General features: G+C 39.3%; 1 protein-coding gene across 4 annotated transcripts; it reads right to left on the reverse strand.

Moving 5' to 3' along the window:
- Positions 1-35982: 35982 nt before the first annotated feature.
- On the reverse strand, positions 35983-101276 carry tnrc6c2 (trinucleotide repeat containing adaptor 6C2). Of its 4 annotated transcripts, none has more exons than XM_036570578.1 (22): positions 100536-101276; positions 87131-87230; positions 83291-83312; positions 72632-72922; positions 56686-58887; positions 53878-54084; positions 53330-53493; positions 52290-52367; positions 52047-52104; positions 51827-51972; positions 51211-51357; positions 49683-49826; positions 48519-48638; positions 48034-48117; positions 47220-47469; positions 46418-46585; positions 45155-45337; positions 42622-42771; positions 39642-39857; positions 38153-38226; positions 37895-38034; positions 35983-36957 (listed from the first exon to the last, which is right to left on the reverse strand). In XM_036570578.1, the coding sequence occupies exons 2-22, from the start codon at positions 87191-87193 to the stop codon at positions 36597-36599; spliced, it is 5268 nt and encodes a 1755-aa protein (XP_036426471.1). In that variant the 5' UTR covers positions 87194-87230; positions 100536-101276; the 3' UTR covers positions 35983-36596. The 4 variants fall into 4 exon arrangements, with proteins under 4 accessions (XP_036426471.1, XP_036426473.1, XP_036426474.1 ...); XM_036570579.1 differs by having other exon boundaries at positions 36597-36957; positions 56695-58887; XM_036570580.1 differs by lacking the exons at positions 72632-72922; positions 83291-83312; positions 87131-87230; positions 100536-101276 and adding an exon at positions 64169-65700.
- Positions 101277-144179: the final 42903 nt, after the last annotated feature.

Raw genomic sequence — 144179 nt, forward strand, 5'->3', positions numbered from 1 at the left:
GTGGGGGTGGTTCATGAGGATGAGGAGTGAAGGACGTGTATTTATAGAAGCAGGAAGTGAGAAAGAGGAGTTTCAGGTGTGGTCTTTCCTCAAACTTCAGTTATTGCCTAACTCCATTTTGTGAATGCAGACCATGCCTAGAGATGAGGGAAATAATGAGAGTAGGAGAACTCTGAGGAACTTTGGGGTGGAATTCTGCACAGCTTCTGCCCCAAAAACTCTAGATTAGACGGAGGCCAATAATTTGTGAGCTTCATCTCAGCGGGTGGACAGTGTGGTCAAAGAGTCCTTAGCGAGTAGCTGAAGATGCTGCACAGAGTCTAAAGGAATGAGCAGAAAATAGTTCTGGAGGGTAACCGGACAGTAGGAGAAATAGGCACAAGCGATTGTGGAACTGGAGACGGGAGACAACAAAGGCAGTCTCTGTGATGAAGAGTGGTTGTTGTTGGGCATTTTGAGAGAGACTGAGTTGGAGTAGCTGCGCCAGAGATTCGTATAGACTGAGAAAATAGTTAGTTTGAATAAGTAGAGAGCAGTGGTGTCTCTACATTAGGGGCCTCTGGGGCCTGGCTCCACCAGATGTCGCTGTGGAGCACTGCACGACATGATTAATAATTCAGTATAACAAATAATATATCTTTTCTTCATAACTAAACATTGTTGCAGGTTTATTACATATGACAATGGTAGAATGTCGGATACATTCCAAATGTCTTCATTTACCTGTTTTGTAAATGCCAGTAGGCTACCTGCTTCTTCTAGCAGTCCTTGTTTGGTGAGCATAGGGCCGGCCCATCAGCGTTTGTCTAACCAAGTGAGCAGGTAAAAATAGTCTGCTCATGTTCAATACGCTTTTAATAACCAGCTGTGGGGCCCGAACCTGTTGGCCCCATGCTGAAAGCAGCCACACACACACACACACACATTTTCTAATCCACTTATCCTACTGGGTCGCGGGGGGAGCTGGAGCCTATCCCAGCTGTCATTGGGCAGAAGGCAGGAAACACCCTGGACAGGTCGCCAGTCCATCGCAGGGCTGACAGCAGCCAATAAAACATGTATTTAACTTAACATGTATTAAAACATTTAGTAAATGTCGTTTACGGTATGGCCGTTGCTACGCAGCTAGCCATTGTTCCTCATCAGTTGTGGTAGCCACTCATAATAGCAAGGCAACATGATCAGTCAGTTCAATAATAGTAATAAAAGTTAAATTTGGTACCCTGCCATTAGAGCAGAAATTAGAGATTAAACATTTGGGACCACCCCAGCCAGAGGATTTCAACATCATTAGTCTGGAAAGGAGAAAAACTGCTCTTTCAATCCAGAGAGGTTCAGGAGAAAAACATGGCTAACTGCGAGAGTAACTAAACATACTCTTCTGCTTTCCTTGCCTGATCTTGCTATGCTGTCACTTGAATTCATTCATGGATTGGTGGACTTTGAGAGAAACGTTTTTGACAAGTTTGCCAAGATGAAAGATCATCATGTATTTTTTCTTTTCGAGCAGTGACCTATTCTCAAACAGGACAAAGACACGTTTGTGCTTTTGCAAAGACCTGAACTTTCTTCATTGGCAGTTATATTCATTCACAGATTTCTGGTTTATTAGCAGTACTTTAACAGAACTCTGCAGTACATCATTTAGGAACGAATGAAAGCACTCCGTACAGGACTCCATTGGTTGTGATCAGGCTGCCACCGGAGTCGCCCTGTAGGTGTGTGTGTGTGTGTGTGTGTGTGAGTGAGAGAGAGAGAGAGAGAGAGAGAGAGATTAAATTAATAATAACATAAATAAAAGAATGTCTCAGTTGCAGTACTGAGACATTTTCAGACTCTAAGCCCTGGAAATGGAAACTGGTTACTTATATTTCATCCAATAACATGTAAATTATGATAGATTTATATCAAGTTCATATTATTATAATAATTTACTATTATTGCAAATACAGTACAGTCATGATACTGCTCTTACTAATAATAATAATAACAATTTGTCCTTTTTAAGAGCAGATATGTTAATAATTTTCACACATGCTGAGCACAGACAATGAAAGGTCTACTTTTTAACATATTCTACAAGATCACTCTGCACATCTGTGAGTCTTTAAGGAAATATTTCTGTCTGTAAAGCTCAAAACATAAGATTGTTGGTTGACTCTTAGTGGTGTTTGGTAGAAAGTTATATTGTTTGATGGGTTATGATCATGTTTGATAAAAAAAAATTAGCGTCTTTGTTGGAGAGTGATGGATTTTGATGTAGTATGATGGTGTTTGATGGTAAATGAGAGTGTTTGTTGGAGAGTGATGTGTTTTTGATGTACTCTAGTATGATGGTGTTCATTCGTAAATGAGGGTGTTGGAGAGTGATGGTTTTTGATGTACTGTAGTATGATGGTGTTTGTTCGTGAATGAGGGTGTTCGTGGGAGAGTGATGGTTTTTGATGTAGTTTGATGGTGTTTGATGGTAGATTAGCGTTTTTGTTGGAGAGTGACAGTTTTTGATGTAGAATGATAGTGTTTGTTGGTAAATGCGTGTTTGTTGGAGAGTGATGGATTTTGATGTAGTTTGATGGTGTTTGATGGTAAATGAGGGTGCTTGTTGAAGAGTGATGGTTTTTGATGTACTGTAGTATGATGGTGTTCATTTGGAAATGAGGGTGTTTGTTGGAGAGATGGTTTTTGATGTACTGTAGTATGATGGTGTTCATTCATAAATGAGGGTGTTTGTTGAAGAGTGATGGTTTTTGATGTAGTTTGATGGTGTTCGTTTGTAAATGAGGGTGTTCGTTGGAGAGTGACGGTTTTTGATGTAGAATGATGGTGTTTGTTGGTAAATGAAGGTGTTTGATGGAGAGTGATGGTTTTTGAAGTAATATGATGGTATTTGATGGTAAATGAGCGTGTTTGTTGGAGAGTGAAGGATTTTGATGTAGTATGATGGTGTTTGATGGTAAATGAGAGTGTTTGTTGGAGAGTGATGGTTTTTGATATACGGTAGTATGATGGTTTTCATTCGTAAATGAGGCTGTTTGTTGGAGAGTGATGGTTTTTGATGTAGTTTCATGGTGTTTGATGGTAAATGAGGGTGTTTGTTGGAGAGTGATGGTTTTTGATGTACTGTAGTATGATGGTGTTCATTCGTAAATGAGGGTGTTTGTTGGAGAGTGATGGTTTTTGATGTAGTTTGATGGTGTTTGATGGTAAATGAGGGTGTTTGTTGGAGAGTGATGGCTTTTGATGTACTGTAGTATGATGGTGTTTGATGGTAAATGAGGGTGTTTATTGGAGAGTGATGGTTTTTGATGTACTGTAGTATGATAATGTTCGTTCGTAAATGAGGGTGTTTCGTTGGAGAGCTATGGTTTTTGACGTAGTTTGATGTGTTTGATGGTAGATTAGCGTCTTTGTTGGAGAGTGATGGATTTTGATGTAGAATTATGGTGTTTGTTGGTAAATGAAGGTGTTTGATGGAGAGTGATGGTTTTTGAAGTAATATGATGGTATTTGATGGTAAATGAGCGTGTTTGTTGGAGAGTGATGGATTTTGATGTAGTATGATGGTGTTTGATGGTAAATGAGAGCGTTTGTTGGAGAGTGATGGTTTTTGATGTGGTATGATGGTGTTTGTTGGTAAATTAGCCTGCTTGTTGGAGAGTGATAGTTTTTGATGGTGTTTGATGGTGTTTGATGGTAGATTAGCCTTTTTGTTGGAGAGTAATGGTTTTTGATGTACTGTAGTATGATGGTGTTCATTCGTAAATGAGGGTGTTTGTTGGAGAGTAATGGCTTTTGATATACTGTAGCATGATGGTGTTCGTTCATAAATGAGAGTGTTCGTTGGAGAGTGATAGTTTTTAATGTAGTTTGATGGTGTTTGATGGTAAATGAGGGTGTTTGTTGGAGAGTGATGGTTTTTGATGTACTGTAGTATGATGGTGTTCGTTCATAAATGAGGGTGTTCGTTGGAGAATGATGGTTTTTGATGTAGTTTGATGGTGTTTGATGGTAAATGAGGGTGTTTGTTGGAGAGTGATGGTTTTTGATGTACTGTAGTATGATGGTGTTTGTTCGTAAATGAGGGTGTTCATTGGAGAGTGATGGTTTTTGATGTAGTTTGATGGTAAATGAGCGTGTTTGTTGGAGAGTGATGGATTTTGATGTACTGTAGTATTATGGTGTTCATTCGGAAATGAGGGTGTTTGTTGGAGAGTGATGGTTTTTGATGTATTGTAGTATGATGGTGTTCGTTCGTAAATGAGGGTGTTCGTTGGAGAGTGATGGTTTTTGATGTAGTTTGATGGTGTTTGATGGTAGATTAGCCTTTTTGTTGGAGAGTGACAGTTTTTGATGTAGAATTATGGTGTTTGTTGGTAAATGAAGGTGTTTGATGGAGAGTGATGGTTTTTTGAAGTAATATGATGGTATTTGATGGTAAATGAGCGTGTTTGTTGGAGAGTGATGGTTCTTGATGTGGTATGATGGTGTTTGTTGGTAAATTAGCCTGCTTGTTGGAGAGTGATAGTTTTTGATGGTGTTTGATGGTGTTTGATGGTAAATGAGCGTGTTTGTTGGAGAGTAATGGTTTTTGATGTACTGTAGTATGATGGTGTTCATTCGTAAATGAGGGTGTTTGTTGGAGAGTGATGGCTTTTGATATACTGTAGCATGATGATGTTCGTTCATAAATGAGAGTGTTCGTTGGAGAGTGATGGTTTTTGATGTAGTTTGATGGTGTTTGATGGTAAATGAGGGTGTTTGTTGGAGAGTGATGGTTTTTGATATACGGTAGTATGATGGTGTTCGTTCATAAATGAGGGTGTTCGTTGGAGAATGATGGTTTTTGATGTAGTTTGATGGTGTTTGATGGTAAATGAGGGTGTTTTTTGGAGAGTGATGGTTTTTGATGTACTGTAGCATGATGGTGTTCGTTCGTAAATGAGGGTGTTCATTGGAGAATGATGGTTTTTGATGTAGTTTGATGGTAAATGAGCGTGTTTGTTGGAGAGTGATGGATTTTGATGTACTGTAGTATGATGGTGTTCATTCGGAAATGAGGGTGTTTGTTGGAGAGTGATGGTTTTTGATGTACTGTAGTATGATGGTGTTCGTTCGTAAATGAGGGTGTTCGTTGGAGAGTGATGGTTTTTGATGTAGTTTGATGTGTTTGATGGTAGATTAGCCTTTTTGTTGGAGAGTGACAGTTTTTGATGTAGAATTATGGTGTTTGTTGGTAAATGAAGGTGTTTGATGGAGAGTGATGGTTTTTGAAGTAATATGATGGTATTTGATGGTAAATGAGCGTGTTTGTTGGAGAGTGATGGATTTTGATGTGGTATGATGGTGTTTGTTGGTAAATTAGCGTGCTTGTTGGAGAGTGATGGATTTTGATGTAGTTTGATGTAGTTTGATGGTAAATGAGCGTGTTTGTTGGAGAGTGATGGATTTTGATGTACTGTAGTATGATGGTGTTCATTCGGAAATGAGGGTGTTTGTTGGAGAGTGATGGTTTTTGATGTACTGTAGTATGATGGTGTTCGTTCGTAAATGAGGGTGTTCGTTGGAGAGTGATGGTTTTTGATGTAGTTTGATGTGTTTGATGGTAGATTAGCGTCTTTCTTGGAGAGTGACGGTATTTGATGTAGAATTATGGTGTTTGTTGGTAAATGAAGGTGTTTGATGGAGAGTGATGGTTTTTGAAGTAATATGATGGTATTTGATGGTAAATGAGCGTGTTTGTTGGAGAGTGATGGATTTTGATGTACTGTAGTATGATGCTGTTCGTTCGTAAATAAGGGGGGGTTCGTTGGAGAGTGATGGTTTTTGATGTAGAATGATGGTGTTTGTTGGAGATTGATGGTTTTTGAAGTAATATGATGGTATTTGATGGTAAATGAGCGTGTTTGTTGGAGAGTGATGGATTTTGATGTAGTATGATGGTGTTTGATAGTAAATGAGAGTGTTTGTTGGAGAGTGATGGTTTTTGATGTGGTATGATGGTGTTTGTTGGTAAATTAGCGTGCTTGTTGGAGAGTGATGGATTTTGACGTAGAATGATGGTGTTTGTTGGTAAATGAAGGTGTTTGATGGAGAGTGATGGTTTTTGAAGTAATATGATGGTGTTTGATGGTAAATGAGCATGTTTGTTGGAGAGTGATGGATTTTGATGTACTGTAGTATGATGGTGTTTGATGGTAAATGAGCGTGTTTGTTGGAGAGTGATGGTTTTTGATGTACTGTAGTATGATGATGTTCGTTCGTAAATGAGGGTGTTCGTTGGAGAGCGATGGTTTTTGATGTACTTTGATTTGTTTGATGGTAGATTAGCCTTTTTGTTGGAGAGTGATGGATTTTGATGTAGAATTATGGTGTTTGTTGGGAAATGAAGGTGTTTGATGGAGAGTGATGGCTTTTGAAGTAATATGATGGTATTTGATGGTAAATGAGCGTGTTTGTTGGAGAGTGATGGATTTTGATGTAGTATGATGGTGTTTGATGGTAAATGAGAGCATTTGTTGGAGAGTGATGGTTTTTGATGTAGTATGATGGTGTTTGATGGTAAATTAGCGTGCTTGTTGGAGAGTGATGGTTTTTGATGGTGTTTGATGGTAAATGAAGATGTTTGTTGGAGAGTAATGGTTTTTGAGGTACTGTAGTATGATGGTGTTCATTCAGAAATGAGGGTGTTTGTTGGAGAGTGATGGCTTTTGATATACTGTAGCAAGATGGTGTTCGTTCATAAATGAGGGTGTTTATTGGAGAGTGATGGTTTTTGATGTAGTTTGATGGTGTTTGATGGTAAATGAGGGTGTTTGTTGGAGAGTGATTGTTTTTGATGTACTGTAGTATGATGATGTTCGTTCGTAAATGAGCGTGTTCATTGGAGAATGATGGTTTTTGATGTAGTTTGATGGTAAATGAGCGTGTTTGTTGGAGAGTGACGGTTTTTGAGGTACTGTAGTATGATGGTGTTCATTCGGAAATGAGGGTGTTTGTTGGAGAATGATGGTTTTTGATGTACTGTAGTATGATGGTGTTCATTCGTAAATGAGGGTGTTCGTTGGAGAGTGATGGTTTTTGATGTAGTTTGATGTGTTTGATGGTAGATTAGCCTTTTTGTTGGAGAGTGATGGTTTTTGATGTAGAATTATGGTGTTTGTTGGTAAATGAAGGTGTTTGATGGAGAGTGATGGTTTTTGAAGTAATATGATGGTATTTGATGGTAAATGAGCGTGTTTGTTGGAGAGTGATGGATTTTGATGTAGTATGATGGTGTTTGATGGTAAATGAGAGTGTTTGTTGTAGAGTGATGGTTTTTGATGTGGTATAATGGTGTTTGTTGGTAAATTAGCGTGCTTGTTGGAGAATGATGGTTTTTGATGGTGTTTGATGGTAAATGAGGATGTTTGTTGAAGAGTGATGGTTTTTGATGTACTGTTAGTATGATGGTGTTCGTTCATAAATGAGGGTGTTCGTTGGAGAGTGATGGTTTTTAATGTAGTTTGATGGTGTTTCATGGTAAATGAGGGTTTTTCTTGGAGAGTGATGGTTTTTGATGTACTGTAGTATGATGGTGTTCATTCGTAAATGAGGGTGTTTGTTGGAGAGTGATGGTTTTTGATATACTGTAGCATGATGGTGTTCGTTTGTAAATGAGGGTGTTCCTTGGAGAGTGATGGTTTTTAATGTTCTTTGATGGAAAATGAGGGTGTTTGTTGGAGAGTGACGGTTTTTGATGTACTGTAGTATGACGGTGTTCATTCGTAAATGAGGGTGTTTGTTGGAGAGTGATGGTTTTTCATGTAGTTTGATGGTAAATGAGGGTGTTTATTGGAGAGTGATGGTTTTTGATGTACTGTAGTATGATAGTGTTTGATGGTAAATGAGGGTGTTTATTGGAGAGTAATGGTTTTTGATGTACTGTAGTATGATGGTGTTTGATGGTAAATGAGGGTGTTCGTTGGAGAGTGATGGTTTTTGAAGTAATATGATGGTATTTGATGGTAAATGAGCGTGTTTGTTGGAGAGTGATGGTTTTTGATGTAGTATGATGGTGTTTGATGGTAAATGAGAGCGTTTGTTGGAGAGTGATGGTTTTTGATGTGGTATGATGGTGTTTGTTGGTAAATTAGCGTGCTTGTTGGAGAGTGATGGATTTTGATGTAGTTTGATGGTGTTTGATGGTAAATGAGGGTGTTTCTTGGAGAGTGATGGATTTTGATGTACTGTAGTATGATGGTGTTCATTCATAAATGAGGGTGTTGGAGAGTGATGGTTTTTAATGTAGTTTGATGGTGTTTGATGGTAAATGAGGGTGTTTGTTGGAGAGTGATGGTTTTTGATGTACTGTAGTATGATGGTGTTCATTCGTAAATGAGAGTGTTTGTTGGAGAGTGATGGTTTTTGATGTAGTTTGATGGTGTTTGATGGTAGATTAGTATCTTTGTTGGAGAGTGACGGTTTTTGATGTAGAATAATGGTGTTTGTTGGTAAATGAAGGTGTTTGATGGAGAGTGATGGTTTTTTAAGTAATATGATGGTATTTGATGGTAAATGAGCGTGTTTGTTGGAGAGTGATGGATTTTGATGTAGTATGATGGTGTTTGATGGTAAATGAGAGCGTTTGTTGGAGAGTGATGGTTTTTGATGTGGTATGATGGTGTTTGTTGGTAAATTAGCGTGCTTGTTGGAGTGATGGTTTTTGATGTACTGTAATATGATGGTGTTCATTCGTAAATGAGGGTGTTTGTTGGAGAGTGATAGTTTTTGATGTACTGTAGCATGATGGTGTTTGTTCGTAAATGAGGGTGTTTGTTGGAGAGTGATGGTTTTTGATGTAGTATGATGGTGTTTGATGTAAATGAGAGTGTTTGTTGGAGAGTGATGGTTTTTTGATGTACTGTGGTATGGTGGTGTTCATTCGGAAATGAGGGTGTTGGAGAGTGATGGTTTTTGATGTACTGTAGTATGATGGTGTTTGTTCGTGAATGAGGGTGTTCGTTGGAGAGTGATGGTTTTTGATGTAGTTTGATGGTGTTTGATGGTAGATTAGCGTTTTTGTTGGAGAGTGACAGTTTTTGATGTAGAATGATGGTGTTTGATGGTAAATGAAGGTGTTTGATGGAGAGTGATGGTTTTTGAAGTAATATGATGGTATTTGATGGTAAATGAGGGTGTTTGTTGGAGAGTGATGGTTTTTGATGTACTGTAGCATGATGGTGTTCGTTCGTAAATGAGAGTGTTTGTTGGAGAGTGATGGTTTTTGATGTAGTTTGATGGTGTTTGATGGTAGATTAGTATCTTTGTTGGAGAGTGACGGTTTTTGATGTAGAATGATGGTGTTTGTTGGTAAATGAAGGTGTTTGATGGAGAGTGATGGTTTTTGAAGTAATATGATGGTATTTGATGGTAAATGAGGGTGTTTGTTGGAGAGTGATTAATTTTGATGTAGTATGATGGTGTTTGATGGTAAATGAGAGTGTTTGTTGGAGAGTGATGGTTTTTGATATACTGTAGTATGAACGTGTTCATTCAGAAATGAGGGTGTTTGTTGGAGAGTGATGGTTTTTGATGTACTGTAGTATGATGGTGTTCGTTCATAAATGAGAGTGTTCGTTGGAGAGTGATGGTTTTTGATGTAGTTTGATGGTGTCTGATGGTAGATTAGCGTCTTTGTTGGAGAGTGACGTTTTTAATGTAGAATGATGGTGTTTGTTGGTAAATGAAGGTGTTTGATGGTTTTTGATGTTTTTTGAAGTAATATGATGGTATTTGATGGTAAATGAGCGTCTTTGTTGGAGAGTGATGGTTTTTGATGTAGTATGATGGTGTTTGTTCATAAATGAGGGTGTTTGTTGGACAGTGATGGTTTTTGATGTAGTTTGATGTGTTTGATGGTAAATGATGGTCTTGGAGAGTGATGGTTTTTGATGTACTGTAGTATGACGGTGTTCATTCGTAAATGAGGGTGTTCGTTGGAGAATGATGGTTTTTGATGTAGTTTGATGGTGTTTGATGGTAAATGAGGGTGCTTGTTGGAGAGTGATGGTTTTTGATGTAGTATGATGGTGTTTGTTGGTAAATTAGTGTGCTTGTTGGAGAGTGATGGTTTTTGATGTAGTATGATGGTGTTTGTTGGTAAATGAGGGTGTTTGTTGGAGAATGTCCTACAGATGAAGAAACCTTTTCTTTCTTTCAGCATCACATCCTCTTTTCTTTCTCTGTGCCTCCAGTTCTGCTCTCTCTCACCTCCTGCTTGTTTCTCTTCTTGCTCCCATCTTCCCCTTTCACTCTTCAGCCTCTCTGTATTGTCTCCCCCCCCCCTTTCTGCTTCCTTTCACCATCCCTCTCTGTCAGTTCTCTCTCCTTCCTTTCTTTTTCCTTTCATTGTCCCTCTTTGTCGGTTCTCTCTCTCCTCCATATCTCTCACCTGCTGCCAAAAGTCCACCTCTGTTCTGCAGTTCCTTGCTGGTACATCCTCACTCTCTGTCCTCACAGAGGCTGGTGAAGGGTCAGCCCCACCATTCAGGGTACCATTTCCAGCACACTCAAAGCAGATACAAACACTCCTACTATATTTACAAACACAACACAAGGAAAAACATGAAGCGAATAACATTAACATTTCACATTTAGCTTGTAATCTTAACAAAAGCATCCTACATTGTATTTCACTCTGATGTTGTCCCACTTCACATGACTGGGAAAAACCTTCCCCTCCAACTTCTGCGCCACCACAAAGGCTCTACAACACAATAAACATTTACAATACAACACTGAATCAATCCCAGAGTTCAGAAAGTAGCTTAAGTCTTCATTTGAAAAGTTAGTTTTCTCGCTCTCTTCTGATGGAAGATGAGATTGTGTATAGTTTGTATTTTTCTCTGCTAAATTTTGTGTTTCATTTTGCAAATTGATCGTTTGAAAACGGCAGGCGGATCGGAAGGAAACGGAAACCTGTACAGACAGTGAAACGGTAGGCACCTCTGAAATGAGTCGCACCGCCACCAACTCATCTCACACTCAGCTGTCTGTGTTTATGCATGAATATCATATCACATATGGAGCTCTATACCCTTTTTCTAACTATGGCCACAGTTTATCACTTGGTGCTAGGAGTTGATTTTTGATTCAGAGACAGTTATATTTCTGTTATGTTGCAGTTGAGTCTGAGACATTTTAGCCTATGTCAATGTTTAATCTGCTCTAAACGATCACGTTTGATATGATCCTATGTATCTTATTTTTTTATCTCGGGGAACAGAATGATTTTTTTTTGTTGTTGTTGTTGCTTTAATTGCACCATGTTGTGATGCTGTTCATATATACAGTTTTCTAAAAAAAAAATATTGCATCGTGTTTTATGTCATGGATATCGGCACCTATTTGGTATTCATTTATTTAGAAACAATAAACCAACATGGTGGCAACACTGTTTTAAAAGAACACATTGAGGGTGTAATAAAGGAATAGTAATAACTTGATTTACCTTCTAGCCCAGATGCAGTTGATCAGCCATGACATGTTTGGTATCTAAAGTTTGTTGCTTTAGTTTACAGCAGGAGATGTTAGGCTAACATTGCTAGCAAACAGTGGACGTAGGTGAACAATTGCTCTGTAATTGCTTAGCAGCAGTTTAGTCTCTGGTTCGGGTTTGATTAAACTGGTAACTTCAGGAGTTTAACATAAAGTTGCATGTTAAACTAAACCTGATTGCTCTGACAAAACCGTGTACCTGATCCAGAGCTAAACCTCCAGTAAACAAGATGTACTGTCAATTACGTCATAATCAGCCCGACTAAACAAAACACTCCATAATAAGGACATATTTTGCTATATACAAGCTTTCCAAATTTTTTATATATATTATTTATGAAATATTTTAAAAGATATTGTTTAAAACAATGATCAAAACATTAAAACTGTCTTCCTTTAGTTCATGCACATGGTGCAGCACACAATTACAGCCTAATTTATTTCAGGTCTAACCTAACAGCAATGTAAACGATACAAAGTACACAAAGTCTGTGCATATCACTTAGACTCACTGTGTTTAATGTGCCTTTTATTCATATTATGCAACTTGTAATTCAAAATGCATGAACTAAAACCGCGTAGCCACTCAAAGAAGGTGAGGGAATTTTTAAATGATTAGCTAATATTTCCCATCAGAGTGAGTTACAGTGATAACCTAAACACAAGTCATCTTTAGCTTCTCTAAAAAAAAGTCTAATCAATACTGCAGGATTCACACTTCCTCTGGCTGAGGATGATAAGTCAGTGAGTGTTTAATTAAGCATTATAGCATTAAATTAAAATTTACCAGGAAATCCACAAAACATTTTGACAGAAGGTACAGTATATGGACCTCGATTTGAAATATTAAAATATCTAAGCAGAAAATGTGCTCCACGTACAAAAATCTTGCATTAAATTTCAGTAAAACCATGTGTTAGCCTAACATCTCCTGCTGTAAACTAAAGCAACAAACTTTAGATACCAAACATGTCATGGCTGATCAACTGCATTTGGCTAGATGCTAAATCATGTTATCACTATTCCTTTATTACACCCTCAATGTGTTCTTTTAAAACAGGGTTGCCACCATGTTGGTTTATTGCAGGTTTAAGATAACCTGATAAACTGATAAACAGCACCATCTAGTGGCGGATGTATCATTTTTCAATGACACGGCAAATGGGTTTAGTTGAATCTGGCAGTGCGCTTTAAACTGCAGCTTCTGAGGATACAGCAATGGAGTTTAAGAACCCATGTAACTCATTCAGGTTTAAACTCGGGTTAAACTCTAAACCTCAGCTAAGCTAATGATACTTTTTTTGGTCCCAGGACTGCTTACAGTGCATCTGGTCAAGTGTGAAAGTTGTTTTCGAGCCCAGGAGAGGAACAGAGAACCGATCTCTTGTCCTCCTGAAATCAGCGGTCTGGGGTTTGTCTTCCGGCCAACTCTGGTGCAGTCCGCTGCGGGTGTGGAAGCTATCTGCTCCCGGTGCTGCGTGTGGGGCTGTGTGATTGGTTCATTCACTAAAGCCTTGGGTTCACTACACGACTTTAAAATTCTTAACAGATTATAAAAAGACTGGACTTGTCACACTCTCACACTGGCTTTAGCAGAGGCGAAATATTTGGAATCCCACGCTGCTGCTGAACCGAACGGAACTTACTGATCTCGCGTGAACTCTTGTGAACTCACGTGTTCTCCCGTTATTAGGAGACTCGAAAAACAAACATGGAGCTGCTACTGTTGTTTTCTCTGCCATTTGCACTGACACAGTAAAGAAGCAGCAGGTAAACATGTTTAGCGAAACTCGTGGATTTAAAAATGTGACCAGTGTGGTAGTTTTTAGAGTGTTACATAAACTGGACTGTGCCTTAAACTCAGCTCATTAAATAGCTTTGCTCCACACATGAGTGACTTTTCGCCATTTGTCTTTGTTTACTTGCTGTGTTTTCTTCTTTTGCGCTCTCTGTTTTCATTGGCTGTTGCAGGAATCCGTTCAGATTGAGTCGTTGACCAGTTTACACTAGATTACACTCAGAGTCCAGTCGAAACATCTTTGATAAACTCCGACTGGTCTGAGATGAGATCGGGAGGCCAAAAATCTGAGTCTGCGCCCCTCACACATGGCTCCATTCTCTCTCCAACTGTCGACTCCGACTGACGCAAAATTAGCACAGACTCAGCCAGATTGAGAATCGGGGATAAAACTGGGGTAACAGTCGTGTATACGCTTGATCAAACCAGCATTAAATATGGTAAGACCTGCTCATTTATTTCTAGGGTCATACTATGTAAAGCAACGTTTCTCGAGGTTAGCTGCATAACATGACCGTAGCTAGAGGAGCCCAAAGCAGAGAGCAGAGACAGAGAAAAGTAAACAAAGCTCACCTCAAATTCACTTGTCTGTAGAAACTGACTTGGAACAGCACCAGATTTTAGAGCAAACTTACTTGTAATTGTTGAAATCAAAAATTATTACTGTGTACACTAATATACACAGATTTTGCATGAGATTTTTGCAAGATTTTATGGCTAACTGCCAAAGCCACAGTTTGCATGTGTCTGTGTCATTAGGGAATCAGTGGGAATATACCAGACTACACCAGGATTTCTTTGTTTAGTTTACTGTTTATACAAATAGAACATAACACCTCATTTTCATAGTGTTATTGTTATTCAAGATGTAACTTCTAGCTATCTATCTTATGTTCTGATGCTTTAGCTGTGCTAACAAACACAACAGGATATCTGCGTTTTGATGTTTTGAATACAACACCTCCTTGGGCTCCAGTTTGAAAGTGGAGTACTACTACAAAGCAGATAATAATGAAAACCCACCCACTAAATTAAAAAATATATTTACCGCTTTTAAAAGAAATACCTTGAATGTTTATTTACCATTTTAAAATTAGTGCATGGAACATAAAGACATGCTCTAAAGTAGAATTACTTGTTTCTGCTAAAGCCTGAGTAGACTGATAAATCAATGTGCTGATCACTTATTAATCTGTGTTACTGAGCTCTGCTAAAGCCTGAGTAGAGTGATAAATCAATGTGATCACTTATTAATCTCAGTGTTACCGAGCTCTGCTAAAGCCTGAGTAGACTGTTAAATCAATGTGCTGATCAGTTATTAATCTCAGTGTTACTGAGCTCTTTTGAGGCATGATAGAATTGAAGAGTCTACAGACTACAGACTGTAGTCCACCTGTTTCTCTGCATACTTTGTTAGCCCCTCACAGAGCAGGTATTATTTGGGTGGTGGATCATTCTCAGCGCTGCAGTAACACTGATGTGGTGGTGGACATTCCTTTGTATTGGCTGTACTTTATAGATGCGCTGTATGTTTTGGGAAGATCAGTCAACAAAAGCATTTCCTAATTCTCTCCTGAATGTGTGATTCTTTTGGGGGAAAAACCAGTGAAGACCACCTACATCTACCTTTGATTTCTCACCTGTTTCTCTGCTTAGATGTTGTCCTGCTACAGGGATAAATGGAAAGAAAAAAAAAACAGTATTTTATGTTTTGAGAACGGCTTTTAGTTTTATGAGACATTACGTTTCATGAATCTATTAATCATATAACGTTACGTGCATAATGATGACATACAACTGCACGAGTCACATTTAGTAGCCACAAGTGGAGTAAACCATTATAAACCATTAGTAAAACACTTGTATTTAGTTAGTAATTGGAAGAAGTTACATGTCTGTATTTTAGTGGTGTGATTAAAATAGTATTCATCCAAAGAATCAAGCTGTGATTAATTGTACACACATTTATTGCAATATTCCAAAATACCAATGTCAAGTTTGTGCAGTTGGAAAGGTCTGGAATCTCTTTATTAGCAGTTGTATTGTTTATTCTGTAAAACATCTCGTGTCACGTTCTTTTACAAAGAAGTTTTATCATGGATCCACGATCTGTATTGGCAGACATCCATGAATCTTACTGGATTCCAGCAATATAAATGAGAGCTACCTGAGAGCACTCCATGTAGACGTCCATCCTTTGTAATCAGACTACCACCAGAATCTCCCTGTTGAGAGAGAGAGAGAGAGACTGCTTAGACAACACTGCTTATACAGCAATCATTGCTATACTGCAAGACTACAGTAATTACAGTAACACAACCCATCTTATTAAATAAAATATAAAGAACTAGTCAGTCATAGGAATGAAAGGAGTGTTCTAAGTAGAGCATAGACTAATATGCTAAACTAAGCAGTTCTCTCAGATCATGGCCAAAACAAACAACTATGAGGTGTAGACAGTGTAAACTTAAAAGCTGAAACTTACAGAAAGCATATTTGTTCTGTAATCATAAGACACAAAGCAGTAGGGGCTAAGCCCTCCCTCTCTTTCAAACAAAGAAGGCATCAAAATGAGGTTTCATTCTAGGCTTCCACATTAACTATTAATCTAGTTAAAAAAGACTAGAAGCTAATTATATTGGACTTCTTTAGACCCTTCTTTGGAAAAACAATAGCACCACCAAATGCTCATAAGAACTGATGAAGGTCAACACACTTTTCCCTTATATGAATTGTGTATTCTCTTGTCTTTCCCATATTGAAGAATGACTAAGGGAATTTGACCACTGAGTTACCTCATATATACCCCAGTGAAACACTCTGATCAAATATAAATGGAAAAATACTTCAGTTACATTTTGATTCTAAGAATTTCTAGTGCTGCCAATAATTGTGGCACGTATGGTTGATGTGGCAGATCTTCAGGCACTGGACTTCTTGCAGTCCTGCACACAATACATGCATCAGTGGGTGGCAGGTCTTTCAGTACTGCTACTCCTAAACTTTAGAACTCTCTCCCACAGTCTCGTCTTGACTGCTCTATCCTCTCTTCTTTTAATGCACAACTTAAAACTTTTCTCTTTTCTGCATCTTATTTCCTCTTTCTCTTTGTTTTTTAGTGATACTTTATTTTGAGTGGTCCTTTTTAGATGAAAAAACTCAACACTCAACAAGACTCTGAAACCAATCAACAACAAATCATTGATGTAGTGGCAGTGAATACATTCAGCAGATTATCAAAAGACTTAACTACTTGTGTAAATAAAATTTGTTTATAATCTGCTGAATTCAGTTGATTTTCACTTTATTTGGAGTTTATAGCAATAAATGTTAACCACAGCATCCTCAACAAGCTGTTATGGACATACTGCTGACACCATTCTGTACCTGGAGCTTTACTGGATTAGGTTAGGTTTAGGATAGACACCATTCTGTACCTGGAGCTTCACTGGATTAGGTTAGGTTTAGGTTAGGATTAGGGCCAGGTGAGGGTTAGGATTAGGTTTTGGGTAGATTTAAGGTTAGGGTTAGGACTAGGTTCAGGGTGAGGGTTTTGGGTTGATTTAAGGTTAATGCTAGGATTAGGGCCAGGTTTTGTGTAATGGAAGTAACATATTAACAATACATCTACTTAATGTAAGTAACGAATCAAAAGTAAACTAAGATATTTATTTCAGTGTATTCAGATACTTCACTACTGCTATTTCACTGATATGTTGTTGATGTGTTTCTAAAAATCTGTTAAGGGTTTAATAATCTACAGAGGACCACTCAAAGTAGTGTTACCTTTTTTTGATGTTGTGTTATTGTTTTGCTTCTCAGTGTAAAGTGTTTCTGAAAGGCACTACACAAAGTGAACCTATTATTATTTTATTATAATATTATATTATTATTGTTGTTGTTGCTTCTCTTTCAGCTCTCTGTCTCACTGCTACAATGATCTGTGTTAGAGAATCAGAGATCTGCATGGGCAGACACTAATAAAGAAAAGGAAGCTGATGTTAAAGTTGTTTTGAACGTCAAAGATGAAGTATAAGTGTAAGTATGACGTGTCAGGTGATATGAGCAGTGCGTCCCCCAAAGTTTAATTCACTGTTTAAATGCGTCGTGTGTAATTTCGTTTTGTCCACCTAAAGAGGTGCACATAACAAAAGTAACTAAATTCTTAAAAAATCAGCAACTAATGTGATTACAAGAAGTTAAACTGTGCAGCATTACGCTACTTCATTACATTACTGTAATTACATTATTGTAACTTTGTAGCATGTTATCCCCACAACAGTGATGATTAATATCTGAAATTACAATATTGAACACATTGTTACAGAAAGTAGCCATTTTATTAACCCTTACCTACTTCTACAGAATTAAATGCAAGCCTGTAAGCATGTAAGAGAATATTTGGGTGTATAAAACCCATAGCATGAGAATGTGGGTGTTTGCTGGAGAATGATGGTATTTGGTGAAGAATGCTAGGTTAGCATGCTCTGGGCCTAAGAATGTGGCCAGACTCACTTGATAGCTACAACACTAGAAGTAGACTCACCTTACAGCTATCAACCTTCTTAGAAGGATCATGAGCACACAGAAGCCTGCTGTAACTGTACGATTGTAAACGTAAGTCTTTGCTTTCCTTATAAATTGACAAATCTCCGCAGTCAGCTACCTCCAGATCTCCACACTGTAGCTTTTCAGTTCTTCGAGACTTCTCTGTGTGACAGTAGAGAGCAGATTAGAAATGAGCTCCTGCTATCCTGATCAGATCACTGATGTACTGTAACAGAGGGCATCTCTATTTAAATAGCTTTCAAAAAAATGAACTGTACTCAAGTCGTTCTGTGTCTGTTTTCTAATTTCCAGGAGAAAGTAAAAATCAGCTACTGGTAATGCAGAAAAAAACAACAGAAAACAAAAAGCTGTCCCTTTAGCATGAAAAAACAAGTTATACAAACATAATACAAAGTAAATAAATAAATAAAAACTGTTACATGAGTTTTTAAAAATGCAAAATATAGTTAAAAATATTTTTTGTTTTTGCTAAACCCATCATCATTTGTGAACTGCTGCTTGTAACAATGATAATTGAAGCACAAAAAAGCTTTAAGGCCATTTACTCAGCAAATTAGAATAAAATATACCTTTTTTATTTCCATATGAGGTGGTGTCTGCAGTAAACCAGCCATAAAACCGAACTGGAGTTTTGGGAGCTGGAGTTTGACAAGTAGATTTGATTGGTAATGGAACTCTTGGCAGTTCAGGAAAACTCTTGTTCAGTTTAAGCAGCATGATGTCGTGTAGTCCATGGTCGTCCCTGTACTGGATTGTGTCAGTAATCTCGCCAATCTGTTCGTTTCTCGTGTCCGGATGGCGATTCAAAAGGGCCACCAGATTCCTAACAAAAAGAAACAGGTTTTAGTATGTAAATGAAATAAAGCTTCATTTATAAATAAATAAATAAAGCTTCCTTAATAAAGCTTTTCCAAAGACACTGAATTACACATTATAGATAAATTCACAATTCAGGTTTATTTCTGTTGTGTTTAATGAGCCATTATCCTTCATATATTCTTGAATTTATTTTTTCTTTCGATCTACATATGATGTTTGTGTGGTTTATGTACCAAAAACAGTCATAATTCATTTATACGTGACCATTTTCTAACCTCTCTTTATCCTTTAGAATTAAATAGGCTGTCCTGTATTGTGCATCATTCAGCAGTAAAGCAGTCCAGACTGAATGAGACGAGGCTGCTTTTACACTTACGTTTTGTTACAGTGGGCGGCAGTCAGAACCCACTCGTTACCAATAAGAGACCCTCCACAGTGATAGTGAGTACGATTTGGTTCATTATTATTTATAACAGTCAGGACCACATGGTGGAAACCTTCATCATGTCCGCAGTCCTTTCCCTCAATAACTCTCTTCTGAACTTCACCTAGTGTGGCACCTAACAGTGAAGAAAACCAAAAGCTACTAAATCAAGACTGAATTTAAATTCAAGTTCAAATTTAACAATAGTAACACAAGGAGTAATAAATGAATAAGCAAAGAAATAAATACATACATACATACACAAATAGCAAACTTTACACAGCTTAGATCTTTAATATGTCCATAACAGATCAGTTATTGGACCATGTCCTCAATTTATTGATTCACATACATAATGGGGTTGTATTATAAATGCCTGACTTGTAGTTTATTAAGATATTTCTTTTAGTTTCAAATGTGGAGAAAAAATAAGAATATTACTTTAAAAAAAAGTCAATTTGCATTGGAGCTTCATGGTGGAAAGGTTTTTGTACTCTTGGAAAATAGTGCAGTCTTAAGTGTTTTGAAGTATCTTCAAAATGAAAGACAAGACGATTTATTGTAATTACCAAATGTAACTCACCTGCCAGTGTCAGGAGAAAGAAGAGAGCTGAATAATTCATCATGGTCTTCCTTCACAGCCAGCCAGCCTGAAACTGAGGCACTACAGTAACACCAAGTGTTTTCTGCCTTTTAGAACTGAATTTATCTTTTAGTCTCCAACACTCATGCAAAACACCACGTGGGCTGTCGCTAATAACCGGTGTCTTAACTGATACAGTACAATAGTAATACTGTAAAACTAAGTAAAGTAGTTCCTGCTTATCAATCAAACGCATCATTTAAACGTCACTAACATCATCTATAGGCAGTCAGCACATGCAAAATAGGGTATCGTTCAGCTGCATTTCACTCATGGACTCATGGAACAAGGGCACTCTAACCAAGCTCTAATTTACTCTAATCTCATTCACCCTGTAAAAATACCAGACAACAAAAGATAAATTAAGCAGTGTAATTGTAAGCAGTGAAAAATGTACTGAAATAATGATGAAGTTTGTAGTAATGTACCATAATTTAACACATAAAATTAGCAAATTAGTCCTAAAATAAAATGTAGGAGTAGATTAATTTTAATACATTTTAGTGTTTTTCATTCTGTCTCATAAATAAAAAGAAAACTAAAAAATATTTACTCCAACAAATTCATGATTTCATTGATGTAAACAAGGCTGGATTTTGTTGGTAAACACATGTGTTCCAGAAGTAAATTAGGTTTTAGGATTATATTACACCAAGATTTACATGCTTATAACAACAGTGAATGCAGATCTCTGTTTATGTGTGTGTGTTAGTATGTTTGTGTTTGTATATGTGTGTGTGTGTGTGTGTGTGTGTGTGTGTGTGTGTGTGTGTGTTTTGTGTGTGTTTGTCTGTGGCTGTGTTCATGTGTTTGTGAGTTTATGTGTGTGAGGGTGTGTTTTGTGTGCATTTGTGTGTTTGTGGACATGTTTGTATGTGCATTTGTGTTTGTAGGTGTTTGTGTGTGTGTGTGTGTGTGTGTGTGTGTGTTTGTGTGTACTTATGCGTGAAACGTATTGTCACCTGCCCCCAAAGTTAAAAAAAAACAAAAAACTGACCATTCATAATATTAAACTGCTTTGTTTGTTTTTCACTTTTCTCTTGAATTTTTGTACTAACATATTAATAATTCTGAAAAGTGACAAATGTCAGCTGCAACACGGGATGTGGGGGTGCTGAGGGTGCTGCACAGATTTCAGGACTGTTTAACTTCAACTGCTAAAAATAAAAACTTTAAAATCATTCGAGTGTAGTAAAGACCTAGTTGTGCTTTATGTAGGGTGGAGTTTGTATTTTCATGTATTATTTACATATTTTCTAAAGCTACAGTAGCCGTGCACTTGTAAAGTTAAAATATGCTTAATGTCAAAATTTCTCAACTGAAAACACCCGTCCTGCATCCTCGAATGTCAGATATAAATATAATATAAATATGATAATATATAAATACACAGAATACATGCACACAATGCATATAAACATTTCTATGGCTCCTAAATAAATTTCTGTTCATACAGTGTTTAACGAAGCACCTGTAATGTTCATGACTGAACAACAGAAACTGAGGGATTGACTCTAGCTAGCAACACTAACTCTGCACAAATTACACTAAAATTTTTATATGAATTCTTATCCAGCTATGTACAAAATTCTATCTTTTCACGGCAATTGTTTGTATTCATTACATGTCCCTAACAACTGTATAACGGTCTCTTAACGAAAGTCATAAAAGATGAGTCCAGTTTAGCTTCACAAAAGCAGAGAAGAACAAGCTGTCCCTTTAGCACGAGCTGTCTTTAAAAGCTGATGTAGCCGACTGGTATAGCTCCATTCCTTCACTTCCATGTTTGGATTTCGTTTAAATGGGTCTGTTGAGTTTAAGCTGTCAGACGGAGACTCCCCACTCAGTTCATCTATATGAAGAAGAGGATCATTTTAAAAGAAAAAACAATTATAGAAGTCCTTATTAAGCATCGAAAACCGGTGTTTTCTCAGTATAAGGGCTTCAGCCACAACACTCTAACTTGCCACCAAAGTCCTAATAGAAAAGCCTGTTTACTTGGCAGCCTACTTTGCAAGGCCGCAGGGCAGAGATAAGACCAGACTCTGCTCTGTTTGAACGAGGAGAGACCAAAATACAAAAAAACTGAAGGTCAAATTACCATTTAAGAAAAACATATTTGAAATCACTGATAGAATCTGATGAAAACCTCATAAATAGTCACTCAGCAGTAATGCCAACCAATCAGCACTCAGTAGCAGTAATGCCAACCAATCAGCGCTCAGTAGCAGTAATGCCAACCAATCAGCGCATGACCAGCATGTTGGTGTTCTACTGCCTAAAAAAAACAATTTGCTATGGAAAAAAAGGAAACATAAAGGTGACTCTAATACTGGACAGTAATTCTATGTCCAGTTGTGCTCAGATTTGTTTTTCATGTTGTGTTTTTTAAGACTTACTGGCCTAAACAGGAATCTGATCATATGAACAAAACAGAGATCACCTCAAGAGAAACCAGCCAAAACATCAGATAGTCACACGCCAGAGTTTAAAGTGTTGTGCTTTAATAATCAGATCACATAGTGCACACAGTGTCTCTCATTTAAAGGACCTTTGCAAGGTAGAGCGTGTCCTTAGCAGCAGCATTCTGCGGAGGAGCCTCCTCTGCTGTCATAGTGCCAAATGATTCAGCCTATCAAGGATTCATAAGTGGAGCAGCGTCATAACTCCTGACCCCCTCCTGAGTTTGAGGTGAACAGTGAGTGGGAGGTGAGGAAGGCAGCTATTGAGATAAATAAAAAGAGAGATTTTTAAAAAAACAAGCTGAAATTAAACAAATGAAGCGAGTCTGATCCAGTGGAGAGATTAGTTAACAATAGAGACTTTCCCATCGGCTTTGCTAAAATATTAACCCTTTACTTTATGTACTTAATGCGAGTGAAATTGATATACTTACAACGTTACACATCAATGCTAGAAATATAGTTGGTCATCTGTATAACGACAGAATGCTCGTTCATAACATCCTTTACAGCTAAATATGGTATGGTAAACTGGTACTAATTTTCATGAACAAATGGGGGCAACATTCATTTAAAAAGGATTTTTTTTTTCCAAAACTGGCTCTGCTCCTTTATCATGGTAGCTTGTGACACAGAGGGTCATGGAACGGAGAAGGATACACCAGTGAATCCTCAGAATTCAACTGGAAGAAGGCTGCATATTTCAGTTAGATTTTAAGGATCGTCTCAGCTTGTGCGATTCAGTAAAAATATGTCATTAGAGGAGTGATTTTTGAGCATAAATTGGTTTTACACCATATGTGCTTTGTGTTTGAAAACCTAGTTACCTACGGTTAGTCAGCCGAGTCATTTTTACTTTTGTGTAACTATAATGTTTGTCACTGCCAATATGCCAGCATGAAACAATGTTGGCTGTAGAGCCAACAGCAAACAACACCAAACAAGGTCAACTATGTATACAGCCCACTGAATGAAGAATTACACTTGAATGTAGGACATAACTTTGGCCCCTTTGTGTTGAGCATGGCCCCTGTGTGGCTCTCGATTTTGAAAAATCCTGGATGTGACCCTGAAGCCGTGTGCTCCGGACCAAGGACGAAAAGGACCATCCCAGGCTGTTACCAGTAATAAGTCCAAATGCCAGGCTCTGTCATGGTGTGGGGTTGTCTCAGTGCCCTTACAGTAACTTACACCTTTGTGATGGCATCATTAATGCTAAAAGGGACATAGAGATTTTGGACATATGCTGCTTACAAGTCAACATCTTTTCCAGGATTCTTTCCATATTTTAACAAAACAATGCAAAAACACATTCTGCACACATTACAGTGGCATAGCTGCGGAAGAAGAGGGTGCGGTTGCTAGACTGGCCTGCCTGCAGTTCTGACCCTGACCTCAATTGAGAATGTGTGGCACATCTTAAAACCTGAATGTGACAGCAAAGACCCCCATACTGTTGCACACTTTAAACTTGTTTGCAGAAATAAAATTTAGGTTCTTTCTTTCAATCAATTAACTTCAAATAAAGGTTACAGTTTTGTTAATATTTTGAACAAAAGATCAAAAGGAGCAGCAATAAAGAAAGATTTTTACAGCCTGTTTTGCTCATGTTTACCAGTGGAGTTGGTGATTATATTATTTCCATTGAATGTTAACATTTTGAAATTATATTGTGATTTATAGTGTTTTCTGTTGATTGCCATAGTGTTTAGTTGATAATCAGTAGTGTTTATTGATTGGATGGGTTTTTGTGTGTTTTAAAGGCAGTGTTTCATTGTGAGCTGTGTTAACACGCTTTTGACTTAGTTATTTACTTTTTCCAGAGAGAGATGCATTTGGTATATTTATAAGATTTTTGCAGTTCGTGTTTAAGGTTTTGAAAGAATTAAAGAATTTCAGGAAATGTGTTTTAGTAGTTGTAAAATAACTGAAAAAGGCAGAAACAATGCATAGGTGTGAACACTCACCCAGCCTTTTCAACGAGTCTCCAACGTACATGCAAAGCTCTATTCAGCTGTGGTTAATAATGAGAATGTCTTAACTGATGCACTCGTTCAAGTACATTGTTAATACAATAAGAGTCATTTTCCTGGCTTATCAACCAACCACTTATTTTAAATGTCACTAAATGTGGATGCAGTTTTGGCAGAGAGGAGATACAATACACATTATACATATTTTACAAATTATAAATGTGTATATATGTGGTAGGAGCGCTGGTATGTATTGAATGAATATATGTATACATATATGAATATATGTATAAGTGTATTAATATAAAATGAACACTTATATGTTACTGAGGTTTTCATGTCATTGTCAGTGCAAGGTTCAGAGTGGTGCGTCCCCACAAATATTCAGCCAAGAGCAGCTCTGGGGTCAGAAACTGTTGAGGGCCTCAAGATGGCTAACAGAAACTGTGTATCAATAAATGGACATCAACAAACACCAGGCAGAGCTTAAAGGAAGGGGTTTCTGATAAAGTGGCCAGTTGGTATACACAGTGATCCCTTGGACAGAAGGGCTTGAGTGGCTAATAAATTATGTGTAGCTAAAGACAGATGGATCTTTAATATGTACATGTATAAACATTGAATTAACGTCAAAGATCATTTTATAAACAGCAGTGTGTGTGTGTATAAATATATATATATATATATATATATATATATATATATATATATATATCGATCAGGCATAACATTATGACCACCTCCTTGTTTCTACGCTCATTGTCCACTTTATCAGCTCCACTTACTATATAGGAGCACTTTGTAGTTCTACAATTACAGACTGTAGTCCATCTGTTTCTCTGCATACTTTCTTAGCCCCCTTTTACCCCTTTCTTCAGTGGTCAAGTGACGAGCTATCTTCTGTCACAGCAGCACTGCTGTGTCTGATCCACGCAGACCAGCGCAACACACGCTAACACACCACCACCATGTCAGTGTTACTGCAGTGCTGAGAATGATCCACCACCCAAATAGTACCTGCTCTGTGAGGGTCCATGGGGGTCCTGACCCCTGAAGAACATAGAACATTTTCTTACTTATATATATATATATATATGTATATATATATATATATATATATATATATATATATATAAAGTAAGAAAATGACAGATGCTAAAGATACAAGTATACACTGTAAAATGTAAAAGTGAAAATGAAAAATAAGTCTGAACTATCATTATGTCGGCAGTAATAAAACACAAATTAACACAAATTAAGATAAAATAAATAGATTAAAGCTATATTAAAATGGCCCTCATTTAATACACAGCACTAAATGAGTTGGCCTTTTAAGAGTAGTTGAAATAAAAGGCACATGATGTATTTTTGCACCCTTCTGAACGAGCTGAACATCAGGTCACAGACAGTGTGCCAGGTGACATGCAGCGATATAAATCAGTGCAAAGTGATGTACCTGAAATAAAATGAGAAAAACAGAAACCACAGAAAATGCAGGTGCGTGTGTGTTCTGCCCACCGGGTAGCAGTGGTTGAGTTTAAAGGCATGGCTATGCTGTGTGTGTGTGTGTGTATGTGTGTTTGCTTGAGTAACTAAAGTACTATTGGGATAGGATTAGTTTTTCATTAAGAGGTGAGGTAGTGTACAAACCCAATATCAAAAAAGTTGGGGCTGTAGATAAATGTAAAAAAAACACAAAGCAGTGATTTGTAAATCCACTTTGAACTGTATTTAAACCAAATATTTTAACTTATCATTTTCATTGTTGTTTTTAAATATACGTGTAGTCTAAAACTGATGCCAGCAACATGTTCCAAAAAAGTTGGGACAGGAGCAGTTTAAGACTAGGAACACTGTTAAATGTTCAGAAAACATTTTAAAAGAGGTGAGGTAATCATTCTTGTGGATAAAAGGAGCATCCAGGAAAGGCTGAGTCCTTTGTGAGAGAGGATGGGTCGAGGCCAACCACTTTGCCAGAAAATGCATCAGCAAATAGTTTAATCGTTTAGGAATAGTGTTCTTCAACAAGCGGTTTTAGGTATTTCACCCTCTATAGAGCATAATATTATTAAAAGACTCACGGAATCTGGAGAAACATCTGTGTGTGAAGGTCAAGGCCGAAAACCACAGCTGAATGCCTGTGACCTTCGACCCCTTCAGACAACACTGCATTAAAAACTGGCCTGCTTCTGTGAAGGAGATCACCACATGGTCTTGGGAATACTTTGACATATTGTTGTAATAAACACCATCTGTCGCTGCATTCACAAATGCAGGTTAAGACTGTACTGTGCACAGTGGAAGTCATATATCAACAACTTCCAGAAACCCCTGCCGACTTCTCCGGACTTGAGCTCTTCTGAAATGGACTGACATGACATGGAAACATGTATTGTTGTCTGATGAGTCAACCGTTCACATTGTTTATGGAAATAATGTACATTGTGTTCTCCAGGCCGAAGTAGAAAAGGACCAACCAGATTGTTACCAGCATAAAGTTCAAAATCCAGTATCTGTCATGGTGGCAGGTCTATTGGTGGGTAACCTGCAAATCCGTGAAAGCACCATTACTGCTGAAAGATATATAAACATTTTAGAGCAACATATGCCACATATGCAACATCTGCTTATTTTAGCATGACAGCATGTGATACAACAACATGGCTGCATGATCCAAGAGTGTGAGTGATAGACCAGCCTGCCTGTTTCCTTTTGGAAACGTGGTGCATTTTGAAGTGCTTGAAGTGAAGTGCAGTACAAAGGCCTGTATAACTGAAGAATGGTAAAAAAAAAAAAATCCACTTTCAAAATTGGTGTCATAAGTCCTCAAATATTTTTAAGTGGTGTTAAAAGGAAAGGTGATGCAACACTGTGGTAATCATGCTCCAGTCTCAACTTTTTGGAATGTGTTGCAGGCATCATATTTGGCATAAGCATATATTTACAAAAAACAATAAAGATTATAAGGTAAAACATAAAATGTGTTTTTGTACCACTTTTGATCTAATACAGGTCAAACAGAAGTTACTATTCACTGCTTTCTGTTTTTTATTGTAATTTGACATGCTGTCAAAGTGTTTCTCACTGATTTTAGTCAAAGGTTTGATTTTCTCATTGTAAATCAGTGAAAACTAGCACTACAGAGAACACAGTTCCACACATTTAAATGCACAATTACTGTGTTTGTACTGAATTTAACACACTGGACAAAAAATAAAACAAAATGTGGCCTGTGTAAAAGTCAAGAGCATAAAGTTCATTTATTCATATTTCATATGTAATGTGTTTTGTATCCAGTATGTTAAACTCAGCAAATAAACATAAATAGTACAATAATATTTGAGTGTGTTCTCTGTGAAGGATGTGCTAATGACTGGCGGGGTGGGGTGGGGGGGGGTTAACACACCACATATTTCAGCTAATGTTATTAACAAGCCTCTAACGCTCACGCAAAGCTCTGCTTGGCTGTTGCTTATAATGAGAGCTTCTTAACTGATCCACATGGTAAAATGTACTGTCTATACAAGAGGAGTCTTTTCTCTGCTTATCATTCAACCACATTATTTAAAAAATGTAACCAAGACACTAAATGTAAACGTAGAAGTTTATGTGCAGCTCTCACGTGTTATTAAGAAAGTTGATGAGGTTCAGGTGTTTGTATTTTGAATTAATGAGTGTAATAAACTGAAAATTATGTATAATCTCAGCGTCATGTAGATTCATATTTTTGTAGCATGGGTGACTTCCATGTCTGTGAAGGCAACATTAATGCTGAATGATTTTTGGCAACATATGCTGCCATCCAGACAACGTCTTTTTCAGGGAAGGCCTTGATTATTTCAGCAAGACAATGACAAACCACATTCTGCACATATTACAGCAGCATTGCTCTGGAAAGTCTGCCAGTACAAACTTCTTGAAATATAAATATGTGAAAGGACAGGCTGTGATGATGTGAGACAAATAATGCACAACTCTACAGCTTGAGACAAAAAAATGACTTTATTAATATAGGCAGAAAGAGTTTTCACAGCCCATGGAAAGGTTGTATCTTCGGTGCAAGTTATTAACAATCACATCCTACATGGAGGGTGGAGGAACGGGGCTTTTACAATGCCAGTACAGTCATGTTGTTAATGTTAAACGAAAGACAGCAAAGGAAACCTAATCTCAGATTTCTAAGTGTTCAGGCTCCCCTTCAGAACGTCCCCTAAAGGTCTCGGACTCTTCCAGGAAAGCCCACAGTGCTTAGTTTGTCAGTGGGGAAAATCCCAGTATGACGAAATTCTACATCTAAGCCTTGGTCAGACGTCTTACAGAGGACCACCTTTCCCTCCCTCTGATCCTTCTTCTCCAGTCACTTCTGGACTTCCCCCTCCAGTTTGTGCATAGATTCACACTCCTTTCACACTGACTCCTGTACGTCTCTGCCTGCTGTCCAGTCCTGCTTTCCCTGCCGCGCTGAACAAACCTGGACTCAAAGAAAAGTTCAGTTCTACACTCGAAAAATAAAGGTTTCAAAAACTAAAAGGTTCTTCGCCACAGACTCTTAAAGAAGCTGATTCTTCAAAGGTTCTTCAGTAAAGACAGTGGTTCTCAGAACCATTTGCATGCTTGAATGGTTCTCTGCACAGTGAGATTGTTCTTTAGATTGACAGAGAATGTGCTGCATATGGTTCTATAAAGCACCAAAAAGGGCTCTTTCATTGTACTCATTCTTTAAAAAGAAGGTTATTCAAGGATTCTTCAGTAATGAAAATGGTTCTACGTGGAACCATGAACACTCAAAGAACCCTGTGCATAATTAATTCTTTAATTGAAAGCGTTCTTCAAATTGATTACAATGTGCTGTAGGTGTTTCTATACAGAACCGTTTTGAGTTCTCTATAGCACCAAAAAGGGTTCTTCTAGTGAATACAAGATATCATAACAATAGCAGAACGCTTTTTGGTGCTATGTAGAACCATTGTCAAAAACAACACATTCTTCTTTGGTATGTAGAATACGTATATGTATAATTTCACTATACAGAAAACCATTTAAGCATGCAAATGGTTCTTTTGAGTGTTCATGGCTCTACATAGAACCACAGTCTTTACTAAACAACTTTTGAAGAACCACCTTTTTTAAGAGTGTTCGTAAAGAAAATGGTTCTTTGCATCACAAAAGATTGATGGAGGTTCTATATAGCACCAAAAAAGGTTCTTCTACTGTAACAAGCTTGACATCATAACAACAGAAGAACCCTTTTGGTGCTATATAGAACCCTTTTCAAAAAGCATATTCTCTGTCAACCTGGAGAACCCTTTCATGATGCAAAGAACCCTTTAATCATGTAAAAGGTTCTTTCAGCGTTCATTGTTCTATATAGAACTACTGTCTTTACTCTTCGAAGAACCTTACTTTTAAGAGTCCAGCCAAACCATCTATTTTGTAGATGAAAAGACTCGAGAAGGAGCTCCTCATAGTGTACAGGTTCTAAACCAAATAAAGGATTTTCCTGAAACTAAGTCCAAGCCAAGAACCATTTAAGAACTTTTATTTTCCAGAGTGTGTGAAATGTGCGCTCAGGCAGAGGTTCTATCAGGAGGAGACAGGAGAAGAAGGAGGAGAACAGAGGCGTCTCCTCAATTCCAGGACGACTCAGAAAAACGCCAGGCAGATTGGTTTTGTGTAATTTCAGGTCCTTTTACTACCTTCACACAGAACACAAACTATGTTTGAACATAAAGCGATGCATATGTATAGATACTCAAATGTAAAGCACTCCACCTCAAGAAATAAAAAAGCGCCAGTTCAATACATGCCTAATATTTGGTAAATGTTTTTTTTCTGCTACGGATTAAAACAAGATATTCTGAAATCCACATCCTTCAGTGCTTAGAGTCGGATTTCTGTTCATATCTTTTTTTTAACACCCATTAACTTGTTATATGCTCATGATAAACATTAGAAAACAGTAGAATCGGAACTGCGGACCTCTCGTCTTCCTGAGAAAATAGCCAAGTCCATTTGTGAGTGTGCAGGACAGCAAGCAAACCATGTTTTTTTTTTCACAGAACAGAAACTCAAAATTGATACATACAGGCATAGATAGTCCGTCAACAACAAAAGAGATTAATTCAAAAGCAATTACAATACAACACTGAATCAATCCCAGAGTTCAGAAAGTAGCTTAAGTCTTCATTTGAAAAGTTAGTTTTTCTCTTCTGATGGAAGATGAGATTGTGTATAGTTTGTATTTTTCTCGGCTAAATTTTGTGTTTCATTTTGCAAATTGGTCGTTTGTAAACTGCAGGCGGATCGGAAGGAAACGGAAACCTGTACAGACAATAAAACGGTAGGCACCTCTGAAATGAGTCGCACCGTCACCAACTCATCTCACACTCAGCTGTCTGTGTTTATGCATGAATATCATATCACATATGGAGCTCTATACCCTTTTTCTAACTATGGCCACAGTTTATCACATTTTTCCCCCCACGATTTATTCTTTGTTCTTTTATACTTAATATTTAAAACAAAATGGTGCAAAACTCTCGCTAGTTATTCAACAATGAAAGCCACTATAAAGGTAGATAAACATTTTACAGGTTTTTAAACATTTTACAGATAAAACGAACAAACAATAGTTGATCAAGTCCTTGAGTAAACTTTAACACATGAATTGTCTTCCCTCGTCACCTTTTTGTACGTGTTTTTTTCTTTTGATTTGCTGAGTGAGGGAAGAGAAGACACTCAGTGCAACATTGGATTACAATAATCATCAGAACATTGTTTTTGAACAAGCTTTAAAACAAAAAAACAGTACAACATACTGAATGGAACACAAGTGCAGGTGCAAAACCAGGAACGCAGTCTGTACACCTAAATAAAATAAAAAGTCATGACATCATCTTTGTGATTAATGCTAAGTTTCAGAACACCTTGAAAAGTGTACGAGCTACACCAAAACAAAAAAACAAGTTCACATTACGTTATTGGCGATCTTTGATTCAAGTATTGGTGTAGTAACTTGTTTTGTTTTGATATGTTTATGGTTTTATTTGTCTGGAGATGGAAAAAAAACTGATGAGCTTTTACAATTTAAAAAAAAAAAAAGAAAGGAATTACGTAAAAATACTTTACGCGTGCAAATCCCAGACATTTTTTTCTGTGAATTATCAAGTATCAGTACTTTTCCTGTTTTATTTTGCAGGGTCAAATGCAAATATTGCTCATTTAAACTTGTGTTCTGCCCAGTTGGTCTTACAAGGGAGAGAAATTTGGAGGACTAATAAAATGAAAGTAATTTGGTCTACAGTAATGAGTGAAGTGAAGCTAGTATCGTAGCGTTATCTATGCTGGTGTCATCAGAATGCTTCCTGGGGTTCGGACAGGCTAGATGTGTTTGTAGTTTCTGACTGAGTTTGGAGAAAGGCAGTTTCACACCCAGGCAACAGTGAGTTTGCTTTTGCGACGTCAGACTGGAGTCCAGCGGCCTTCGTCAGCTTAAGACAGCATTGTACCTGTTGAAACGACTTCCCTCAAAGCGGAGAGAGAACGGGCAGGGCCCTTCTCGATCAGGGCGAATGGAAATGCACAGTTGGATGGGCCCAGATTAACAAACACAAACACTTAAAACAGCATACAGAAAAAGGCACTCCTGCATGCAGTCGACATTTAGAACGAGGGACAGAACACGTCTGCAAAACAGGAGAAAATTAGCAAGAAGTGCAGTTTTAGACATTGTTTTTTTTTCCCCCAACATCATTTACATTTAAGGATCTTTTCCGTCCAACTTTTATATATATTTATATATATAAAAAGATTTTAAAATGTGATTTCATTTTTTTTGGTATTCAAAAAAAGTACCAGGGATTAGCCACGACCTGTGCACCATTAGCGAATTCCCAAACATCTCGCTCTGTAATAGGACAGCAAAAGGATTATCTCAGTGATGCAAATGAGGTGTTTTAGTAATCAGGTGCATTTCGCCAGCCTCTTTGAGACCCATCCCACCTCAAACGCACAGGAAACGTCAGTGTGCCTCCATACTGGTAGTCGTTCATGTAACAAGAAGAAAAGGAAATGCAACAACTCAGCCGATACACACCGCTACGCCTCCCGCTATATTGGCACACGAGACCGTAGAGAGGATTATACGCAATCAGCAGCATGTGGTTAAGAAGGTCCCACTGTAAAATAGGCTCTGTAAATCAGCAGAAGCTGTAGGTGCGACGACCTAACTGCGCCCCCTGCTGGGGGAGTCAGAGAAGTCTGTCCTACTCGTAGCTTCTGTGCCATATTTTCTAGCATTTGAGACACCCTAAGCAATAAATGCACTAATAGATAAGAATCTGCTCAAAACCAGTATCTTTCCATAAATGTAAATTTAGTTTACGCCCTGAAAGAGTGCTGAAACGACACAGTCCCCCAAAGACTACTTCAGGATACGACCTGTATGATCATCCAGAGAGCAAATATTCATGCGTATATATAGATATATGCTGGAGGCCTGAGGGTTTTGGGGGTGGAGCCCAACCTCTGGAGTCACAATTGGCACTAACGTTGTAAAGGGCCACCGACCACCTCATCGATGTGTCCGTTATTTTCTTACTTTGCATAGTAACGTTAACAATGTGCTGGTTGGAAAGTGAGCCAGCAGCTAAAAGGACCCGTCCCCCTCAGAGCGGGCGTTTCAAGTAAGAGCTGCTCTCTTATTAACAGGAAGGGGGCGCTCTTGCTAACGGAACAGGGAGCTCTCTGGCTAACAGGCGGACGGCACGGAGGCTGCAAAGAGGGAGGGAAAACAAAAAGAGGATCCTAGCAGCTGCGTAAGAGACGGGGTCACGCAAAACACGCAAATTAAGGAGTTTGCACTGCAAGAAAATGATATCTCGGCAAATTCAATTTCTTAAATGTGGGGAATATGTGATATATGAAATATATATATATATATATATATATATATATATATATTTATATATATATATATATATATATATATACACATAACACAATATTATTCAACCCATTTCTATATGTTTTACTTTAAGTGGAATGATGTTACTACACAACGTTTTTTCTTCATTATTTATTAAAATGACCAAAATTATGTTATTTGTAAATTTCTTTGTTAGGTTATTTATAAAGCTATTAGGGATCAGTCAGAATTTTTATGAAACTAGTCAAACAGTAAATTAGTTTCGTAGCAATTTTTTCTCTCTAACATTGTGTTCTCTTATTGAAGAAACATGAGATGTGTAAACTCTATAGTCCACCAGAGCATGTTGCAGAGCCTGTGTCAAGTTTTGGTCAGAGGTTCTACTTTGTTTAGTCCTGGAAAGCACAGAAAGACCACTGCAGCTGGCTAAAGGCTACCGCACACCAGATGAGAAGCTCTGTGCTGCCCCCTGTAGAAGGTCTCTGGTGCTGCGTAGTGGCTAAAAAGGCAGCAACTAAAAAAAAAAAACAAAAACAAACAAAAAAAAAACCCTCCATTCATTGTACACTCTAGTATAGATTTAACTGAATAAAACTTGCAATGTCATTTAGTGAATTTATCACTTTCGGCATCAACTAACTACCTTTTCAAAAACGCAGTTTTCAAGACAAAAGTAACAGCCAGTTCAAATTCTGTTTATTTTAAAAGACGTCAGATTAGCTGCCTTTCTCTGAGTAAATTTCAAGCAGTGTTAACTCTTACGGTGTAGTGTTTTGGATTTAATACAGACGAGTAATAGAGATGCTGAGTGGTGTTACTGACTCTGGAGTCGTAACTTCATGTTTTTGTCTCTTTGTTGTTTTGTTTTTCGGTTGACAGAAACTCCCATCCTTAAAAATACTGATCATTTCTCTTGATAAAATGTCTTAAAGTACGTTAAATCATCTAAAAATGAGTTGAATAATTTTGGAACATTTGTAAAACGCTCACAGTAAGAAGTATCATGTATACTGACTACATTTAAGACGATTTCACTTGCCAAGACGCCATTTTTTCCAGTGCATGTTCTACATGTTGTGAGATAGTTTGGGGAATCTTAGGAAACACTGTTCACACACATAAAAATGATAAACATTTCACATAAACATATGAAAACAACCAAATATGGCCTATATAAGCAACGTTCCTCAATTGCATTGGTTACACAGGACAGGCCTACAGCGGCACCACTTTAAAGTGTTTCTGCATATCAACACTGAAGGGCTTTTGGTGCCAGTGAAAACCCACTGCATGAAGACCAACAGAATCGTACAGTACATGGAAAAAGGGAAAGAAAAATCACACCAACACTGGCGATTCCAGAGGTCAGACTGTCTCAGCTTCTTGCTAAAGGTGCATTTATCGGAGAGGGAGGAGAGGGAGAGGGCAGCGATGAGTTCGAGAGATGAGGCGTCATCACCAGTCCGTTTTGGCTTTGACTGAGTGGCTGGGAGCACAGCGACAGAAGATAGACATTCCGAGATTGGGAGGAGAGGAACGAGTGATAGCGAGCATTTCCTCCCATGAGGTTCGGCAGCTCTCTTCACATCAGGAAGGAGCTGCTTGCTTCACCTCCTCAGTCGCCCCCCCATCCAGAAAACAATCCATGTCTGGTGTCTCTTACAGACACGGTGGAAAAAAGGCCATAAACAAGTTTGGAGTAACAGTGACATTCACTCTGATATAGTCCAAAAAACAGAATGTAAAAACAAACATATACTGCAGGTTTCGTCTGATTGTAGATTCAGTCTTATGTTCCCCTTCAGTCTGACCACACGGGTTTTAGAGTCCATTCATGTCCCTCCAGGACTGATGAGGGACAGCAAACAAAAGGAGCTTTATTTAATTTTAAATACCACTAAGGTATGTAAAAGAGCTAAGTTGCCATCAAGAGTCTTTTTTTTTTGCTCCATAGTCTGGTTAATTGGCATTGCAAGTGGAGCATCAATCTGTTCATAAGTGCTATATTAATCCCCCTTGAAATATTAGAAAAAGTTTTTTTTTTGTACCAGACGCAAGGATCCCTTTTTTACTGCATTAAAAGAGGAGAAACCCTTTTATTTTGGTGTTGTGCCTGAATCCCGAATCTCTGTGTGTTCCCCTCGCATCTGGAACCAGAACCTCAAAGCGAGTCAGTCCGAGAACACAGCCTCTGAGACCAGGTAGGTGAAGAAGTCCATAAGTAACGTCTTTGTAGCTTGAAAAGTCTCCAACGCGACTAATACAGTTCAGTTTAAAAAAAAAAAAAAAATCTGGAAAAAAAGAGCTTCGGTTTGCTTCAGTGTGGATGGAAGATAGCGGCAGATGCTTATATTGCACGATGCATCACTTTTTTTTTTGTCTTTTCGTCTTTATCTTTCTCCAGAAATATGTAAAGATAGGATTAAAATGAGTAAGTTCTGATTGATTCAGCATTGAAATCCAGTTGGTATGGAAATATTTCCATCGAGGGTCTTTTAGACAGTGGCTTGTGAGTTCACAAACAGATGCTTGGTCAAGTTCTTGTAGGCATAACACTCATACGCACAATGTTCAGCTTATTTTTCAACATTAAACACACACAGACAGACAGCCTGGATCATAGACGACGTAAAACAAGAGTCAGTGTACCTCCCTTAACTGTAACTACTGAAGAAAATGCATAAGCTCACGGCTGATTGGTCTAGCAGACAGGCCATGTACTGCTAGGTGACGTTTTTTTTTGTTTTTTTTTTACTCGCTTGCTCTGGTCCAATCGCTGGCTCAGAAACAGAAGTGTGCAAGTTAAATTTCTTTAGTTGGCTTTTGTAACTAAAATAATAATAATAATAATGCTCAAGAATGACCTAGACAGAGAGAGCGAGAGAGAAAAGAGCGCGAGCACTTAAGGCTAAGATAAGTTCTGAAGAAACCACACACTGAACGTTGAAATGCGTAAGAAGGTAGCAGGAGCTTTTCCCCAGCGTCTCGGTCAGGAAGGCTGCAGGGCCGTGAGGTTTTTCTGTTTCTGGGCTTGGTTTTAAAAATGGCTGCCTTTCCTCTGCTTCTCCTGAACCAAAAAAAAAGAACTTTTTTTGGGAAAAGTAAAACAAACTATAAAAACAACAAAGGCTTCCGTTTCTGTTGATTCTTGCTTTTTTGAAAGTCTACAAACAATAAAAGATGCTTTGACGCTCTGAACATCTCCAGTTTCCAAAAGATGCACTGATAAACTGATCAGCAGAGGTAGAGGTAAGCGTTCCAGTCTTACCCCGAAACCTTTTTTTTCAGCTCTGTAGAAAGAAAGTGATTATCATCACACTGATTTGCTTATTTGTTTGTCTTTTTTTTGTTTGTTTTTTTTCCCATTGTCTACTGTTTTGTTTTTATTTTGTTTGTTTTTTAAATCCTTTTTCCTGTTTCTCGTTTTTGGCGCTGGACCATCAGCTCTTACATGTTCTCTCCGCTCAGCAGGTCTCCAGGCAGCAGTGTATTGATTGGGATCGGGCTCCCCATAACCCTGGTCTCCTCGCCGTTAGCAGGACCCCATAAACTGGAGTATTGTTGAACGCCGCCCCACAGCAGGTCTCCCCCATTTCCACTACCTCCGCTGCCCGAGCTGGTGCCCGTCTTGGTGCCCGCTGAGCCTGCGCTGCCCCAGTGGTTTCCCATGCGCTGCTGGTTGGACCCAGGGGCGGCGCTGCCTTGCCAGCTGCTGTTGGGTGGGTGGGCCTGACCCTGGGCGAAGAAACGGGTCACTTCCTCCTCTCCAGCGAACTCTGCCAGGATGGTGGTGTTACCCAGAACACACCTGGACAGGAGAGAGAGTCTTTTAGATAAAATTACACTCACAAGAAACTCAGAATTGAATTGTAGGGCTGTTCAAATACGTTTATTACGATTATTGTGCCGCGTTGTGTTTTCTATCATGTTGTTTTCATAATCACTGGAAGCCAAAGTCGGAACCAAAGTTTAGAACCATGGGCTCTATATAGAACTCTCTGTATGCTTAAATGGTTCTTTGCATGGTGAAATCCCTCTTTACATTGATGGAGAATGTGTTGTATATGGTTCTATATAGCAGCAAAAAGGATTCTGCCATTGTTACAAGTTTGACAAAACAACACAACACGAACTGCACATTCTCTATCAATCTGAAGAACAATTTCACCATGTGGAGAACAATTTAAGCGTGCAAAGTGTTCTATATAGAACTCATGCTTCTAATTAGAACCATTCCCTTTACTAAAGAACCTTTGAAGAACTATCTTTAAGAGTGTGGAGAAATACAATCTGTCAGAATGACCACATGAACTTGTTGATAACCAACTCACTGTGACCTTAAAATTACTCATAGCCTTTTCACTGAGTTACTTAGAGTAATCTAACCCCTCACATGTGGTTACAGCACAAAATGATAATGACAACAGCTTTACAACTACAATCACCAGGGCTTAGAGTGCCCAGCTGAGTCATGTTTTTACACTGGACAGCACAGCGTTGACCAAGGGGGTCCAACCCAGCCACTGGAGATGTATCCTTCGACAGAGTTTACTTTTAAACAGTATATTTTCAGAGCTGAGGAACAGAATAAACAAAGCCAGATGTATACAATAAGTAAAATAAACTCTACAGAAGACAGGCTGAAACTAAACTCTGGACCTGTGGGTGAAGTGCAGGGTCTAGAGTGTAAACTGCAAAAGAAGCATCTGTGTAAATTAGCAAATGTCCACTAAAGAGCAGCTCACATGTGCAGGGACTTCTGGGCCTTGGCTGCCTCCTCTTTGGAGCTGTAGCGCACCAGCGCGTTACCCTGCGGCAGGCTGAGGTGGAACGTGATGAGAGGACCGTGCTGCATGCACAGCGTCCTCAGAGTGGAACCGTCAATCTGCAACACACACACATATTTTTTAGAGGCACATCATGGGCAACTGCACCTCCGATAATTTCTCAATCTAATTATGATCTGAACTGAAAATGCTTTGTGATCAGCAGAGTGCACGTACCTGAGGAGTCAAGTTCCGCAAAACAAGCCAGCTGCTGGTCCTGGTGGAGCTGTCTGAGCTCCAGGCAGTTCCCTCTGAGATTGAGAAAGGGGGAGAAAGAAGTTACAACTACAGCCACAGTAGAAGAATCTACTATGCATTATTCAGTATCTACTAGAAGCTGCACAACTTCAGATTTTTTTAAGTTGACAGTTATGTAATGAAAGTCGAGTCAACATCAACCAATTGCTGATGATGTCATGAATAAAACCACAGGAGAAGGATTGCTTTGCAACACGCGAATTTAAAAATCTGACTTTAAAAATCCACATTCTGGGGCTCCCGGGTGGCGTCGGCCCTCTCATCAGGAGATTGCAAGTTGGATCCCTGGTGATGCTACAGCTGTCCGTGGCCGGGAGTCCAAGAGAGCACTGTTCTCCTCACTCTTTCTGGGTGGGTATGATGGCCCCCGTCTCCCCCCCCCATCACCCAGCACGATGCTAGACAGTGCAGACGTCTGTCAGCTGACGTAACAGATCTGGCAGTTAGTGTTCTCCTCCGAGCGCGTTCAGCTGCCCAATGACGTCGCGTGAGCGGCAGTTCGAAAAGATGCAGTGGAGTTTCACAGGTCTCGGAGGTAGCCTGAGTTTGCCTTCGCCCTCCTAGAGCTGGTGGTATCACGTGACTGGCGGAGTTCTAACTAGTGGGTGGAATTCGATATGACAAAATTGGGGAGAAAATTTGAAAGAAAAAGAATCCCAACTCCGCTGGTCAGTAAAGCGTAATGTGCCCTTTCCAGCAAGCCCTGGACCTCATTGTTAACCTTCAGGGAACCGGAGATACAGACAATGGAATCTCGCAAATTTGTATCAGACATAGATGAACCCTAGGCAGCTTTACCAAGATGCTCGCCCATGGCAGAGGTCTGAAGTGAGAAATTTAGGACACCGTAACTTGGTCGAAAATAAGAGTAACTGACTTTACAGGATCATAGGGCGTTACGCCCCCTCTTCAACCACATGTGACTTTTTTGTTGTGGTCTTCGGGAAGTATCTGATCTTTGAAGCTCTGTAGATCGGCGGAGAAGCCAAACCCCACAGGTCAGTAGAGCTCTGGATCGCATTGCTGGCCTTCAGGAATCCAGAGATACATACCCTGATATCATCAGGCTCCTCACCTGCTGTCTTCTCTGAGGCATCCATGTTGTTAGTGTCATAACAGCATGAGCTGAGCAGTAAAGTCGAACAGTCGAGTAACTAATATGCATTAAGTATCAGGGCAAGTATCTACTGTATATTTTTCAATACATACTCTGAATTATTCTGTAGTTATTCATCAATATGCAAGTCATGCAGTTACAACAGGGAGAAACTAAAGTGTGTTTAAACGTTGCATTTTAAAGATGTCAGTTTTGTTTTACTGACTTTGCGGATGAGTGTCCAAATAAAATGATGTTTCAAAAGAAAGAACAGAGAAGAGATGAGCCTAGAAAAGAGAGTAGAGGAGGAACCTGAGGAGTAGGAGCTGCTCCAGCCCTGGCTGAGACCCAGTGACCCAGATGTCCAGCTCTGAGAGGGCTTGGTATTGGTGAGGCCCGGAGGGGGGCGAGACGGGGCCGTGGAGGTCCGACCTCCTGGAGCAACCTTCCAAAGGTCATGGGACATCGAGGCCTGCGTGTGTGAAATAGGACCTGCCGACCAGGTGGACTTCATGTCCAAAAGCTTACCTGGACGAGACAGAAGGACAGAAAAGATTCAGAATCAGACTTTAAGACACTAAAAAAGAAGAGCTCATTAACATTGTGTCTAACTAATAACCCATCTAACTTGCACTCTAGTAAAGACAATGGTTCTATATAGAACCATGAACACCCAAAGAACCATTTGCATGCTTAAATGGTTCTCTGCATGGTAAAATGGCTCTTCAGATTGATGGAGATTGTGTTGCTTTTGAAAATGGTTCTATATAGCACCAAATGGTACCGCTATTGTTACGATGTCAAGCTTGTATACAGTAGAAGAACACTTTTAGGTACTATATAAAACCCATTTCAAAAAGGTTCTACATAAAACTATGTATAACACATTCTCCATCAATTTGAGGAACAATATCACCATGCAAAGAACCAATAAAGCATGCAAATGGTTCTTTGAGTGTTCACGGTTCTACACAGAACCACTATCTTTCCTAACAAACCATCTTTTAAGAGTTTAACTAACTAATCAGAAGAGCAAGATTCTCAGAACGCTGATAAAAACAAACCAAACTGGGGGAGGAGGAACAAATCTGGAAGCGAATAGGAGGTTTTTCGGGGCACAGACACAATCTGTACTGCACAGTACATAATACATATATTGCAATAAAAACTGCAGGAAAGCGCCGTTTTTAGGTGGTTTCACACAAAGTCAGTCATAAGAAAAGCTCCAAACCACTAACGCAACACCCAGCCAAACTACAGCAATAATTTGGAGAAAAATCTACCAAAATCACAATTTTCCCCTTTGTCGAAGTGTAGTCGATTAGCTTAGTGTCTGAAGCATGGCGTTAAACTGCACACCTAAAATCATCACCAACCATGTGGAGTTTTTAAGTAATCTCTAATAGACTTATTTCCCTGCTGTTGGAACAACTTGTTTTAAGTTTCTTTTCATAATTAGAAAATGCCTATTGTTCTTTATAATAACTGTAAATTTCATGATAAATGAAGCAAAAGAAATGGCCCAAAATGACTTGGAAAAATGTCTGGTTCCATTGACTTACATTGAAAGTAAAGTAGGTTTTTTTTTCTCCTGTAAAGTTATCATTTTGGGGATAAGAGGTTCAGTTCCAACAGCAGCGATTTGTTTTCTGACACTGCAGCATACTATTAAGTACAAACACTGGCAAAAGCACAGAGGAAAAGCTTTTAGTACTTTAATAGCTGCCACTACTATTTACCATCTCGGCTAATCAAGCACATTTGGACATACGGGGGAAATTGGTCAACTTGACTTTTCACAGAACTACTGCTTTAACTTATTTTAGTTCAAGTTAAAGGGGACCTAGTATGCTTTTCCAGTTTTTCTCTTTCCTTTAGTGTGTTAGGTATCTTTTTGTGCATTTAAACTGTCTGCAAAGTCACAAAGCTCAAAGTTGACTCCAGAGGGAGAAACTCTCTCCCACAGAAACCACTTTACTCTGCTGCCTGAAACGCCTCGGTGGAATTCCAGCCCTATTCCTTTGTTATAAGATGACGCAATCTTGTATCACAGTTCTTATTGGGTGCTTGTAGAGTCAGAACTTGTAGCAGGATGCTGCTACCGCTTTCTGACCAGTCAGAGCACACTGGGCTCACCAGGAGGCAGGGCTTAAAGACACAGAAGATCGAACAGAGCGTTACAGACAGAGAGTGAATAGAGATATGCAGTATGAGGAAAATAATGTGTTTTTGGAACAGTAAAGCTGTAAATCTATTCTAGACCCCAAATATACAATTATGAGCATAATAGGTCCCTTTTAAAGTGGATTCCTGCAGCTGTAAGATGCTTTCAGTTGGTGTGGGTTTGAGGGGAAGGGACAGCCAGGTGAGGGGCAGGTGGGCTGGAGCAGACGGGCTGGGGCAGATAAGCTGGGGCAGGTGAGCTGGGGCAGTACCTGTGCTCCCCTCCTCTTCCTGATCGTTTACCGGCAGGCTGAAAGAGCCAGAGCAGGCGGCCCCAGGCCACTCACTTATGGACATCTGCCCCCCATTCTGAGACACAGTGGGGGACCAGGCTGTGGAGCGTTTACATCCAGGAGGAGCAAAATAATGCAAGAAAATCCAAACAAGAAGTAATGATCACAGCTAATACTATGATTATGTGGTACAAAAATAAAGTTTAAACTATGTTAAGAACAAAAGGATGAGTAATGCATGTGTGGCATACACCCGCCCCCCAGGCCCCGACGATGACGGCCGCGAGAGCCGGCAGGAAGGCCTTCATCGTCGGGGCCCGGGGGGAGGGCGTATGCCACAGCATGATAGTGGGGAAAAAAAATAGTGAATGATTAAAGCATGTAAAATAAGAGTTAGTCTGGAATATCCTGATCTGAAAGACCAGTGTCATATTTTAATGCTTCAACATCAGCTATATTACGGTTGATTCTTTGTTGAGGCTATTTTACCTAAACATTATCCACAGCTTGCAGTGAGGCACATTTTTTAGCAGTTAACAAAGTGGTGTAAAAGTTAAACTTATTTTTAAGTGGAACATGTGCAGTGTCAGTGTCAGGGTTTTGACTCGTTAAGAAATTAAAACACTGATTTATGAAAAATCTAACTCTGTATTAGCAGATACTGAATATTAAGAAAGCTGTGTCTAGATGTGTCTAACTGGGAAAACCACATAAAGCACATCTTATGCTGTGTAATGAGTAAAAGTGGTGAAGAGCACAGCAGGATCAGCAGCAGGTTTGAAGGCTGGACTTTGGTGTTTTTGTCAGCAGTGCTGAATCGTTACGGTCTCTCTCACCTCCACTCCTGTCCCGCAGCAGGTAGCGGTTCACATCCTGAATGTTGGTGTTGATGGTGGGGCCTCCAGAAACACTTCCTGGGGTCATGTTGGGGTCAGCCTCGGGATCGATGTTCTGCAGGCCTTTCCAAGGAACTCCTGGACAAAACTCTGAAGAATAACCACAGAAAGTGTTGAGATATAATATAACCCAAATAAATAAATAAATAAATGATTTTAGAATAGTTTTAGCCCATGACACAGGGGTGCCCAATACGTTGATCAAGATCAACCAGACGATCGCACAGCACACGTTGGTGGATCATGCCTCATTCAAACAGGCTATCACCTGTATCATTTCAACACTTTCTTACAGTTTTGGCGGCAGGCAGGTCAGTATGACTGACACAAAATGCAGCCACTGTCTCTTTAATTTACTGCATTTTTGAACCATACTAAGAAATTACAACAACAAATTGCCAGCTAAAAGTGAACTCAGGAAGAAAAATATTGGTCCAGACTAGGGGTGGGAATCTCTAGGCACCTCACGATTCGATTGGATTACGATTCAGAGGGCTGCGATGCAATTATAAAACGATTTTTTTTCTATACATGATTTCTATTTTCTTACTGTCTGAGGACTTGGCACTCTTATAGCTAAGTATTTGTAATGATCTATAATGCATTTACGTCCAATATCTTTTATTAATGAAACAAATGGAACTGATGTGGCCAGTGAACTAGAAGGCTCTCATTCACTGCTCTTGTTTGGAGACGCTGCTGCCACTCATCTGTGATAAAATGCGCTGTTACGGTGAAATTAGATCCAGTGGTAATGGATGACCACGCAGCACATTATAGCCGTCCTGCCCATTTTCTTTAGTGATTTTATAACTTTGGTTTTGGTCTCGTGAGTGGGGGGGGTCGCCGTGTCAGTAAAATATCTTTGAGACGGGGCGTGAGCAACATAGCGCGAAAGCCCTGTTTCTCAACGACTGAGAATTGGCGTGCAGACTGCAGGTCACCTAGCAACGAGGTTAGTAGCGAACGAGAAAGGTAAAGAGAAAGACAGACGAACACTGGGAGACGAATGGACTTATTCGCATTTATAAGCAACGTAGTTGGTTTCCAGATATGTTAAATCTGCAACGAGAGACTAAAAAGTTGCGAAGATGAAGTCGCTTCTCTTTCTAATTTCCCCGTTCCACCTTAAATGGTGCCGCATTTACCTTCGGCGCCTCAGTCAGAATTTAAGGTGGAACGGGAAAAGTTCAGCAAGAAGCTGGCGAATGAGAAGCGAATTCAGCCTCGTAAAACAGCCGAAACTATTCAACTTTTGAGGAAAAGTTTTTTGGCGGAGATGGGAGGAAAGCGGCTATAGCTCAGCTAAAGCTTAAAGCAGAGCGAAGTAAATCTGCGTTTTCGTTTATATTGTTTAATCTATACTAGGACATTATCACATACTGAGACATACTGGACATTAAATGTTGTGGCTCCCAAGGTGGTCTGATTTTTGTTGAAAGGTCAAAATGTCTCTTCTTAACATTTGGGTTGAGAGTCCTGACCTAACCTGGCTTTTAATGCAGAGGGAGCCGGTCAGATTTCTTGCTCGTCCAGTGGTGTTTTTGTAATGTGCCGCCACAGACTGTCCGGGCGCCGCACTTCCCCACTTCCAAGTTCCGCCCTTTGCGTTCCGTCAACATTACATTATAAATAAAATATTTCGAAAATCGATTTTTGACATTTGTGAATCGATTCAGAATCGTCCACGTCCGAATCGCGATGCATCTAAGAATCGTTTTTTTCCCTGCACCCCTAGTCCAGACTAATGTAACACAATCCTGGCTGACAATTAGGTTAGTGTGATATTCAGTCGTTTGCCCTGCAACGCTTAACATCAATATAGGCCAATAAAGTGCATTAAAAGGTTCAAAGCTTTTAAAAAAGGATGAGTCCAGCTTTTTTTTTTGTGGTTTTTTTAAGTTAGATCACAATGACCTGTCCACTGGAAAAAGTAGATCTCAAGCCACAAAAGTATGGACATCCCCTGCCATAACATCTTAACTCCGCCTCTAATGGACATGTTTTCAGATATCAAAACTGGCAGCTTTTAGCATTTTCAAGGTTGTATATAGAACCATCTATAGCACATTCTCCATCATTCTGAAGAACAACTTCACAATGCAAGCAAAAGGGTTCATGGTTCTAAATAGAACATTTTTGTTTCAAAAAGTCATTAAAAATTTGCACCTAAGACATACATACAGACAAATCTATTTTATATTTGTATTGTTGTTTAAAAATTGTTTTATCAGCATTTAAATTTAAGTATATCTTGTTTTAACCAATTATTTTTAGATTTTTTTTCCTTGTTCATTGTTTTAATTCTTTGATCATTTTATTTTTAAAGTATACATTTAATATGATGACTTTTACCCTTAAAGCCTGTTCATGCCTATTACAGTGTAAGTGTGTTTACTGACTACTGACTTAAGTATGTAATAACACCACTACAGTAAATATTCTGTAAATATTTTCCCAGAAAGTGAATCACCTGGAGGCCAGCTGATGTTCGTCCCATTTGACATTTTCTCGTTAGGGCTCTTGCCCTGTGTCCAGCTCTCTGGCGCCACCATGGGGCTGCTGGGAGACTGTGAGGTGGACAGGAGGTTATAAGGGCTGAAAGAGTCTTCCATCGCCGGCTTACTGTCGGCCACATGGGTGGAGACTGCAGGACCTGAGACAGAAATGGAAACATTTACTGCCTTCAGCAAAGAAGGAATGTTAGGTAAGAGAGAGTTTGACCATGATGTCTGGGTCCAGCACTGCACAGAAACAAACAATAATTGCAACCATTTAAATCACTTCCAGAAAGAAACTTATGTTTCTAGGTAATAATTGTTTATTAAGATCATTGTAATTGGTAGGAGGGAAAATCCAGGTGACCACACTTAATCAGAGGAATTTATGAAACAACAACAACAATAAATCAGCTCTTTAATTCGTCACATTTCTCTACTTTTGTTTTGTGGAATTTATACACCTGACAGCACTGAATAAAAATCCTACAGAGCTCATCAGGACTCTAAACTAAACTGAGTAAAAAAAAACCCTGCACTTGTAAAAAAGACGGTTCTTCAAGAGTTCTTCAGTAAAGACAATGGTTCTATTTAGAACCATGAGCACTCAACGAACCCTTTGCATGATTAAAGGGTTCTTTGCATTGTGAAATGGCTCTTTAGACTGATGTAAAATGTCTTGTGTATAGCACCAGAAAGGGTTCTTCTGTTGTTACGTTGTCAAGCTATACAGAACCATATACACTTCTGAAGAACACTTTCACGATGCAAAGAACCCTTTATTCATGCAAAGGGTTCTTTAAATGTTCATTGTTCCATATAGAACCATTTAATTTACTAAGGAATCCTTGAAGAAACAACTTTTTAAACTCTGTGGAAGATCTACAAAGCGTCTGCTGGAAAATTAGAAGCTTCACAAATAAGCATGTGAGATGAAAAGCAGCTCTGAAATCAGTAACAGAGCAATGTGTAAAAATCCATTTCACACTTTTTAAATGGATTTTTTTTAACATGAGCGTTTTACACTCAGGTCCCAGAACTGATGTGCTTCTCTTTGAAGAAACTAAAGTACCAATTTGGTGAAAAAACAGAATGACCAGGCTCATGCGTGCAGCGCTGAGCTGGGAAGATCAATGAAATAAAATAAATTAAATGTAAAAATTAAATTACCGTCTAACTCTAGGAATTATCACAGTAATAGTTCCTATGTTGTTACTGTGTGGTGGAGATTGACGTACCATGCTTGCTGAGGCTGGTCTCCATGTGAGGTGTGGAGGTGGTAAGGGAGTCCATGCTGCTAGCGTGAGTCCACTGTGACAGACGGGACTGAGGCTGCGGCGGAGTGTCCTTCAGCGCCAGACCACCAACATCCATACAGCCCACTCCCACGTTACCATTCAAACCAGCTGAGAGAGAGAGAGAGATACAGAGGATGTCAGTGAGTCTGGAATCAAGCATTGCCCAGATACAAAAATGATTAGTGCAAGACTAATCCATGTTCAATAAAGCGGGCCTTAATAATAAAAATAATAACTATTATTATTATTATAAATATTATTACTTATAAACCACTTTTCATACACAAAGCAGCTTTGAGAAATAAAAGCAGAAACATGAACAAAAAATAAATTGAAGTAAAACGAATTACAATAGTATTTTATATAAGAGATCAATTAAAAAGTCTTTGACAATGGTTCTATATAGAACCATGAACACTCAAGGAACCATTTGCATGCTTAGATGGTTCTTTGCATGGCGAAATGGTTCTTAAGTTGATGGAGAATGTATTGTTTCTAAAAACTTCTCTATATAACACCTGCTATTGTTACGATGTCAAGCTCGTATACAATAGAAAAACCCTTTTTGGTGGTACACAGAACCCTTTTCAAAAATTCTTTGAAAGAGAAAGGTTCTCTGAAGAACCATTTCACCATGCAAGAAACCATTTAAGCATGCAAATGTTTCTATGAAGAACCACTGTTCTTACTAAAGAACCCTTGAAGAACCATCTTTAAGAGTGTATAAGGTTATGCGTCTTACACAGAGGGTACGGGTTGAAGGAGCTGGGAGAACTCTGTGGCTCTTTGGTCTGCAGGTCGGAGATGGACAGGCCTGGAGCCTGAGGGTTTCCTGGGAAGACATCCAGGTTTGGTTTGGCGAGGCCAGGGTGCAGGCCGCCATGGGACGGGGCGGGGGGCGCCTGCTGCTGCTGCTTCATCAGCAGGGCCTGCGCCAGCTGCCTCTGGTGCTGCTGGATCTGCTGCTGCATGTTATTGATTGTGCGTGCAACCTGAGAGGGAGAGAGAGGTATTGGTGTTAATATTACGATGATAATTATTAAACTGCTTTAAAAATATTACTACCAGTAATATTTTCACAAACTAAAGTGATGCAACTAGTAGCCAGTAATTTACTGTAATTTTACTCAGTGTAGACACTGAGGCTTGTACGGCTTTAATCTCCTTGTCTAAAATAAAATGCTGAAGCTCCAGTGAGAGATGTAATCAGTAAAGCAGAGCTGGAGCTGAACCAACACAAGAGGAAGAAATTAAACCCAAAAAGAAAGAAAGTTTTTTTTATGAATATATTTGACTAAAAGTAAACGTATAATTTTAAGATATAAATCCTTTAACACTTTACTTCAGTAACTTTAACTAGTTCCTGCTCATCACTGCTGCTGTTACTCCTCCTCAGTATGTTCAGATATAGTGCTGTGTTTTGGTAACATTGCATGTGATACAGTTCTGCCAGTTAAGCTGTGTTAAATTGAATTGAATTGAGCTGAGCTAGAAAGACACTCCAGAGCAGCGAAGAAATTCAGAACAGAGAAAATCAGATTTAGAGTGTTTCTCACTTGCTGCTCCTGTTGTCTGATGGGACCAGACACATTTCGCTGAGCCTGCATCATCTGCTGCTGAATCTGCAAACGCTGGTACGCCTGAGAGAGAGAGAGAGAGTGTGAGAGAGAGAGAGAGAGAGAGAAAGAGAGAGAGAGCAAGAAAGTGAGAAAGAGAAGAAAGAAGAGGAAATGACAGATTGAGGGTAAGACAAAGAATGAGAGGTGGAATGCAGTCTCTTTCATAGCCTCACTACAGTAAGTTAACAAACACCAGTTTTCATAAAAACCTGAGGTACAGAAGCAACAGGACTACAGCCTTGATCCCTCTATTCCTCCTGCAATTCATCCCTCTATTCCCCCCTCCTTTGATCTTGCCATTTCTCCCTCCATTCCTTCTACCATTCCCCTCTCCATTCCTCCCACCATTCATCACACCAGCCCTCCTCCATTCCTCCCTCCTGTCCTCCCGCCATTCCTCCCGCCATTCCTTCCTCTCTTACCATCTGTAGCTGTTGGAGCTGGTACAGCAGGGTCATTTGTTGAGGATTTATTGGTGAGGTTAAAAGTGCAGGGTTCAGACCAATGTTTTTTGCTGCAAACTGCAAGAGCTGTGCTTGAACCTAAAAAAAGAAAAAGCAAATTTGTTCAAAAAAAAATTCTCAAAATGCAACACATGTTCTGTGTGAAGTCCCATGGAAAAATGTGTGTTTGGGGTAAATTGTTGGTACAGTATGTACTAGGAAAAATGTTGAGATAAAATGTCAGGGTACAGTATATACACACACACGCACACATTTTCTAAACCACTTATCTATCTGGGTCGCCAAGGGTACAGTACATCTAGAATAAAATGTTGGGGATCAAAACTGGCCAAAAGTATGTGGGGGTAGAATATCAGTATATAGGATATCTGGGGAAAAATGTTTGGGTACATTACGTTTGCAATTAAATATTTGGGTAAAATGCTGGGGCTTGTTTAGGTTTGGAGTAAAATGGTGGGGGAACCTATTGGGGTATAGTATGTTTGGGGTAAACTGTTGGAGGTACAATATAGTGTAAAATATTGGGGTAAAAATGTTGGAGGTGCCGAAAGTTTGGGGTAAAAAGTTGGGGAACAGTATGTTTGGAGTAAAATATTGGGGTAGAATATTCCTGGGTACAATACGGGGTAAAGGATGTTTGGGGTCAAATATTGGGGTAGAGCATGTTTGGGGTAAAGTATTGGGGTACAGTACGTTTGGGGTAAAACACTGGGGTAGAGTGTGTTTGGGTACAATATGGGGTAGAATATGTTTGGGGTAAAATACTGGGGTAGAGTATGTTTGGAATAAAATATTAGGGTACAGTACGTTTGGGGTAAAATACAGGGGTAGGGTATGTTTAGGGTAAAATATTGGGGTAGAGTATGTTTGGAGTAAAATATTGGGGTAGAGTATGTTTGGAGTAAAATATTGGGGTAGAGTATGTTTGGGTTAAAATATTGGGGTAGAGTATGTTTGGGGTAAAATATTGGGGTAGAGTATGTTTGGAGTAAAATATTGGGGTAGAGTATGTTTGGAGTAAAATATTGCGGTAGAGTATGTTTGGAGTAAAATATTGGGGACAGAATGCTTGCGATAAAATATCGGGGTACAGAATGTTTGGGGTAGGGAGTAAGTACACACCTGAGGGGAGAGAAACTGAGGCACTTGAGCGCGTAGATTAGGCTGGGCGGAGCTAAGAGGCGGCACTGACGGCTGAGGGGGCGGAGCCTGCTGCTGCAGAGCCCGAGCTTGTGCTGCTCCGTTACTGCCAAACATTCCATTCATCTGAAAGAGAAAAATACACAATTACTAAATACAGCAAAATGCAATTTACAGCCTAAAGTTAAAATGTTTTTAAACTGCAATATTGTTATTTAGTCTCTACTATGAAACTGATATGCAAGTTCCACAGTTATGAGAGTGAAAAACCAGCTGAAGAGATCAGATATATGTAACCGACTTCATGCTGCTCAGAAAGAATTCACATGATTATTCAAACAAAAGTTCCATTTCAATACGAGCTTCATTTTTTATGAGAAAAATATTTCAGTAGCTGAATGGAAAATATGCTCATTTAAGGTCATCACTCTACATTTTTTATGTTTCAGGAGCTAATATTGAATTTAAAAAGGCAAAAATAGACACACAAAAGGCCACTGTCACTGTGCAGGAACGCCAGCTCATTCCAGATACTGTTTCAATAACTCCTGTTGGAGTGGCACTCAGTGCGGAGAGGAAAGACGACCCAGTGAAGAGAACAGAATAACATCGCTCAACACTTATTAATGGACCACTCCAGACATGAGAGGAAATACTAGCGACACAGCTGGCAACACAGTGAGGGAGGGAATTCATACCGACCGAAGTTTCTGTATAATACTGACAAATTTATTCTTTAACTTAACAGCCTGAACAACCTTAAACTGCAGGCTTATCATTCATTTATTAACCGTAAGACTTATTATCCAGTAACTACTATGAATCATTTAGTATCTACTATGAACTTTTCAGCATCTACTATGAACTATTCAGTATCTACAATGAATTATTCAGTAACTACTATGAATTATTCAGTAGCTACTATGAATTATTCAGTACATACTCTGAATTATTTAGCATCTACTATGAATTATTCATTATCTACTATGAATTACTCAGTATCTTCTATGAGCTATTCCACACCTACAATGAACTATTCAGTATCTATGAAGAACCATTCAGTACATACTATGAATTATTCAGTATCTACTGTGAATTACTCAGTATCTACTATGAACTATTCAGTATCTACAATGAATTATTCAGTATCTACTATGAATAACTCAGTAACTACTGTATATTATGTATTGACTATGAATTATTCAGCATCTACTATGAATTATTCAGTATCCATTATGAAGTATTCAGTAACTACTACATATTATTACGTAACTACCATGAATTATTCAGTACGTACTCTTATTCAGTATCTAATATGACATTCACTATTACGAATTACTTAAATACCATAATTTATCCAGTAACTACTATAAAACTTATTTGGAAGTTTTGTTATTCTAAGAGTGAGGACTTGAAGTGTGGACCCACATACAGATTATTACAGTTAAAATAAATACTCTTGGGAGCTTTTTGTATGGTTTGTTTATTATGCTGTGTTTGGGCCACTCACCTGTCTGTTGTTCAAGTTTTGCATGGCCAGTCCTGGGGAGACCCCGCCCAGTCCGTGGCTGGGAAGGCTGCTATTGGTCAGCGGGAGCTTGAGTCCGGGAGAAGGCAGAAACGGTGAGGATGGTGTGTCGTCCGACAACCCGCCGTCCTTATAAACATAATAAACCACCTTTTGGTTTTTGACACTGTATGACTATAGCCATTTTATTTACTATCCAAAACCACCAGTGAACCTACATGTGTCTTCTGAGGTTTATATGGAATGTTGATGATGGGAAAATAGTGATAAATCTGAAATAACTATTTTGCCTCACAACACCCTGCATGTGTCCCTCCACCATGAATGGAGTTTAAGGCCAAAATCTTCTCAAAACTATCGTAGACATCAGTCAGTGTATTCGTAAACATTATATGTAATAACTTTCTGTGAGGGAGCTTTTAGAGGTGGACGTCTGGTTCCTATCACCCCTACTGTGAACAATTCTGACTCGGTAAGTTTCTCTAGAACAGAGCATTTCACATCAAACCACTCTGAATGACTCTGTTTACATCTTAACCAGTTAATGATGCAGGAATTTTGAGCAAATGCGTTAATGCTAAAGAGATCGTTCCAGTACCTTGTCCAGGAAGGGGGCTCGGTCCAGTGAGGAGTCTTTGGACAGGCTCGGAGGACGGCACACCAGGGGCTTGTTCATGCCGCTGCTGTAATCGGCCATTCCCATCCCCCGCTTGTCCCCTTCGCTTTTCTTCTCCAGCAGAGCGCCTGGAGACGGAGGGCAAAAATCAGCCACTGCGGATCTAAGAATGCATGCGTGTACATAAAGGAGAATGACTCACTCATAGCCTGGTCCAGATTCATGTTGTTGCTTCTCAGTGCCTCCTCTGCAGGGTCCCTCTGAAACACACAAGAAACACACACACACACACACATTAGTATCCAACCACACATACATATTATCATCCAGCACTGTTATTCAGCTTGGCCTCCTGCACCGCAGAGCTGCAGATTACAGGAATTTTGTGCTCGGTATGAGAGAGACGTAAACAGCGTTGTTTATCGCTCAGATATAAATAGCTTACAGGGAAGCCCATGTCTGTGAGCTGTTTGATAAGTCGATTCATGATCCAGACTTCATCCTGTTTGGTGGACACTTTCGCCTGGAACAGATGAACAGACAAAAGAAAACCAGCATAAGCAATGAGACTGCAAAATGAAATCACATAAAATTCACTTAAATGTTCAAAACACTATCACTGTAAACATCATTTTTAACTGACAGCTTATTATTCAGTTAATAATCCTTAGACTTATTAGTATTATTCAGTAAATACTCTTTAGTACCGCCAATGGTTCTACACAGAGCCATGAACACTCGAAGAACCATGTGCATGCTTAAAAATTGTTCTTTGCATGGTGAAATGGTTCTTTAGATGGATGGAGAATGTGTTGTTTTTTTGAAAAGGGTTCTATATAGCACCAGAAAGGCTGCTTCTATTGTTACGATGCCAAGCTGGTTACAAGAGAAGAACCCTTTTTGGTGCTATATAAAACTCTTTTCAAAAAGGTTCTACACAGAACCATCTACAGCACATTCTCCATCAATCTGAAGAACACTTTCATGATGCAAGGAAACCTTTATTCATGCAAAAGGTTCTTTTGGGTGTTCACAGTTCTATCCAGAACCATTTTCTTTACTAAAGAACCCCTCAAGAATCATCCTTTTTAAGTGTGTAACAATAGAAGAACCCATTTTGGTGCTACATAGAACCCTTTTCAAAAAGGTTCTATATACAATTAATATCAATTTGAAGAACCATTTCACCATGCAAAGAACCATTTAAGCATGCAGATGGTTCTTTAAGGAACCACTGAAGAACCATCTTTTTAAGAGTGTACACTACTAACTGCTTATTTAGTATCTACAATGAATTAAACATCTATTTTGAATTGTTTAGTATCTGCTATAAAACTACCTGTAGTTATGAGAGGGGGCAAACAAAATGTGGACCCTTAATCAGATCTGTAGTGTTTAAGGGGTTAATTAACCTAATTTGACATTAAAAAACTCATCGTGTCACACGACAGGACGTAATCAATGGCTACAGATGGCCTCTGGTACCTTCTGTAGACCCTTCTTGGACTGGTTCCAGGAACTACAGGAAGAGCTGCTGTCCTGGGAGGTGGGACTGGTCCACATGTCGCCGTCCTCAGCGTCCCATTGGCTGCTGCTCATGCCCATTTCCTCCCCTCCTGACCCCCAGCTGTCTTGCATAGATTTGGGGGCTGGAAAAGAAAAGCATTGATTTTTAAAATGATTTTACAGAGTGCACGAGAACATAATGCAGAGGCACTGTCCAACCACCAGGTGTCATTATGGTTCAACCCTTCAAATATATGGAGGGAGTTTGGAAAAATACCCAGAAACAGTCAGGAAAATATCGCTCTAATAACAAAATATTGCACTTTTCAGTTTTCTCTTTTTCAAAATAACAATATTCCTTCTACATATTCCTCTATAAAGTTGCCAATTCAAAGATTACAACAGCAACTATATGACCAAATACTAAAAAAGAAAATAGACATCAACAAGAAAACCTTTCTGTTTTAAGTTCCATTAACAGAGATTAATGTAAAAGGTGCTGCTATGGAAACATCACCCAGTCTCACCTGGTTTGCAGGGCCCTGAGCCGGAGGGTGCACTGGCCCTGCCGAAGTGTCCGGCAGACTCGTGGCAGCTCTCTCCCCAGCCTCCGGATCCTCTGGGCGGTTTCCCCCAGGCAGCGGTGCCATTATCCACCGTGGTGCTGGAGGAGGGAGGCTCCCCCCAGGATGAAGACTCTGACTTGGTCTGCACATTGGGCAGCTCGCCCCAGCCTGCAAACAGAGGAACTTGTTTAAAATCTTGTTAAAAATACTACAAAAAAGGAGAAATCTGCAGGATTTATGTCCCAAAATTATAAAAAGGAAGCGTCGTAATAGTCATTGCTAATTTCCATATCATTCTAACAGTAATACACTGTATGCAATAGTTATTACATTATATTATACTATATGTTCCCCCAGACGCTGCACATATGTACATATTCACATTTTCAACTGTTTAGCTCTTTTCAAACTGGCTCTTAAGTTTCTGCTCTTGTTCTTTGTTCTGTTTATTCTATTTTCATTTCATTTTTCTCTTAGTCACTATGTTATTATCTCGAGAAGATCTGATGTCACAAACGAGACAGATTCTGCATGTGTTTCATACTTGGCGAAATAAAGTGTCAAAGTCTCCTGACTGTGAGTTTGCCCAGTTACCCTTCCTTTCTGTTAAATAATGGAAATATATCCTAAAAATTGTGGATTGGATTTCCTCATCTTTTCTACTTTTCAATGTTTTATGCAAAGTCAGCATACCAAAGATGATTACTTGGCACTGTTAGATTATAATTTTTAAAAAAGTGCCATGCCTCATTTCCATAAGGGACCCAAGCCAAGCACTCCTTATATTCTGCAGATGAGTTTTCAGGTCAGCTATGCAATTTCAGACAGTGTTTTGCTTTCCAATTCACACAGCGCCACTAGAATGCATCAAAGTGTTACTTTTTCTTGTACTGCAATGTAGATTCAATGACATCTGGCTGGAACTGGAGCGATGACAGGTTTGAATAACAGCAGGTTTACGTGTAACGTCAATGCAAGTGGGTCAGCAGGGCTCGATTTACACAACACTTATGTGTCTTTTCCAGTATAAGTCACATTAGGTTTGACCTCTGCACTTTAAATGACAAGCCAGGCTCAGCATCTCTGGCCCACTCTAAATAAATGTAAATAACTGCGAAAAGACCACAGGTTTCTCTCTTCCCTGCTATCTGACAACGTGACAAATGGATCCGGAGAGGGGGAGTAAAAGAGTATCTGAGAAATGTCGGCGAGCACAGAGCTTGTTCTCAGCAGGACAGAAAAATTCAGACAGCAAACGTCTCTGTCTGCCATTGTGCCTGAGCGCTGCCAAGAACAGAAATAGAAAAGCTTTCATGGGGCCGACAGCAGGGCCTGAGGGCCCGACTCTGTCAAGCCAAGCACAAGGCGGCCATGTCTTTTTAACTGCAGGCCGCAGGCCAGCTGGCAGCAGATCGCATGCCTTCACTCTGCTAGTGATCCCTCACAGTGACAACCAGCAGATGGCGCTTTTTTACTCCAATATGTAAGCCTGCCCGCTCCCTCGTAATTCGCCCTGTTTATTAATGAGGAGTTCAATATTTAGGGAGGTTTTTCAAGATCCGTCCTCTCAACGGACCAACTTCATTATTAACGAAAGTGGATTCTCAACTAAATTTACAGACTTTATTACGTATGCCTGATGGCTCAAGTGTTTGCAAGCCATGTTGCTGCTCTTGGATCACAATACCACAGGAGAACTCTCTTCCAGACTCCCAGTGTATATATTAGCAGAGGGCAGTAAACCCTCAGGTATGTGTTTTGTCATAACTGTTATCCCGCTATGCCGCAAATAAGCACTTGTCAAATGGTACAGCAGTTACATTCAGCTGCCTGTACAGGAGCCAGAATGTAAATGCTGCTCCGTTTAAAGCGGAAAACAGAAAATTTGAACAAAAAGAATAAGAAGCCAACTTAGATATCAGTAGGTATCCAGATGTTAAGCATTTGGTGGAGCTGTTGTTAGAGAGCAATAGTACAGGTTTATCTACATACTGTTCAATTTTGCTTTTACTGTTTTAGTAAAAATATTTCAGATTTACTTGTTAAAATGTGACATCACAGAAAATTAAGCCACTACAAAAACAGATTCACAGTAAACATGGCTTTCCTCTCTAAATTTTAGAGCACAATTTCTAAATGTACCACTTTGAAAGCATATTAAATGTGCTATAACTTTTGAACAGGCCACATTTTACATTTTAGTTGTTTGTTTCCCCAATATATTAAAACCAGCAAACAACTAGTAAGTGTGCATTAAAATGTGTCAAGTGTTTTCTCTGTAGAGGATGTGTTGATTTATTTACACTTAGAAAATCATGCTAAATCATGTAATTTGACTTTTGCATATAGGGATGTACAATGTATGTACAACCCTGTATCTCCATTTTTGTCCGTTACATGGTAACAAAATTTCATGAGGAACAGACCAATAGAAATGCTCCAAAATGCCTTTGAAAACGTTCCATTCAAAGTTAAAACTGTTTTTTCTTTCTCCAAAGTTACCTCTTTGGAGATACAAGGTTTTTCCCCTGACAGATTTATGTATGCATATGTGTATGCATTAATTGTTGTCCATACTGCCCACTACAAGTATACCATGAGATAATATTTAAGGAAAGATGGTCTTAATGTTAACTACAATGTACATCACACAGGGGAGAGAACAAATGTACTACACAGCCTGACATGAGTTGTACAACTGATGTGCAAAGTTATAAAAAGTCTTACAATATTATAAAATAAAAAATGAGCAAAGGAACAAAAACTCACTTCTCTTACCTGGGTTCACCATGGGCAGCCTGTTGTGTGGAGGTCCCGGTTGGTTTGGTGAACCATTGTTGTTGCCATTGGAGTGGTTCTGAGCTGGACCCTGGTTGTGGTGAGGGTGGTGATTGTTGTTACTAGGCCCTGTATGGTTGTTGTTGCTGCTGCCATTGTTGCTGTTGCCTGGATGGGAAGCAGGATTATTCCTGTCCCACATGTTGACGCATGTTCTGTACGCATTGGGATCTCCCCAGGTGGAGGTTCCATCATCAATCTCCATTTTGCGGCGGATCGAAGAAGGGGAAGGCTCTTCCCAGCCTGTAGCCTCCTCTCCTGCATCCTGCCTTCCTGCAGAGCCCCAGCCAGAGCCGCCCTGCTTCACAGAGTTTGGGCCGCCCCAGGAACCCATGCTTCCAGTGCTGCCACTAGAGGATTCTTGAGGTTTGCCACCCCAACCCTGCACATGACCATTTGGGCGTTGGGAGTCTCCCCAGCCTCCAGCTGATGCTGGAGCTGCTTTGCTCCATCCCTTCTGAGGCTCCTTCCAGTTCCCTCCATCTCCATCCCAAGAGGAGCTACCAGAGCCATTGTTTCTCCTCTCTGAAGGCTCTCCCCACTCTCCACCGTTTCCACTTCCACTACTTCCCCAGCCTGAAGAAGCACTGGGACCATCTCCCCAACCTTGTGATTTGGCTTGTGCAGGACCATCTTCCCAGCTGGGGGACTTTTCTTCTGAGCCCCATGATTGGCCACTAGAGCCATTGGTGCTGGGGCCATCTGGCATTGGCTCACCCCAACTACCAACTGATCCATTGGGCACCTTCTTATTAGCAGGTGGGTCCCCCCATCCAGTACTGGGCTGACTGGTGGGAGGGACTGACCCTCCCCAGCCTGGGGTTGACATACCTCGAGAAGGTTCCGGGGCATTCTTGCTCCCAGAGTCCATCCTAGGTGGTGCATTTAGGTTAGGATTGACACATCCTGGAGGAGGAGGTGCAGATCCAGTTGAAGGTGCTTTAGAGGAAGAACTCCAGGCTTCAGTGCCACCATCATCCTTGATGTCAGAATTTTCTTCCATTTCCCACACCGTGTGCTGGCAAACTGGGGTTTGTCCCCAGCCAGAGTTGCAGAGCACACGAGGGTCTAGGTCCTGTCTCGGCAGAAGTGGAAACTCCACACTAGAGGACCTTTCTCTTCTTTGCGAGTGTCCCTCGCTGCTGTCTCTGCTACCTTCACTGGCTGGAGCATCAGTGCCCCAGGAACTCATTGGCTCCTGAGAAGGTCCATTGTTGGCATCCCACCCTGTACCTTCAGTGCTTGACTGCTTGTTCCATTCACCCCAGCCTGAACTTCCTCCTCCACGACCCCAGGAGGAGACACCACCAGAATCCCAGGCTGAGTCTTTTGATTCTCCACCCTTGGCATCTCCGTTGCCCCAAAGAGCAGTTCCGTCTCCAGTGGCTTGATCAGTGGGAGACTGACTTAGGGTTCCTCTCCAGCTGTTCACAGGGCTCATTGGCTCTGCTTTAGTGTTTGGTCCATCAGTTTTAAGGTTAGGAGTCTCCAAAATGTTTGTTGGAGACTGGTGCTGGTCTGGGGTGTCTGGGTTCCCCCAAGCACAGTCTCCTACAAGGTTTCCATTGGCACATCCAACATTGCCATTTCCATTGGTGCCATGAACTGGCGCAACACCTCCTGGGCCACACATGGTGGACGGGATTGAACTTGAGCCACCCATACCACTCGGCCCTGACCCCACTCCTGGGGCTTCATGTCCAAGTACGGGCCATGCAGCAGGGTTAGCATTGGGGTTCAAATTTAGATTAGAAGAACCCCAACTGGACTGGCTCCTGCTGCCTAGGGACAAATCAGTCTTACCCTCAGAGCCCCATCCTCTGTTGGGTCCACCCTGACTGGAGACCATACTTGAGGGGTGATTAATACTGGCTTTGCTAATGGGGTAGTGACTGTGTTGGCTAGCTCCTGTAGCCATACTCATGCTACTACTGACAACCTCTGACGAGTCAGCATCCAAGGTACATTCTAACGACTGCTGGTTGTTGCTTTGTTGAATAGAAGGCCAAGCTTCAGTGTCTTTTTCGTCAATAATCACTCGATCCCAACAGGTGCTGCTGCTGCTGTTGGTGGTTGGGACACCCCAGTGGGAATTCTCATGCTGGGCTCCCTGACCACTCTGATGAGGCAGCACTGCAAAGACAAAAAGAAGCAACAACATGATTAGCATAACCATGTGGGCATTCGAGGTATGCACAAAAATATGTAGAAAGAAAAAACACTTCCAGAAATCTGACTGGCAATAATCTACGACTCCCCTCCCACAGTGAGTATTTTTCATACATGCATAGTTTTTAGTTTTCCAGAATATTGCAATGCTCAGTAGAGCACGGCACTAGTCATATTAGTTAAAACATGTATTCCACATCTTCTGGAAGCAGAAATGTGTGAAAAAGAAGCACCATCAGTCTCCCTTTCCATATCGCCTCTTGCTGCAATGCTGAAGAGAAGCTGAGGTGGAACGGGGTTCATTTATTGGAATGAAACCAAGACTAGCCCCTCATCCATCATTTCCCACGCCCCGCCAGGTCCCCACAAAACTACGACTGCATCACTACCGGGGATCACCAGGGGCTGCTGTGTGGCTCATAAACATGCACACCTCCCCCTCTTTCAGCCAAGCACATGAATGCAAAGCAGAGAGCGCTTTACCTTCTCCCCAGCTATAATCAATCAAGAGGCAGCAGGTAATCGATGGCGTGTAAATGATGGTGAACAGAGGGTAGAGGACATTGATCTTGCAATGCAAATGCAACCAGTCCTTCAACCAGTCCTACTAAGAGCACTTCCCTCAAGCTTGGAATATGTTGCTCTCCGTCCCAAAAAGGCACAAGACTGTCCAGGATTTATATTCAGGCCACAAAAGGACTACCCGCTGTTATACTTGAGTTAGCAAACTGTCACTGTATTGATTGTATGTGCCACTCTCAATGACACTTAGCATTGACCTGAAAAATAACAATAAGCCTGAATTAAGAAAACCAAAGCAGAGTGTAACGTCTCTGTCTTACCTTTGGGCTTCATTTTTTTTTTCACTTTCTCAATTCCAACATTGAACATGGGAAGCACGCGTTGTTTTGACTGTGTACATCAAAATGTGCTGATGTTTGGCGCTCAACTAACAAAATACAAGCCTGAATTTTGAAACTCTCAGCCGACAGTAATGTCGCTTACTTTCCTTCTGGCTTCATTTCTATAAGTTTCTAATTTCAGACAATGAACATAACCATCAATCGATGGTTCAGTGGAAGCACACAGTGTATTTATCGTGTGCATTACAATGTATTGATACCTAGCACTAAGCTAATAAAACAACAACAAGAAGCCTGAATTGCGAAATGCCCAGCAGACTGAAATGTATCTGTACTTTCAGGCTACATTTACATTCAGTTTTTCGATTCAGACAATGAATACAACGATTAAGCAGCTTTAGAATGACCACATACATTGTTTTAATTATGCATATTGAAATGTATTGATGATTAGCACTGGTCTAATAAAACTGGAGCTTGAATTTTGTAACTCTAAGCCGACAGTAATGTCTCTTACTTTCCTTCCAAGATATATTACAATCAGTTTCTCAATTCAGACAATGAATACAACGATTAAGCAGTGGCAGAATGACCACACACATTGTCTTGATTGTGTACATTGAAATGTACTGATGCTTAGCGCTAGGCTAGTAAAAATAAAGCCTGAATTCTGAAACTCTCAGCAGACTGTAATGTCTCTCTCTTACCTTCGGGCTTCATTTCCATTAAGTCTCTCAATTCAGCCAATGAATGTAACCATCAATCAGTGGCACAATGTGCTGTGGACAAGCTGTCAAACAGAATGCATCTGTTTATGACAGACGTGAGCCGTAAGGTCCCGCATAAACTGCGCTGGTGCCCAGTCCCTCAGAATGCAATTTTCTTTTCGGTGTACTTATCTGCTCTCCCCAGGCACCCTTATCTCCCAGAGCCGTCAGGGCCCAATGCATTTCAGCCGACGCCACACGAGCTAGTCTACATCACACAGCGAGCCTTTAGACAGAGAGGCAAAGCTGTGCAGCGGTCAGTCCAGTTTAAACTGGTGTAGGCGATTTTCACCCCAACCGCATCCCACAGAGTCTTTTTCGAGGAACCACAAATGTATACAGCGATTAACCGTGGTTTTTGAAGGAAGCATCTAAAATCTTCACTGTCACATCTAAAAAAGCCATGCCAGCAGAGGAGTCGAGATGAAAAGAAAAAAAGGGTTATGAAGAAAGCAAGCAAGGTCCTTGCTCCATGCAAGGCAGTAATATATAAACATTTCAGAGCTGAAATTGAAGGGAAAAGCTGGATAACAGAAAACCCCGAGCTATATTGGTGAAAAGATCCTTGACAGTAATCCAGCAAATACATCAAGAAACCACACATCACTTGAACTCATTCAGAAGCTCCAGAATTCCCCATTCAGACTTGAAGACGATATCAACTTTCACTCGTGAAAGAGGCATTTCCTGAGCAAGTCCAGGAGGAAGCAGCAGATAAGGACAGCAATCACAACACATTACATACAATGGCACCGGCTGACTGGCAGCCCTGGCTCCACACGGCAGAGGAGCTGAGCAGGAGCTAACTTTTATGGTGCAATAAGAAACAATAGATGCCATATTGACCCCACCAGAGATATTTACAAGTCGCTTCATGCGAGTCCTGAGTCTTTAGTAGAGAATTGTGAGTTTAGTCTCGTTGTTAGGGACTGCAATGTACAAAAGTAAACACTATTAAACACCTCTCAGCTTCAAATAACAAGCCTTTTATTACAGAAAATGCTTCAGTCTGAAGGGCAGAACTGAAGAGCTACATGCAGTAAATTTGGTATAAAACGGTTCGTTAGTCTATAGCAGGGGTGTCCAAACTTTTTTCAAAGAGAGCCAGATCGTGCCATGTCAAAATACCTGAGGGCCAGACTATTATTCACAAATGATTTTCAAAATAAGTTTTCAAAATATCAGCGCATAGAATCTGAGCTTTTTGTGAGCTGCCGTGTTTCCTATCACTGTCTAAATGATGCAGGAGACTTCCTTTATTGTTCATTGTTCATTCAGAACAGTTTGGATTGATAAGCGCTTATAATAAATAATTAATTTGATTAAAAGTAACAATACAACATGTCTAATGTATTACTAACATTCCTATTCAAGTGTTTACTTAATATTTACAGATATTTACGGGTATTCACTGAACTACTGAATTTGCTCCCATAAGAAGTTTTCCATCCCACCAAAATCGCCAGTTCTCAGGGTTTAGTTTGTGTTTTATGTCTGTAGTCTTGACCAAATGTTGTTCAGTTAATGAAACTGCAGGTCTAATCAGAGAAGAACGGCTCTTAAACTTTAGCTAACTGCGTTACCACAGTGTGGCACGATACACTGTAACTTCACAATACTGCTGCCACCATCTGGTCAAAGGAAGAACTGCAACATACTGGCTGGCAGGCCACTTATCATACACTGTAAAACAGAAGCCGGGGGCCAGTTATAATCTGTCCGTGGACTGGATTTGGCCCTGGGGCCGGACTTTGGACACCCATTACGAAGCAAGTATGTGCAATAACTACACTCTTAAACAAGACAGTTCTTCAAGGGTTTAGTAAGGAAAATGGTTTGATATAGAACCATGAACACTCAAAGAACCACCTGCATGCCTTAAATGGTTCCTTGCATGGTAAAATGGTTCTTCAGATTGACAGAGAATGTGTTGTTTTTGAAAATGGTTCTCAATAGCACCAAAAAGGGTTCTGCTATTGTTACAAATGTCAAGTTTGTATACGATAGAAGAACCCCTTTGGGTGGTATATAGATGCATGATTAAAGGGTTCTGTGCATGGTGAAATGGTCCTTTAGACTGATGGAAAATGTGCTGTACGGTTCTATATAGAACCTTTTTGAACAGTCACAATAGCAGAATCCTTTTTGGTGCTGTATAGAACCATATACAACACATTCTCCATCACCTGAAGGTACATCTGAGAAACCATTTCATGCAAACAGTTCTTTGAGTGTTCAGGGTTCTATATAGAACAATGTTCTTTACTAAAGAACCCTTGAAGAACCATCCTTTTAAGAGTGCATAATTCAGCTTGATTTATGTTAATTTATTATAATTCAAATATCATTAGGTTTTATAGGAATGTGATCTGTATCTAAAACTGATGACTACAACACAAATACAGACATTTTATTTACTATCCAAAACCACCAGTGAACCTACCAGTGTCTTCTGAGTTTTATATGGAATGATAGGAAAATCTGAAATGATCCTTTTTTAGAGGGGACTATTTTGCCACACAGCACCCTTCAAGTTATGTATTCCTCCAACATGAATGGAGTTTAAGGCCAAAATCATCTCAAAACTATCATAAAACAGCATCTCAGACATCAGGCACTGTATTCATTTCATGTAATAACTTTCTGTAAGGGAGCTTTTAGAGGTCTTAGAGGACGTCTGCTTTCTATTACCACCACTGTGAACAATTTCTCTAGAATGGAGCAGTAATCACTGTACTAAGCATAATATTCAAAAATTTGACGGATTTTGCTTTTAATCTGGTCATACCAAGAGAGGACAGATTACTTTCCCACACCTTCCTGAAATAAAATCAGAGTTGTTGTTTTTGGCTCTGGCATCAAATGGCTTATTAAAAGGAAGCAAAAAAAAAAACCAAAAATTAAGATTTCCCCGTGGACTAAGCAGCCTGCCGCTGTTTGGGTTAAACCGTAAAGCCGTGCTGCTGTTCCGCAAAAAAGCTCAAATGTCCTTCATCTGAGCTGTTTTGGCAAAGGCTGAAATGCCTTTAGAGCAGCCTTGGCATTGTTTCAGCGCTTGAATAACTTAACATCTCAAGGTTTTTCCTTTTTCTTTTCATTTGTATGATCAGCGGAACTGCTGTTAATGCCTGACATTTTCAGCTAAGTGTTCCAATCAGCGAAAGAGGGCAAAAAAAGGAGAGAAACAGAGACACAATCTGGAGATGTGAATGGAAAGAGCACCCTGGTGGCACGGGCGAGCCGTCGTCTGTCTGCCAGCCTCTCTCTCTCTCGAAACGGGACGCCATTTTATTGGAGCTGAAACGCAGCCAAGAGAACGAGGCTTCTGTCTGCGATTCTCTGCCTCAGCCGCTTTCTGTACTCTTTTTGTACAGACTCTGTGAAACTCTCCTCTCAGCTCTACTGTCGTTCACCTCCTTCTGAAAAGAGCAGGGGAAAAAAAACAAAAACAAACAGGCTGCGTGATAAATTAATCATACCCGAACAAGCCAGCTGCTTTTGTTTTGTTTCCACACTCGCTTACGTAAACGCCACGAGCAAAAACAAAAACATAAAAGCACGTAATTAAGGAATAACGAGGGCGTTAGGACGGCGGAGGACGAGCGGCAGGGGTACCTGGAGAGAGCGTCCGCATTAACATGCCCAAAGTAACGGAGGAGAGAGCGAGGAAGCGGCCGCTTGTCTGCTCCGGCGTGTCTGCTCTCAGGCATCCGAGCCTCATCTTGAACCGATGCCAAGAAACACTGCTGCTTCTGTGTGATTGGCGAGTTTGTCCCTGTAGCTATTTTTAAGCCTATTGATAGATTCTGTTTTGCTTTTCCAGTGAGGACTTCCAAGAGGGGTCACCCAAACTTTGAAATATGGGTAATTAGAACATTCAGATTGACCTTTTGGAAAACAAAAGCAGCTGTAATTTTATATGAATTAGATACGATATGAAAAATCTCACAATACTTCAAGATTTTCACGATACACATCTTAATTCATTATTTTGAGGTCTGAGAAGTTGAAACAGATGAAGTGTCACATAAAACACTGCTATAAACCTATGAACGCAATTATTTCTTAACACTTACACACTAAATCCAATTAAACGGGTGTATTTTTGCTCTCTTTTAAATAAAACCTGCAGATGGTGTTTTTTAAAGCTTCACTCTAAGTTTCGGGGATTTGGAGGCCTCTCTGGTGGAAATCTGGAACTGCACCTGCATGCAATACACGGACATTCAGTAGTGTGGGTTGTGCTTCGCCCCCCTCCCCGAGTGGATACATCTGATGATTGAAAGAGAATTCAAAGAGAACTCAGTCTAAACTCGGTGAAGGACACGTCTTCTGAGGATGTGAGTGAATCATCTACTATTGTCATCATATATTTATCAGTATAATGTTGATTTTGAGATCATTTGAGGCCTAAACATCGAGCCGGATCTTCTTTTTGAGTCTGTGTGTGACGTTAATATGTAAAGACGTACGACATGCTGAGAAAAACTCCCAACCCAACGCCTCTGACTTTTATTTTATAAATATATAAGTATATATAAATAATATTTATTATTATTTTAAGTTTTACAGGGCGACTCATAGCAGTGCATGCTCACCATATTTTAGCCTGTTTTTCTCCTCATCTAACAAAAAATCTTACATAGTGCAGCTTTATATACTGACAATATTCACAACATTGTGACAAGCATATTGTGACAAACAGGATACCAAGAAACAAGGTGCGAAATACAGGGGGTGCTGGGGGATTCAGGACCCCCTAATTAACCTCTTAGACCACATAAATGTCTCAAAATCAAATCAGGGGGTTGCTGAAAATTATGACATTATGCTGTTAGTGAAAAAATGCAAATTCAGTGAAGCTCATTGTTTCACCAGCTTCTGTCTTTGGTGTTCTTAACTAACTAGAGCTGCAGCACTGCTCTGCCTCAGGGTGGCGCTGTAGCAGACTGGCTGACCCTGTTGGTCCTTCATAGTCTAGAAACTGTAACTCTGTCCGGATTCTTCTGAAAAACTTTATAACGTGTTGCAGAAGATCTGTAAACCTGAAAACTCGCCCAGTTTCCCAGGAGTTTGGTGTAAAGAGTGACTGTTCTTCATTTCTCACACTGAAGACAGAAGAGGAGATGAGTAAGATCTCAGTTAATGTGAGGAAGAGTGCATCACCAAATTAGAACAGAGACTTTACAGAAGAAGAGCTGATAAAACAAACATTTTGTTGCCACTGAAGCATCAGCGCCGCTATGGTGAGTGAGTTAACAGCCAGACAACAAGGGACCCACCAAATACCAGGGTTTTTTTTTTTCCACACACTGCCGATAATTATCATATTTTCCACGATCACTCGCAGTTCAGTGAAACAACTGAGAAACTGTGTGGAAAGTGCAGATTGTGAACTTTCTATCCATATCGCATTAGTGTCTATAAGTAGAAGAGGGGATATTTTATCATGATTATCATTTTCAAACTTTACATCAAAACAAACAAAGTGAAGACTGGAACCTGTCCATATAGAATACAAACTGAATGTATATGTAACATATTATGTAACTAACTGTGTAGTTATTATGTAATTACACCTAAATGGCATTGCAAAACAATAATGACTCTAAACAGTCAACACAGTTAAACACTCTTGAACACTGTTTAACTAGTGAAGAAAAACACAAATAATCATCCTCCCCAGAGAACTAAAATGTCAGATGTTTGAGCGTCGCGTTTACTCGCCCTTTTCCCTTCTGACCGAACATCATGGCAGCGACGTCACGGCAGCGTTCACTGTCTGAAATAAAACCCTTTCAATGCGTTCAGCCTCCGCGGATCAAAGGCCATACTCATTCTCCAAAACAGCAGAATGGCACGTCGCACACTCATCACTGACAGAGAGAAAGAGAAAGAAAGAGAGAGAGAGAGAGAGCGAGAGAGAGAGAGCGACAGAGAGAGCGACAGAGACGGAGGACAAAAGAGAGAGAGAGAGAAGAGAGAGAGAGAGAGAGAGAGAGAGAGAGAGAGAGAGCACAACCAGGCATGGCAGAGAAAGTGGAAATGGAGAAATGGAGGTAGTAAAATAGTGAACATGAGCGAAAACGAGCCAGAAAAGAATAAATTCGGACATAACTGCCAAAAAAAAACGCTAATGCTAAAAACAGACTGAGGCCAGCAGAGCACAGAAGCTGGTAGTTAGCACGATCATGTTAGCCACCAGGTTTCAGCACGTTTTACAGTCAGATATGGAGATGCACGATAGTATCAGAATCATATTGGTGTTGGCAGATCACTGTTTACACATATAATCAGTATCAGACCAATACAGACATTGATTTCACTGATAATTTACACCAACATTTAATGATGCATTCATTTAACTCCAGACTATTAATATAGCAGAATATCCAGGTGATGCTGAGTTATTGCACAAAAACATCTGTAGTTTATTTATTTTACTGCATTTGTAACCAGCTGTTAAACTAGGATTTCAGGTAAACTTTATTATACTAAATTAACTAGATTTGCAAGAAAGACAAGAAATATATATCATGAAATAATATTTCCAAGAAACGAGTCACAGAATTCAAATGAAATAAACCAGAAATAGAAAGAAAGGAAGGGAGGAAAGAAAGACAGTATAAAAATAAAAAAAGTAATAAAATAAATAACAGACATAAATATAGGAATGCAGAAAAACAGGAAATGGATGAAATAAGGCAAGAAAAAAAAGAATTAGAAAATAATCTAAAAAATATGGAGAGAAATGATAAATAATGGAAATAAATAAATTAATTAAAAAAAAACATCAATTCAAACTGTCTCAAGATGTCATTATATGAGTCTACAGGAAAATTAACAAATTTAAAATAAAATATTTTAAAAAGGATACAAGTTATTAAAATGAAAAACACACAGCATCTAATGAAATCGTCTACAGAATGTTTAAAATAGAGTCAGGTCATATTCACTGTCTTAGCAGAAGAAGAAGAAGAAAGAATAATAGAGATAATACAGTGCTGTCTTTGTAATCACTGGTTAGTTTTCCAACACTGTACAGATCAGTGTTACACTTCTCTGTAATCCTAATCCAGATTAATCCAGTCCTGATTTTATTTTACCAATCTGTACACATCAACATCTATGAAATGTACATGAAAAATGAAAAGTACTAGATATTCATATCAGCCCAGAAATCCCAAACTCATTCATCTCTAGTTAAAACACTGGCATTTTGGTCGCTAAGCTAAGACTATGATAGAACAACATGATTACATGACCATTAGCTTCATTAGAGACAAACTCCATCTGAAATGATGTTCTATCTGTCCTCTATCACATTCAAGCCTTCCTAATTTTGGAGTGACCACTGTGAGAGCACTGACCAATCAGAGACAATCTTACGATTCTCGACCAATCACAGCTATTTACGTAGCTAGAGTTTCAGTCGAGCAGGCCTTCGTTACTGTGTTAATTAATGTTTTCACTACGTTAAAAATGAACATTCACTATAGTCTTTAAAAGATGGTTCTTCAAGGTTTCTTCAGTAAAGAAAATGGTTCTATATAGAACCACCAACACTCAAAGAACCCTCTGCATGATTAAATGGTTCTTCGCATAATGAAATGGCTCCACAGACTGATAGAGAATATGCTGTAGATGGTTCTGTAAAAAACCTCTTGGAAAATGGTTCTATACAGCACCCAAAAGGGTTCTTCTATTGTTACAGTGTCAAGCTTGTAACAATAGAAGAACATTTTGGGTGTTATATAGAACCTCTTTCAAAAAGGTTCTACACAGAACTGTCTATAGCACGTTCATGCACATTCTCCATCAATCTGAAGAACACTTTCATTATGCGAAGAAGCATTTAATCATGTAGAGGGTTCTTTGAGTGTTGGTGGTTCTATATAGAACAATTTTCTTTGCTGAAGAAACCTTGAAATCTTGAAGAACCATCAAAAATTGACATTATTATATGCAATAACTTATTTAAATATTACAAACTATTCACTGAAAATTAGTATTATATAGTTTATTCAATATTTTTAAAAAATTCTGTGAAGTTTTAAGTTTTAAAACAATTACTGTTATCAATGTAATCATTATATTAAATATGATCCATTTCCACTGATTTTTGTCAGTTTTTTTGTTTTATTTTAAATGCTGGATATAAACTTTATTAGAACTGTATTCTTGATGTTTTGCACTGACCAATCAGAGACAATCTTACTGAGGATTCTTGACCCACACTACAGAAACTTCTACAGCTCTGTTCATCATTCTGGACACATTTAAAATTTCTTTATTTTATTTTATAGTGTCCTGAGCATCTGAGCAGATTAGAGAATAATTTTACGCGTTTATCTGGAGCCCAATATGACTAAAAGCAGTGAATTTAAACTTTTGAAAGTTTGTGTAACTTAAAAAGTCACTTCACACACTGAATCTATTGTTTAAATGATTCTATGCTATCACAATCACTTATATAAATATAAATTACACTGTGTCCTCTATTCTAATATTTGGAATTATTCAATCCGTCTGGAACAAACATGAAATATTCAGTAGCAGCAAATCAGACCCGAATGAAAAGCTACAGACAACAGAAGCCCCCCAGAGCTGCTGGGGCACAGGGGGCACAAAACAGCTGCTAAGACGCATTTCTCACAGCTATATTATCTCCCACTCCCCCTCACCCCACAGCCGGGCACTGCTCTGCCACCTGCACTCTCTCTCTGAAGGACAGACAGGCAGCTGGGCTGGACGTAAACAATAATCTAACACAAGAGTGGGAGCCCTTCAGTCACGCAGCCTTTAGTTAAACACAGAGCATAATTTAATCAGAAGTTTAAACGCTGGAGAACACTGGAGTTCGGGTACCCCCGGTCAAATGTCTTGCTTTGTTCATTTTTAAGTGAAAATAAGTGAAAATAATTAAATATGTCATTCTTCCGCACACTTTAGTGCACAACTTTCTTGCAGAATTAAATTGAATTGGCAAAAAAATGGGAAAATCCTGACATTAAATCCAGTAAATAAACAGTAATTTTGCATTAGAATACGTTCTCTGTAGAGGATGAGTTCACTTATTTATACTCAGAAAACAAACAAAACATGTAAATTGACCAGGGGCGCCCCAACTTTTGCATATGACTGTGTATCTGTTGAACCATTTACTTTTAAAAATGAAAAGCCAATCAAATCAAATAGAGGACTTTTATGTACTTCGTTAAGCAGAAAAATATCTGTCAGTATTGCTTTCTAAAACTAGCCCTGCACGTCCGGCAAAAACACTGCTAAATTTTGTTTTAGCTGCGTCCCAATTCAGGGGCTGCATCCTTCGAAGGCTGCATTTGAAGGCCATTTGCGTCACAGCGGTGCAACTAGGTTGTCCCGTTTCAAAGGCTTCTTCATACGTGGCTGAAAAATGTGTCCTTCTTTTCCATGGCAATGAAGGATCCAATGGGTGGGTCCTTCTCCAGCCAACATATTCAGAGAACATGGCGGCGTCAGCAGAGGAGCGAACGGCGGCTGAAGAGACACTTTTAAATGTAAGTACTGGGTTTAAACGGAGTCTAATAGCTAACGATACAAATGAAACAAAGCCAATGTGGTCTGAAGTAAAACTTCTGCTACCGTTTAGTTTTGTTTTAGGGAGCAGACAGAAAGAAGCATCTCCAGCTCCAATAAATGAAATAATAAAGAACTAAAATCAAAGTTTCTGGCTCCGTCTTTAAAGAACCTTAAAAAAAACTTGACAGGAGCGGCGTTTCATGACGCACTGGTGAAGGCGGGAACAGCAGCGCTGTGACGCAAACAGAAAATCCACCGTAGAGCAGACTGTCTCATTTCGGTTCAGCTTTCGCGGGTCTACGCAGCCTTCAGAGGACACACCTTCATAGGATACAGCCCCTGAATTAGGACACAGCTATTATTTCCACAAGGCTTCGTCGAATAACTTTGCTTCTTATTCGGCAGCTTTATGTTAGCAGCAGTTACACTGTGGCATCTGTACACAGCCTCATTCATCGCATATGTGTGTCTCTGTCAGACACTGCTGGAGCTTAAAAACATTACATTCTTGCTTCAGTTCATGCTTCAGGCTTGTTGGCCTGAGAAACCTCAAAAACATGGTCTGTGTATGTTTTTGCTGAACAATCACTGTGAGCAGAAACATAATCTATTGTACAGAGTTAAATGGCATTGAAGAGAAAAAGAATGTTCCTGCAATCATTGCCTGTTTCCAAAACAGCGTCTCCGGCCTCTGTCCCAAATCTAACACAGGCACTAAAGGTATTTTGATCACGTTTACAATGACGAATGCTTCTGTACATGAACGTGAGCGCTAACTGTTCCACTAGCTTTCCCTGTTCCGCTTGAAATACAGCACTGGGCAAAACTCTGAATCGAAAACCATAAATGTAAAGTAAAATACAAGCCAAGATTTACAACAGCATCGCTCAAGATTCTCGCAAACAAAAACTTTCTTCAAGAAATGTGTAACCACTCAGATTAGGGAGGGATGTGATTTTCCAAACTGAATAACGTATTTCTAAATAAAAACTGAAATAAATCATTTGTCATCATGTTTAACGGTTTCCAAGTCTGGTTCCACTGTTGAGACTTCTGGTTTAAAACAAGCTTTATTTGTCCTGGTTATAGTTTACACTCAAGTTTAGTTAAACACTTAAAAATGGTTCTTCAAGGGTTCTATATAGAACCATGAACACACAAAGAAGCTTTTGCGTAATTAAAGCGTTCTTTGCATTTTGAAATGGTTCTTCGGATTGATGGAGAATGTGTTGTACATGGTTCTACATGCACCTTTTTGAAAAGGGTTCCTGTATTGTTAAGATGCTTTTTAGTGCTATATAGTACCCTTTTCAAAAATATACAACACACTCTCCATCAATGTGAAGAACCATTTCACCATGCAGTGAACTCAAACTGTTCTATTAATGCTGCCTCAGTAGGTATTAAAATAGATAACCCTTTCTACATTCTTAAAAATATGGTTCTTCAAGGGTCCTTCAGTAAGGGAAACGGTTCTATATAGAACCATGGACGCTCAAAGAACCATTTGCATGATTAAAGGGTTCTTTGCAGGATGAAAGTGTTCGTCAGACTGATGGAGAATGTGCTGTTGATGGTTCTATATAGCACCAGAAAGGGTTCCACTATTGTTACAAGACAAAGAACTCTTTTTTGTACTACATAGAACCCTTTTAGAGTACAGCTTTCCTGTGATCATAATCAGAATACAGAACGCACAAGCATGGCTGCGCAGTTGGCTTCTACTATTTATATCTCTAAAAACACTATTTTAGAACACTTTATATTGGTCAGTTTCAGTGAATAATCAGAATCTGAAGTCATGAAGCACCACCACTTCATTAAAACGTACAAAAAGCTGACTAATTAAAGAACAAAATTACCACCAACACCTGATTCTCCACAGTGTTCTGCTGAGGTGGACACCACACAGATCTGTACATGGAACCAATTCAAGTTTAAAAATGATCAATCTGTATGATGTAAAGCCAGAGTCACATCGGACTTTTGTCTCACTATTTTCTTGGCTGAGATAGAGCAAAAAATCAGTGGTAAACAGAGGTCATAATGTCATTAAAATATGGACATTTTATTTACTATCCAAAACCACCAGTGAACCTACACATGTCTTCTAAGTTTATATGGAATATTGATGATGGTAAAATTGTGAGAAATTTCTGTACTTCTCCATGAATTAATAAAAAAAGAGGCCAAAATCTTCTCAAAACTATTATAAAACAGTGTCATCAAACATCAGTATTTATAACCCTTCTGTGACTTTCTGTGAGTGAGCTTTTAGAGGTGGACATCTGGTTCCTATCACCACCACTGTAAACAATTCTGACTCAGTAAGTTTCTCTAGAACGGAGCATTTCACACCAAACAACTCTGAATGACTCTGCTTACATTTTAACCGTTTAATTATGAAGAAATTTTGGAAATGTTGGTGGACTTCCCCAATACTGCAGCCTATGCAGCTTGCTGGAATATTCGAACACTATTGGTTTAAAACTGCAAATGCTCAAACCCGTTTCTCACCTGCGAGATGCTCGTTGATGTGAGTGTTTGGCGGGGATGTACAGTCTGAGCTGCTGGTCAGGCTGATGGCTGCAGTGGGCAGTGGCTGACCCCTCTTCAGCAGCTGTTTGTGCTCGTGGTGCCTGAAGCGCGGAGGAACCTCTCTGGGGGGAAAACGGGGGACGCACTGCGGGGGCTGGAGCTGCTGGGGGCTGCTGGGGCTTCGGCTGCCATTACTGCTGCTGCTGCTACTACTGTTGGGGATGGACAGGGACTGGACCGGTGGGGGACTGGCCTTAGCTGAGTCTGGCACTGCAGGAGAAACAAAACAGAGCAAAGAGAGAGGGATCGTTGGGAAGGAAGGAAAAAAGCTGGAGAACACTGCTGTTGTCTGACTGCAATTCACTGTATACGTATTTTTATGCATATCGTAGCTGTTAAGCTGTCCAAAATGGTACCTTTACAGGTGAAGGAAAAACATTTTTAACTCATAATGGACATTAATGTGATAAGATCTTTTTCCAAGTAATTTTGGACCTTTTCATTTGGTCTGTTCATCAGAAATCTGAACACAAGTTTTAGATTCTGCAAAAAAGTAGAAAACAGCAAGAATGGAGATGCAAGGTTTTAGCACAACACTGACGATATATATGTATTTATATGTAGTGCAACTGCCACAATTTATAAGGCAAAAAGTCCACTGTGGGTGTGTCCAAAGCACAAGTGATTGTTTTTTTGTTTATTTGTACTTAATCTAATGCTTACTGCTTAAATGAAGGCTTCACATATGATTTCCCCTTGCACTATACTTTATTTATACACAATACAGAACTGTGCTCTATAATACAGTTATAAATAATAAACTGGTTATTGAACACTGTATGTCATACTGCACTTGGTCAACCCTTACTCCATTTAAAACCCCTTAACCCCCTAATGCTCTCATGTGTTGCTGCTTTACTCTAAAACTTTCCTGAAGGCAATGAATTACTGATATTCATCAAATAATGTTTTGAATCCAAATGCAGTTAGTGGTACGCAATAGTATAGGTGCTTCTGGTCAAATTATGTTAAAAAAAAGATTTTCTAAGCATAAATAAGTTGTGATTGCACTGATTCTATGCAGCTTAATGCACAATTACTGTTTATTTACTGAAACACTTTGATGAAAATATAAAGTGTGTCATGCAAAAGTTATGGCACATTTTCTATTTGTTTTTTTTTTAATATGTAACACTAAATATTACATGTTAGAAATTGTGCACTAAAATTAACAGAACGCTGGGATATGTAAGTGTCTCACCATAAACATCAACAAAACAGTAACAGAAGCACTGAACAGGAGTTTTATTAGCAAAGCTCTTACAAACACTCTGTCCTTTATCTGACTCTGTTTCTGCTGCTCTCGTATCTCTCAGCTGTAACAGGGCGAGACTGAGGCAGATTTTTATTCAGGCCTGTCGTGACACAGTGCTGATTACACTCTGCTCACGGAGCCTGTTCCCCTGCCGGCCAATCAGCTTAGCTTCACCCTTCCCCAGCTGACCAATCAAATGCTGTGCCTGTCTACACTCCTCTCGTCCTCCCCCATCCAGTCTCGCTCATTGTGCTCATTGTTCAGTTCTCCACTGAATCCATTACACAAAGCAGATGGACGCCGGGGCTTGTGGGACGTTTCTCACACTCGGACTCAGACAGGCAATATGCTGAGGAACTAACTCTCCCTCTCTCTCTCTCTCTCTCTCTCTCTCTCTCTCTCTCTCTCTCTCTCTCTCTCTCTCTGTATCTGTGCTGCTCTCAGATCAGTAGAATTCTATCCAACAGTCTTACTAGCATGACATATTTAGATTTTTACCGGAGCATCACTCAAATAACAAGAACAAACATTTAAAATATTTAAGTCGTCTTAGTTTCAATTACAAAAAATGCGTGAAATGATCAAAGAACATAAGAACAGATAAATGATATAGTGAAATGAAATACTGTTAATACTGAGAAATGGGAATATTTTCAATACTGAGAAATGGGAATTTTTCAACATAGAGAAATTGAAATACTGTCAATGTAGAGAATGGAAATATTTTGATTATACAGAAGTAGAAATATTTTCAATATAGAGAAACTGAAATATTTTCAATATAGAGAAATCTAAATATTTTGTTTATATAGAAATAGAAATATTTCCAATATAGAGAAATCAAAATATTTTGTTTATACAGAAGTAGAAAGATTTTCAATATAGAGAGGTCAAAATATTTTCAATATAGAGAAACTAAAATATTTTCAAGATAGAGAAACTTAAACACTTTCAATATAAAGAAATAGAAGTATTTTCAATATAGAGAAACTGAAATATTTTGATTATACAGAAGTAGAAAGATTTTCAATGCAAATAAACTGGAATACTGTCAACTGAAAGAAATGGAAATATTTTCAGTATAAAAATGGAAATATTTTGATTATACAAAAGTAGAAATATTTTCAATATAGAGAAATAGAAATACTGTCAATATAGAGAAATGTAAACACTGTTTACAATGTAAAAATTCCACTGTACAGTCTCTCTTTCTCTCTGGCTTTGAGAGTATGTGTGTGCATGTGCCCTCATGCTGGAACATGTATGGGTGTTTATGGAAGATCGATTTTCCCCTTCTGTCGCTGACAAACCATACAGAGAAAGAGAGAGAGACAGAGAAAGAAAGACACAGAGAGAGCGAGACAGAGAGAGAGAGAGAGAGAGAGAGAGAGAGAGAGAGAGAGAGAACAAGAGAACGAGAGAGAGATTAGATTAGATTAGAGAAAGATTACACAGCTCTGTCTCCTTCTGCTCTGTACATTCTTAATAAAGCTCTTCACAAACACTCTCCATCAGCCACCTCTTCGTTCTGCACTCACTGCTCAGATACGCCGCTTGTTTGCATTCAGCGTCTCGGGACGCTCGTTTAATGATGGTGTGAGGAAAGAGAAAGCGCTGATTTCTGTGGCAGCGCTTCCTAATTGAGTGCATGAACAAAGCTAAGAGCTGCTTCAGTTCATCCAGCTCGCAGAGGAAGCCTTCAAAGACCCACTTACAAATGAGGGCTCTCCAGTCGCAGTGCTTGTTTACTTTATATAAAGTGGGCCTTCCAACCAGGGGATTATGGGGGAACTGCAGGGGGTCCGGGAGACTTTGAGGGAAGTGTTACTGTCAAATTATGCTTTAAAAATATATACATTATTCAAGTAAAAAATAAATAAGTAAATCCATCAATCAATTAAAATGCAATACGTGGGACCTCAAGTACAAAAAACAACACAATATTTCCATTCAGTAATGATCCATACATGTCATGAACACGATATAAACATAATTATGTGACAATTTAAAGTGTCTTACAATACACAATAAGAAGGTGAATCATTTCTTGGCTAAATAGGTTATGAGGGGTAGTTGTTGAAATCTTTCCTATGAAATGGACAAACCTTAAATAAAAAAGAACATTACTTCATTAACAGGCTACTAGTGCTGCTCTGTAGGTGACCCTACCAATCTGCAGTGATAGCAGAGGTGGGTAAAGTTCAGCAACCTCGTTGTTGGGCTTTAGTTACATTTAGTTACATCATACGCCTTCAAAAAGGGGGACGCGATAATCGTTTATCGTTGTCCACCTGCATTTTTCGGTGATATGAAGCTGAAGTCAGCTATTCATTTGCTTCTTGTTCAAATTTTCTCGTTCCACCTTAAATAGAGCAGCTGTTACATTCTGGCAATCCAGGCATCAGAACTGCTGGACTATGTAAGGTGGAACGGGAAATTTTGCTAGCTAGCTACCGAGACATTAGCATACTATTAGCGTTTTTTTATGCTTGTTATGAAGAAAAGGACCATAATACATTGAAACAACATTAAACTAAGATAATACAATGGTTACTATAATTTTGTAACAGAGAGAATTCTTGCATTTGTGGGTTTCTTTGGTCACTCGCACAGCCATCCTGCCTGTTTTTCTTTTTTCTCATAACACTCTGTTAGCAGTGTGTCTCTGAAAAACCTCAGTTTGGAGGGTCATGTAGCCTTAGCACTTTGCCCTACCCCTCTATCTCAACAAAAATCGGGACACCCTACCCCTATACGTGAACACGCAAAACGGATGAGCTAAGAGCTAAGTGGTAGGAGCGAGGGGTGAAATGGGATTGGGCCAAAGAATGAAAGAACAACTGAACCGAGCTGGATCTGATGTGTTTACTGATTTAACTGTGCAGTGGGTAAAAATGGAGCTCCTGTGGTTGCAAGGAGACGTACAATAAGACTGAACCAGTCGACCATTTTTTCTGCCGTTTTTCTTTATCAGCTATAGTTTATCTTAGCCATTCATATCTACCGGAGCTTTCTGGACTTAACTAGCTAGCTTGCAGGCATCATTAGCTGCAGTCATCTAACATCACATACGACCAAAATAACTGCCTGATCTAGTTAGTTAAGTGACAGAACCGCATCCTGACATTTAGTCTCATTATACAATTAGATAACAGAACCTATTTAAGTGAATTCAAACAATTTAAGTTTGACTGCAGCCTTGCATGCACACGATGAAAGTATCCAGACAGGCCTTCTAATTAGTGAATGGGACGCTCTGGATCAGCTGCACGAGTCTAAGGTCTCCATGCCCTACGCTAAGCATGGGCTAGAGGGGTTTAAATCCCCCCAGCATTGGGCTATGGAGCAGTGGAACTGCATTCTCTGGAGTGATGAAGTTGGACGGATGAGTTGATCCAGAACTGACCATTCAACATCAGTACCTGACCTCACTAGTGCTCAATCAAATCCTCACAGCAATGTTCCAACATCTAGAAGCCTTTCCGGAAGAGCAGAGGCTGTTACTGCAGCACAAACTCACTATTAACACCCTTCATTTCAGAAGAAACACTGGAATCTACAGACTTTTGAACATAAACACAGTATAACTGAGGTTCTGAGGTGCAGCCTTGAGCTAGCACGTTGAAGCTCGGCTGCCCTGGTTTCTGAGGTCTTGCAGCGGAGGGGCCGCAGCGCATTTTAATGCACTCCCATGCTCGAACGAGAGAGACGGAGGCAGACTATTCTTTCTTCTGCCTTCCTGCAAGATTTACAGAATCTAGTAAATCTCCCATTTGCATCCGGAACGGAGTGAATAGAAATGAGGAGAAACCATCGCAGGCGGAACTGCAGTAATCCAGAACGTCAGAAAGAGCTTGAGAAAAGGGGGAAGGGGGATTGCAGGAAGGACAGAAGGCTCACAAGGCCCTAGGATGGGCCCGGCTGAGCTTTAATGAAGAGGCCTCGTCTCCGTCGGGGTGAAAAGAAGTTGGGCTGGGGTCAGCCGGGGTTGTGGGAGAGGTCTGATCGCCCCATTAGTCCAACCCTCATGGATGAGTGGTTAGCATGAGGTTTGGGAAAGCGTTGGGACAATGTTGGGGTGCGTGTCTGAGAGGGCTTGGCTTTGCCCATCTGTCCTGCTTTAGAGACCCATTCACACAAAGCTTTTCACCCTTCACCCCTCACCCTCACTTGACCTTCTGCTGCTGGAGAGACAAAGGTGGTTGATGTGTGTTGTCTAGAGCTGCAACTGCTAGCCGAACAACGTCAATTACGTGAAAAAAAACATCCAAGTGCTTTTATTGTAGAGTGGGTTTAAAGTGGAAAATCTAATTTCCAGTTATCCTGCATTTGGTGTCTGAAATTTCTAATTTTTTCTAATTAGTTTCTAATGTAGCTAAAAATGAACGGAAACTTATCAACATCAATTAGCATGGTGCTAATGGCTTGCCTATAATGCACACTTTCCTGAAACCATGTGAAGCTGTCAGGTAATCTCACATAGACTTGCTTATATGAGGTTTTTGTCACTGGTTGAGAGGTGACTGTGTACAGCTACACTTAGCCAGGGAGCTAACCTAGCAGTCAGTAAGCTGAAGCAGGCTAATTAGCCTACCAAAAACAGAATATATAAAAAAAAAAAAATAAAAAAAAAACACAAAAGTGAACATAATTATATCAGTATAATGCTGATCTGTAGTAAAAAGTGTAGATAACTGGAACAATTGATGGGTGACTGTGCATCTGTTGTTAGCAAATCAGTGAAGATCGTAGTTAACAAGCTGAATAACTCAAACAAATAGTGAAAAAACAAAAGTAAAGACTGCCTGGATATCATACGGTCTCTCTTTCATGTGTTTACACACCCAAAGCATCAGCGCTATACATCAAAGATGTGAACTTGTTTGCTAAAGTTCACCAAAGCTGAACTTGAAGCAAAATTTTGCACATGAAATTTATTCATCTTGGAAGTTTGAGACGTGAAATAGTTTAAATTCCATTGAAATGAATGTAATTTCTGGCAAATGATAGTGTTACAAGGCCTAAATCAAAGATATATAACAATAACAACAATCAGAACATCATCAAACATCATTTTCAATTTTTTTTTTTTTATTAAAAATGCCAACATTTAAATATCAAAAATGGTTAAAATGCCCACCACTGCTATTCAGTATGATTAAATTTATACTGCAAATCAGAAAAAGGTCATTTAGCACACAGTGGCAGGCCAGGTCCCCTGAATCAGTCACAAATACCTTCATTCCTGAACAGAACATGTTCTTCATAAATTCATGCCATCTGATATAATGCACTGAATGTTACATCATATTTATGGTCTATTTGTTTGTGATTAATTCATCACCCGCTGCCTGAGGCTACAGTGCTACACAAAGGCCGTGATAAATGATAAACATGCACTGTTGACAAATACCCTGATTAATGTGCACTGTAATAAACGCACATAACATACTCAAAGGCTCCTTTCACGATTCATTTCTCAAGTATTTATAAATGTCACAATTAAAAGAGAGCACTTCCTCTTCGCTTTGGCGGATTAGCCCATAATTAGGTCGCTATCCACCAGCGTCTTGCTCAGTGTGTTGACGCAATTAATTGGATGTGAAATCACAAATTAATTCAATCTGGGCTTGCATTGTGTTGAGAGACGCCATTGTTATGGTTAGTGCCACCTTGTAAATCCGTGTGTTATGGCAGAAGCTCTCAGGAGATGGCAGGAAACGCTCAGTAAGAACGAAACGGGTGAGACTGACAGGCGTCTGCGTTTGTCCTTTCGCTTTTTAAAAGTGCGCCGGCAGCAAAAAACACTGGCACCCTGCCGTTTCCTGATTACAGGCAGGAAAATGCCACAAACGTGCCTTCAGTTACTGTTCTCACCTCCACACATCACCCTGCACCCTAAGATGAATCATATGCAGCAGAAAGGTTTCTACATGATGCAAGGGAAATGCATGTTAGCCCCAAAAGACATCAATCATGAGGACTTTTTTGACAGGTTTAAATAGTAAAAGACGTACAGTACCATTTAAAAGTTTGGTTATTGTGATTTTCATAATTTTCAATGTTTCTGATTTACAGCTTTATGCTTAAATGCTTTAAATTTGTTTCCAAGACAAATACAAATAGTGACGTTGATGCCTATAAATGAATTTACTTCCAAAACAAGCAATAAAACTCAAAGTCATGTCTGTACAACAAGCACTTTTTAAATGAAACAACAGAAGCCATATCGCCCCCTACACTTCCTGTAGTGTATTACAGTCTGTCAGAATGACTGTGTGGATAATATAAACATTATAGAGCACTTTTTAAATGAAACAATAGAAGCCATATCGCCCCCTTCACTTCCTGTAGTGTATTACAGTCTGTCAGAATGACTGTGGGTATCATATGAACATTATAGAACGCTTTTTAAATGAAACAACAGAAGCCATATCGCCCCCTTCACTTCCTGTAGTGTATTACAGTCTGTCAGAATGACTGTGGGTATCATATGAACATTATAGAACGCTTTTTAAATGAAACAACAGAAGCCATATCGTCCCCTACACTTCCTGTAGAGTATTACAGTCTGTCAGAATGACTGTGTGGATCACGTATTTTAAATAAACGGTTTTCTGCAGTCATTAACAGCAGAAATGAATGTGCTAATTTGTATCAGCTCTGTATGTGCAGTAAATATAGCCGTGTGATTTGCTTTGCTCTGATGCCTGTGCCCTTTCGCTTCATGTTTGAAGACACACTGCTTGCATGAAAGTAAATGAAGGCATCACTAAAAACAGCTCTGTGTGTTAACGGACTAGCGCAGTTATCCCCCTGTGATGTACCTTAATTACCTGCAGCCTGTTATTTACACTCGATCTCAACTCTGTTTTTACAGAACAGCTTTACGTTTTGTGTTTTGGTATCCAGTGAGTTTCTTTAGCGCGCTGAGGCTGCAGCTATTCGTGACCCGCTGTTAACAGGGGTTGCGGTAGATAATTGGTCGGACCCCTGGGGTCGCCTCCTCTTCATCTATATGCATGAAACAGACAGGATCAGTTATAGAGAGCAGACGACAGCGTGGCGGGGGTGGGGGGGGGCGTAGATTCTGACAGCAGGAGAGGGTGAGGCACGCGTCCAAACTCATACACGTATTCTCAGCAGTAGCACATACTACACTCCTGTTTACTCAGCACAGCACTGCTCCTGTATTCTGTCTGATAGTGAGCCATGCTGGCACACTTACGCTCACTAATATGACCCACTATCAGACACAATACAGCACAGGAGCGCTGGCACAGTAAAAACTAGAAAAAACGTTGCCACGTTTGGTTTTGCCTCATAAGGTTAAAAGAAATTTGACAAGTTTGCGGCCAACATCAATTCCATCCCTTAAATAATAATATCAGTTGATATAAATAATGATTTTGATTTATATTCCTCTTTTTTTCTTATTTTTCTGCAGATTTTTGTCCGCTAACTCGTCCCACAGTTCACCTCCGAAATGTTCGGTCTGATCAAGTATGCTGTGCTTATATAGAGCTTTTAATCCGAAGTAGCAACACCTTACCAACTGCTTGGGATACCATGACAACCACCTAGCAGCCCCCTAGCAACCACCTGGAAAACCACAGCAACTGCTTAGCGACACCTCAACAACCACCTCGGATACCGTATCAACCACCTATAAAACACCTTAGCAGCCACCTGTGATATCATAGCAACCACCAAGCAACACCTTAGCTACCACCTGGGATTCCTAGCGACCACCTAGCAACCACCTGGGATACCAGACAAACTGCATAGGAACACCATAGCAACCACCTGGGACACCCTAGGAATTGCCTTGCAACACCTTAGCAACTGCCTGCGATATCATAACAACCAACTAAAAACACCTTAGCAATCACCTAAAAACATCGTGAAAACCACCTGGGATACCATAGCAATCACCTGGGATACCAGACCAACCGCCAAGGAACACCATAACCACCTATGACACCATAGCAATCACCTTGCAACACCTTAGCAACCATATATATATATATGGTTACAGTCTGTAACAATGGCTCTGTGTTTTGTGAGGCAGGTCAAACAACATCGAAGATGAAGTAGTTCCAGATTAAGTCTGTGCAGACAGCAGTATCATCTTTATCTCTATCATTCTTCACCACATTAACTTTTGCCACTTTTTTTTTGGTGGACCAATGCCAACCATCCATTTTGTTTTCATCTATTATCTTCCATCCATCCTTTCTCCTGCTCTTCCTTTCCACTCCTCCCATCCTCTACTCATCATTCACTCCCTCCAAAGCCCTCCAAAACAATGAGTAACACTGCAGTGGCATTTCACGCCAAAATCGCCGTCTGCGTCAGGAGCTCCACGGCAACAACGCCACTGATCCACAACACACAATTTTTCCAGACCGCACACACCCTCACGCTCAAGTTCATGCTCCAGCAGGGCGACGAAGGAGAAGATCCAGATGTGACTCAGATGGAGGAACATCAGAAAAGAGGGAAGAAATAAAATACAACCTGACAGCAGATGGTTTGGAGTTTTCGGATATATCTTTACTCTCATTGACTCTTTCCACACAATCTATCACTGATTAACCTCAACTATAATTCAGTGAACTGGCTAAACAAATTATTCTGCATTCTTCACTTTCTCATCATTCCTCTTCCACAGTTTTGTCTCTAGAACAAGTCATTTTTTTGTTTTATGGTGCACTGAAACAATGTGGAACATATGAACATTATAAAGCGCTTTTTAAATGAAACAACAGAAGCCATATCGCCCCCTACACTTCCTGTAGTGTATTACAGACTGTCAGAATGACTGTGTGGATCATATTAATATTAGAGAATGTTTTCTGCTAAATTAAAATCATCAACCTGGCTAACTGCTGCAGCCCTAATTTGGATATCGTGTCCAAAATCCCATACTGGTTGTTATAAATCACGTGATCTAATGCTATGGTGATGTTCAGGTGTCTATGAAGCATGTGGACGAGTATCTGACCTTGGATTACGGCGGGACAGAGCCAAGAAAACAGTGCACAGAGCTACTAGACACAGGAAAAGGGAGGAACTGGGTTACTCCAGCAGCCGGGAGCACTTCAGACTCTCAGCATGCTCGTCTGGCCCCTACACGCACACCTCACTGACCATATGCTAATGAAATAATGCATGCGTCACCGAGCATTAGCATACAGCAGCTAGCCAACAGAGCAGCAAGAATTCCTGCCTAATGAGCACTAGCTTCCCCTGCTACATTAACCACACTTACAAATTACCGCATGTTCTGCTTTTTTTACATCCAAAAGCGAATTTCTTACCTTTGGTTTTCTGTTCAGCAACCTGCGAGCAGAGAGAGAGAGAGAGAGAGAGAGAGAGAAAGAGAGAGAGAGAGAGAGAGAGAGAGAGAGAGAGAGAGAGAGTGTTCAGTATACTTGTAAACAAATTGTGATTCGAGTCATCTGCAGGCAATTTGCATAGAATGATGAATATTCATGGCGCTGTACTGTAGCAGGCAGACAAAACCTGACCTGACATTTGCTCTCATCATAAATCAGAGACGTCAATTTGGGAATTAATTAAAGCGTAGAGCTCGGGCTGAAGCAGATGGCGTACTGGACACTGTAAACTCCAGAGATGGGCGTTAACGTTCATTACTGCTGTACAAAGAAGGAAACAAAGGCAGCTTCTTTTAACCCCTTAAAATCTAAAGGCGTGTGCGCGGGTCCACACCTCAGCTCCTCACTCTCCACTACACAACACTGGGCGCTGGGCGACAAGTAAATTCAATACGCTGACATTTTCATGACATTTAAGTTAGCAGTAATAAAGATAATGAGCCCGAACTTCATAAGTGCTGCTACTCTGCACTAAAAGAATGTCTTGCAAACCCGACACAGCTTGTTTTGGACCGTTTTGCTCTGTTTTTTCTCTTAAAATCACACCAAAGGGAACCTTACACTGTGTTACTGATGTTAACCAGACACAAGTCCAGTCAAAGTTTATTTATACAGCGCTTTTTACAACAGGCGCAGTCACAAAACGGCTCTACAGAAAATCCAGGTTCGAGCCCCAGTGAGCGTCGCCAAGAGTGACAGTGGCAGGAAAAACTCCCTAAGAGCGGCACAGAGAGGAACCGAGACTCAAAACTGGACTGCATCCATGCCAGACAGCAAAACAATAACGGAACAAAAGCAATATGAACGGAGCATATGATTTTACAATTAATATACATTAATTAATATATATGATATTGAATACAGAGAAAAGGAAAAAAGCACATTTACAGGAACCTAGTGTTTAGTTTTTTGTATTTCAAACTGTTCTTTCAAAGCTATCCAAAGAACATAGTAAACAACACTGCAGGTTACAGTCAGGTCTTGGATTTCATGGGTAAAGTGCACAAAATGGAATTGAACATTGTTTGGTAATGGCAATGTAAGTCTTTTTATGTCAATAACAAAAGTATTCTGTTACAGTCACCCAGCACTGTTTGCACATTATTTTGTTTTGTTTATTGTAGATACTGAATAATTCACTGTATTTACCAAATAATTCATATTAGATACTGAATAATGTATAGTAATAATTCTTAGTAGATACAGAGCAATTCATAGTAGTGGCTGAATGATTCATAGTTTTTTTGAATAATTCAGTGTTTACTGAATAACTCATAGTAGATACTGAATAACTCACAGTAGTTATTGCATAATTCATAGTAGACACTGAAATAATTCATAGTGTTTATTGAATAATTCATAGTAGCTACTGAACAACTCATAGTGCATATGGAACAATTCATAGTGGATACTGAATAATTCATAGTAGTTACTGAATAATCTACAGCAGTTCCTGAATAATTCATAGTAGACACTCAATAATTCATAGTATATATTGAATAATTCATAGTAGTTACTAAACAATCTATAGGGGAAACATAGAAAGTAATTTCTAGTAGTTGTAGTCTTAAGATTAATACTTTCAAGCATTCACCACTCTCCAACTTTACAAATCTACATGGAGGCAAAATAATAGATAAATTAAATACATTTTTTCAGGCACCGGAAGAAATAATAAAATAAAAATAGAAATGATCAATGATCAAATGAATCAATAGATCTAATAAGTCTCTTACACATTTTGAAGACTTTGTTTAACAAGTGAGCCCTTTCTTTTGAACATTTCACAGTTTGTAACTATGGATGAATCATGGTCTGTACACCAACTGCAGCTGTAAAAAAACATATACCGAAACGTACAGCTTAACCTTAATCGATTAATAGCAGCCTTTAACAGAAGTAAACAAAGTTCTCGCTGACTGAAGTCACATGACCTGAATCTAACCATTCAGAGCTCAGCAGAATGACCCAGGAAGTCATGCTATGTTAGCCTGGTTTAAAGACCCGGCCCAATAATCCTAAAAGTCCTCTTCAGGCCTCCTGTGAAATGAGCTGGCGGAGCGGGCGGTGCTAATCAAGTTGAAACAGATAACAAACGGCTCCCTGTCTGGATACAGGCGGGGGGGGGCGGGGGCGCGGGGGGGGGAGTGCACAGGTTCACTTCTCGCAGACCTGCTACACTCTGGTTAACACTAACAGCCTGTTTACATCTTGTATGAACATTCGTTTTTTGGGATTGGATGACTTCAGGATTCCACTTGACCTCATAAAAGTCCAGGTGTAAACACACTCAGGACGCACTGTGAGCAGATCACAATCAGATCACTCCAATCACATTGGGATGTGATCAGAAACGGATGTGACCACATTTAACACAATTGTAAACAGAACGTGATTTATCTGTATACAATTACACTACAGCTCAAAAGTTATCACTGATAAAAATGTTGTACATTTATAAATGATTTCTTACTAAGTATATAAAATATTTAATTTAATTTATAAATACATTTAGTATACAATTTAATTGAGTCTCTGCTTTGATGTTCCTATTATTATCATTCCTTTATTATATTTTAAATAATCTATACATTTAAAATGATTTCCTATTATGTGCCCTTTTCTAATTTACTGGCCAAACTCTTCTTTCCTGTTTCCAGACTATATGAATGGTGGCTGTGGTAACTCGTATCGTGATGAGGACAGAAATGTATATTCGGTGCAGCCTGAACTGCGTTATGGAAGAATCTATCAGTTCAGTCCAGATGAGTCACGATGAGCTCATCACAATCCTGTATTAAAGATCTGAGAACCCCAACAAGCATTAGAGCAGACTGAGAACAACACACACACACACACACACACACACACACACACACACACACACGCACACAGACTGATCTTCAGTTTGAAATATGCTTTTAGTTTGAAATACATTTCATAAGAGGAAAATAAAGTGTTTCAGAGAAAGAGCCCAAACAACTGAACAGCTTCTCCATTAAAGAGAGAGAGAGAGAAAGAGAGAGAGAGAGAGAGAGAGAGACAGACAGACAGACAGACAGAGAAAGAGAGAGAGAGCGAGGAGAGAGAAGAGAATCAGTAAAGAAATAAATAAATACAGAAAGAAAGAAAGAAAGAAAAAGTTTGAAATATGCTTTTAGTTTGGAATACTTTTCATACGAGAAAAATAAAGTGTTTCAGAGAAAGAGCTCAGAAAACTGAACAGCTTTTCCATTAAAGAGAGAGAGAGAGAGAGAGAGAGAGAGAGAGAGAGAGAGAGACAGACAGACAGACAGACAGAGAGGGAAAGAGCGAGGAGAGAAAGAAACGAGAAGCAAAGAAAAAAACAGACAGAAAGAGAGAGAAGAGAGAGAAGAAAGAAAGGAGAGACAGCTAGAAAGATTGTGAGTGAGAAAGAGGGAGAAAAACAAAGAGAGAGAGAAAGTAAGAAAGAAATAAAGGAGAGAAAAAGAGAAAGAACACCAAAAGAGAGAAAAGAGAAACAAAAAAGAATGAAAGAGAAAATAGAAGGTGAGAGAGAGAGACAGAGAGAAAATCAGTAAAGAAAGAAAAGAAAGAAAGAATGAGAGAGAAGGATGCCAGAAAGGAAAAATAGAAAGAAACAAAGAAAAGAAAGAAAGAAAAGAGAGAGACAGGGAGAAAGAGGGAGAGAGAGTTAGAGAGAGAGTTAGAGAGAGAGAGAGAGAGAGAGAGAGAGAGAGAGAGAGAGAGAGATAGAGGGAGAGAGAATCCTACGCTCACCTTTTTCTGAGCAGCGTCCTTCTTTGTTTTTTCCTCGTGTTTTTTCTTTTTCTTTTCTTCCATCAAACGGTTCTCTCTCTGAGATGATTAGCTCCCTCAGCTGAAACACAAACACAAGAAAAGCAGATTAATACTTCATGGGATGTTTCCGTTTGCTCAGCTTCACAACTGTGGAGAGGAGAAGAAGAAGAAACAGAAAAAAAGAAAAAAAAACAGAAAAAAAAACAGAACAGAACACCTGCAGACTGATTTCGCTCAAGGACACGGCAGCTTTACTCTCCACACTGCATCCCTTATCACCCAAACTTTCTCAGAGGAGCGTCACACAAACCCAGAGCACCACTGGCCTTTAATTCAAGCCTGTATTTCTATGGGCTGAGCATTAGTGACTGATTCTGAAGGTAATCAAAGACACAGGACAGTTCAGTGGAGCATAAACTGAGCGTCTAACCTACAAACTACAGCTGCACAATTAACAGCAAATCATTTAAAACTGTGATTTAAGCTCCACACAATCAGAGAGCGGCTGTGATTAGTGCTGCCTGCAGAACGTCCACTGAATCACAATCGAGCGCTTCAGTGCTGAGCCGATCCTCTTGTTAAGTACAATGTCAAACTTGTAGTTTGGGTGCTATATAGAACCCTTTCCACAAGGGTTATGCTACGTTCTGGCTGAGGCATTTCTTAAAAAAAAAAAAAGAAAGTGTACCGGACTGATGACCTGAAAAAACTGAAAACTAAATATGTACCAGTCAGGTTTTATCAGATTACTGAAGTTAGGCTAACATGACCAGATTTCTAAACTGAAAACTGGGAACGTTTCCAGTTCAGCGGGCAATGTCTCATTGAAATATCCAACGTTTTATCTACGAAATAAAAAAGGGGGCAGTTCCAGTTTCGTGTATTTTGGCCATGATAACTGCAGTACTGTAATAAACTATAATTAAGGCCGAATGATAAAACTGGCTACTAACTAAGTAACTTTGTAAACCATGTCAGTAAATCATACAGTAGCTACCAGTGAGAGTGAAGCTGGTCAACTGGAACACTCAATAAAGAAAATGGGCAGCATACATAAGAATAAATTACAGTAGTTCTATAAAAGATTCACATTTCTTGCCTCCCCCCCCCCACAAGATTTGTCACTAAGTAAAAAGGGCCTCAAAAGTCACTAAGTCTAGCGGTGCAGGCAGGGATGAGGCAGAGATACATTTACCACAAAGGCCTCAGTGGTTGCATAAGCCCATAATTCTTATTAATCTAATCTAATTAAATATTTTGGCAGTAAAAAGAGACCCGTGGTTACAGAAAAAAAGCCCTGTGGCTGTAGCCCAACATTCAGACCCTAAACTTACCCCAGGGCAGTTCCAGCTCTGGATAGACAGAGACGCTGCTATCAGCTTATGCTATATGCCATATATGGAGGCTAAAAAAGTGACGCAGTTTAAAAATGATGCACTATTTGTAGATCGCATGGCAGCTACATTCAAGTAGACTGTATCTATATACAAATTACAAAGCCTACCTGTTTGGGGTCTGGCTACTGGGCTATGAGCTTCACTCACCATGGTAGCTACTGTATGATTTTCTGACTCGGTAAACAAAGTTACTTACCAAATTTTATCAGACGGCTTTCGCTATAGTTTATTACAGTACAGCAGTTATCATGCTTGAAATAGAAGAAACCAGGGACCATCCCTCTTTTTATTTCATAGGTAAAAACATTGGATATTTTAAAGATATATTGATAAGATATAATGAACTCAGGAAATCTGGTCACCTGATCAGACAAGGGCTGACAAAGACAGAGCTAGGGCAAAGTTAGCATTATATATCACGAGAATAAGGCCAGCTATCTTCGCCTTAGTGAAGGTAGCTGATAGGCTAGCTGTTCAGTAAGTGCTGCTGCACACTGACAGAGACTTTTTCCTGTACAAATCAGTGTGCATGCTGCAGTTGCCCTGTTTTAGCTTGTAATGTGACTGGTGTGGGAGATTTAAAAGGAAATTCCACCAATCTTCAAAAATTCCCCCATAACTCAGTTTTAAGATGTAAACAGAGTAATTCAGAGTGGCTTGACGTGAAATGACTGATTGTAGAGACTCATTTTTCTTTACAGTGGTGGTGATAGGAACCAGGGGTTGCCATGACAACAACATATAGACATTTTATTTACTATCCAAAACCACCAGTGACCCTTCACGTGTTTTATATAGAATTTTGATGGTAAAATAGTGGAAAATCTGAAATAATAAGTTTTCTTTGGAGACAATTTTACCTCACAGCACCCTGCATGTAGAATCTGAGTCTCTACAATCAACCATTTCACACCAAGCCACTCTGAATGACTGTTTACATCTCAACTGCTGAATTTTTAAAAAAATGGTGAAATCCCCCTTTAACTGAAAAGAAACTAGTACAGAATAAAAAATAAATAAATAGAAAAGCACATCTGCACGCGACTGCGGCTCAGAGCCAATATCACACAGCTTCATCATAGCACAAAAATAATGTCCGCCGCACTGTATTAGCACGCTGTTACAGAAAAAGTGTCAATCAAGCAGACAGACAGACGGACTGCGAGACTACAAAAGCAGAGCCCTCTGGGACGGCACTGGCAGACAGCCAATGCCAATTAGCCGTCCTGATTTACCCTCTCACTCCACCTCCTTCTGTAATCCTATTGGTCGGCACGCTTACCCCCCCTGCTCAGCTACCCAATCAGACTGGGGCAGGATGACGACGAGCGCTGGCGGCTCAGGCTCTTCCTGGCTGGAGTCCAGAGAAAAGAGCGAGGGAGGAAAGCGAAGGGGAAAGCGACGGTGTTGAATTTACCTCTGTGCATGCGTGCGCTCTGTGGGGGAGGACACTGAACGCAATTTAAAAATACACACGGCACCCTTTCAGTGTCAGAAGTTTCCACACGCTGAACCTGCTACTGCTCATACAGCGCAGACATGGAAACAAACAAATAAACAAAATAAATAAATAAACAAAGCAGCACCAGAGCAAAACACATGAGGGGCCAAATTACAGTAACGTCCTATACTTTAGTTCTGAGTTAAGGTCTGGCAAACTTGCGCTTAATAAAAGAAAAAAATGAACAGACGATAGAGGAGGTGCTTTATGTTTTTTGTTTTCTTTTCAAATAAAGGCAGAATAATCCTTGTATTTTTAAATTGTTAATGGAAACACTGCGGCCAACTACAGACTAACATCTGCAGGTTTCCATTTCCCAAAGAAACTGATTCATCTAATTTATAACGGACCAACTAATCAATTAATCGAAGCTTTAATGGACCATATAGTTAATTAATCAAAGTCACAATGGGCCAACTCTAAGGAATGATGGACCAACTAACTGACAAAAGTCATCAAAAACATCTAATCGATTAACCGAACTCTTAACCATCCATCTAATTGATTAACTGAAGTCACAACAAACCAACTAAATCAATTAATCGAAGTTGAAATGAACCATCTAATCGATTGACTGAAGTCACAAGGACCAAATAATTGTTTAATTGAAGTTGCAACAGACCATCTAATTGATTAATCAAAGCCTTATCTGTCCACCTAACTGATTAATTGAAGTCACAGCAGACCAACTATCATTCAATCGAAGTTGTAACAGACCAACGAATTGATTAATCAAAGCCTTAACTGTCCACCTAATTGATTAATTGAAGTCACAACTAATTGTTCAATGGAAGTTGCAGCGGAGCATCTAATTGATTAATCAAATTCATAACAGACCACCTAATCAATTAATCAAAGCCACAACAGACCACCTAATTGATTAATTGAAGTCACAATGGACCAACTAATCGATTATGAAAAGTTATTTGTTACAGTCCTAGACAAAATGGTTAAAAATACACTTTGCCACAAGCTTATAAACGATTTATTAATGTACTAATATTTTGAACACATCCCTAAACAGCACTTGCCAGCACATCAGCACAGAAACATATTCTTATTTATTATTATTATTACCACTTTCTGTATGTTAAATTATTCCAAATTCCAATCTAACTGCCGTATTTACATTTCAGCATTAAAAAGTGCCGAGACCAGAGCTGGTTTAACAGTGACGGTAGGTAACTGATGGTGGTATTCAGCCGTGTAAACGTTGCCATGGTGACAGTCACTATGATCCTAAGGAGTGTTTTGAACACAGGCAAATGTTTCACAGCACATCTAACGTGCGTTTTAGTTTCAGTTTGTGTTTTGTTGCAGATGAGCAACTACTATAACTGAAAATACTGAAATATATTGGCATAAATATCATAGATAATGCACTGATAATTGCTAGCTTTTTCGGTTGGGACACCAGCAGATTCAAACTCACAACATTCTGATGACAAAAGACGAAACCGTAAACAGTTTTATCACATGTCTAATATGTTAATGTATATGTAGAATAAACCTGAGATTCTGATTTTTAAGCAAAAATCTAACATTTTCTTTAGAACATACTGAACAATTCTTACTTTAAACCTGATTCATTCCATTCAGTCTCCTGCAGAACTTTTCCCAACAAAAAACAAAAACACGGTCACGCTCAGGTCAAGTCATTTGAAGAGAGAGAACACAATAGAGGAATGCAGTCATCAGCACTTTCTGAAAAAAACGAGGGATAAAGAGAAAGAAAAAAGGGGGAAAAAGACAGCAATACAGCAGGAGATAGAAAGAGAGAGCCTCTGCACTGAAACCACGCAGAGAAAATCAGAGTGAGTTTGCCAAATATCAAGTTTCCCTTTACTGCAAAATTGTACAAACAAAATTCAGGCCTCATGATCAGTGCTACTGGTTTTATCTATGCTAACGTACTTTAGTCCATGTTTATACAGTGTCAGAAACCCCATAATCAAGTCTATTAGAGATACTGAAAATGGACTCATCACATGGTGCAGTGTGTGATGGCAGTGTAATGATCTGCCTCAAAACGTTCAGCAGATTTCGACTTTATGCAAACAAGTCACCCTTAGCCAATCAGGTAAGAGCAGACAAACATAGCAACGTGTCAACCATAACTTTCTGTGACAGTAGAGAGAGAGAGAGATGTAGTTTCTCTGCTACGACAGCTTTATATAATAATAAATAATAATAATGAAAATATCTGTTTTCATACAGACGATTTGTAGAAAGGATGTTCAATTGGATTTAGATTATATGGTTGGAGTGTGAAGGCAAATTTTAAACAATATGGAGCTCGTGGGTTACTTGCTAAGGTAGCAAGCCTGCTGGTGAGATTGAGCAAGCTAGCTTTTTAGCTTATGTGGACGACTGAAAACTATAAACGGCAAAGTCGGTACAGCAAACAGCTTATCAGGTTGTTTACTGCCCCGAATATGTTCAGATATGGTTCCTTCATTTCTGTAAAGCCACAGTGTTCTAGAATGGCGGAATGCAGTGAAGTAAAGTTCAAGGGGGCGCATCCAGTTAGCACCATGATACATAGCGTACATACTTTTCAGCTTGCCTTGTAGATCCAAAGCAAAACTAAAGCAGCAAACTTCACACCAAGCATGTCTCCGATGATTGATTACCTTTGGAGGTGGGGTTGGGGGTGGGGGTTGGGGGTGGTGGTTGAGGGTTGGGGTTGGTTCCAGGGTCTGGATTGGTTAGATTTTTCGCAGAACTATCACTTAAACCTATGCAAATTTGAAAAGCGTCCCCTACACCCTGACATACAGAGAAGGGCTGTAGTTTAGCTTAGCTTTACTGAAGCACAATGCTAGTTAGCAGAGAAAAGGAAGGAAGCCAGAACACCACAGCCTGAAAGAGTGTGTGTGTGTGTGTGTGTGTGTATGTATGTATGTGTGTGTGTGTGTGTGTGTGTATGTGTGTGTGTGTGTGTGTGGACAGTGCTGGCACAGGTCCAGTCCTGAGGAGGCCGCGAGGCGAACAGAGCACAGAGCATTGGCCAGACCGTCTCTCGCAGGCCAGGCAAACCGCGGCCCTTAACGTTTCCTGCAGCGGAGCATTAGCAGCCCACAGATACCCACATAACCGCAGAGTTTACCCAGCATTCCCCACAAAAGGGTAGGCAGCACGGATGTGCATTGCTGCCCGATTTGCAGACTAGAACACATTACTTTTGCCGGCACCACCCGATCTGCACCACTCACGTGTACTGGAGCATGTGAGCGGAGTGGAGCGGCAGACATATCTGCTCCTCACTCAAAGCGGTTCTGTAATCACCGCTCCAGATCCGCTCCGGGTTTTCTAATATCCTCTCCGTGCTCACACACTAGAGAAACCCCGCTCCACTTCTACTCCACAAGGTCTACTCTTATGATAGTTCTTTTATGAACGTATGGACAACACACTACACACTTTATTCCATTAGTCAATAATTTCCGTTCATTTTCTGTGATCAAACAAAAAACTAGAACATTAAACATTCTGTGCTACCCACTTGTGCTAAGCACTTTCTAAAATGAAACAGTAGACGCTATATCGCCCCCTACACTTCCTGTAGTGTATTACAGTCTGTCAGTTTAAAAACTGTGACCCATTTTACCAAACACACTGTCCCTGAACCCCCTCTAATCCTGTATAGTACTGTAGCTATTGTATTCACAACAGGCACAGTGAAATATTCTTCAAATAATTCAGATTTTTTGTAAATATTGGTCCTTGAAAATTACAGGTAAAATCTGGAACACGACAGAAAAACAGTTCCTCAAGGTTTACTCCATCATCCTGAAGCCTGTGGTCACAGCTACCACGGAAACCACACACACACACACACACACACACACACACACACACAGCAGCGACGGAAGCTGCTCACAACACCCAACACAAAAGAGGAAAAGCAGCTTCATGTTTGGAGGCCTTGGATGCATCAACAAAAGCTTATAATACTGAGCAAAAAGGGAATCTATCCATTTACAAGACTCGTTTCCACTTGCAGAGCTCTGTAACAGGCTGATATAACCAAGTAATTGCGCTGTAATCCCTGATGGCTAAAACATAGCACTGATGGCTGACACATGAGCTGTATTTGGGCTTCCTTGCGTATTAATGAAGTCGTGCCATTGGCTCACTCAGTGTGCACTGAGATTCTGTTCACTCGGCGCAAATAAAACATCAACTGACCTTCACTGTTGTTTATTTATTTATTTCCATTCCAGGTTGACTATCCACTACGCTGGGCAGTGTTAGGGTTTTCAGGCACCGTAACTCATGAGGAGAGACTGTAACTTTGAAACTGGGTGCCACTTAACAATTTTTAAGCCAAATCACCCCCTACACTTCCTGTAATGTACTACAGTCTGTCAGAACGACTGTGCGGATCAAAACTATGAATATAGTCACTATCAACATTGCACACACTGAGCAGCACTAAATCCAGTTAAACGGGACTAATTCTGCTCTCTCAATGAAACATGCAGCTGGTCGGTGTTGATGATATGCAGAAAAGCTTCTTGCAGCATCAGGAAAAAAAGGTTCTGTCGTGGTGAATTTTAGTCTGCAAAGATACAAACAATGTAAATGTAGCCTCAAAGATCCAAAAATGTAGCTTAAGTAAGTTTTAAAGGTACAATGCATTCAGTATCCCAGAACAAAGCTGCATGGGGAAAATTGTTTAAATAAAAATTAAATTCTGGAGGTTTTGCATCATTAGGAAACCTATTAGGATCAGGCTGACAGCGGTGAAGAGTTAAATCCAAATTTTAATTTTTGCTGGACTATTACTTTAAGTTAGTGTGTAGATCACCAATACTTGCCCATTTACCCCTGGGGTGGGGGTGTGGTTGGTGGGGGGGTGCTCAACTCAAGGACAATTCCCCAGACTCAGTCCAACACTTACATAGCCCCAGCACACACAGGCGAGCTGATTTCAGACTCTTACATCAGTGACTCTGATTCATCACCAAGCTAAACAGTTAACGATGAGCTAATAACGGAAACCCGTGTAGACGCTTAAAGGAAGGAAAGAGCTCATAAATTAGTCAGTTTCATTCAGCAGCCGAGTGGAACTGTTCCTATTCAAACTGAAACATTCTGAGTCTTAACACCTGCAGAACCGAGCAGAACCTGCAGGGCCTCTTTAATAAAGAAAGCTGCTCTGAATAGAAGTTGGTGCAGCTGCACTTTGGGCTAAACGATTAATCGCTTTTACATCAAAATTGCAATTTAAGAGCGTGAAATTTTTAAATCGCAAGAGCTGCAATTTTAATTATATCCTAAATTATGTACAGCTGTGGTGACAAGCCTGAAGAGAAGAAATTTAACATTGTAGCGCAGAGCTTGAGGTGCATCATATTCAACACTGAAGCGTCAAACCCATGCGTTGGTCTACCTGGACAATCCAAATATGGCAATAACGTGCATGTTTTGTTTAATTGTTTTTGTGCAGTCACAAAAAACCAACCAATGCACATTTTTAGCCCTGCTCACTCACGCTGAAGTTATGAGGAGTGTTTCAGCCCAGACTGTTTTTTGAATGAAGCGCAATACAGGACAGCCAGTCAGAACAGAGCTCATTTACATATATCAGCCTTAAAGGCACAGTAATAAAAACACCCTGTTTAATTAGGGATAAAGAGGGGCTGGAAAATAATCATGTAAAAATGAATGATTTTGATACACAACATACAACACAACTTATGATACAACACGACACAGCATGTATTCCTATTCACTGACCTTATTATAAAGCTGTGTTCGGCAGTCTGAACATTCCCCACAAGGGGGAGCTATTTTGTGCACATCATTGAATATAATAATATTTAGTTCAGTATTCCGAATTCCCATATAAGTGCTACTGAAAATCAGCACTATTGTAGTGGTGTTGCTCTTGTATCCAATTGAAGCAGAGATTTCCGCAGTAAACACTGCAGATCGTTATATTTAGCAATGACGAGTTCATGTTGGCTAAACGCAGCAAGATAAAATACAGGCAATAAAAATGACAAACAGAGCCTGAACATCCATATCCCTATGCAAGTTTGCCACAGTGTTATGTATTTTAAAAACCTTTCTTTCTATAATCTTAGAAAGGGTCTACATAGTGTTTAATTGTTCAGTTGAGCACAGACTACTCAATAAATGCATTTACATGCACTTAATAATCCGATACCTGCAGAGAATCAGATTTTGTCAGTAATCCGATCAACGCGTTTACATGCACTTGAGTAATCAGATAATGGGGAAACTCTGGGTCTAATCAGATTTCTGCTTTGCAACCAGCCAATAAACTCACACAAGAAGATGTGATGTAAACGTAACATAACACATAAACATCATACCACAGCTTCTTTTAAAAACATCGACCCACATTACCTGAAACTGTGAACATACATGACCTAGAAGATGAAAAACATTTAAATCCTTCATTTCGTCAATGTTCGTACTGCTGTCTGTTTTTGCTCATGCGCAGACTGAGAAATCCAACAGAAATCAGAGTAAGAGTTTACATGCACTGAGAAATCTGATTACTGAGCTAAAATCCAACCTCTTTATCAGATTTCTTAATCAGATTTCTAGACCTTACTCCGATCTAAGAAATCAGAGTGTGCTGTTTACACAACCATTTGAATAATCAGATAACTGCAGAAATCGAATTATGATCGGATTATTAAGTGCATGTAAACACACTGAATTTGTCATCAAACTAATATGGTGGTGACAGCCCCAATATTATTACACATAGTCTGTCATCCCCCCCCCCTACAGGCGCACCCCACCACAGGTTTATCACACATAGCATCTGAAGCTCAGTGAAACACAGTGTCCTACAATGTCCAGCTGCTTCGGAAATGTCAGAGATTAAAGCGATAGTCGAAAAATCTTTCTACATAACTTCCACAATAATATCCCAATAACAAAGTTCATCACAATGATGATAAAATACTGTCATATTGCCCACTTCCAGGCAAGCTGATTAAAATTAAATGAGTTCTCACCTCTGAAGCATCGTCATCTGCTTACCTGTCAATCATTGCTGATATCTGACTACTGGATCGATGCGGCTTAGAAACCAAACGTGCATTTGCTGTCAATGGGGGAAATCTGGTTTTGCACCAAACTACCACTTTAAACAAGCCACCCATCACACTCCCTCCTGTGGCTCCTCTAGAGGTGAGGAAATCTCTCTCTGGAAATGTACGAGTGTGAGTTTTGTGTCTATAGAGCCACTCAAGTGCAAAAATGGCACCACTGAATCACTTAACTTACTGACAGGAGCTTTTTTAGCCTTTTGACTGCGGCTGAATGACCTCAGTGTTCCCCCCAACCCCTGACCCCAGTGCCTGCTTTCACACTACAGCAGAGAGGGGCCCGGGGCAGTTGGACAACCGGGGCAGGAGGGGCAATTGTCCTCTCCAAGCTCCGTCCACAACTGTGTTCTTTCGTAGCTACTGTTTACAGAACGCTGTAAAAAACAATTCTATTCACCTAATCAGAAATTGCAGAATACGACTTAGTTTATATCATAATATCTACATTTAGAGGCAGTTATTCATTCAGCCTAATGAGAAACTGTAGAACAGACTCAGTTTATATTATAATACCTACATTTAGAGTCAGTTATTCATTCAACCTAATGAGAAACTATAGAACAGACTCAGTTAATATCACAATACCTACATTTAGAATCAGTTATTCATTCAACCTCATGAGAAACTGTAGAACAGACTCAGTTTAACAGGGTTTACATACTTACTTACTTACAACATTTGGCTGTTATTTCAACCTGCCCAGTTTCAATTAGATGTCCAGCAGTTTAAACTGGAAACTCAACGCTATGTAAAAACTTCAAACAAACATTAAGTGAGATTAAGTTATGCATTATGATTTAAAAAAAAGTGAGGTGCTGCCGTTTCCCATTATGCTGAACAGCTGACCTAGCAGACCACCAAAACTATCGCCATCAAATAACAGCCCAGACTTACATTTAGACCTCAACATCACTGAATGTGTTTGATTACTTCAGAAAATGATCAACCAACTTTTAAGACTGAACTTTGGAGGTGTGTCTGCAGATTCTTTGAGAAACTGAAAGTAAGTCTTCTGAAAAGAATGGAAGCTGTAATAGAGGTAAAGAGTGGATACAAACTGAACTTATATTTAACGTAATTTTCTGTTAAATATGTTTTCTGTTTCTGAAAAATGACTGAAAATTAAATAAATGAAGCTGGTCAAACTTTTGCACAGTGCTGTAGCTGCTAAGGCAGGTTTTGATGAATTCATGACATGAATTTGTTTTTTTTTTTTGCCTTATTATCATATTCACGCTGTCATATCCATCATATTCACGCTGTCATATCCTTTTGGTCTCAAAATAATTGTAACTTTCCATTTGCATTGTCTTCTACGTAGTTACTTATTGATAAGTCTTAGTGTCTGGAAATACAAAGCTTAATGTATGTGTTACTACAATATTATTGCAATCCAATAACAAAACATACGGATGCATATTCAAACACTGGGTTCTAATAGGCTGGGTGTCCCCAAACTTTTAACCGTCAGTGTATAATATAATATTCGGAAGGCTGACATTATGGCCTGTGTGCAGCTTGCATGTGTGCGGAGGCATTAGGCATTCTCCACCACGTCCCCATCCATTTAATCTCATTTCATCAGCCTCAATGGAGTGTGACGCACAGGAGCGAGAAAATAGATCGAAGGAGAGAAAATTACGCTCCGTGATTTAGACCGTGATGGAGATACCAAACAGCGTAAACCGAGCGCCCGAGGACACAACGCACCCCGAATGTGAAGAGAGATGACAGCTCAATCAGAAAGAGCAGCCAAATCGAGGCGTTTCAGAAGACAAATAACAAAACTCAGTGACGTTTCAATCCCGAAGACACGGACCTCCGCAAGGAAGCCCCCAGAGATACAGCAGGTTCGAGTCTGCAGACGACTTCAAAAGGAAATAGCTGCTCAATAAGCAAACATGAGGACACTTCCACTTAGGAAATGAACCAGCGAGGCAGATCTATGTGACTGTGCATAGCATTTCTTTCAAGCACTGCTGAAAGACCCTGAGGTTCTTTATGAATTGAGCTGAATTGAGCTGAATTGAGCTGAAAGAGCAATGCAGCGCTTCCAAATAGGCACTTAACCTTTAAATTTTAGGGTGAAAATACTTCAAAAGACAGAAAAGCCAGCAAGAAAGGACATTTAACTGACTCAAAAAGCCAAAGACTCCAATGATAAAGACATTCTTCAGCGAGTTGCTCATTTCAAGCTCATTTTTTTGCTGAAATTTCCAATCACCTGTCAAAAAAATGAAGAAAATCAGCAGTTGTTCAGTTAACATTTGGGTGCATTGCTCTTTTGCACCATTTAGGACAATATAAAGCAAATGGGTGACTAAACTGTACATTTATTTCATCCCCAGCTGCACAAAGTTGGGCAAATTACCTTCATAATGGACTGCATGGCTGTTTTAATTGACCTAATAAAGAGTCAAGCGCATTTACGTTATATTTGTTTACGGACCGAAAACTAGAGCAGAGATAATCTAATCTAATCTGCTTGGCCAATAATGAATTTGTCCCATGTAAACCCAACATCTAGGAAATAATAAACCAGTTGCGATAGCATCGAGGTTATATGGCTGATGGTGAATAAAGCAGCAAGAAACAGCAAGAAATGCACAAAAATAAGTCTTAATGTGCCAGAATGATAGAAATGTGCCTTATAACAGCTTCTAATCCACAACAGTAGTCATAATAATAGTAATAATCAGCTGTTTTGGACTCTTGGACTCTTAAACTCAGAGACTTTTATTACATCCTATTTGGCAACTACAGAGAAAACAATGCCTTATTCTTAAAATTACAGGACCTCCTGTGTTTCTGTGGGGCTTACAAGGTTGAAAACACACTTTTGCGCACAAAATAAGCCTTAAATCTGCAAAAAAACATGATCCAAAAATGATCCAAACACAGTGCTTAATCTCAGTTTGATCTACCATAATAATAAATAACACTTTTCTGTTCTGTCCTGGGCTTATAATCTTTAAAAAACTCTACGCTGCACTGAAAATAAGCCTTAAGTCTGCAATTTTTCACCGCCTAGAAGAAAAATGCCTCATTTTAGCTTGATATAATCTACAATAATAATAATAATAACAACCCCTCATTGCTGTTCTGGACCTCTGGAAATCTGCAAAAATTGCCCAGAAAACTATCCAAAACCGTGTCATGTGACCAGGCTATTATATAATTAGGGTTTAATTACAGCAGCCTTTCAGTTTCAGGCTGAATCAAAGCATGAAATAGCCAATGCAGCCAACACAGTATGTAATATTCACATAATAAGGCACGTGTTATGAGCCGGACTGGCCCTTGTGATGCATTTTGAGCTAGAAAAACAGAGGACAGAGTAGAAAAAAAGGGGTTTTAAAGAGGATTACATGGTCATTAGTCCAGCTTACCTTTGCAGTTCCACCTTAGGCTTTGGCAGCTTTTCAGACTTTTCAGACTGCATGGCTGAGAGAGGCAGAGAGCTTTCTGAAGCAGAAAAAGGCAAGTTTTCTTTCCAAAACAAAAATAATACTAAAATTAAAAAGGTACCCGTAAAATTGAGTGAAGATTAGAGTAGAAGACGTTCTAATCTAATCTAATCTAATCTGGCAGATCCAAGTGATGTACTAGTCCCATATAAAGACCAAAAAAACAAACAAACACTGAGCAGCTTCCACTTCAAGGCAAAACAATCCTGCACCCTGAAATCAGTGGAAAACTATAGTCATAATAGTTTTAAAATTTAATACTTGCATTTAAGAAAAAACAGCACGTTTTTACATCAGGGGAAAAAAAAAACAATGCAAAAAAAAAAAAATCAGAATTTTGTTCAAGTACACTGGCATATATTTAAGTTGGTCAGCTGTTACGTCACATCTGCGGTGCAAAATAAAAGACTAGTGGGCAGTAATTAAGCTCTTTAAGCCGAGTATGATGAATAAAGTGCAAAAAAGAAGCTTTAAAAAAAGACTAAAGAGATTCAGCTCGAGATAAAATCCAGAAATGCCATTCTGCTTAAAAAATAAAAAATAAAAAAATTAAAAGAAGCATCTACGTCGAAACATCCATGTGCGAAAATGCGGAGTGTCCCAAAAAAACATAAAAAGGCGTTCAGAGTAAACCCTCGCTGGCCTCGTCTGCAGCCATTTTGTTCCACTTGTCAGCGTTTGGTGCTCTTGTAAACCCAGCCGAGAGAAGGAGGGAGGGACCAAGCTCAAGCTGGCTTCTCATTCGCCAGCGTCTTGTTTAGAACTCTCCGTTCCACCTTAAATGGCGCTGCAGTTACATTCTGGGTGCCTGCCATTTAAGGTGGAACGGAAAGTTCCAAACAAGACGCTGGCGAATGGCAGCGACGTGAAAGGAGGGAGGGAGGGGGAAGGGGTCGTGTCTCATTTCGAACACACACACTCCTCAAGTCCTCTCTTAACTGTCTTATCAGCTCTTTTCGCTTTCCCGCTTTAGTAGCGCGCGCTAAGTAGGAAGCTACTCGTCGGTTGGGAACGCGGCCTAACCCGAGTTTCTACGTGACGACAGAGTAGCCAATCAACAAGCGAGGTTTGCCTCAAGTTCCGCCCATAGAGCGGATATTTACAAAAACACGTAAGTGCTTTTAACTCTCTGTGTAGTTATTACAGAAAATAAAGCGCTGAAATTGTACTGTCATGGAAATGATGTAAAATAAAGATATTATTAAGTATAAATGTATAAACAAATGATAAAAGCTGCTAAAAAGTATGTCTGTGGAGTTTACCAAAATAAAATCAACTATATTTCTATTCTAAGCTTCATAAATAAATAAATAAATAAAAATGTATAAACAAACAATAATATATAATAACAATGTATGACTGCGGCTTTTAAAGCAGTTTACCAAAATCAGCTATATGTCTGCTATATTTATATTCTGTCCTTTAAAGGGCTAATATGAGCCGATGTCACAGGGTTAATGTTAATAAATAAATAAACAAATAAATAAATAAGTATAAATGTATTAAAAAATTATTTTCAGACGACAGTATTAAAAAAAGAGTAATTCAAGAGTGCTTTAGCAAAGACAGTGGTTCTATATAGAACTGAGAACACAGAAATGAACATAGAAATGTAGCACCAAAAAGGGTTCTGTTATTGACATGATGTTAAGCTAATAGCAGAACCCTTTTTGGTGCTATAGAGAACCATTTTCAAAAATAACACATTCTCTATAAATCTAAAGAGTTATTTGACCATGCAAAGAACTTTTTAAGCATGAAATAGTTCTCTGAGTGTCCATGGTTCTACGCAGAACCACTGTGTTTAAAGAACCCAGCCTACAGTTTAGTTCTCCACTCATTAGGTGAAGGGCTGAGGCTCGGTGTGATGGATGAGCGGGGGTTCAGTGGCCTATCGATTATGAATATAAGATCCGCACCACCGGTCTGTTGTGCATCTGAAGGATCTAAATGCAGACGGTGACCGCAGCCCACGCGCAGACTGACATTTCCAAAGGCATCACTTGACATATGCAAAATGACTCGGGCCATTATTCCAACCGCACAGACCCTCAAAGCTTTGTGTGCTCAGATAATGGAAGATTGCACATTTCGAGGCCTGGGTACTGAAATATAACGCACTTATGGTATCGACCAACTTGCTTTAATACCACTGAGTACGAAAACATTTCAAATTTATTAAACTTAAAGGGCCCATATCATAAAAAATGAAATTTATAAAAATAAAAGCGCTTTATGTAGATTTTAAACCTTATTAAAGTGTCTAAGCTGCATAAACAGCCCATTTTGAATTCACTCGATTTGTGATGTCACAAAAGGCAAAACATATATCCGTCCTATTCAGCCTGCAGCAGCTTAGCTCTGCTCACTCACGCTGAAGTTACAAGGGGTGTTTTAGGCTGCATGAACATGATAGTAATGTCAGTGCTTCTTAAAGGGGAAGTCCACTAAGTTTTCAAAATTGCATAATTCAATCACTGAGATGTAAACAAAGTCATTGTTCAACTCCAGAACGGAGTTCTTACAAAATGTAAAATTAAAAAAATTTAATTCTGTACGATTTTTACAAATCAGCGGAATACCGCATCAAAATTTAAATATTATTTTTAAAAAATAGTGTTTAATATATAAAACAAAAAATATAATTTTATTTTAAAGGAAGTGTCAAAAAAAGTACTGCTCAGGTATCAGTAGTTCAAATGTTCTGAACAATAGCCCACCCTACACTCTTAAAAAGGACAGTTGTTCAATGGTTCCTTAGTAAATACAGTGGTTCTGTACAGAACCATGAATTTTTAGAGAGTACATGTCTCTGATCAGCTCAGTTTGTGATAAAAGACGATAGCAGTGAGGTCGAACTGTGTGTCTATAAACAAAGCTGTTTAGGGAAACTGTATAAAACAATATAAAAGTATTGCACTGTAAAACTAACAGAGTGAGATCACAGGCGGAGTTCGGTTTATGAGGACTTTATATCTTTATATCGTCCTGATTAGAGCAGAAGGAAGAATCTGAAACTCATTGATCAATATCAGCGCAGAGGAAACACCAATAAACAGCAACACTCCGACAAACAGGCCATAATACAGAGATACAGCACTGACCTTCACCTCTATTCAGAGAGAGGGAGAGGGAGAGAGAGAGGGAGAAGGGGGGAGAGAAAGAGGGAATGAGAGTGAGTGAGAGAGAGAGAGAGACAGAGAGAGAGAGAGAAAGAGAGAAAGAAAAAGGGAGAGAGAGAAAGAGAGAGGAGAAAAAGAAAGTGAGAAAGGGAGAGAGACTTTGACTTTTAACCCCCTTTTATTGAAGCATTAATGATTAAAGGATGTTACATCCTACAGTAAAGAGCTAATAGTTATATTAATAATAATGAGGATCCCCAAAGAAAATCCACCCATCCACAAAGATTCACCAATGAAATGATATTACACTCAGATCGCTGACAGATACAATACTTCCACAGCACACCACTTTTTCTCAAAACAGGAAATGTTCTGAGTACTTTGATGAAAAACAAATTCAACTCTAATGCGCGATTCCACTAGAGAAACAGTTTCAAAACATCCACCTCCTGCCCTTCAGACATCAACCTGAAGGACTTCCACACTGATAACTTAGCTTGTCCCACTAAAAAATTAGCCAAAGTACATTTATAATGCTGAGCTTTAGAGTATTTACAGCCAAAAATAAACAGAGTCCGGGTGAACAGAAACCCCAGCCCTCTGAGTGCCCTGTCCAGGAGCTCGAACAGAGGAATCAGTCTTTGACAGTCGGAAAATGCATGAAAAACAGTATCGGGATTATTACAGAAAATGCAAAGTGGTTGAACAGCCGGGTTAAATTTTGACACAAACCCATTTGTGGGTACAGCACAGTGAAGGATCCTCCACTGGAGGTCTCCTGAACGCTTGGGCAAGGGGCTTTTGTACAAGAGCCTCCATGAAGGCCGCAGACCCTCAGGGACAGAGAGATGGGCTCTCCATTTGGAGTCACATCTCTCCTTCAGAAAGGGAGAGAGAGAGAGAGAGAGAGAGAGAGAGAGAGAGAGAGAGAGAGAGAGAGAGGAAGAGGGAGGTAAAGTGAGTGGGAGAGGGAGAGAAGGAGAGAGAGAGAAGGAGAGAGAGGGAAAGAGAGCGGGAGAGAGATGACAGAAAGACAGAGAAGGAGAGAGAGAATAGAGAGAGAGAGAGAGAGAAAGAGAGAAGGGGAGAGAAAGAGGGAGGGAAAGAGAGTGGGAGAGAGAAAGAGAACAGAGAGAGGAAGAGGGAGGGAAAGAGTGCAGGAGAGAGAGAGAGAGAGAAAGAAAGAGGGAGAGAGAGAAAGAGAGAGAAGGAGAATAGAGAGAGAATGAGAGAGAGAGAAAGAGAGAGAGAGAGAGAGAGAGAGAGAGAGAAAGAGAATAGAGAGAGTGAGAAAAGAAAAAAAAAATTAGACAGAACGCTTCGGACATGATGTGAAGGTTCCACTACATTAAAAATTGCATCCGGTCCTCCCGTAAGAATGGGCCTTAACACTACATTCTTAAAAAGGTGGCTCTTCAAGTGTTCTTTAGTAAAGAATATGGTTCTATATAGAACCATGAACACTTAAAGAACCCTTTGCATGATTAAAGGTTTTTTTGCATGGCAAAATGGTTCTTCAGATTGACGGAGAATGTGTTGTATATGGTTCTATATAGAACAAATAAGGGTTCTTCTGTTGTTAAAAGCTTGACATTATAACAACAGCAGAACCCTTTTTGGTGCAATATAGAACTGATGGTTCTATGAATCACTGCCTTTACTAAAGAACCCATAAAGGACAATCTTTTTAAGAGTGTAGCTAACAGGCTAAACCGCTTAGTCTCAAGCTCTGAACTGAAGTATTTACTGAATGATTCTCTGTAAAACTGTAAATTAAAAAGTGATGAATATGTTTTTCTTTAATGTCTAAGAAGCTTCAAATGTCTATCTATCTAAAGCAGCATTAAACCCAGTGTAGAAAAAACAAGCATGTGGTGCTGTTAGCCTGATGCTAACACAACACAGAAAATCACATTGAGGTACTAACAGAAATTAGCATCATGGTTGCTGTGGTAATGTAGTGAGCAAAAACAACTCAAAGCGAACGTTTTGGCTTTAAACACTACTGTATTATGATATTTTCACTACTACAATAAAAAATACAGCAGTGTTTAAAGCAGAAACCTCTGCTTTATGAGACGGTTTTGCTCACTACATTACCACAGCAACCATTATGCTAATTTTTGCTAGCACCTCAATGCGATTTCTAGTGTTGTGTTTTTCACGTGTTTGTTTTCCTACACTGGGTGCATCAGTTCTGAACGAATTATGAACGTATTACTGGCAGACTAGAATATTCTCCATATATGATGCGGCTGTTTCCATGAAAACAGAATGATAAGATCAATATATGCTCAACATTAGTACTCAGACTGAATCAGGAGGCAAAAAAGCTGGATCTGCAAATCCCTAAGTCATAAAGTAGTGACAACAGCAACATCAGTACAGTTTACCTTTGTGATCTGTTTTCACCACCAGATAAAAAATCCGGCAATATTATCACAATATTATCTCATCACCAGCATACAATAATAATAATAAAGATATTAAGCATTGAAGTGGAGACTGAATAATAATATACTCTCCTCGGCCTGTGTGAGAACGCTCCTCTGTATATAAGCTCATTATGTGCAGCTCTGCTGCGGGAAGGTAACGGTTAATCAGAGTTATGGCACACTTAAGCTTAATTGATTGCCTTCACGGATCTAAATGAATAATTAAGTGGTAACAAGCCTTGTTTCTGTTCATCAGTGTGAGAGTGGAGGGGAGGATGGGGGGAGAGGGAGAGAGAGAGAGAGAGAGAGAGAGATGCCAATCAAACAGAAACATTGCTGTACATAAAACTGCAATGCACTATGTACAGCAAAAATTATTTATATGTGTTGTTTTTTGCATTTATTATGTCTTTTTAACAAAGTATGCAGAGAAACAGATGAACTACAGTCTGCAACTGTAGAACTACAGGGTGAAACCTATATGGTCAGTGGAGCTGATAAAATGGACATATATACACATAAAACGTGTATATATATATATATATATATATATATATATATATATATATATATATATATATATGTGTGTGTGTGTGTGTGTGTGTGTGTGTTAGGCCTACTCTACTTCCAATGTAATGTATATAATATATATATATATATATATATATATATGTGTGTGTAATGTATTGTGTATATGTATATTTCTATTGGCTTGTTTGTCATGAAAATTGACAAAAACAGAGATATATGTTGTTCTTTGGACAGTGATGATGTATATATTATATGTACAGTAACAAAATTCTCAAAAGTAAGAAAACACCCATATAAACTGAAAACACTTTGGCGGACAGTGGTTTTTATAGAAAAGCCTGAGTGCTGTTAAAGGAAAGGTGATGTTACACAGCGGTAAACAAGCTCCTGTCCCAACTTTCTTGAAACGTGCTGCTGCCATCAAATTTGTAATGATTGTATATTTCCACACCTAACATTCATACCATTCTGCTGTTTTCAATTTGAAACAGATCAAACAAAATCTACTAATCACTGCTTTCTGTTTTATTAGCATTTCATACACTGCCCCAACTTTTTCAAAAGTATGTAAATATGTAAATGAGCTCTGTTCTGATTGGCAGCCCTGTATTGCACCTCCTTCAAAAAGCAATCTGAACACTTCAGTGTGAATGGGCGGGGCTAAGCGGCTGCAGTCTAAATAGGTGGATATATGTAAATTAGGTTGTTGTGACATCATAAAACAGTGAATTCAAAACAAGCTATTTCTGCAGTTTAGTGTGTACATATACTGAGGAGTGAGACTTGTGTACATGTCACCTGCTCTTATTTCAGGAAAGCGATGGGTCCGGGTGATATGGGCTCTTTAATGGTCTCTGTGTTTGTTCTGTAGGTTCACATATAAAATAAATATTTATTGCGCCTCAGAGCACCGCCTGCGTCCTGTGCAGCGAAATAACTGACCTGTCCAGTGACCAGATTACTTTCTCTTTCTGCTCTCTCTCTCCTTTCTCTGCCGCTGTTCACCATGGGTCACTCTCTCTTTCTCTCTCTCAGCTCTGTTCTTTCTGCTCTTTTTTCTTCCCTGCTCCCCACTTCCTATACACACACATACACACACAAACACACACACACATGCAGTGCAGAGAGTGATGAATGTTTCATGCTGCTGCACACTGTAATCCCTTAGGCGTTCTCCCAGGAGACACACACACTCTCCTCCATCACTACTCCTCCATCACACACACACAGAGAGAGAGAGAGAGAGAGAGAGAGAGAGAGAGAGAGAGAGAGAGAGAGAAAGAGAGGCAATCAGAGAGAGAGAGAGTGCCGGAACGGGGGATGGGTGAGAGCAAATAGATGGAGAGAGAGAGTGAGAGAGAAAGATGAATGGAAGGTGAACCACAGGACTGATCTTCAGAGCAGCAATTACTGGAAGGGGGGAGAGAGAGAGAGAGAGAGAGAGAGAGAGAGAGAGAGAGAGAGACAAAAAGAGAGACAAAAAGAGAGAGATAGAGAAAGATAGAGAGAGAGAGAGAGAGAGAGGGTAGAAAAGCGAAAAGAGAGAGAGAGTAAAATAATGGAGAAGGTGAGATCAAGAAAGAAAAAATAAAGGGAGAGAGGAAAAAAAAGGAGAGACACAGACACAAAGAAAGAAAAAATGAAGGTGGAAAGAGAGAATGAAAGAGGGAAAGGCACAAAGAAAAAGAAAAGAAATAGTGAGAATGAGGGAAAGTGAAGAGAAGGCAGAGGGAAAAAGAGAAGAGAAAAAGAAAGAAAGAAAAGAGAGGCAGAGAAAGAGAAATGAGAAAGAAAATGGGAAATATAAGCAGGAAAAAAGAGAGAGAGGAGAAAAGAAAGAAAAAGATGGGGGGGAAGAGGGAAAGGAAGAGAGAAAGAGAAAAGAAATAGTGAGAAACAGGGAAAGAGGAGAGAAGACGGACAGACAAAAGAGATAGAGAGAAATAAGATAGAAAATGGGAAAGAGGAGCAAAAGTGGAAGAGAAAAGAGAGGAGAAGAGAGAGAGAGAGGAGGGGAGGAGAAAAGAGAGAGAGGAGAAGAAAGAGAAAGGATAGAGAAGGGGAGATAAAGAAGACAAAAATAAAGGGAAAAGGAGAGAGAGAGAGTAACGAAATTTAATAATATTCTGATAAAAAATAATAATCTGCATGAATAGAAGGAGACAGAAATTAAGGTGAAAGGAAGCGGATAGAGAGAGAGATAAAATAAGAAAGAGAGGGAGCAGGTAAACATGTTCTTTCTAACAGCAGCTTCTGTTTATCAGATACACACACTCACTCACACATACACACACACACACACACACACACACACACAGACAGACACACACATATATACACATCCATTACAGCCCTATCACTGAAATACACACTAGAGTTATGAGTCAGTCGGCCGCTGGGTGTATGTGTGTACATCTGTGTATATATGCAAGTACATGCACTGAGCGGCCACTTCATTAGAAACACCCACCTTGTGCTTTCACTAACTGGCCACTTTATTAGAAACACCAACCTTGTGCCTTCCATAAACTGGCCACTTTATTAGAAACACCAACCTTGTGCTTCCACTAACTGGCCACTTTATTAGAAACACCAACCTTGTGCTTCCACTAACTGGCCACTTTATTAGAAACACCGACCTTGTGCTTCCACTAACTGGCCACTTTATTAGAAACACCAACCTTGTGCTTCCACTAACTGGCCACTTTATTAGAAACACCCTCCTTGTGCTTCCACTAACTGGCCACTTTATTAGAAACACCCAACTTGGGCTTCCACTCACTGGCCACTTTATTAGAAACACCCACTTTGTGCTTCCACTAACAGGCCACTTTATTAGAACAAAAGCTTTTATTTAAAACGTGATATGGGCCCATCAAAAATGCAGCACTTCTGCACTTTTTCAGTTCCACTCTCAACTGGCCAATCATCAATACTAACAAAGAGCCACTTCTCTACAGACAGTAACTGGTTAAATCTGTAACACTGACCATAAGGTTTGCTGTCTTGAGAAGGTAAACCCATCATTAATGTTAAAGTCATCACTCATGACACTAAAATTAACTTGCTAGCTTGTTGCTAACAATACTTGTTTTCATAAAACACTGTAATTAAATATTTTTAATATTTAATGTAATAGCTTTGATAGAAAAAAAACAGCCTAGACCAGCATGACTGCTCAAAAAGATCATTTTAAAGCATAAGGAAAACTTAACTTCTAATGGAAGTAAACGGAGAAATATTTTTTTCAAAGCAATTTTGGATCATTAATGTTGGTCCATTGATCATGAAATTTTGATGAATTTTGAAAAATGAGATATGATGTTTTGTCCCAACAGCAACGATATGTTGTTTTGGATGCTGGTACGCTGGTCAACCACCATGACCATGCTGGGTGATCAGCTAAATCAGCATCAGACCAGCATAGACCAGCATAAACCAGCCCCCCCCCACCCCCATACAGCCTCTAACTGCACACCAGCAAGGTGTACAAGGTAAGGTTTTTCCGATAAAGTGGCCAGGGAGGGTATGTGTATGTGTCTGGTGGTGGCAGTGGTGGGGGGGTGTAAATGTGTATGTATGAGAGTGTGTGTGCACAGAAAGAGGGATGGGGGACGGAGAGCAATCAGATCACTGCAGCCTGCGGGGGTGGTGGGGGGGCAGTGCCAATTTCACACACCTCTGCTCCTGCCATTTCTAACTGCACTTCTTCACCTCCTCCATCTCTCTCTCTCTCTCCACTCACCACCCCGTCCCTCCTTCCCCACGGTCAGAAACGACAACAGCAACACGCACACATCCATCTCTGGCTAACAGCCCAGCTAGCATGTTAGCAGTGTGGCTGCATCTGATGTTGCTCACAAGTAAAAGAAGCTAGTTATATTAGCTTTTAGTTTATTAGCTCATTTTACCAATTAGCATCTGATCATTTCTAAATCATATTTCGTCTGAAAGTGTGTGGAGGTGCTCAGTATCTCTAATAGACTTGATTATGTGGTTTCTGACCCTGTAACACTGCTATCTACGAACGTGACTAAAATACGTTAGCATTGCTAAAAACAAAGAAGGCCTAAGAGCTAAAAAATGCATGTCTAATTTTTAGCTCATTTTTATTTAGTAGAATCATGCCTGTATTTATACTCTGCAAGTATTACTGTACTATTCTTGATTCATTGTTTTGTATTCAATGGAAACAAAAAGGTTAAATGTCCAGCAGAAAACTGGCCAATCAAGAGTTGCTCTTTTCTGTGGTATCTAGGTAGATACAGCTAAGTGAGCTCTCCTATTGGTTAGGACTTCAGGAGCTGAAGAGAAGACCTAACGTCCAGTTTCCAGTGGATGAGACCGTTTCATGAGAATAAATGGCCCTCTAGGTCCTCTGGAAGTTCTAGATATGAGACTGAGTGTGTATGAGTGGCAGTCTAATCAGAAAAAGGAAGCAGCAGCTGTATAACAGAGCTCACTACTGAAAGTCACTACTGCTACAAGGTAAAATGTACGCTAATATGTCTGTTATGAGCTTCAAGGAAAGCATAAAATGACTTTTAGAAGCTCCGTATGTCTATGTTTAATCCAGATTTGCCTTTTTCAAATGATCAGCTCCGCCTTAAATGCTGCAGCAGTTACGCTGCAGTGTCTATGTGCCAGAATGTAACTGCTGCACCGTTTAAGGGGAAGTGGAAAAATCAAATTAGAAGCTAATTTCAGCCTCGCCAGAAAGTGTTGTTTTTATTTTTATGCAAAGATCTGGAACACATTGCCAGTAAACATTTGTCAGGCTCCTTAAAAAACAGTTAAAATACAAAGATATTGCTTTACTTTAGCATTTAACTTTTTTTATTGTTTCCTTTGTTTTTAACTGTAATATTACTATTGCTTTTATTTTCTTGTTGAGTTGTATTTGTATTTGCATTTTTTTATTTATATGTTTGTGCTTTTAAAATGGTAATTATTTATGATACCCCCTTTTCTGCTATTTATTATTACTTTATTTGATTTTTGATTATCTTTTTTTTTTTTTTTTTGTACTTCGTGCTGTGAAGCACTTTAAGCTGCATTTTTAATGTATGAAAGGTGCTATATGAATAAACATTATTATTATTTATGCAAATTGCTGTTAGCATAGCGCTAACTAGTTACTAGATTCCTGCTAAAGCAGAAGTTAGCTATACCAAGTTTGATATTTATGGCCCAAATTGAAGGCCATACTCTAATATCATGGTTTGCCACTGAAAAACAGCAGCAGCTAGAAGACTGAATTTTGTTTGTACTGTAGTCGATGTTTATTGATAACAGTTTGTAATACAGTAGGGATGGTCTGATCTTGTTTATTAACCCCCAAAGTCAATCAAAATATGTTGATTATCAGCTGGTTTTGATGCAATCTATTTGTGTTTTCATAGATAATACAGCTGCATAAGGTAGTGATAATTAATACTACAGTAAATATACCACATGTTTAGTAAATGCATAATGAAATGCTCTGAACTGATATGTTTAGTTTTTTGGCATGCTTATTTTTGATTAAAGAGGCCAAGTTATAGTGTGTTTAACATTAATTTGATTGATTGACCTCCCTGATGATTTGTCTACCAGTTACTGTAATATAGTTAGATTTCTTTTCTTCTGAAAATGCTGCTCAGTAAATGTCATGAATAGAAAACAAAAACAAGAAACAGGGCATTTGTTTAGAAAACCTGGATTGGCCCTGATCATGTGGATCAGACCAGGACATCCTCACTGTACAGTTAAGCTCAGTTAAGCTAATGGAAATTATATAAGATTCCCTTACTTATTAGCTACATTAGCCTCGTAGCACTAGCATTAAAGCTGAAGAAGCAAACTTCAAACACTAAACATGTCTTAAATTACCGTTATTGTGGGAAAGTTTTAACTTTCACTAAATGATTCTTTTCATGGTTTATTATTATTATTATTATTATTATTATTATTGTTATTATTAGTATTATTATTATTAGTATAATTATTAGTATTATTATTATTGCTTTATCCTTGAATTGCTGAAGCTGAAGTTAATGTTGTGATTAGCTTTGAAAAAGTAAAATTAAACAAAAAATAAATTAGGAACTAAATATGAATGGCTAAAATGTAGCAGCTTTACTCACTGATAAACTTGAGTAGAAGTAAAAGTATTATGATTTGAAAACTGGAGCAGGGATGCGGGAAGTGGGCAGAGGGGGCCGCAGCAGGCCCAGGTTTCAGAACTGCAACTGCTAATAATAATAACAATAGCAATAATAATAGCGAGATCTGAATTTTATAATAATTTAAGAGTGGTAAAGGCTTATATATGCTTGTTTTAGAGTTGAGTTTATCCTTTTCTATTTTATTTATTTACTGTCAAAATACGGTAGCCGTCCACTGTTTAAGTTAACGACGTATTTTCATTACAATGAGCCACAAAGCTTCCCTCAACAGCTCTTGGGTGTTTTGTGGGTTGAGGTTCCAAGAGGGAAAGTGTGTGCGGAGCTGTAGGTCAGGGGTCGTATTACAGAAACTTCCTATTTCTTTGTCTCAAGATCTGGCAAGTCAAGATAAGATTACAGAAGCAAATCTGATCTTATTTTAGGAGTTTATCTTATGGCATCTTATATTATCTCAAGTTAGGAAATCTTAACCTACTCAATCAAAGTCGACAATCAGCTGTCATATCTGTTACCTAGCAACCGACCATACGTGCACAGCTGAAACGTAAACATGCCATCAAAATAAGTTAGACAGCTACTGTTAGCTACCGTTACTGTTGTAAAAAAAGGTCAAGCAAAACTAAAGAGTGAAAAACTGTCAGTTGTGAATACTGTGAGAGCGCCCCCTGCTGTTTATCAGAGCGTCGCCACTCCCCAGTTTCAGTCTCCATTTCCCAAACACTTTAGCCGAGTGTGCTAATGTTATTCCTCCTAATAAACAGACACACGTTCAGCTCTGTCTCCTCATTGTTCACCACCATCACTGTAATATTTTATCATCAACATTAACACAGGAAGGTAATGAGAGGGGACGGTGGAGGTCGAGTCTGCAGTGTCTGAGATTTTTAAAACGCAGAGTTAGAAAAGAAAAACATCTCTCAGTGAAAGCAGCGTTTTACAGTATAAATAAATGTAGCGTCATTATGCTAGTAGTGAACTATGCTGCCTGACACAGCTGCCTAAAAACAATAGAAACAGACACTTAAACAGAAGTCAGGACACTGTTGGGGTTTATCCTAAAGTTAGGACAGTATTTAGGAGGTTTAGTCTAGTTAGGATGTTTGTGTAATACTGTTTTCTTATCTGGAGTTAATGATGAGATGATGAAGTTAGGAACTTATTCTGTAATAGCTACTGTCCTAAATTCAGTCGTCATGGACACTAAACAGATCAGATTTCAGAGTTGTTTCCTAATCTAAAATTGTAGGTGGAAACTGGGCGCATGATTTTTCAACCAATGAACTCCTTTCAGAAGAGCTTTTTCACTCTGCTAGTGTTAAATATCTTATTTAGCGTTTGTGCTCCAGCCGCTGTGCGTGTGATTAGGGGCGATAGCTGTATAATAACTGCATAACAGGCCTGTAATTATGTCATTCTGAAAGGCTGATGTATTCCCACCTGTGTGCATGTCAGTGCGGTGTTAATTCTCTGCTTGTTTTAGCCAAATAAGCGGAACAGCAGAGTCCACAGGTGCCGCTGCGCGTCCTCTTCTGTTTAATTATGAATAGCAGGTTGTCGGTGTATTTGTTATTCATGCAGCGAGCAGCAAAAATAAGCATACAATAAGAGGTGCGTGTGTGTTTTTCTGTTTTTGTGGGGACCGAATGATCCCATGATGATAGAAAAACATGAGAAAATGCAAAATGCAGTGAATTTTGAGCCTCTGGTTGCATTAAGTCTGTTTATAGTGTTTCAGATGACCTGTTTGTCTTGTATGTTGCGCTGAGGCCCTGCAGGAATGTTACTGCATTCCACTGTACACTGTAAGAGGACAGGATTACAAAGTCCTTCTTTACTGTCGGCTGGACATTCCAACAGTGTAGTAGCACCGTAAGTTTGAGAAAAGCAAGATATGAATAAAATGTATTATTATGTATTTTTATTATGCATGATGATATTGGACTCCACAGAAATTTGCTTTAAAAGTGACCAATTAGATGTTTAGATTTGATTGATATTGCAAATTATTTTATGATGTATTTATTGAACTCCAGAAGAACAGAACATTTAGATGACTCTAAAACTGTATTCATTTTACTGCGTTAGCATTTGTACTACATTAGGAATAAATGTAATATTTCTCCATAATTGTAATGCAGGTAGATTTAGTCTCGATTTCTACATTTTATAAATGTTCATGTATCAATATCAGCCCACAGCTCCCATACCAATCCATCCTTTATTAGTAGTATTATTGTTGTTGTTGTTGTTGTTGCTATTGTCCTTGGGTTGCTGAGGCTGAGGGTTTAGCTTTGAAAAATGAAATTAAACACAAAAAAGGAAGTAAAAACTAAATATGAATGGGTAACATGTAACTGAGGACATAATAGATTCCTTGAGTAACTAATATACTTGAGTAGAAGCAAAAGTATTATGATTTGAAAATAGGAGCATGGATGTGAGAAGTATGGTGGGCCGAGGGGGCCAGAGCATTCCCAGGTTTCAGAACTGCAACAGCTAATGATAATAATAGTAGCAAGATCTGAATTTTAGAAGAATTAAAGTGTGGTAAAGGCTCATGTGTGCTTGTTTTAGAGTGCAGTTTATACTTCTCAATTTTATTTATATTTTATTTATTGTCAAAATCTACAGTAGCCATGCACTGTTTAAGTTAGTATTGTATTTTCATTACAGCAAACCAAATCACTTCCCTCAACAACTGTTGGCCACTTTGGTACCCTGTAAACTTCAAAGAGAAAGTGTATACTGAGCTGTAGGCTAGTTCTGAGCCCCAAAAGCTGCTTAATATAGTTTTTAAACTTAAAAATAATTCAAAAATGTAATAATGATCTCCCGCTCAGTGTAAGCACCAAGGTTAAATCTGAGTGTGTGACTGTGGATGTGACACAATCGGTTACCGCGTCACAGATGAAGAATCTGATTGATCGCCAATTGCATAAATTTCGTCCAGAATGGGAGAACAGAGAGATGATATCATATATATATATATATATATATATATATATATATATATATATAATATATAGATTAGCTCACTGCCCATTTTATCAGCTCCACTGACCATATAGTTTATTTATAGAATATGTAGTTCTAGAGTTACAGACTCTAGTCCACCTGTTTCTCTGCATACTTTGTTACCCTGTTCTTTAGGACCCCCACAGGACCCCCACAGATCAGGTATTATTTGAGTGGTGGATCATTCTCAGCATTTAGCAGTGACACTGATGTGGTGGTGGTGTGTTAGTGAGTGTTGTGCTGGTGCGAGTGGATCAGACACAGCAGTGCTGCTAGAATTATATTACTTAAATACAGTAATCAACAGCAGTCAACTGTAAGTGCTATTATTGCTTTGCCATGAAGCAGTAGACCACGCAAACTCTATCTGGCAGTCTGATGGATAAGTTTGTGTTTGGCGAACGCCAGGAGAACATTACCTGCCTGACTGCATTGTGCCAACTGTAAAGTTTGGTGGAGGAGGGATAATGATATGGGGGTGTTTTTCAGGGGTCGGCCTAGACCCCTTAGTTCCAGTGAAGGGAGATCTTAATGCTTCAGCAGACCAAGACATTTTGGACAACTGTATGCTTCCAACTTTGTGGGAACAGTTTGGGGAAGACTCTTATGTTCCAGCACAAAGCAAGGTACATAAAGGCATGGCTGGGTGAGTTTGGTGGAAGAACTTGACTGGCCCTCACAGAGCCCTGACCCCAACCCCATCCAACAGCTTTGGGATGAACAGAGATTGTGAGCCAGGCCCTTTCATCCAACATCAGTGTCTGACCTCACAAATGCTCTTCTGGATGAATGGGCAAAAACTCCCTCAGACACACTCCAAAATGTAGAAAGCTTCCCAGAAGAGTGGAAGCTGTTATACCCGCAAAGGGGGACCAACTCTGTATTAAAGCCTATGGATTTAGAATAGGACGTCACATTAAAGCACGCGTGACACATTCTGTGCAATGTAAATTATCAAAAAAAAAAAATTAAGTGAAACACAGGCAATTTATTTTGTGTGACATCATCATTTAATTTCTGGACCCATCAATCCATCAATATTTCACTGAAGCACATGTACTCTGTAACTAATCACTGGGTGTGTTTGTGATGTTCTAGGCTGTTACTTCATTCAGTATCCAGCACCTATAAGTACAGAAGCTCTGAATGTTCTCAGTGTTTTTCCCTTCATTCTCTCATGTTTCTCTCTGTATTGTGTGCTGTGATGTGAGAAAGCATTTATCCAGCCAGCATGTTCAAGCCTTATAAATGGGGAACTGTTAACTCTGTTGACAGTGTGTGATACTGCATTTGGACTCTGATCAGAGGAACCTTTATAGGCTGTTTCGTAGCTGTATGTTGGAGCACTTAACTGATTCACAAACAGTAAAACTCCACAGCCTGTGTGCGTGACTGAGTCCTTATCAATACAAACACAATCTAATAGACCTGCTGTTTTATTGTATTAGTCCCACCTACAACCTGTGGAAAAGGAACAGGATTAACCTCTTATGTCATTTCGTCACTAAAGTTTACAGGAGAGTACGAAAACATTCTTCACTTTCAGTGTAAGTTAATGTAAATATGTTTTATTCCATGCAATTTTGGAGCATTTCTATTGGTCCGTTCATCATGAAATTCTCTCACAATGTAAAGAGCAGCTGCTGAGCTCAAATGATGTAGAAAAGTAAAAATCAGGCATGTTTTTTTTGGACAGCAATGATTTTCTTCTAAATGGTTATGCTGGGGTTAGAACGCAACAACAGAAACAGCACAATATCGGTTCTACTCTGAATTTCTGCAGACAGAATCCCTCAATACATAAACAAACACAGCAGAATGACGTGACTGATTTGAAACACATTAATATCTGGATGCGGCAGTTTCAGGAGGAGGACACATGCTGTCTGAGTGGGGGCAGGTGGGGGTCATATTGGGGATCATCCCTCGGTCTGAAGTCTGGGTTGTGTTCATGGAAAGCAGCCACAATATCCGCACCCCCTCGAAGCTGCCCGACGGCGTGACGAGAAATTACGCCTGCACAATTTTAACAAACGTACGTGACCTGATACTGACCTTACCACATTTTCATTTGCACTTTGGTAGCTACTGCTATGAAGTAGAACTCTTAAAGAAGATGGTTCTTCAAGGGTTTTGTAAAGACAGTGGTTCTATATAAACACTCTAAAAACCATTTGCATGCTTAAAGGGTTCTTTGCATGGTGAAATCGTTCTTCAGATTGATGTAGAACTTGTTGGTTCTATATAGTACCAAAAAGGGTTCCACTAGGATTCTCTGTGTGTTTTTCCTTTCTTTCTTTCGCTGAGTTGAACAGCTGCCCATCCTGTTCATTCTGATGCTGCTGCCTCTCTGCCTTGATCGGGTGCCAATGCTCGCCAGCCCTCTGGACCGGCTTGACCACCATTGAGCTTCTTGATGTACAACGCCGTGCAAACCTCACCCTCACAATCCCGACCCCACTGATGCTGCTGTTGCATAAACTAAACTAATCAAATTAATCATTTGAACTAATCAATCATTTAAACTAATCAAATTAATCAATCACCCATTACAGAACTGACTCTGTGTGTATTTCCTTTCTTTCGTTTCCTTTGCCGAGTTGAACAGCTGCCCATCCTGTGCGTCTGATGCTGCTGCCTCTTCTGCCTTGATCGGGTGCCACTGCTCGCCAGCCCTCTGGACCGGCTTGACCACCATCAAGCTCCATGCTGTACTACGCCGTGCAAACCTCGCCCTCACAACCTGACCCCACTGATGCTGCTGCTGCTGCATGAACTAAACTAATCAAATTAATCATTGCTCCACCTGTTTTCCCCGTTTTTGTACTAACAATGTTTACTATCCGGTGTCGACCAGAGGAGGATGGGTTCCCCTTCTGAGTCTTGGTTCCTCTCAAGGTTTCTTCCTGTTTCTCTTAGGGAGTTTTTCCTTGCCACTGTCGCCACTGGCTTGCTCATGGGGGCTTGGACCCGGATTTCCTTCTGTAATGCTGATTTCCTTGTAAAGCTGCTTTGTGACAACTCCTGTTGTAAAAAGCGCTATATAAATAAACTTTACCTACTTACTTACTTACTTACTATTATGACGATTTCAAGCTTGTAACAATAGAATAACCCTTTTTGGTGCTATATAAAGCCAACACATTCTCCATCAATCTAAAGAACAATTTCACCATTGTAACTGTAATGCCATTGTCATTGTATTGTTGGTGTTGTCACTGTTATCAAATTGTTATCATTATTGCCATTGTTACTGTTATTGTAATTGTACTGGCATTGTAATTAACATTGTTAATGTTATTGACATTGTATTGGCACTGTTATGCCATTATTACCTTTATTGTAATTGTATTTACCTTTACATTATTACCTTTTTGTCATTGTTCTCACTGTTGTTGGTCGTCATAGTTGCTTTCACTTTCATTGTTATTGTTGTTTTCAAAATTATTGTCATTGCTATTGTTATCGTTGTCATCAGTTACTTTTACTTTTATTGTAATTGTTGTTGTCAGTTACCGTCACTGTTATTCTCATTATTGTCAATGTCACTAATATTGTTATCGTTGTTGTCATTGTTAATATCACTGTTATTGTTATCGCTGTCATTTTTACTGTCACTGTTATTAATCTCATTATTGTCATTGTCACTGTGAATGTTATCATTGTCATTGTTACTGTTATCATTTCCATTTTTACTGTCACTTTTATTGCTCTCATTATTGTCATAGTTACTGTTACAGTTGTCATTTTTACAGTCGTTCTTATTGTTCTCATTATCATGTCACTGTCACTGTTATTGTTGTCACTACTGTTATTGTAACTGTTAGAGTTATCATTATTGTCACTGTTATTGTTATTGTCCTTGTAATTGTTACTATGGTTGCTATCCTTACATGTGTCACTGGTATTGTTATTGTTCTCATTATAGTCACTGTAATGTTACTGTTATCGTTATTGTCATTGATACTGTCACTATTACTGTTGCTGTTATTGTCATTGATACTGTCACTATTACTGTAACTGCTTTCATTGTTGTCATTGTTACTGTTATCGTTATTGGTATTGTTACTGTCATGTTCTTTGTCACTGGCATTGTTAGACTCTCATCATTAACATTATTGGCATTGTTGTTTTCATTGTACTGTCATTTTTATTATAATTCTCATTGTCAGCATGTTGTCTTCATCAGTTACTCTTGTACCTGGACAGACTCTCGGCCAGTCACCTCCTGATTGTCGTCTCCTGCCAGTCGGGACAGTATGGTACCCCCAAATCTCCCGAAATGGGATTTTACACCCGGCTGAGCTGTGATTCCACGGCTCTGAGAATCCATTACTGCGGGTCGGCGTAAATGACACGTTATAAATGTGGCAGAAGTGGGTGATTAAAGGGGGGAAATCCGGTGCTGTCGAAGACAGGATATCTCCAGAACAATCACGGTGTAGTTAATAATGCGCTATCAATCACAGGTCGACTCTCCGCTAACACTCGGTTCAGCTGCAGCTCCGCTCACTTCATCCTAATGGAGAACACGCGATGAGGAATCGGCCTGTAATTAGAGCCACATGTATCAGCATCGCTGCAGTAACAGCTGGAATGGAAGCTGTATTCCATCTTTAACTGTGTCACAACTCAACATTCACAGTTATTTATTACCCCACTGAGTATGTCAACAATGAGCAACAGGGTAACCACACCTATATTACCTGATCTTTATCATAACCTACAAGTTTGAAAATTTACAACGGTCAAAAACTTAAATTTCAGTTTGCAGGAATGGAATTTTGTCACTTAAAGGGATGATAACATTAAAACTGGATGTTTTATTCAACTGAGAAGGTCTGTTTAATTACATTGTATTATTTTATCATTACTATGAATGGAATATAAAGAACAAGGCCAAGAAGAATTTTGTAACAGTAAATATACACTGAATTATTTATATTAATATTACTTTAAATATAGTTTATTTGTATTAGGTACTTTTATTACTACAGGCGTATGCAAACATTCGGGTATCCCTGGTAAAATGATATGCGCTGTTGATTTTCTACACTCTAATAAAAAAATGACTAAACTGTTCACAATTGGACCTTAAAACCACTGTTGTACTTTTGAGGAAACAGTTATATTGTTTGTACTTTGATAAACAAAAAATGTACCTGCACAGAACCTTTATTTCTAACAGTGTAGGTATAAATAAGTTGACACATCCTCTACAGACACTAAACCTAAATACGCCTTTTTTGAGTAAAATTCAGTAAATAATGTGTCACATTCATTAAATAAACAGTAACTGTGCATTAAAATGTGCAGAAGTGTGTCTCTGTAGAGGATGTGTAACTTATTTACACTCAGAAAATCATCAAAATGTGGAATTTGACCAGGGGTGCACAAACTTTTGCAAACAACTGTGCTAATTATTATTATTGTCGTTGTTATTGTTATTATAACCTTTAAAAACATTTTTGTGATCGAATGCAGATGATGGAAATCTTTGACTGAAAGTTAAAAGGGCACATATTGTCCTCAGTTTTTCGATGTATTATATAAAAATTGTTAAAGTTTGGAAACATACTATTCACTCCACAGATCATAAAGTCTATATGTGAAAACAGAAAATATACCTGCTTATTCAGTCTACAGCAGTTCAGCTCCGCCCACTCATGCTGAAGTTATAAGGAGCGTTTCAGCTTTGACTGCTTTTTGACTGATGCAATAGACAATACAGGGCAGCCAATCAGAACAGAGCTTATTCACATACATCAGCCTTAACGACAGACAGCCTGTTCAATTCTAAGGGTTAAAGCGAGGTTGTATAAACGGATTTTGACTGTTTTGGGTCACAAACATCAAAAGTGGACTGAAATAAAATATAAGAAAAATATATATTGGCCCTTAAACTCTATATTAGCTTCTTTTTGTCCTGCTGACTGCTGTGGATTAAAGAGATCAGTCTATTTAAATCACAGAGAGAGCAGTAAATATAGACAGAGGTGTGACGTGTGACGTGTTCATGCTGCAGTGACCCAAAACACAGATCAGCTCATCCTCACTAACGAACCAATTACACCCCCAACTCACTAACAGCTCTAATTGAGCTCGATTGCGGAGCCGTTACGGCTGTTTGTGTCCGCTCTCATTAGCGCCGGCCACTGTGACCACTCAAACAATGGCTTTATACACTCACTGACACACACACGCACTGAGCGGTGAGGGTGATGCTGTGCTGATCTCTCCATTCACAAACACCGTAATTATACACTCTCAGGATAGATCAATTAACACGCACCTATAGCCTTTAATTTAATACACTGCTAATTAAAGCAGGCAGCGGGGGGGGATGGCAGTGTGGGGGCTGTGGCGCGGGGGTTTGAATATTTTCTCTTCAGTGGTTATGAGACCGCTCTGATGTTGAATCATGGTTAATTTGTGCTATAATGCATGGGTGCGTATTGTTTGGGCGACGTGCTGTTTGGTGTTTTTCTGGTTTATGCGCACTTCGATGAGGTTCACTGATCTTAAGGCTGTTCGACACCAAATCTGACTCAAATAAATGATCCGAAAAGGTAAAATATTCAGAAAAATATTTCTTTCACACCAAATATATACACCATATATACACAAACAAATGGGCAGAATATCTGAAAACATTCATTATAGGGATGTAAGGATTCTCAAAGTTCATTATTTGATTTGGATACAATTTTTGACACCACAACTATAAGAAGTGGCAGATGTTAATGCTAAATTCCACTAATGTTTAAAAATTCCTTCATGATCCAATGTGTGAGATGTAAACAGAGTGATTCAGAGTGGTTTGGTGTGAAATGGTTCAGATTTCTTTACAAGATTTCTTTTCACCATGACTGCAACACAAATATATTTTATTTACTATCCAAAACCACCAGTGAACCTAAACAAGTCTTCTGAGTTTTATATGGAATGTTGATGATGGGTAAATAGTGTAAAATCTAAAATAATAAGTTTTCTTTGGGGACTATTTTGCCTCACAATGCCCTGCATATTATGTATCCTTCCACCATGAATGGATTTTAAGGCCAAAATCTTCTCAAAACTATCATATAAACAGTCTAGAACAGAGTGTTTCACACCAAACCACTCTGAATTACTCTGTTTACGTTTTAGTCTCAAGGTAACATTCTAGTAGCAATACAATATAATACAATAGGATACGATATAATACAACGTACTGCGATATGATGCTTCACTAATACAATGCAATACGATACAAGACAGTTTACTACAAAACAATATGATATGATGTTATAATACAAAAAATTTGCATTTTTCACCATCTGAATGTGTTCTTGTTGACGGGTCATTTAAACCTGCGCTGGCCACCCTGCTTCTGATTGATCTAAGGCCAGTATCTGAGAGTGGAGCAGGCTGATGTATTAAAGTGCTGCTGCTGCATTAGTCTAATTAAAGCGAAAGATCAGCCTGGAGAGAGTATCGATTTTACACTGATTCACTGTTTCACTGGATTTTCAGCCGTTTTAATTCAGATAACCTTGAAGATGAAGGTGAAGGAAAAAATTACTGAGTATGTGGAGCAAAGAATTCAAACAAACATAACAATAACAATAACAATAATAATAATAATAACCAATCACCAACCTTTCATACATACAAACTCAAAGAGCTTCACAATGAAATGAAACATCGGAATCATGTATGAAAAACAGTAAGTAGCAAAAAAAAAAACAACCAAAAGAAGTGCTTGTTTAATAAAAATGTAAATAATAACAATAAATAAATAAAAAGAAATATAAACAATTGAACTTTAAAGTATAATACATTTACATGTACACATATATATGTATGCAGTTGTGGGCAAAAGCTTTTGCACCCTTGGCCATAAAAAAATGGCCAAATTCCATGTTATTGTTGATTTTCTAAGTGTGAATAAGTGAACACATCCTTTACGGAGACACACATCTGCAGATTTTAATATAAAATTACTGTTTATTTACTGAGTTTAACATGTTTGGGTGAAAAAAATTTAGAAAATGCACACTGTGCAAAAGTTAGGGCCCCAATTTTATATTTAAATTAAAATAGTGCCACTAAATTTTGCATTTATGTATGTTACTTTTTGACTGGGTGGGTGTTTTGCATTCAACTGTACATGTGTGTTTTTATGTGTGTGTTTATGTGTGTGTAGGGAATATTCAGTACAGTCAGCTTAACTCTGCCGAGAGCCAGTCGGAGTGGACGATGTTACGAGATCAGCCTATTACAGTAATAAATTACTTATTAATGTCCGAACTCTTATTAGATGTGGAAATCGCGACTATTTAGCAGCTCAAATAGCCCCTGTGGGGGCCAGCGGTGGGTTTAGTCGGGTTAGAGATTGTTACCGTGGCGAGGAGCAGGCCTCCGGTCCGCACCGTTGCCACGGAGACGGTGGGCAGGAGATATGGAACCTGCCAAATGGAAAATGTCAATTACAGCAGATATGCAGATAAGGAGCACAGAGAGGGAGAGTGTAATAGAGGTGGGGAGAGGGGGGTGGAGGGGTGGGGGGTGTGAGAGATGGAGGGATGGAATGAGAGCGAGGAGGAGGAGGGGAGGGGTAAAGGTGGGGGTGATATATCTGGGCTGAACTGGATGAATTGTGTCTGGCCGTCTGACAGAAAGCGTCTGTCTGATTCTATTGTGTTCACCTCTCTCTCTCTCTCTCTCTCTCTCTCTCTCTCTCGCTCTCTCTCTCTCTCTCTCTCTCAGAGGGCGAGAGACTGCCAGAAACAACTGAGAACAGAGAACTCTGCCTATACCTTTATTTCAGACTCCTAGATGTAAGACATACATCACCTGTAAGATTATAGATTAGGGCTGTTTGATTAATCACATAAGTAATTGAATACACTAAAAGTTTGGGGTCATTTCTCAAAATAATAACTGTTATTCAATAATAACTCATACAGTGTAGATTGAAATGCTATGAACCAAAACTTACACCAAAACTTTATTCACAGTTTACAGTGTTTTGGGAACAACATAAAGTTAGAAATATGGAAATGATATTACATAATAAACTACACTCTTAAAAAGGTTCTATATAGAACCACAAACACACAAAGAACCATTTGCATGATTAAATGGTTCTTTGCATCAGGAAATGGTTCTTCAGATTGATGGAGAATGTGTTGTATGTGGTCCTACATGGAACCTCTTTGTAAATGGCTTTATAAAGCAGCAAAAATGACTAAACTTGTGATGAAGTCAAGCTTTGTAGCAGAAAAAGAACCCTTTTGGTGCTATATAGAACCTCCTTTTTTAAAAATGTTCTAAATAGAAACATAAACAGCACATTCTCCAGCAGTCTGAGGAACCCATGATGCAAACAACCCTTTAAGCATCCTCCTTCGCACTGTTCTAGAATCTTCTCCCCATTTACACTGTTCTAGACTTTTTTCTCTGCATTTACACTATTCTAAAATTTTCTCCCTCATTCACACTGTTCTAGAAAGTTCTCACCATTCACTGCGTTTAAGAATGTTCTATCATTCACACTGTTCCAGAAAGTTCTCACCATTCACTACGTTTAAGAATGTTCTATCATTCACACTGTTCCAGAAAGTTCTCACCATTCACTACGTTTAAGAATGTTCTATCATTCACACTGTTCTAGAAACTTCTCCCTATTCACACTGTTCTAGAATGTTTTCCCATTCACACTGTTCTAGAACTTTCTCCCCAATTCAGTGTTCGAGAATCTTCTCCTCCATTCACACTGTTTCTTGAATGTTCTCCCCCATTCATGCTGTTCTAGAATTTTCTCCCCATTTACACTGTTCTAGAATGTTTTTCCCATTCACAGTGTTCTAGAATTTTCTCCCCATCACAGTGTTTGAGAATGTTCTCCCCATTCACACTGTTTCATGAATGTTCTCCCCCTTCACACTGTTCTAGTGTTCTCCCCTTTCACATTGTTCTAAAATGTTCATCCCATTCACACTGTTCCAGAATCTTCTCCTCATTTACACTATTCTAGAATGTTTTTCCCGTTCACACTGTTCTAGAATGCTCTCCTCATTCACACTGTTCTACAATGTTCTCCCTATTCACACTGTTCAACAATGTTCTCCCACATTCAAGTGTTCTAGAATGTATTCCCCCATTCACACTGTTCTAAAATCTTCTCCCCATTTACACAGTTCTAGAATGTTCTCCCATTTTACATTGTTCTAGAATTTTCTCTGCATTCACACTGTTCTAGAATATCCTCCCGATTCACACTGTTCTAAAATCTTCTCCCCATTCACACTGTTCTAGAATGTTTTTGAACAAGAACATTTTCCTTCTCCTGTAAAGTTACAGTTTCAGAAACAGGAGAGTTTGTTATGACAGCAGTAACATGTTTATCATATTCATTCACATGTATTCCTGTATCCTCTCTGCACAGTAAGCTTTGATATGAATGCAGGAGACTCTAAACTCAACCTCTGTTTTAATACAAACTGCATTCCCTGTTTAAACGCCGTCTGGAATCATCAGTTCTGTGTAGAAGTTTTCTGTTCTAAACTAATTCACCCTGTAATTGTGAGGGCAGTCAAATGGGCATCACGGCACATTAAAAATCCATTAATTTAAAAACACCCATCCTCCACACACTCCCATACTCGCTCACTCTCACTATAACAGGTTTAGTTACGCTGTTAAATAGGAACACCAATGAGAATATGAGCCAAAGCCGGAGAGCAAAATGCCTCAGAAATTCCTGAAAAGCCTGGATGGTGATTTTAAAACGAGCTGAAAGACCTTTTTGGGTTTTTTAGACTGAAATAAAAGACATAAAATATACATTTTGAATATTTAATCTCAAAGTGAGGGTCAGTAAAACCTGTGTTTGTGTTTTTTACTGAAATTTTCCTGTTTTTGTGAGGCTGTTTGAGTGTGTGTGTACGTTCGAGGTGACGGGCGCTCTGGGGGATCAGCTGGATTGATCTCAGTCTCGTATAATGGAACTGTCTCCACATTCAAAATGAGAAGACGCTTCATTATAGATGACTCTCTCAACACGCCAGTGTGTGTATGTGTGTGAGAGAGAGGTCAGATGGGTTTTCTGGGCCGTGTTAAGTGCAAAATGTCCTGCCAAATATCAGAAATAAAATCATTTCAATGGCTGGGCGTGTCTGTACATCAGGTACACTTGAGAAATTAGTATATAATAACCGCATAAAATGTAAAAAAAAAAAAGAAATGATACGATATGAAAATTGTTCAACTCTCATCTGGGCAATGAGTTTGTTTTTAATACAACAATAAAACATTATACAATATTATAATAAACACAAATAAACATAAAACACACGATTGGTGATTGGTCATTTAAGTTACTGATAGACTGATACAGTTAGAGAAAATAACTCATACTAATCTTGAATTATAAAACAGGCCATTCACACCGTTCTAGAATCTTATCCGCATTCACACCGTTCTAGAATCTTATCCGCATTCACACCATTCTAGAATCTTTTCCGCATTCACACCATTCTAGAATGGTTTCCTCCATTCACACTGTTCTAGAATCCTATCCTCATTCACAGCATTCTAGAATGGTTTCCTGCATTCACACTGTTCTAGAATCTCCCAAATCACACAGTTCTAGAATCTTATCCTCATTCACACTGTTCTAGAATCTTCTCCCAAGTCTCACTCTTCTAGAATCTTGTCTTTATTCACACTGTTCTAGACTCCTCTTCCAATTCACACTGTTCTACAATATTCTCCCCAATTCACACTATTCTAGAACTTTCTCCCTATTCACGCTGTTCTACAATTTTCTTCTCCATTCACACTCTTCTAGAAATGTCTCCCTCAATCAATAGAATCTTCTCTGCCATTCCCACTGTTGTAGATTGTTCTTCCCCATTCCCACTGTTCTAGAATCTTCTCTGCCATTCCCACTGTTGTAGATTGTTCTTCCCGATTCCCACTGTTCTAGAATCTTCTCTGCCATTCACACTGTTGTAGACTGTTCCTCTCTGTTCCCACTGTTCTAGAATCTTCTCTGCTATTCCTTCTCTGCTATACTGTTATTCCTCATTCCCACTCTTCTAGAACCTTCTCCCTATTCACACTGTTCTACAATCTTTTCTCCCATTCACACTTTTCTATATTGTTCTCCCCCATTCCCACTGTTCTACAATATTCTCCCAATTCCCACTCCTCTAGAATCTTCTCCCTATTGACATTGTTCTAGAATCCTCTCCCCATTCACACTGTTCTAGATTGTTCTCCCTCATTCCCACTTTTCTAGAATGTTCTCCCTATTCACACTGTTCTACAATGCCCTCCCCATTCCCACTGTTCTAGAATCTTCTCCCCTGTTCACACTATAATATTCTCCCCATTTACACTCTTCTAGAATCTTTTCCCTATTCACACTGTTCTAGAAGCTTATCCTCATTCCCACTGTTCTAGATTGTTCTCCCTCATTCCCACTGTTCCAGACAGTTCTCCCTACGCTGTCTGGCTGTGTAATGTTGGTCTGTGTTGGCGTCTGATTGGTGTGAAAGGCCTAAAGACACTCTGCCCTGTGCAGTATGAATTATTCCAGCCTGCTCTGATCTGCACTGAGGCCATTAATCACAATAGAGCGGAGCTGAAAGCCCTGCGGACTCTGCACAGCGTCTCAGTTCATTACTGCGTTAGACTGGAGCCACTGAATCCATCAACACACAAAGCTCACCTTTAACCAACAAATGCTGGAACACGTCACTCTGCAGCCGAACTCACTCTCATCTACATCACATTCACCCACTCGCACCCTTCAGCTACGTTAGCAACATGGCTAAAGCCTCATAACTCCCGCATAATCACTGCACAGACGCTGTCCAGCTCAGAGGACTCCTGTAGGGCCTGAAGGTTATCTTAGCTGCACCAGGAACCTTTTACTTGATTGTTCTTTATTTTGGAATAGTATTTAGTATATAGCGTTTACTGCAGTAATATTTATAACTGGTTTGAAGATTCACGTTTCACACACACAAACTAGAACCCCCTCGCACCACAGACAAAGAGCAGGACCTTCTGTTATCACCTGGAGAGCCCAGTGTGAGCAGAGCAAAGCACCGTGGGTGATGTGGTCACGCAGGAGAGGGATCAAAACGACTTGCACAAAGACCACCTCATTAGCATACAGACCACCAACCCCCAAAGTGAGCAGAACATGAAGGAGGAGAGGGACAGAGAGAGAGAGAGAGAGAAAAGAGAGAGAGAGAGAGAGAGAGAGAGAGAGAGAGAGAGAGCGAGAGAGAGAGAGAGAGAGAGAGAGAGAGTGTGTTGGGGGGTTGAGCAGTTCAGTAAATAAATCATCCTGTCAGTATGTGTGTGTGTGTGTGTGTGTGTGTGTGTGTGTAGGTGAAAGCAGAAAGAGAACAAGAGAAAAAAATACCAGAGAAAAGAAAGAGAGAAAGGAGAAGGAGAGAAGAGAACAGCTCTGGGAAATCACTCACTCATTTACTTACCCTTTCATTCATTCATTCATTCCTTCATTCATTTAGACTCTCATTTACTCCATCACTTATGAATTCTTTTATTCATTTAACTAGCATAATACTAGGGCTGCAATTAGGGACTATTTCTCTAATTAATTCATTTTTGGTCAATCAATTAACCAATTTATTCAGTTGATGAATTATTCTGTCTGTCAGAATGACTGTGTGGATCATATGAACATTATAGAGCACTTTTAGTAAACAACATGTTACCTATAATCTAAAATGCAGCTTTTTCTATTTGCAATTGTTTTATTAACATTTATTAACATTTATTAACATTCAACTGAACTGAAATTCCTGTTATTTCTGTGTTTATTTCCTTATTTTCTGATATTCCCCAACACCTGCTAAACAAGTTTAGTGTCTCATTTTATGCAAATGATCATCATTTTTGTTCTTCTTATTATTATCATTAATTTGTGTAGTAATTGTTATTAACTTCTGCAGAACTCTTCATAGCGTCAGCCTGCTCAGCTACACATAAACAGGTTTAACTGTTTCAAATGTGAAGAGCAACGCAAACACATCTTCATTACACAAACACGCTCAACATGCACTTTTCCACTGATGCACCAAATACAGCACAACAATGGCGCTAATCTCAGCCCTGATTAATGCAATTACAATCATCATTATCATAATTACAGCCATTGTTATCTCTCACAATATTAACAGCAATAATTTGATTATGAATGTCGGATAATTTATGATAGTGAGATAAAAGCGGCAAACTGACAGTGATGAAAGGCCGCAGCCTTTGCTGTGGACTCTCTTTATTATAAACATATAAATCTCTCCTCAAATAATACATACATACACACAAAGAAGCTTCTCCAGAGCTAAAGACATCATTAAAGGGGAACTCCACCATTTAAAACAATCTGCATAATTAAATGGTTGAGGTGTGAACAAAGTCATTCAGAGTGGTTTGGTGTGAAACACTCCGTTCTAGAGAAACTTACAGTCAAAATTGTTCACAGTGGTGGTGATAGGAACCAGACGTCCACCTCTGAAAGCTCCCTCACAGAAAGTTATTACATGAAGTGGTTATAAATACACTGCCTGATGTCTGAGACACTGTTTTATCATAGTTTTGAGAAGATTTTGGCCTTAAAATCCATTCCTAATGGAAGGATACATAATATGCATAAAGTTGTGAGGCAAAATAGTCCCCAGAATACAGAAAACTTATTATTTCAGATGTTTCACTATTTTCCCATCTTCATCATTCCATATAAAACTCAGAAGACATGTGTAGGTTCACTAGTGGTTCTGGATAGTAAGTAAAATGTCTATATTTGTGTTGTAGTCATGGTGACCCCTGGTTCCTATCACCACCACTGTACAGAAATCTGAACCATTTCACACCAAACCACTCTGAATCACTTTGTTTACATCTCACACACTGAGTTATGGAGGAATTTTGAAATGAACAGTAGAATTCCCATTTTTGTGTTATAAAACTTTAGGCCTTTAATTTATTTAAATCCATCCATGGAGGAGGGATACATGCAGGGCGTTGTGAGGCAAAATAGTCCCCAAAGAAAACCTTTTTACCACTATTTCACCACCAAAAACAACAAAATTAGTATTACAGAAGTAAACAAACTGAAATTCAATAGAATAAAACAGTAAACAATGCCGCCCTGTGATGGACTGGCAACCTGTCCAGGGTGTATCCTGCCTTCCGCCCAATGACAGCTGGGATAGGCTCCAGCACCCCACCGCGACCCAGAAGGATAAGCGGTTTAGATGATGTATGTATGTATGTATGTAAATAATGCCACACGCTGCCCCCTACTGGCTGCAGGGCTCTGATTGGCTAAGAGGGATCAGTAATGTTATTGGTCAAGATGAAGCAGGTGCTCCAGACAAAACCCCGCTATCATTCTCCTCACGTCTGACCGCCAGACTCCCAGAGGACAACTCCACATCAAGGGTCGTGACCTCCAACTGACCTTTCCAGAATGACATTGATCGACCTCCACTAACGATTTCTGCAAAATCAATACAGCCTCCCTTCATCTCACACACACAGGCTACTACTCACTTACTCAGGTTACTATATAAATATAAACGTTATATAAATCTAACATAAATGTGATTACGCAACTGTGATTGATTATGTAATTACATAATTAGCTCTAAATAGCACAGCAGTAGGGACAGATTTAGAAGGCTGAACAGTTGGAGAACATTTTGTAGGAAAATGGTGGATTTTTCCTCTAGAAGCTCTAGATCAACATGGCTACGGTTCGGCGTGTGAGCTGTGGTCAGGTGGAGTGTGTGACATTTCCACTTTACACTCTGTTTGGGGGAGACCGTGGTCAGAATTCTGTCCCTCAACTCATTTCAGCAGGACAGCACTCACACTCAGATAATATTCAATTTCTCTCTCTCTCTCTCTCTCTCTCTCTCTCTCTCTCTTTCTCTTCCTTCTTCAGTGGTCACAGGACGCTGTCCACAGGACGCTGTTGGTTGGATGTTTTTGGTTCTCAGTCCAGCAGTGACACCGAGGTGTTAAAATATATATATATATATATATATATATATATATATATATATATGTAACTTCTCTTGGTCCTTTTATTATGAAATATTAACAATGTCAAAACACAACGTAAAGGGCATTTCAAACGACAAAAATAGAAATACAATGTTCTGTCAGGGATAAGTATATATATATAAACAACTCTCTCTCTCTCTCTCTCTCTCTCTCTCTCTCTCTCTGTGCAGTCTATAGTGTTCCTGCCTCTGGGACTCTCTGATGGACTCTATGAAAGTGTGTCCTTATATAAAAATGTCCCTGTAACGTTGATTTCCCTCTGGATTTCAGACACGTCCGTCTTTGCTCTCGCGTATTTGAACAGTTAGAGGTCCTTCATGTAGAGCTCTGCTTCAGTCTGGTGTTTAACAGAGAACACTCTGCAGTCTGAGCACAGTTTCTGCAGCGCCGGGGAGCAACATGCTCAAATTCAGCAAATTACTATTCAAACACGCAAAAAAAATATTACAAATACAGGCCCGTTTATTCATTTATTTATAAAATCCAAAACTAAGGGTCTGACCAAACAGCAAAAGTCAAAACTCCATTCTCACACTCTTAAAAAAGATGTTTTTTCAAGGATTCTTTAGTAAAGACAGAGGTTCTACATAGACCCATGAACACTCAAAGAAACATCCGCATGCTTAAAACGTTCTTTGTATGGTAAAACAGTTCTTCAGATTGATGGAGAATGTGTTGTGTATGGTTCTATATAGCACCAAAACCCTTGAAGAACTATCTTTTTTGCAGTGCATAAGCTACAAAATCCAGAGGTCAGAATTCAAATGCTTGCAGTAAAAGTAAGTAAAATAATATTTTATTAATGAAATAATGAATACTACAGCCTGAAAAGAACATGTAGAGTTCTAATGATGACTCATGAGCGCGTGTGGGAGAGCTCAAGTGGGTGGTGACCAGAAATAGACTGAATCTTTAATCTTATAATTATCTTACAATTATGTCATAATGAGAAATATTAGATATATTTTCTACACTTGTGCTGTTTCCACGTGGCGAGAGTTAAAGGAATTCTCTGTCTGTCTTTTCAGCCTAATCTCTGTATCGTATCGCAGGGCACCATTACAGTGATCTCTAACGTTCTGTGTGTAAAAGGAACAGAGAACCTGTTGACTTATTGTACACTTATATTCATTCATTGTATATAGTTCATTGTATATATATATCATTGTTCATTAAATAGTTCTTGTTTGGAGATGATCAGAGGTTCTCCGGTATTATCAACCATTAAGACACAAACAGGTCCAGCACATTCAGCTCTGTTTGTGTTGTGTGATTTCTGAGGAATTCTGGGAGTTTGAGTTCTCATTTGTAGCCCAAACTCGTTCTATGTGTTATTCCCTCGTTTAAGAGAATCTGTTAAGATTTTAAAAGTCGTGTAACGTGCACCCAGCCTTAGCTGGTCACAAGATTGTAACGTTAGTCAACTGTTGTAATCAACGTACATTTTGCACTGTTGGTAAATTCTTGTTGACTCAATAATAAAATACCATTTCTGAGTTGAATCTGTTGCTTGTCTTTCATTTGCATATTAAAATAACATTATGTCGTTATCATCAGGAGAACGTGAGTTCGATCCCCGGTGAGTCTACAGCCATTTGTGGCCGAGAGTCAAAGAAAGCACAATCACCCACGCTTTGTGGGCGGGTAGGATGGCTCCCCGTCTCCCCCGACATCACTCAACGCAGTACTAGCCAGCACAGGCGTCTGTTGGCTGACGTAACAGAACTGGCAGTTAGAGTTCTCCTCAGAGCACATTCAGCTGTCCATTGACATGGTGTTAGCAGCAGTTCGAACAGATGCGGTGGCTTCACGCTCCGCCCACAGATGAGCTCTTCTGTAGCTACTCAACTAAGCAGTGGTGTTGCCATGGCAACAAAAACGAAGAAGACTTTCATACGTTTTAAGCTTTTATTTTCTGGCAGAAGTTGGATTTTGAATCTTTGTGAGATATCAGATTACAAACGTAAATTTACATTCAGCCAGGAGAGACGGTGGTAAGAGTTAGTGACCAAAGCAAGTAGATATTTGTCCAGCCATGCAAACACCATTTATAAAATGATAGCTAGATTGCTTGTTGGTTGTTGGTCAGGCTTAAAGAGACCTTGGTTTGTGTAGAACAAAAGAAGTAGACAGCCCATTTAATTGAACAATTCTTCCCAAATTCACTTATCAGTGCTCTGAACTGGCTCTAAATGTAGGTATTGTGATATAAAGTCTGAGTCTGTTCTACAGTTTCTCATTAGGTTGAATGAATAACTGACTCTAAATGTAGGTATTGTGATATAAACTGAGTCTGTTCTACAGTTTCTCATTAGGCTAAATGAATAATGGCTCCCCGTCTGCTAGGGTGGGGCTAGCAGTCTAGCCCCACCCATTCCTCCTACAGCCGTCTAGCCCGCTTATTCAGCCTACAGCAGACTAGCCACGCCCACTCACCCTACAGCAGTCCAGCCCCGCCCATTCACCCTACAGCGGTTTAGCCCCACCCATTCAGGATTTCAGTCCCAACTTTGTTTATTCTACATTTTGGCCGCCAATGCTTTTTTAACAAGGCACAGCCGGGGCAGCCAATCAGAGCAGAGGTAATTTACAGTAATTTACATATATCAGTCTTACGGGCACAGTAACAAACAGGCTGTTTAATTCTAAGGCATAAAGAGAGGTTGGGAAATGTAATGTAAAGTAAGTGGATCTTAGGGGAAAACGCGAGAATGTATGATATGGGCCCTTTAAACCAGCAACAGTGTTGATGTTTACGCAGCTCCTTAATGCCCAGTTAGGCATGAGAGTAACTGATGTGTGCGCTCCAGTCAGCATGTATCCACTCCGTTAGTAAACTGAATGATGTTTTTTGGCCTTTTTGTGTAATTAAGCCACCAGAACAATTGAACACTCCAAACCGGTTAGTTGCACGTGTAATGACTTCAATTAAAGGCCTTAAACAAAGAGCAGGCATGCCTTCAAAACTGTCAGGCATGACTAGCGCAATTAAAACACACACAAACACACTCAGGCAGGACTATCTATTGCGTAACTCATCACTCAGCAGCGTTAATGGCTGCATTCAGTGAAACAGAACAAAAAGCAGCTGCTAAAATGAGCCGTGTGAGAGAGAGAGCAGGCTGCATACAGACGCTTTTATTCCTCACACTGACAGGCAGAAAGGTACACATACTCATTACTGAACCATTAACAGCTCCAGCAGCAGCAGCAGCCTAATGCACCTCCACTCTAAACTCTGTAACTCACGCAGACTCCGAGCTACATTTAAAGAATGTCCAGATATTAAGTCATGTGTCCCATATGTATTATACTGTCGGACCAAAAACTTACACCTCTAATAAGGTAAATTTACAGAAGAAGGAAAGAGTGTTCTTAACTTTTAATGGAAGTTACTTAATAAGTCTATCTGGAGCATTTCTATTGGTCCATTCATTTTGTAAATGACAATGTAAAGAATGGTTTAGAAGGTTTTGTTCTGACAACAATATGCAAGCATTTATATGTAATAATATAAATGTACAATGTACAACATTATATATATATATATATATATATATATATATATATATATATATATATATATATATTATACGTCAGTACCTATATATATATATATATATATATATATATACACACATAGTAACATATCCTATATGTACAATATATACATGTCAGTACCTATATGTAACAATGCTATATATACAATTATTTACAATAATATGCAATAATATGTCCTCTCAACAAAAATAAAAACCACTTTGGGAGCCACAGCATTTTATGTCCATTTTACCATCTTGGCTATAGGCTAACAATATAACAAACAAAAACACAGACTTACTTTGCTCTGCTTTAAGCTTCAGGTCAGCTATAGCCGCCTTTCTCACATCTCAGTCAGGAAGCTTTTCCACAAAAGTAGAACAGTTTCTTGTAAAATGTCTCTCAACATTTGAGTTTTTACGAGGCTGAAGTCGCTTCTGTTTTACCAGTTTCTTGTTAAAATTTTCCCGTTCCACCTTAAATGGTACCTGAGGCGCCAGAATGTATTGCTGCACCATTTAAGGTGGAACGGGAAAATTTGAACGAGAAGCTGTCTTGCCTAGCTACTTGCTAGGCAAGACTGTTATCTGCGTTGCTGAGACCAGCAGTTGGCGCATCAATCTTCAGCGTTATAGAATGAATTAGCAGTTATGCGTTAACTCCAGCATTTGAGACCATTTATTGTGAAAACTGTGTTAGAATTTGTATATAATGATCAGCAGAACTTTATATTACAGCAAAGGAGGATTATGTTATTTTACCTAAAACTCTAGTTCTGCCGTGGAGCCGCAACAGGGCCCAACAGGGCAGTAAAAGAGCCACGTGTTGCTGACCCCTGGCATAGCTAAAGCAGAAAAAACAATTTCGTAATTGACTATTACTAACGGTACTGTGAAGAGCCAGGATCACTGATAAGAATTTTGAGGCTAAAGTTTAACAGACTCTGAATGTCATGTCTGCACAGCTTGCTGAAATGTTTAAATTGGAGCAATTTTACGTCAACAGTTGACAATGCTTTGCACAAAATTCGTTTGCATAGTTATTTTTGTTGAGTTTTGTTAGGAAAAACCTGGAGAATGATTGACTTTGCCTTTAGTCTGAATTTCTGTTGGATATCACAGCTTGTAATCACATTGTGCAAGTTACACTTAAACTTACTTTTTGGCGATCTTTTTGTATATTTGCAGCTTTTCAATTGTATGCTTCTTTCTGGCACATGATTAAATGCAGTGTCTTGTTCACAGTATCAGTTGGGCTTGTTTGGTGTGTCAGGTGGAGATTCACAAACATTCTGACAATCGCGCTTTGAAAGTAGCTAAAAAGTACTGCACTACTTTTCAAAAAGTAGCTAAAAAGTAGCCACTACTTTTCTTGAAAAGTTGCTAAATTGTAGCAGCTACAAATTTTGGGAAAGTAGCTACAAAGTAGCTACAACTACTAATAAGTACAAACTACTAATTTTTCAGTAGCTAATCCCAACCCTGCATATATATACGAATCATATCCCACACATAAATCATCGCTGTCAAAATACATGCATCTCCAAAAAAGTGACCTTAGAAGAGCTGTTGTGTTGCAGAAAATGCAGAAAATAATGGAAAGTGATGGTATGTAAGTACCTATAGAATGTAAGTATGATATGTAAGGTACCTCTATGTAACATGTTTTCCAATATTCATTACAAATATGTAAATACCAAAATATAATAAAATATTTAATATGTGTTATACATATATAGTTAGCTATATGTCAATGAATATGTACTGAGATAGAGAGAGAGAGAGGTAGGGAGAGAGAGGTAGGGACAGAGAGAGACAGAAACAGAGCAGAGGGAGAGAGGAAGAGAGGAGGAGAGAGAGAGAGAGAGAGAGAGATCTTATATTAAATCCATATGTTTTATGGATGTGTGGTGTGTAGACACATGCTCAGCCAGATGGCTAACATATGCTAACGCCATGATACATATGCTAACTGCGTGAAATCTGGGGGAGAGAGAGAGAGAGAGAGAGAGAGAGAGAGAGAGAGAGAGCCCACACCATTTACATCAGTAAATAAGGCTGCATATACAAAATTTGTATATATGACTTTATTACATTAAAGTGTTTATTTAGTGATGATCTTAAATCATTGTTCCCTGTTAAAATGGAATTCCAGTCATTTTTCAAAATTCCTCCATAATTAAGTGCTGTGATTTAAACAGAGTGATTCAGAGTGGTTTGGTGTGAAATGGTTCAGATTTCTTTACAGTGGTGATGATAGGAACCAGAGGTCACCATGACTACAACACAAATATAGACATTTTATTTACTATCTAAAACCACCAGTGAAGCTACACGTGTCTTCTGAGTTTTATATGGAATGATGAAGATGGGAAAATAGTGGAAAATCTGAAATAATACGTTTTCTTTGGGGACTATTTTGCCCAAGAACACGCAGCATATTATGTATCCCTCTACCATATATGGACTTTAAGGCCAAAATCTTAAAACAATGTCTCTGACATCAGGCAGTGAATTCATAAGAGGGAGCGAGCTTTTAGAGGTGGACGTCTGGCTCCTGTTACCACCACTGTGAACAATTCTGACTCTGTAAGTTTCTCTAGAATGGAGCATTTCACACCAAACCACTCTGAATGACTCTGTTTACATCTTGGTCATTTAATTATGCAGGAATTTTGAAAAATGGGTGGAGTTCCCCTTTAAAGCTACTGTGGTGATGCAGCAGTTAATCTGGATGCCCATCACACTGATATATAATGAGAGTGTGATGATAATATTGTCTAATCGGCCAAACCAATCAGACATCCTGTGTGAACTCCCCTCCTGTTAGAGTCCCACAGTGATGACAGATGAAGCCCTTGGCTCCTCCCCTATGGGCGGAGCCTGGTGAAGCCCTGCTGCTTCTGCTCTCCACCATGCTAATTAACCTGAGAGCTCAGATCAGCAGGAGCTCGTTAGGGTCCCTCTTAACGACCGCTCGAGAGGGTCGGCATGACAACAGGAAAGAGGGAGGCGGGCTCAGGGTCAGGAGATACAGCAGCAGAAAAAAAAAGAAAAAACAGCACTATGCAGACATTATTGTCTCCTGTTCATTTAAAAGGTAAAACAAGTTCTGCTGTTGCCTTACGAGCTATTATAAAATGGATAGTTCCGGTCCTAAAATCTGATTGGCTGAGTGGCATTGAAAGCCGTTGTAAAATCCACAATATACACGCATCTATGACCGCCTCACAGCAACTGAATTGTGTATCACTACACCACAGCACGAAAAAACCCTTGTGCTGTTAATAGAATAATCTTTGACTCTAATGCTGATCGCATGGACCACTGAGTGTACTGATGAAGTAAGAGTTTTTGTTTAAACTGAGGGGCTGACAACTTATGTTCTTAACTAGAACTAGGCTGCTCAGCTAGCTAACAGGCTACAAGATAGCTAACAGCCTAAACAACTCCATCATTAATATCACAGTCTTACATTTGAAGAATCCAAACCCTAACTGTACCCGGGGAACCAGCCTGATGTCTGGACAAGTGAAGTTTATTCGTTTGCGAGCAGGTACCAGACGTCTAGCCAGCCCATAAGACAATGGGCTGATGCAGTTTTATAGCCGTACTGATGCCAAGATTAGGCCCAGCCTATACATGAGTAGGGTGGTAATTTGGTGACCAAAAAGTACTTATAAAGCAAATGTTTTTGTATTAAACTGTGCTGTGTAATCATATGTTCATTGTTATACAACAAAAAGTTTAAAAAATTATAAAATGACCGCAACATACAGCGATGGGTGACCGAACATTTTCCTCAAGTGTCACTTTGCCCCTTGGAACTGAGTTACGAGAGGTAGTGGTTGAAATCTTCCCTACGAAATGGGACCCTCAAATAAAAAGAACATTACTTCATTAACAGGCTACTAGTGCTGCTCTGTAGGCGACCCTGCCAGTCTGCAGTGACAGCAGAAGAGGGTAAAGTTCAGTAACCTCACTGCTGGGCTTTAGTTAACTTAGGACATCAAATGCTTTCAAAAGGAGGGGGGCAATTATTTATTATTTATTATAAATCTTCAGTGATATTCTCCAGCTTCTTGTTCAAATTGTCCCATTCCACCTTAAACGGAGCAGCAGTTCTGATGCCTAAGGCACTAAAATGTAACTGCTGCACCATTTAAGGTAGAATGGGAAAGTTAACTAGCTAGCTACCAAGACATCTGCATAGTACTGCATAGACATTAATAGATAGTAATACAATGGTTATCGTAATTTTTAACAGAGAAAATTATTTGGTCTCTTGCTCAGCCATCTTGCTGTTTTTTTCCTCATAACACTCTGCTTGGAATGTGCCTCTGAAAAACCTCCGTTTGGAGCGCCATGTAGCCCTAACACTGCGCCCTACCCCTCTATCTCAACAAGAACCAGTACACTCTCCCCCTAGATGTGAACACACAAAACGGAGGGATAAGGCTAAGTGGTAGGGGCGAGGGTTGAAATGGGATTGGGCCTTTATGTCTGATAAGAAATCTGGGTATAAATGACAGAAATGGAGCGGCTACTCGATTTACACACCGACTTCACTCCAGAAAGGAGTTCTTTAATAAAAAAAATGATTCAATATAGAACCATGAACACTTCAAGAACTCTTTGCATGATTAAAGGGTTCTTTGCATTGTGAAAGGGTTTTTCAGATTGATGGAGATTGTGCTGTGGATGTTTCTAGATAGAACCTTTTTGAAAAGGGTTCTATATAGCAACAAAAAATGGTTCCTGGCCATTTAAGGGGGAACCCTTATTGATCTGCCGCTCTGTATCTGTACTCAACGCTGTGCTGACCACTCTGAACCCAACACAGCGTCTGTGTATGTGTATATATGGCTCTAACTGCAGGCCTAAATCATCATACACTCGCCTCAAACTGTGTGGAGGAGTTCATTAACCTCTAATAGACTAGACTGTGTGGTTTCTGACACTGTGTGACTCACTTTTATCTATAAACATGGACTAAAGTACAGACACAGTTCAGCTGTGTTAGTTATTAGCGTGTTTTTAGTTCCGAGAGTTATTAACTGTGTAATTACATTTAAACAGTGCAGCATACAGACAAAACAGCACAAGGTGCCTGAGGGTTAATTTTGAAGAAAAATGTCAGTGGGAAAAATTAATACAACCAATTACAAACAATTAATTAATTCATTAGACTAATAAAACATAAAAAAAATAAAATACAAATAAAATTAATCAGCCAATAAAAATTATAATAAGATCAGTGTTCAAACTCACAGGACACGACATTCTCTCTCTCTCTCTCTCTCTCTCTCTCTCTCTCTCTCTCTCTCTCTCTCTGAGAGTCAGGTCACACACAGCACTGTGTGTGTGTGTCAGAGATAATTACTTAATTGATTATTATGTTACACTAAAGCTGCTGATTCAGATTTTTCTTTGATTTTTGTATTTCAAAAAACACAAAACCAAGAACAACAAAGAAACAGACACAGAAACTTTTAAAAATAAAAGCAAAAAGAATTAAAAAGTGTTTATAGACAGAAATAAAAACAGTGATGAAAATAAAAGTGTTCATTAATAAATGCAAACCTGGTGAACAGAAATCTTATTTATTATCTGGGTTTTATTTGGATTTTACTTTGGGTTGTATTTTGCATTTTGTGCTATTTTAGATGTTATTTTGGTTTTATTTGGCTTAGTTCAGGCTTTATTTTGGGTTTATTTTAGATGTTATTTTTGGTTTTATTTAGGTTTTATTTGTTTCCTGTTTTTGGGTTTATTTGTGTTGTAATTTCTGTTTTATTGGTTTTCTATTTTTGGTTTTTATTTTTGGTTGTACTTCTGTTTTTTTGTTTTCTATTTTGGTTTTACTTTTGTTTTTTGGTTTTCTATTTTGGTTTTATTGGTTTTCTATTTTTGATTTTATTTTTGGTTCTATTTGTTTTCTATTTTGGTTTTACTTTTTTGTTGTTTTCTATTTTGGTTTTATTTTTGGTTTTGTTTTCTATTTGGATTTTATTTTTGGTTCCATTTGTTTTCTATTTTGGTTTTACTTTTGTTTTTTTGTTGTTTTCTATTTTGGTTTTATTTTTGTTTTTATTTTTGGTTCTGTTTGTTTTCTATTTTGGTTTAATTTTTGTTTTTATTTTTGGTTATTTTTTTATTTTGGTTTTATTTTTGTTTTTATTTTTGGTTCTATTTGTTTTCTATTTTGGTTTTACTTTTTTTGTTTTTTTTCTATTTTGGTTTTATTTTTGGTTTTCTGTGGTTGTATTTGGTTTTTATCTGGGTGTTATTTTGGGTTGTATGTTGGCTTTTGCTTGTTTCTGCGTATTGTCAGGGCTTCACTGAACTCCAAATCAAACAAACCACTGCGGTCTCCCAGTGGTCACGCTCTCAGCCACATTTAGTGCCGACCTTGCGCTAATGGCTAATCGCTCCCTTTCTGCTCATAAACAAAGCAATCAGCAACAGTCAGAGACACAATTACCAGCTAATTATGAGAAATAACAGGTTTGAACATTTACAGCGATTCTCTCAGCACACACACACACACACACACACACACACAAACACACACACTGCACTTCTTAATTAACATTCTCACCGTATCATAGCAACAGCCACCCTCACCTCTCTCCGTGCTAGCATAACGCTAATTAACAGATTTAAACCTGTCAGAGGAGCAGAGTCATCTCACACACACACACACACACACACACACACACAATCAGGAGGAAAACAAACTCACATCGTCCACTAAATCTCAGCCATAAAACAATAATAAAGTTGAACATTTGTGTGTTTGAGACATTTTTGATGTAGTATTAATTCTGTTCTGTTCTTCAGTTCAGTATTAGCAGTAAAAGTTTAACTGAGCTTTGAACAGTTGCTGCTTCAGTACACTGGGTGGCGCTGTGTGCTGTTTACTCTCTAGACCAGGGGTGCCCAATTCGTTGAACGTGATCAACCAGTCGCACAGTGCAGGTTGGTAGATCGCACCTCGTTCAAACAGGCTATCACCTTTCAACACTTTGTTACTGCTTCTGGTGTCGGGCAGGTCAGCGTGATTGACTGACGTGAAATGTGGCCACTGTTTCTTTAACGTACTGCTTGTTACCATAGCTACTCCACAGCCACCTAAAGCAATGCTGTGAGTTTGCCTCTCTAGCAATCTAGAAAGTTATTATTCATCAGCAGCCAGTTCAAGTAGCGCTATTTTGCGTTTTCCTTTTGTAACACACACTGACTCTTTCAGAAGATGAGTTCGAGACCCACACAAAGAAACTGAAAACTTAGTTTTTCCATGCAGAATGGGAGAAGGCTGTTTTTTACAGGGTCAAACTCCAAATGCATCTGCTTGCTTTACCAAGTAGCCATCACACTTCCAAAGAAGGGCAACGTCGGGAGGCATTTTCGAACTATACCCAAAAACTATGACGACGAAGTGGTCCAGATTACACAAACCTGGCTGACAATAAGGTCAGTGTGATTTTTCAGTCGTTTGCCCTGTAATGCTGAACATCAATATAGGCCACTGAAGCGCATTAAAATGTAAAAAAAGGTGAGGTCAGATCAGATGGCCTGTCCACTGGAAAAAGTCTCAAGCTGCAAAAAAATGCACACCCCTGCTTGATACACCTACCTACAGCCTGGCAGAACTACAGTCGCCACTGCTGCCTCAGACTACAATTCCTAGCCTCAGCATCACCGGACTTCTGATTACACACACCTGTTTTCCCACGTATATAAACCAGAGAACACTAGAGGGCGCTCCTGAGCTAGTCCAAAATGAATGGGGTAAGATGGAGCATTTGAGTAAAATCATAATTTATAAATGCTTAAACGTTTTTAATGCAAAGAATACATTTATTACCTGAACACTGAATAGCATAAAACATTTTAACACTGCTGTTATATTTGTAAGAGCTGTTAAACTCCAATTATATGAGTTTAAAACGCCGCCTAATGTACGTCCATGACGTCAGTGAGCGCCAACAGCCAATGAGCTGCTACGCTCACCAACCAATCAGCACTCAGTAGCAGTAATGCTGACCAACTAGCACTCACGTCCTGCTGCCAAAACCCAATTGCTGTAAGAAACATACAGGTGAGTTTTCTTTGCTTTTTTTAATGAAATACATCCTTTTACTTTGTAAAATTAAAGGAAAGTTCTGGGTAAGTGATTAGAAACTATTTTAACCTTTCGTTTTTAGCCACTGAGCTCCATTTACTCCCATTCGGACTTGCTCATGGGCGCCCTCTACTGATTTGAGGTCCTGTTTTTGATATAACAGGGGAAATAGGAAGAGACCAGGCTCCTCATGAACCGGCTATGTCTAAACTGCCTGTTTTCAAAGACTCATTGCGAAGTATCGTCTCCATGTTGAGCATAAAGAGCGTTTCTCCGATGTCTGTTTTCCCTTTTTTGTATTTGACCTGTTTCTCGTTCTCAACCTTAATTTTTGCCTTGCCCTTTTACTTAGTTTTGGGTTTCTGGTTTTTGACCTCTTACTTCTGTTTTTGACTGTGCTTTCGGATCAACCCTTTCATATTAAAGATCTAAATTTCATCCTCGCCTGCGAGTGTCTGTTTCCGTCTGCCACCGTTACACTGCACTAGACGGTGAGGAGAAGTCGACTAACCATTCACTCACAAGAGCACA

Source organism: Colossoma macropomum, unplaced genomic scaffold (assembly GCF_904425465.1).
Source record: "Colossoma macropomum unplaced genomic scaffold, Colossoma_macropomum, whole genome shotgun sequence".
Taxonomy (NCBI): Eukaryota; Metazoa; Chordata; class Actinopteri; order Characiformes; family Serrasalmidae; genus Colossoma; species Colossoma macropomum.

Bases quoted from the DNA above. Each gene is read 5' to 3' on its own strand.
- tnrc6c2 (XM_036570578.1), bottom strand. From the start codon at position 87,193: ATGGAAGAAAAGAAAAAGAAAAAACACGAGGAAAAAACAAAGAAGGAC. The intron at 54,085-56,685 runs GTGAGTTTTTGT...CTCTGTTTGCAG, and splicing joins GGTGAACCCAGGTAAGAGAA to GCTGGGGCGAGCTGCCCAAT. The intron at 52,105-52,289 runs GTAAGCTATTTA...TGTGTGTTTCAG, and splicing joins TCACAGACATGGGCTTCCCT to AGGGACCCTGCAGAGGAGGC.